Source organism: Bos indicus, chromosome 1, assembly GCF_029378745.1.
Source record: "Bos indicus isolate NIAB-ARS_2022 breed Sahiwal x Tharparkar chromosome 1, NIAB-ARS_B.indTharparkar_mat_pri_1.0, whole genome shotgun sequence".
NCBI lineage: Eukaryota > Metazoa > Chordata > Mammalia > Artiodactyla > Bovidae > Bos > Bos indicus.
Window position 1 is genome coordinate 65,726,119 of NC_091760.1, and position 130,280 is coordinate 65,856,398.

At 42.6% G+C, this 130,280-nt stretch overlaps 1 protein-coding gene across 1 annotated transcript; it reads right to left on the minus strand.

Moving 5' to 3' along the window:
• Window positions 1-40,122: 40,122 nt before the first annotated feature.
• Window positions 40,123-97,067, minus strand: FSTL1 (follistatin like 1). Its single transcript, XM_070788578.1, has 11 exons — window positions 96,925-97,067; window positions 96,707-96,763; window positions 57,909-58,013; window positions 55,613-55,742; window positions 54,749-54,781; window positions 53,326-53,456; window positions 49,807-49,925; window positions 47,861-47,973; window positions 47,431-47,541; window positions 46,331-46,407; window positions 40,123-42,754 (listed from the first exon to the last, which is right to left on the minus strand). The coding sequence occupies exons 1-11, from the start codon at window positions 96,925-96,927 to the stop codon at window positions 42,710-42,712; spliced, it is 924 nt and encodes a 307-aa protein (XP_070644679.1). The 5' UTR covers window positions 96,928-97,067; the 3' UTR covers window positions 40,123-42,709.
• Between the last annotated feature and the right edge of the window lie 33,213 nt (window positions 97,068-130,280).

Sequence of the window (130,280 nt, forward strand, 5' to 3'; positions counted from 1 at the left end):
ACTTAGCAAAACTTCACCAGCAAGTCACTTTTGGGTCAAATTGACTGTTTCAGGATAAGTCTCCTGACTAGAATTTTACCAGGAAAGAAAAGGGGGGGAGACTAAATGAAGAGCTCTTTCTCCCTCAGCCACCCTGTCCAGGTTTCCTGAGGGCAGGAACTGTGTCTGTTTACCTTGGCCCCACACCTGAGACATAGTAGGCACTGGGCAAGTGAATGAAATAAATACATGTATAGGTTTTGGCATACCTGACTAGGATGGCTGCTGTTGCCTAACTGTAGAAGAAACAAAAAATAATCTGAAGAATCATTTTATAAACCATACTTGCTGGGAGACCATGTCCTAAAGTATATAAAATGTGGACTTTGGCTTTTATCAGATATAGGTTTCAAAATGTGGACTTTGGCTTTTATCAGATATAGGTTTCAAGTCTCACCTCTGGAAATCATGTTTCCTTAATCTTGATTTTGTTACTTAATCTACTTAAGCCTTGATCTCATTATCTGATTATTATCTATTTTGTAGGGTTATTATAAGAGTTAAATCTAAAAGGCTTAGCTCATTGTGTAGCATAAAGTAAATAATCTGTAAGCAGTGGCAAATACTACTAATAATAGCAGTTATTGTTATACCTATTACTCTCTCCCAGTTCTTAGTTTATGATCAGGGTAAAAAGAAATAAAGTTAAGGACAATCTTTACTCAATTTTCTGCATAAATGGTGGTTTTCTCTTCTGGACCAGGCAATGTTTTAGGGATTAGAATTTGAGAGATTTGTTTGAACTCTCCTTGCCCTTGATCTTGACACCCAAGATATATGCTTATTACCCCATCTCCAAATTATATCAAAACCTCATACCTCCTAACCTTCATCCCAGCTACCTCTGATAAGCAGTACTTTCATTATTTCAAGCTATGTATCAATCTGTCTCCCTCCTCTCCTAACCCCATGTCTCTTCATTCCTTATCTGATGAAGGTCAGTTGCTTAGCCTGGCATGCAGTATTTTGGATTATTTCCATTGGTGAGTCACTCTGAGGTTGGCTTATCCAGTTTGGCCTGGGATGATTTAAAGTTCTGACATCTTACCAACTGTAGTCCAAATCTCAAACAACAGTTACTTTCTATTTAAGGCAGCATAGAAGGCAGAGGGAGCTGTAATCTTTCAATTCATTCTGAGGAGGAGTCCGCCTCTATGTTTACAGGAGCCTAGAGTGAGTCTGCAGCCAGTTTTGTAACTTAAGGTCTGCAATTTGGTTACTAGCAATTCCTTCCTCTGCCTAAGTGTATTCTTGCTGTAGAATGGATAGATTAATACTAATTGGTAGATTAAGATTTCCTCATTGCCTTTCCCCAAATGAATCTTTACTGAAGTATGGGATGTCTTTACTCTGAAGATTCAAATAATGACATGACGTTTTTGCATCTGGGTGGCTTTGTCTAAGAGCTGTAAAAGCATCTTCATGACTACTTCCATTGAATTCACTTCATATAGGGGTTTTCTCACATCTGGTGAGGTGTTTTCCTTGGTAATTGGGGAATTTGAGTGGCTATGCATGTTTTAAATTTTATCCACTTGTGAAGTCTATGTTCCTATAATTGGGTTGTTTTACCTTTTCATAGATAGCTATTCATAAACAACTATAAACAAGCTAAAATACTTTTAGTCCCCAACTTATTCATTCATCAATACTTACCTCATGTGTAAGAAACTGAACTATACATTGGAGATGTATAGAGATAAACGAAAAATAATGGCTAACATTTTTTTTTCTCAGTGCCAGTTACTTGGGCCAGGTACCTAGGCTACTGAGTCCTAGGGGCTTTGTAGGCATCATTTTATTTAATCCTCATTCTGTAAGATATTATCTCCATTTTTTACAGACAAACCTGAAGTGTGGGAAAGTTAAGTAATTCGCCATGTCATGGTTATGAAGGAGTTGGATACCAACATAGTGGAATATGAGTCCAAAGTTTATAATTTTGTCTAAATACAATCACTGGTATCAAGAGATTTATAGACGTGTAACAGATTAAAGGGAATCCAGAAAACCCGAAGTAATCCAATTTAAAATTGGGCAAGAAATCTAATACATAAACCCATAAAACCCCAAATAATCCAGTTTAAAATTGAGCAAAACACCTGTTAGACAATTCTCCAAAGAAGACCTACAAATAGCCAGTAAGTACATGAAAAGATGCTCAACATCATTAGCAAATGCAAATCAAAACCACAAAGCGATACCACTCACACCCGCTAGGATGACTAAAACCAAAAGATAGATATAAACTCATGAGGATGTGGAGAAACTGGAATCCTCATACACTGCTGGCAGGGATGTAAAATGGTGCAGTCTCATAGTTCCTCAAAAGGATAAAGAGAGAGACTTCCCAAAAGGATAAAGATAATGACCCAGCAATTCCACTCTTAGGTGTCTATCCAAGAGACCTGAAAAAATATATCCAACAAAAACTTGTGCACAAATGTTCATAGCAGCATGGTTCATCACAGCCAAAAGTGGAAACAACCCAAATTTCTATCAACTGATGAATGGATTTTAAAAATGTGTTTATTTATCCATATAGTGGAATATTATTTAGGAATAAAAATGAATGAATTATTGATATGTGTTACAACGTGTCAATCTTTAAAACACTATGAGAACACAGGTGACTAGAAGAAACTAGTCACAAAAGACCACATGATGTAAAATTCCATTTACTTGAGATGTCCAACAAAACAGGCAAATCTATAGAAACAAAAAGGGCTTCCCTGGTGGCTCAGACAGTAAAGAATCCGCCTGCATCGTAGGAGACCTGAGTTTGATCTCTGGATGAGGAAGTTCTCCTGGAGAAGGGAATGGCAGCTTGCTCCAGTATTCTTGCCTGGAGAATTCCATGGCCAGAAGAGCCTGGCAGGCTACAGTCCTACTCACAAAGAGTAGGACATGACTGAATGACTAACACTTTCACTTTCATAGAAACAAAAAATAGATTAATGATTATCAGGGGCTGGAGAGAGGTGGGTATAGGGAGTGACTGTTAATGGCTACAGAGTTTCTTTTTGGGGTGATGAAGATGTTCTAAAGTTGATTGTGATGGTTGTACATATAACTGTGCATATACTAAAATCATTGAGTTATACACATTAGATGAATTGTATAATATGTGGATTTTATCTCAATAAAGCTGTTATAAACCCAAAGCAATTAAAATATTAAGTAGCATTTGCTAACTGTCATATAGCGACATAAACAAATACTATGAGAATTCAGAGGAAAGAGACAATCTCAGGCTTCTGCAGTTAGGAAAGCCTTCACTGGGTGGTGGGGTTTTGGTAGAGATGGGATGAAGCATAAGAAATCAGAGAGGAAAAGAATGAGGAAGGTATTTCTTTAGAAAGAATGGCAAAAACGAGAAGGAAAGCTTGTGTCTAGGAAATGGTGAAGGGTCTGATTTGGCTGATATGCTTTGCCCTGGTGGTTATGATAGCCCAGTATTGGTGCACTTCGGAGAATAATGGGAGAAAATATTTTAAATTGTAACTTTGTCCCCCAAATCTAAGATGTACTGTTATTGTATCATACAAAGGAGCAGTAATGTTTGTAATGATAAGTTGGTCTAGATCATGCTGGGAGAGGTATGGATATCAGGTGAGGAGAGCATCTCTGATTCATTTCTTCAAAAATCCCATTTCCTTATTAGCTCACGTAGACATACGTGAAAAACTCCTAGGTTTGAGGGAGTGTGGCACCTATAGAAAGAGCTTTGTCTATGGGGACAAAATATTCTTCCTCATTTCTCAAGACTGTTGTGGTAACATCAGGATGTTTCTCCTCTGCCTCAGAGTGGAAGTCAAATATAGATCAAGTCTCAAGTCCTGTAGTGGGAATTAGAGAGAAGTGATATGAACTGGGGAGAAGGCAATGGCACCCCACTCCAGTACTTTTGCTCAGAAAATCCCATGGAAGGAGGAGCCTGGTAGGCTGCAGTCCATGGGGTCGCCAGAGTCGGACACGACTGAGCGACTTCACTTTCACTTTTCACTTCCATGCATTGGAGAAGGAAATGGCAACCCACTCCAGTGTTCTTGCCTGGAGAATCCCAGGGACGGCGGATCCCGGTGGGCTGCCGTCTATGGGGTCGCACAGAGTTGGACACGACTGAAGCAACTTAGCAGCAGCAGATATGAACTGATCACAATTATTTCATTCTATTATGTTCCATTCCACAATTGTTGTATTGAGCAACTGTGTAAAAGGTCTATGGTAGATGTCGTAGGAGCTTTTTTAAAAAAAGACATTCCTCAACAGTTCATGTTTGTTATTTTAAGTTTACTTCAAAACTTCATAGGTCTTTCCTTTACTCAACCACTAAAGATGATTAGAGGAACTGAGAGGTTCTGGAGATGCAAGGGGAGGAACTAACTGCTTCATTCACAGTCAGAAGGGGTCAGGGATCCAAGGTAAAGATGCCTCCGGCATGGATCCCCAGCAGGAGGCCTGCTGTTTATGTCTTTGTCTTATTTGCCAAGTGTTTCTTCAAACCCTTGTCTGTAATTCACCTGCATTTTGTGCTGAGTATAAGGACTAGGGCAACCCAGTTCAGACTCAGTAATCCATTTGCTGTGGATTACTGTGGATTGCTGTGGTGGGAGAGGGAAAGGCACCCTAATAAAGAGCAGGCCACCACTGAACTTGAATTTAAAGGTTAATCAGAAAGACCTTAAACAGGAGACACAAGCCATACTCATTCCTAAGAGGAAGAGAATGGAGAATAAATCTCATTTGCTCTCTTTCCTGTACTCTGTCTGTACCACATTATGTGTGTAAATTCTGTTTGTCCTTTTCATTAGTTTTTCAGCTATAAAGTATTTATTACAATGTAAATATAAAAGGTCATTACAGAAAATTCAGAGATGTGTAATAAAAAACAACTAAAAAAATCACACATAATCTCACCATCCAGAAGTAACCACCACTGAGTTTTTAATGTATTTCCTTCCTTTTCTATATGTACACATTTTTTTCCCTCACAAAACTGAAATAATACATGTGTATAAACATATGTTAAGTTTTGTATTTTAATTTTGTTCACTAAAAATTGTATAGTGAGCATTTTCCATGTTATTTAGTTATTCTTCAAAAATGTGATTTTTAAAAGTTGGGTGCAGAATGATTCTCCAATATTGGACTTGATGGTGTTCTACTAGTTCCACTCTTCAGCCATAATGCCTCGCAAGCACTCTTTTTTTAAGTCAACAAATTTTGCCATGAGACATATTGCATCTCACAGAGCTCTTTGCTGAGCTTTTGCTGAAACAGCTTGATAATAACAGTATCACCAAGCCCTCTCCCTGAGGACTGCCACACAGCCATTCCTCTGAAGACATGCCGACTCCATCTCACTTGCTTCTCACCTAGCTGATCAGAGGGACCAGCTGTGATACAGGTAAGCTCTTTCAATAGACTCTTTGGGACAATTGTAGGCCTTGATTGTGAACTGGAGAGCCAAATGATGGATAACATGCCTGAATTATTTAGGTATCTACTCCAACTGTATGTGGTCCCTAAAGGGGACCATGTATGCCTGTACATCAAGCTAGTTCATAATCTTCTCATAGGCTTTCTGTAAATGAGAGGTGAAAAGGGTGCAGGCAATACTGGGTACACTGCTAGAGCTTCTGCCTTGGCACAGTTGAGCTCATCTTCAGTAGTGTATGAATTTCTTTTTTCTGCTTTTTCCCATTATAGAATGAAAATTTGTAAGAATATTACACTAAATTAAATTTAATTTAATTAAGGCAATAAATACATATTGGGTCTCATATGAACACAATTAAGGAAATATGGAAGAGAGGACCTAGGCAGGCCCTTAGGAGGCTTACAGTCTAGTAGGGATGATAAGATATGCACACACATAACTATAAAAAAGAGTAGACCAGATTGTAGGAATTTTAATGATGAGGAAATGATCATAAAACAATGTCATGAGGAAATTTAAACTGCACACTAAATTGTATACAAATTTAGCTCTCTTAAAAAGTACACATACTGAGTATGTGTACATATTCCCAAAATGGTAGTAGTGGTTGTCTGGGTGATGGACTTACAAATGGTTGTAATCTTCTTCTTTATTCTTTTCCATTTTTCTAACATTTTAAAGCAATTAAAATGTGTTACTATTAGAGTCATTAAAATATCCTCTATTAAATGTGTGAGAGCACTATATAGAAGTACAAAATATGTTGGAAGTACGGAAGAATGATTATGTCTAACCAGGTGGGGGAATCAGGAAGGCTTTAGGATTTATATCTTTAATAATGATGAAAAACTTTTAATCTTGGGAAAAGATAATGAAATTTCATTGAGTTGAAAAGGTATTTTATATTCCTACAACTTTTTATCTCCATGACATTTGACTAGTCTCTATTAACTATCTGTAGCTCTAGTAACTGCTATCTGACATATTATCTTTTATTACTTTAGATATAGCTTAAAATTTTTTGCTACATACACCATGGGGAGATGTTTCTTAAATCAGTAGTTGTCACTAGTCATATTCCTAGTCAGAGTATATATTTTTAGCAAAGACTCTTTCTGCTTGTCCCACTGACCCCAGAAATGCTTTATTTAGACATTTACTAGCAAGGGCTGTTTCTTTATCCTCTTGTTCTTCTGAAGACTTTTGTATCTTTAATATTCAATGCACAGAGCACATATTTTTCAGGGTCCAATAGGCTTCTAGCAAAAAGACTTCACAAACCATCTGCTTCATCAGCCATGAGCTTCCTGTTCTTTTCGTGGAGACCCTAGGTGATGAGACGTCCCAAGGTTTTCAGTGAAAGTGCAGGGATTATCAGGACAGAATTTAGGTGACATGACAGGCTTCAACTAACCTGAAAGATGAGCATCTTGGTTCTGTGTAACCCTGATGAATTATTTACCCTCTCTATGCCTTAGTTTCCTCACTTATAAAATGGAGATAATAAAGAAGAGGAAAAAATAGAGATAATAGCAATCATTTCACAGGCTTACTTTGAATATTAAATTTGGCATTTGTTAATATTTGATATATATATTTGCCCTTATTCTGATGTATCATAGACCTGGGGGACTGTGGAGTTCTATTTTTCTCCTGAATAGATGATAGGAAGTGGTGGAATTTTGAATGACAAGTGAGTTGTGGAGGGCAGATGACGGTAGTGGTGATAGGGGATGTGCCAGGCAAGGAGGGCTGGAATAGCACCATGACTTAGGGATGCTACTGGTGGAACTTCAGGTGTAGGGGAATAGTGAGAGACGACACCGGAGAGGGAGACTGGATCCAGGCCTTTACTTGCTGCAGATGTACATTTATGTCAGTTCAGTTCAGTTCAGTTCAGTCGCTCAGTCGTGTCCGACTCTTTGCGACCCCATGAATCGCAGCACGCCAGGCCTCCCTGTCCATCACCAACTCCCGGAGTTCACTCAGAATCATGTCCATCAAGTCAGTGATGCCATCCAGCCATCTCGTCCTCTGTCGTCCCCTTCTCCTCCTGCCCCCAATCCCTCCCAGCATCAGAGTCTTTTCCAATGAGTCAACTCTTTGCATGAGGTGGCCAAAGTACTGGAGTTTCAGCTTTAGCATCATTTCTTCCAAAGAAATCCCAGGGCTGATCTCCTTTAGGATGGCCTGGTTGGATCTCCTTGTAGTCCAAGGGACGCGCAAGAGTTTTCTCCAACACCACAGGTCAAAAGCATCAATTCTTCAGCGCTCAGCCTTCTTCACAGTCCAACTCTCACATCCATACATGACCACAGGAAAAACCATAGCCTTGACTAGACGGACCTTTGTTGGCAAAGTAATGTCTCTGCTTTTGAATATGCTATCTAGGTTGGTCATAACTTTCCTTCCAAGGAGTAAGCGTCTTTTAATTTCATGGCTGCAGTCACCATCGGCAGTGGTTTTGGAGCCCAAAAAAAGTCTGACACTATTTCCACTGTTTCCCCATCTATTTCCCATGAAGTGATGGGACCGGATGCCATGATCTTTGTTTTCTGAATATTGATCTTTAAGCCAACTTTTTCACTCTCCACTTTCACTTTCATCAAGAGGCTTTTTGGTTCCTCTTCACTTTCTGCCATAAGGGTGGTGTCATCTGCATATCTGAGGTTATTGATATTTCTCCCGGCAATCTTGATTCCAAGCTTGTGTTTCTTCCAGTCCAGCGTTTCTCATGACGTACTCAGCATATAAGTTAAATAAGCAGGATGACAATATACAGCCTTGATGTACTCCTTTTCCTATTTGGAACCAGTCTGTTGTTCCATGTCCAGTTCTAACTATTGCTTCCTGACCTGCATACAGATTTCTCAAGAGGCAGGTCAGGTGGTCTGGTCAGAGCTTATTAAAGAGGCTGAGTATTCCCCGAGCCCTTTCTACCCGCTCCAAAGATGTCCCAGGCTTGTTCATACCATTCCCAGTAAAGTGCTGCCCTGGCTGGGCAGATGTGTTTAGTACTGTCTCTTGTTATTTTTCTCTGTTTGGGAAGCATCAATCCATAACTTTCAGATGCACCTGGATATCTACTAGTTATACCTCCCCCACTGCTGACTTCCCCCAAGCAACATCCAGAAAGACCAGTGACAATTGCTCGGGAAGCTGTCACTGATCTGTCAAACACCATCTTAGGGCTAACTCTGATCCAGAATAATTCAAATGTAACTCGCCTATAGAGACAGACTTGCATATTGTAGAAACAGAGTTCCAGGTTCATATAGCAAATCAAACAAACTGTCTACGATCAGCCTGGGTGAACTTGACTCAGTGGACAATCTCACACGGAATGCTGAAGTGCTGGAAGCCTCTGTCAGCTGAGTGCATCCAGTGGGCATGGAGCTTGACAGTGGTGTCTGTGGGGGCCTTTCTTGGACCCAGTGGGGTGGCGGCTGAGTTGTGCTGATTCACATTCTTTCTTAACTGAAGCAAATTTTCTGCTTTTCTTTCTGTTCCTTATGGAATGTCTTTCTTTTTGGTGACTTTCAACATACTTCTACTTATTCATAATGTAGGTGAGTTACTTTTCAAAAAATCTTTATGGATAGTTCTGAAACAACTTAGGATACTGAGGGAAATACTGATTTGGAGGTTAAAAAAGAAACAAACAAATGACTTAATCTCTCTGAACCTCAGTTTTCTCATTTTTTTAAGATGATATTAACAATGCCCTATTTGTTTAACAGGAAACGGTGAAGAACAGATGGGAAAATCTAACAAACCCAAGTAGTAAAGCATTATTGTTTATTCTGTTTTCATGTTTTTAAATGAGAAAAGCCTTGCCACCTGCACTGCCAACTTGAATTGTTCATTCGAGGCCATATCTGGATAATTACACTTATTTACATCTATAATTCGAACTCCCTCAATTAAAAAAAAAATCTGGACAGTCCTCCCCACTTCAAGTGCCTGATAAATGTCGATTTAGAGTATAGCATCACAGAATATTTGAGATCAGGTCTGTCCTAAAAATTCTGGATGGGCAGTCAACACAGAGTTTGTATAAGTTTTTATATTCAGTTCTTAAAAAATGTTGAGATAAATAGTATATCAGATCAGATCAGTCTCTCAGTTGTGTCTGACTCTTTGCAACCCCATGACATTGAAAAAGTTAATGTAATTCAGCTAAGCAAAAACATATATGCAAAAATTTCTTTAAAAAATCACATGTATCCAAAACCTGCAATATAATTACTTGAAAAGTGATCAAACACATTTATAGATTTCAGATACATTCAGTTTCTCAGGGACCTTCAGCAGCTCTGCCGGTCTCTTAAAGCTGGCAGCAGTGGAAGGCATCCTTACGAGATGCAGCCAGGGATCGAATCAGGAGTTAGTGCAAGGCCAGGTCCACCCAGATTACATTTACTGGTTCTTTTCTTTGGATGCTTGGCTACTGTGTGTGTGTGTGTGTGTGTGTGTGTGTGTGTGTAGAAGGGAGAAGTAAGGCAAAGTGAAATGGTAATCCATTCATAGTTAGGAACAACCCAACCAAATAAATTAAAGGAAAGGGTATATATGTAAGTGAAAAAGAGAAAACTAATAATGTATTTTTAACAACAGTGACAGTCTAATATGAGGTGCTTTAGATATGGTATCTTTCAGCTGAGCTTTTGACTCAGTTTCTTGGACCTTGGGAAGCTAAAGATACAAAGGCCTAGAAATAAAACAGATTGAAATAGACAAAAGGGTTACTCAGATTCAAGTAGGACCATCTGCAGACAAATCAGTCAGAGCTTGGCTTTTATATTACCAATTACATCATCGACAGTTCCTGTTTCATGATTCTTTGACTAGAGCCTTTGGATTCCTGAGTCTAAGACCTTCTCCCTTGGGGCTAGAAAGTATACAGCTGTAGCAAGACCTCCTGGATATAACCTGAGAAGCTAGAATTAAGGACCTTTCATGAGTGAACTGCACATTTTTATGAGAGAGACTGGGAAGAGCAGAAGCTTACTAAGGTATTCATCCATCTGGTCCACTCCTTCTGTCCCTCTGGAAAATGGTTGAACCTTGTCATATAAAAAGTGTCCCTAAGATCCCAAGATCCCTCAGAAGAAATGGAGTAGCCATCATGGTCAACAAAAGAGTCCGAAATGCAGTACTTGGATGCAATCTCAAAAATGACAGAATGATCTCTGTTCGTTTCCAAGGCAAACCATTCAATATCACAGTAATCCAAGTCTATGCCCCAACCAGTAACGCTGAAGAAGCTGAAGTTGAACGATTCTATGAAGACCTACAAGACCTGTTAGAACTAACATCCAAAAAAGACGTCCTTTTCATTATAGGGGATTGGAAGCAAAAGTAGGAAGTCAAGAAACACCTGGAGTAACAGGCAAATTTGGCCTTGGAATACGGAATGAAGCAGGGCAAAGACTAATAGAGTTTTGCCAAGAAAATGCATTGGTCATTGCAAACACCCTCTTCCAACAACACAAGAGAAGACTCTACACATGGACATCACCAGATGGTCAACACCGAAATCAGATTGATTATGTTCTTTGCAGCCAAAGATGGAGAAGCTCTATACAGTCCACAAAAACAAGACCGGGAGCTGACTGTGGCTCAGATCATGAACTCCTTATTACCAAATTCAGACTTAAACTGAAGAAAGTAGGGAAAATCACTAGACCATTCAGATATGACCTAAATCAAATCCCTTATGACTATACAGTGGAAGTGAGAAATAGATTTAAGGGCCTAGATCTTATAGAGTGCCTGATGAACTATGGAATGAGGTTCATGACATCGTACAGGAGACAGAGATCAAGACCATCCCCATGGAAAAGAAATGCAGAAAAGCAAAATGGTTGTCTGGGGAGGCCTTACATAAAGCTGTGAAAAGAAGAGAAGCAAAAAGCAAAGGAGAAAAGGAAAGGTATAAACATCTGAATGCAGAGTTCCAAAGAATAGCAAGAAGAGATAAGAAAGCCTTCCTTAGCGATCAATGCAAAGAAATAGAGGAAAACAACAGAATGGGAAAGACTAGATATCTCTTCAAGAAAATTAGAGATACCAAGGGAACATTTCATGCAAAGATGGGCTCGATTAAGGAGAGAAATGGTATGGACCTAACAGAAGCAGAAGATATGAAGAAGAGGTGGCAAGAATACACAGAAGAACTGTACAAAAAAGATCTTCATGACCCAGATAATCATGATGTTGTGATCACTGACCTAGAGCCAGACATCCCGGAATGTGAAGTCAAGTGGGCCTTAGAAAGCATCACTACGAACAAAGCTAGTGGAGGTGATGGCATTCCAGTTGAGCTATTTCAAATCCTGAAAGATGATGCTGTGAAAGTGCTGCACTCAATATGCCAGCAAATTTGGAAAACTCAGCAGTGGCCACAGGACTGGAAAAGGTCAGTTTTCATTCCAATCCCAAAGAAACGCAATGCCAAAGAATGCTCAAACTACCGCACAATTGCACTCATCTCACATGCCAGTAAAGTAATGCTCAAAATTCTCCAAGCCAGGCTTCAGCAATATGTGAACTGTGAACTTCCAGATTTTCAAGCTGGTTTTAGAAAAGGCAGAGAAACCAGAGATCAAATTGCCAACATCTGCTGGATCATGGAAAAAGCAAGATAGTTCCAGAAAAACATCTATTTCTGCTTTATTGACTATGCCAAAGCCTTTGACTGTGTGGATCACAATAAACTGTGGAAAATTATGAAAGAGATGGGAATACCAGACCACCTGATCTGCCTCTTGAGAAACCTGTATGCAGGTCAGGAAGCAACAGTTAGAACTGGACATGGAACAACAGACTGGTTCCAAATAGGAAAAGGAGTACGTCAAGGTTGTATATTGTCACCCTGCTTGTTTAACTTGTATGCAGAGTACATCATGAGAAACGCTGGACTGTAAGAAACACAAGCTGGAATCAAGATTGCCGGGAGAAATATCAATAACCCGAGATATGCAGATGACACCACCGTTATGGCAGAAAGTGAAGAGGAACTAAAAAGCCTCTTGATGAAAGTGAAAGTGGAGAGTGAAAAAGTTGGCTTAAAGCTCAACATTCAGAAAACGAGGATCATGGCATCTGGTCCCATCACTTCATGGGAAATAGATGGGGAAGCACTGGAAACAGTGTCAGACTTTATTTTTCTGGGCTCCAAAATCACTACAGATGGTGACTGTAGCCATGAAATTAAAAGACGCTTACTCCTTGGAAGGAAAGTTATGACCAACCTAGATAGCATATTCAAAAGCAGAGACGTTACTTTGCCAACAAAGGTTCATCTAGTCAAGGCTATGGTTTTTCCTGTGGTCCTGTATGGATGTGAGAGTCGGACTGTGAAGAAGGCTGAGCACTGAAGAATTGATGCTTTTGACCTGTGGTGTTGGAGAAGACTCTTGAGAGTCCCTTGGACTGCAAGGAGATGCAACCAGTCCATTCTGAAGGAGATCAGCCCTGGGATTTCTTTGGAAGGACTGATGCTAAAGCTGAAACTCCAGTACTTTGGCCACCTCATGCGAAGAGTTGACTCACTGGAAAAGACTCTGATGCTGGGAGGGATTGGGGGCAGGAGGAGAAGGCGACGACAGAGGATGAGATGGCTGGATGGCATCACTGACTCGATGGACGTGAGTCTGAGTGAACTCCAGGAGTTGGTGATGGACAGGGAGGCCTGGCATGCTGCGATTCATGGGGTCGCAAAGAGTTGGACATGACTGAGCAACTGAACTAAACTGAACCGAAGATCCCAAGGCATTTCATAACAACGCTGGGACAGGTGTTCCTACCCTAATTATATGTAAAAAAAACTATAGCATAAGAGAGATTGACTTGCCTAATTACAAATGACTAGTAAAGAAAACTTAGAACTAAATTTAAGTTTAGCAACTTAGTTCTTAAACTTAGAACTTGGATTTAAAATCTAAGAAGAGTTTTCACAGTGTAATTCACTGCTTCTTGATGATAACCATGTCAGACAAATAACAATCTGAGCAGGAAGGCATTTTGTTTTCTTATATGCAAATTCATCCTTCTAAAGGGCAGACAAGTTGTTTCTCCCTGACTCCTTTTTCCATTGTCATCTGTCTTTCTTTATATTCATTTGATCATTTATTTCATTAGTCACTTTTTTTTATTCATTAAACTTAGAAAGAGTGCCTACGGTCAGAAAGCAATAGTTAGAACTGGACATGGAACAACAGACTGGTTCCCAATAGGAAAAGGAGTATGTCAAGGCTGTATATTGTCACCCTGTTTATTTAACTTATATGCAGAGTACATCATGAGAAATGCTGGGCTGGATGAAGCACAAGCTGGAATCAATATTGCAGGGAGAAATACCAATAACCTCAGATATGCAGCACTGGAGAAGGAAATGGCAACCCACTCCAGTATTCTTTCCTGGAGAATCCCAAGGGTGGGACCCTGGTAGGCTGCCGTCTGTGGGGTTGCACAAAGTCAGACACGACTGACATGACTTAGCAGCAGCAGCAGATATGCAGATGACACAACCCTTATGGCAGAAAGTGAAGAAGAACTAAAGAGCTTCTTGATGAAAGTGAAAGAGGAGAGTGAAAAAGTTGGCTTAAAGCTCAACATTCAGAAAACTAAGATCATGGCATCCAGTCCCATCACTTCATGGTAAATAGGTGGGGAAACAGTGGAAACAATGGCTGACTTTATTTTGGGGGGCTCCAAAGTCAATGTAGATGGTGATTGCAGCCATGAAATTAAAAGATGCCTACTCCTTGGAAGGAAAGTTATGACCAACCTAGACAGAGTGTTAAAAAGCAGAGACAATACTCTGCCAACAAAAGTCCCATCTAGTCAAGGCTATGGTTTTTCCAGTGATCATGTATGGATATGAGAGTTGGACTATAAAGAAAGCTGAGGGCCAAAGAATTGATGCTTTTGAACTGTGTTGGAGAAGACTCTTGCGAGTCCCTTGGACTGCAAGGAGATCCAACCAGTCCATCTTAAAGGAAATCAGTCCTGAATATTCATTGGAAGGACTGATGTTGAAGCTGAAACTCCAATATTTTGGCCACCTAATGCATAGAGCTGACTGATTTGAAAAGACCCTGATGTTGGGAAAGATTGAAGGCAGGAGGAGAAGGGGATGACAGAGGATAAGATGGTTGGATGGCATCACTGACTCAATGGACATGAGTTTGGGTAGACTTGGTGGCTCAGAGGTTAAAGCGTCTGCCTGGAATTCAGGAGACCCGGGTTCGATCCCTGGGTAAGGAAGATCCCCTGGAGAAGGAAATGGCAACCCACTCCAGTACTCTTGCCTGGAGAATCCCATGGAGGGAGGAGCCTGGTAGGCTACAGTCCATGGGGTCGCAAAGAGTTGGACACGACTGAGCGACTGAGCAACTTCACTTTCACTTTCTTTCAGGGAATTGGTGATGGACAGGGATGCCTGGCGTGCTGCGGTTCATGGGGTCACAAAGAGTCAGACACGACTGAGCAACTGAAGTGAACCAAAGTACTGTTAGAAGATAGAACCCAGTTCAGACAGAGAGCTGTGTGGCCAGGCTATTGCGGTCTGAATCATAGCCCTATTTCTGACTTGCTCTGTGTCCTTGAACAACTTACTTCACTTCAATGTGCCTTGGTTTTCTCAGTAGTACAATACACTGAAGATAATAATAGTATCTACCTTGGTGTAAGTATGCAGATTAAATGAATTAGTTCAGGAAAAGCTCTTAGAATATGTCTGCTGCTGCTGCTGCTAAGTCGCTTCAGTCGTGTCTGACTCTGTGCGACCCCATAGACGGCAGCCCACTAGGCTCCTCTGTCCCTGGGATTCTCCAGGCAAGAATATTGGAGTGGGTTCCCATTTCCTTCTCCAACGCATGAAAGTGAAAAGTGAAAGTGAAGTCACTCAGTCGTGCCCGACTCTTAGTGACCCCATGGACTGCAGCCTACCAGACTCCTCCATCCATGGGATTTTCCAGGCAAGAGTACTGGAGTGGGGTGCCATTGCCTTCTCCGGAGAATATGTCTAATGCATGGTAAAATTTAATAAATGTTACCTGATATATTAGTTAGAGTTCTCCAGAGGAACAGAACACATAAAATCTGTATGAAGAGATCAAGTGATTATGGAGGTAAGAAGTCCCCAGATCTGCAGTGGCTAAGCTGGAGATTCTGGAAAGTCCATGGTATATTTCCCGTCCAAGTCTGAATGCCCGTGACTCAAAAAGAGCCTATGTTTTAGTTCTGAAATCGGAAGTCAGTTCAGAGTCTAAAGCAAAAAAGGACCAAAGTCTCAGTTCATTCCCTTCTTTGGACTCATTTCTCTAGCCTTCCAATGATTTTATAAATGTCTAATTCTCTGTACCAAACTCCTTTGTGCTTGAAATAGCTAGAGTGATTTATTTGATCTGTTGTCAAATCCTATGTGCTGCAGTGTTCGCTGGGCTTTATAAATGCTTGACTAGCTTCATTTCTTCTTTGCTGTCCTAAGTGTCTGTAGGAGAGTTACGGGCCCATCCTCCCACTGATGTCACTCTTCCCTGTCGTTTCTTCTTTGTGGAGGGCACAGAAAATCTCGAATTTGCTTGGAAACGAGAAGACATCAAAGAGGAATATGAGGTAGAGGATGATAAAGAATCTTACCAATTTTTCAGGTACTATGACTTTTTTGAAGTTTTCTCGCAGTTGGTTTACCAGTTTAGCAATAACACCGAGCAACTAGAGGAACAAAGCTCCTTGTATGAGGGAAGAGTCTCTGTGGATCTGGAGGAAATTTCTGAGGGGACTCTATCACTTTTATTAAGAAATGTGGATTTCATGGATGAAGCTATCTACAAATGCTCAGCCATCACACCAAATGGAAGAGGTCAAAGTACAAATAAGCAAATAGTAGAAGGTAAGGGAATTATTGGATTAACATGGTTTCAAGCTCTGCCTCTGTCCACAAAGATAGACCTACAAATTTTTTCTTCTGATGTTTTCACTTTTTCTCTTCTGCTCAGATTATTATACATATTTCTTATTCCTATGATGAGAGTTAGGAACTTAGAATGTCAGTTCATCTTATCTAAAAATATTGCTCTGAACTGCAGGTATTACATCCACACCTGGATACATCATTCATTCATTCCAACAAGCAAACAAAACATAACAAAAACATTGGTCCTATCCCAAACTCACCAAACTGTAACACTGAAAAGCCAAAATGTTTCATAATACCTACGTGAAAACTCTGAGATATGACGTGTGGTTTGGGGAGAATAGCCCTGTGTTGGGAGTCAGGAGGCCCAAGTGGTAATTCTATGACTCTGGTCAAATTATTTAGATTTTCCAGGCTTCATTTTCTCACTCTTCTCACTATTAAAATGTAAGATTGGACTGAATCAGTGGATCTCTATAGTGCCCCAAGGATCCTCACTCTTTGCAGGATTACATGGAGAGTGGTCTTATGAAGGTGAAGGGAGGCATGGCAGAATTCCTCAGGGCAAGAGTTGGAAGAGACGGGAAAGTGGTGCTGATAATCATTTGCTATCTTCTGTGATTCTCAGCAGGGTATCTGAGGGCGGCAGAGTCTGAAATGAATCCCCTCAAGTAGGCTAAGTTTCCAGAAATAAAGACAGCAGTGGTAGATGAGACTGGTAGTGGTAGATGAGGGCAGGAGCATGTGTGTATCCTGATATCCTCTCGCTGTGCCTGGATCAAGATTTCAACTATGGTGAACCTCAAGATGTGTTGCCTATATAAGGGTTAATGGAAAAACTCAGGGCAAGATTTCTGCTAGCCTGATCCTCTTGTGGCTGAAATTAAAAAAAGAACGAATTGTTTTGTTATTTTTTCCAACCAGACTCTGAAATGCCCCAGGTGCAGTTTGATAAGATTGATGATGAGGACGTGGCCACATGCGTCTCCAAGGGCTGGTACCTCATGCCCAATGTCACCTGGCTGGACCGGGCAGAGAGGGACCTAAGCAACCGCAGTACAGTGGAGGTCCTGGAGGAGCAGATGCATGGCTTCTACAGGGTGTTCTCTGTCCTGAAATACCCTGTCAAGTTAAATGAGAAATATGTCTGCCACCCAACAAAGACAGATGTGAACAACCAGCCCTTCAGAATCATCCGCAAGTACCCGAGTAAGTTCAAGCAGGATGTATTTCCCCACAAAGAAGCCATCATTCAGTAATATCTACCAGATGCCAAATGTATCAGTCACTTCTGGGCACTTTGGAGATTTAAAGAAACTCAGGAACAGAAGCCTATAACTTTTGGGCGAGGGAGGGTGATGAGGTGGAATCTCTCTGGGTTTGAAAAAAGGCCACACTGACAGCTTTCATCCAGATCAGTGTGGCTGTTACTACTGGTGAGGCTTCTCTCCCCTCTGGTAAGGACATCAGCTTTATGATGTGACAGTCTGAGTAGACATAGCTACCGTTTATCAGCCTCTCACCCTGTGCCTGGCACTCTACCTACATCATTTTAGTCATTGCCCTGAACCTGCAAGGTAATTGTTAGTGCTGTCCCCCTCCTGTGTGAAGGGACAAGATGGCAAATGGTTTGACCAAGGACATGGCTAATAAGCATATGAGTTAGAATTCAAATCCATTCTTTCTGAATCCAAAATTCATGTACTTTTTTTTTTTTTTGTATGTGCTTAGTCTCTCAGTCATGTCTAACTCTTTGTGACCCATGGACTGTAGCCTTCCAGGCTCCTCTGTCCATGGGGATTCTCCAGGCAGGAATACTGGAGTGGGTTGCCATGTCCTCCTCCAGGAGATCTTCCCAACCCAGGGATTGAACCCAGGTCTCCTGCATTGCAGGCAGATTCTTTACCAGCTGAGCCACCAGGGAAGCCCAAGAATACTGGAATGGGTGGCCTATCCCTTCTCCAGAGGATCTTCCTGACCCAGGAATCAAACCAGGGTCTCCTGTATTGCAGGTGGATTCTTTACCAGCTGACCTCCCAGGCAAGCCCTTATTTTCTTATACTACCTAGCATTTGTGTATCTAAGATTGTAGACTCTGTGAACAGATTTAAATCATCTAAGAAGGGGAACCCATGTGTGATAAGTAATAGGCTAGAAATGAAGCTGCTGCTCCGCTCGTGAATCCTGGAAAGTCTTAACATTGCTATCTAACTGTGCTCTGCTGAACTCTGCAGCTCCTTGAGGGAAAATTTGATGGATAATTTTTTGTGTGTCAGTTCTGTTTCTTCTAAACTGTGTCTGAACTCTTTAAGGAAGGGCTCAAGGTCTTTATAAAGCATATAAGAAAAGGAGAATAGTTAGGGTGGACCCAGGTACCTTTCCATATCTCTGTTGCTGTTGTTCAGTTGCTAAGTTGTGTTTGGCTCTCTGCGACCCCATGGACTGCAGCACACCAGGCTTCCCTGTCCTTCACCATCTCCCAGAGTTTGCTCAAACTCATGTTCATTGAGTCGGTGGTGCTATCTAACCATCTCATCCTCTGCTACCCACACCCTCTTCTCCTTTTGCCTTCAATCTTTCCCAGAATCAGGGTCTTTTCCAATGAGTTGGCTCTTCGCATCAGGTGGCCAAAGTATCATACCTCTGAGGTAGATGCTGGTATTACCCCATTTGGCAGAGGAGGAAACCGAGGATGAGAGAAGATAAATTACTGAAAGCTACACAGCTGAAAGTGATAGAACCTAGGATTTGAATCCAGGCTTAACTATTTCAAGGCTTGAGTACTTTCCACTCTACCACGGTTGACTCAGGGGAATTAAGGTCCTTGTGTTGTAATATCCAGAGCCTCAGGCAGAGTGACTACCTTCGTGGCCCCATGGGCCTCTCCTTCCAGGAGGAAAATGATGGTAATGAAGACACTTGCACATAAGCTAATTCCTTCTACTTTCCTTGGAGGATTAGATCTGGCAGGGACTTCTGCCATTCTCTTCTGGTAACCAGAGCATGTGAGAGCGAGGAAACAGTAGTTCAAAGAGTTGGGGTATTTGTCCAAATGTGCACAGCCTCTATATAGGAAGTAATACATAAGCAGAAGAGTCCTCAGAGCTTTCTGAAGGATTGCTTCCTGGGTTATAATTCTCAGTTTGGCTTGAATAAAAACTTCCATTTCTTTTTTAAATTGAAGTATAGTTATCTACAATGCCATCTCTTTTCAGGATTGACTATTAATTTGTTTCATTGACACTTCCATTGAATTGTCTTGACATTCTTGTCAAAGATGAATTGACCATAAGTCAGGGCTTATTTCTGGATTCTCAATTTTGTTTTATTGTATAAACTCTGGGAGTTGGTGATGGACAGGGAGGCCTGGCATGCTGCAGTCTATGGGGTCGCAAAGAGTTGGACGTGACTCAGCAGCTGAACTGAACTGAACTGATGTATCTATTCACATGCCAGTTCCACACTGTCTTGTTTACTGTAGATTCTTAGTAAGTTTTGACACAGTGAAGTGTGAGTCTTCCAAGTTTGTTCTTTTATGAGATTGTTTTGACTGTTCTTGTTTTGACATTTCTGTATGAACTTTAAGATCAATTTGTCATTTTCTGCAAAAACGGCACCTGGGATTTTGATAGAGATGTGTTGAGTCTATAGATCAGCTTTGGGAGTACTGCCATCATAACAATATTGTCTTCCAATCTCTGAACATGGATGTCTTTCCATTTATTTGCTTTTTCTTTAATTTCTTTCAGTGATGTATTTTAGTTTTCAATGTATCAATCTTGTACTTTTGTTCAATTTATTCTATAGAATAGAAAATATTCTATACCTTTTCATGCCTTGTAAATGCAATTTTCTTAATTTTATTTTTGAAATGTTCTTTGCTAGCAAAAGAAATACAATTGAGTCTTGTATATTGATTTTGTACCTTGCAACCTTGCTGAATCTGTTCATTAGTTGTAATAGTATTTTTTTTGTGGATTCCTTAGTATTTTCTATTTATAAGATCATATGATCTATGAATAGATATAGCTTTTTCCTTTCCAATCTTGATTACTTATATTTCATTTTCTTGCCTAACTGTCCTAGAACCCCCAGTACATTGCTGACTAGTAGAAGTGATAGTAAACATTCTTGTTTTGTTCCTAATTATAAGGACAAATTTTTCAGTCTTTCATTATTAAATATAGTTTTAGCTGGGGTTTATTATACATGGACTTTATCATGTTGAAGATGTTGTCTTCTGTTGCTAATTTGCTGAATGCTTTTCAACAGAATGAATTTAGGATTTGTCAAATGTTTTTTGTGCATCTCTTGAGATGATCCTGTGGTCTTTGTCCTTCATTCTATTAATATGATATATTACACTGATTGATCTTTTATATATTGAACTGATCTTATATTCCTACACTTAGTCACAGTGTATAATCATTTTTGGGCTTCCTGTGTATCTCAGCTGCTACAGAATCCACCTGCAATGCAGGAGACCCCGGTTCAATTCCTGGGTCGGGAAGATCCCCTGGAGAAGGGATAGGCTACCCACTCCAGTATTCTTGGGCTTTCCTGGTGGCTCGGATGGTAAAGAATCCTTCTGCAATGTGGGAGACCTGGGTTCAATCCCTGGGTTGGGAAGATCCCCTGAAGGAGGGCGTGGCCACCCACTCCAGTATTCTAGCCTGGAGAATCCCTAAGGACAGAGGTGCCCGGCGGGCTACAGTCCATGGGGTCGCAAAAAGTTGGACATGACTGAGCAACTAAGCACACAGCACACATATAATCCTTTTTATATGCCATTTATAGGTATTTTTGTGAGGATTTTTGCATATTCTTTTTTTTTTTTTTGACCATGTGGCACATGGCATGTGTGATCTTAGTTGTCCGACCAGCAATCTAACCTGTGCCTCCTGTAGTGGAAGCCAGGAGTGCTTAACCACTGGACTGCCAGAGAAGACCCTGCATCTATACTATTCAGAGATATTTGTAGTTTCCTCTTCTCATGATTCTTTGCCTGATTTCAGTATTAGGGTAACACTGGCCTCACAGAATAAACTGAATGTGTTCCCTTATCATCTGTTTTTTGTGTGTGAAGATTTGTGAAGGATTGGTATTAATTTTTATTCAATCTTCAACTTTTAGTTTTATTTCTCTATTATTTTTCTATTCTGTAATTTCTCTTTCCATAAGTTAATTTCTCCTTCCATAAGGAGATAAATACTTCGACTTCAGTATAATTTCCCTCGTGCTTATTTTGGGTTTAGTCTGATTTTCTCTATAAACTTAAGGTAGAAGTTTAGATTATTGATTTGAGTGCTTTCTTCCTTTTTAATATAAGTATTTACAGGAGTAAATTTCCCTCTGAGCACTGATTTATCTGCATCCCATAAGTTTTGGTATTTTATGTTTAATTTTCATTCATGTCAAAGTATTTTCTAATTTCCTTTAAGATTTCTTTTCTAGCCAATTGGGTTATTTAGGATTGTGTTGTTTAATTTCTATATATTTTTTTCTATATAGTTTTATTCTGCTATTCTATTCTAATTCTATCCATTTAAATAAGCTTTGAAAATGTAAAGTGTGAGTTCTCCAACTTTATTCTTCTTTTTGGCTATCCTGTTTCCCTTGAGTTTCCATATAAATTTTATGATCAGTGTATCAACTTCTGACCAAAATAGAAGCTGACTTTTTGATAGGGATAGTGTTGATAGGCACTATAGTGTTGATAGGTTGATAGGCAAAAGATAACATTGCCATTTTAATGGTATTAAGTCTTTTCACCCATGAATATGTGATATCTTTCCATTTATTTAAAGGCATACTTTAAAAAAATATATAAAATAAAATGTAGAAGCCCTGAGGTTAAGTGAATTTGGAGGGGAAAAAGACTGGTGTGTGACACATTAGAGAAGTGAAATCAATATTAATTTTGTTACTGTTGTATTGTTGAAGGGTGTAATGACTCATCCACCTTACCTCAAAAAAGATAGAGGACCAAAATGAGGAAGAAAGAGAAAGGAAAGGAAGAAAGACAAAACAGAGATGGAGGAATGGAGGGAGGGAGAGAATGCAACAGGCATTAGTAACTTAGACAATAAAGACAGAAAATGTTTATCTCATTTAGCGCCTAACAGGTCTTTTGTGACCTCAGCAAGAGGTGCTCAGTGGAGCAATTGTCCAGCAGCCAGAGCAGAAAAGATTGAGGATTGAGAACAATAGTATTTTTCTCCTGGCATTGCTGTAATAATGAAAAGATTATTGAAGCTAAAAGTTCCTAGCATAGTTCCTGGAACATTGTACACCTAACACTTCTTATTATTTTTATTATATCAACATATTAAAAGGGCTTGTCTTTAAGAGGGTAGGATTATAGACTGTGCCCTTTATGCATTGCTTCTGAGCCATAAAATCACTAATAATGGGCAAAATTTAAAATAAAAATCATGCTCTAAATAAGCTAACCAGGCATAATTGTCTCAGTATAAAAAGACAAAAAAAAAAAGAAAAGGAAACTCCAAAAAAAAAAAAAAAAAAGCAGATGCTTATTTTACCTTTTATATGTACAGGTTATGAAACAATCAGACAATATTGCAAGAGGAAAGAATAATCTTTTTTCCTCCCTATGAGTTTATTATAATAAACATATTTTTCTAACTAAAGAAAAAATAAAATGTAGAGGAACCATACAGGCTTTAGAAAAAAGGATCAGGTTCATATAGTAATAGTTCAAATAATTATAACCTGATCTTAAGAAGAAAAGATTAGAAGATTATGTCATTTTGGCCTTAAATATTTAAAGGATCTTTATAAAATCACTGATTTGCTGTTCATGAGATTCTCTTAGGTTGACGATAGAACCTAAGGAGGAAATAATAAAGTGGAAGTCATAAGTTAAGACATGAAGATTTCAAAATATCATTTAAAAATTTGTCAGAACTGGACTAGGCAACTGAAGAAGTGTTCCTATATAGCCAGGTGCGTGTGTGTGTGTGTGTTGTATAGCTATAATAAAAATAATAGTGAATACTAAGAGTTCTTACTTGTCTTCAGTGCTGTTCTAAGGCTTTTCAGGTTTTTTATTCTACATTTTAATTAGTTATTTATCCTCATGGGAATCCTATTACGTAAGAAATATTATTATCCACATATAAGTAGGTTTGCTAGATTTAGTAAATAAAAATAGAAGATGCCCGGTTAAATTTAAATTTCTGATAAACAATAATTATTGCCACATCAGTTCAGTTCAGTTCAGTTGCTTAGTCGTGTCTGACTCTTTGCGACCCCATGAATCGCAGCACACCAGGCCTCCCTGTCCATCACCATCTCCCAGAGTTCACTCAAACTCAAGTCCATCAAGTTGGTGATGCCATCCAGCCATCTCATCCTCTGTCGTCCCCTCTTCCTCATGCCTGCAATCCCTCCCAGCATCAGAGTCTTTTCCAATGAGTCAACTCTTCGCATGAGGTGGCCGAAGTACTGGAGTTTCAGCTTTAGCATCAGTCCTTCCAAAGAACACCCAGGGCTGATCTCCTTTAGAAAGGCCTGGTTGGATCTCCTTGCAGTCCAAGGGACTCTCAAGAGTCTTCTCCAACACCACAGTTCAAAAGCATCAATTCTTTGGCGCTCAGCCTTCTTCACAGTCCAACTCTCACATCCATACATGACCACTGGAAAAACCATAGCCTTGACTAGATGGACCTTTGTTCACAAAGTAATGTCTCTGCTTTTGAATATGCTATCTAGGTTGGTCATAACTTTTCTTCCAAGGAGTAAGCATCTTTTAATTTATGGCTGCAGTCACCATCTACAGTGATTTTGGAGCCCAAAAAAATAAAGTCTGACACTGTTTCCACTGTTTCCCCATCTATCTCTCATGAAGTGATGGGACCGAATGACATGATCTTCATTTTCTGAATGTTGAGCTTTAAGCCAACTTTTTCACTTTCTTCTTTCACCTTCATCAAGAGGCTTTTTAGTTCCTCTTCACTTTCTGCCATAAGGGTGGTGTCATCTGCATATCTGAGGTTATTGATATTTCTCCCAGCAATCTTGATTCCAGCTTGTGCTTCTTCCAGCCCAGCGTTTCTCATGATGTACTCTGCATATAAGTTAAATAAGCAGGGTGACAATATACAGCCTTGAGTACTCCTTTTCCTATTTGGAACCAGTCTGTTGTTCCATGTCCAGTTCTAACTGTTGCTTCCTGACCTGCATACAGGTTTCTCAAGAGGCAGGTCAGGTGGTCTGGTATTCCCATCTCTTTCAGAGTTTTCCACAGTTTATGGTGATCCACACAGTCAAAGGCTTTGGCATAGTCAATAAAGCAGAAATAGATGTTTTTCTGTATATTGCCACATACATATGCCAAAAACAGTTGAACTACTTACCTGAAATTTGAATTTAAATAGGTGTCCTATAGTTTATCTGGCAACCCTACGTTGCATAGATGGGGAAGCTGAAACTCAGAAATGATGGGGAGGGAGCATGCAAACTTCACTGGAAGAAGAGAAAGGAAAAAACTACAGAACTGTCATCCCTGCACATTCTCTGTGCTTCTTTGTAGAAGACAGGGGATTGGAACCATGGGTTTTTGGAGATCCCATCCTCACTATGGGGTCACAATCCTCACCATTGTACTTTCTTTGGGAAGCCAATTGGAGTCATTCATCTATTAATTCGAATATCAGTAGAATGCTTAGTCAGGTCCCGACATTGGCACTGCACCATGAACCTCAAGATAGATGCAGCTCCTGCCCTTATTCAGTGGACGGGTTAATGGAGAAGACACAGGTTAAATGAGTGAACCATGCAGAGTGAGGGCAGTTGTTTATGGAGGGAACTGGGTGCAGCAGGGGCATGCAGGCCTTCTCACCTGGCTTAGGAGGCTAGTATTGGTTAGGGTAGTGGTTCTCCAAGCAGCATCCCCAAACCAGCAACACTGGCACCACCTGGGAACTTGCTGGAAATGCAGTTATTTAAGCCCCATTCATGACCTCCTGATCAAAAACTCTGGGGTAGTTCTAATAATTTGTGTTTTAATAAGGCCTCCAGGTGATTTAAACTCACAGATGTAGAGACTGGCTGCTAGGGGAGGTGCGATGCTCAGAGCATCCTCCACTGTGAGGATGGGGTGTCAACCCTTCAAAACCAGGTGAGGAGAGCAAGGCTCCTGGCTCCTTGCTCATTCCAGGAAAATAAGACTAACTAGACAGACACAGTGAATTAAATATCCTATTTTGAGTTTTTCTTTTCTTTAAAGGAAAGAAAAGAAGCAGTTGCTTATTCCCCATACTATTAAGCCTTGCCCACGCATTTAGGAGTAGAGGCCTTTGACCCACAATGGCCACAGACTCTCTTTTGAGACACTACGATAAATTATGAATGAGCTGACTTTCAGGGAGTCCTTGTTTCATGTCTCCCTAAATTTCAACACTTAAAAAATTCCTGGAAATGCCTAAAAGGCCCCCAGGAGTTTACTTTTATTCATCTCCTTTCAGGAACTTGTTTGCATACAGCCTTTTGAGATCAGGCATCTGCATGTTTTTCTAGTCTCCTAGGTTTCTGTTTTTCAATACAACTCCTATGGCTCATTGCTCTCAGTTTACTGACTCCTTGTGGTTTCTAGATTCTGTTTACTTTTTCATTCTGCCAAGCCTTTGGAGACTCTGCCTGAGCTTGGAATGCCTTTCTTGGACTGCTTCGTGGACTCTGCTCATCCTTCAAGATTTCGTTCAGACTTCAAGTCCTTCTTAACTCTCCTACTCTCATTTCTGTTCGTCTGCTATTTCATTCATTTATCAAATATGAGCAGGATTACTGTTCTGTGTCAGGTATTCTTTTAGGCTTTGGGGATGCAGCAATGAAGGAAATGAATCCCTACCTTCATGGAGCTCATGCACTAGTAGTGGGGCAAAATAAGCAGGAAATAAATAGATTATTACAATATGTAGTCTGTCATGGTTTGAGTCCATTTATAAGAAATACAGAGGCAAGCAAAATTAATCCATGCTGTTAGAAGGCAGGATAATGGTTAGCCTTGGATTGTGGAAGAGGGATCTAACTCTAAAAGCTAGAATATGGGAGGATCTGGAGGTGTTAGTAATGCTCTTTTTCTTGATCTGGATGCTGGTTAAATGGTTCATTCAGTTGGTGAAAATTAATTGAGCTGGACACTTATATGCAGTTTACTGTATGTATATTTCAAGATAAAGTAAATATTTGTGTAGTATATCAGATGGTGAAGAGTCAAATAGAGGAAAGAAAGCAGGGAAGGAAGACTAGGAAGAGGGGAGTAAGGGGTGGGGAGGAGGGTTCCAATTTAATATAGGCAATCCAGAGAATCAACCCTGAATATTTATTGGAAGGATGATGCTGAAGCTGAAGCTCCAATATTTTGGCCACCTGATGCAAAGAGCTGACTCACTGGAAAAGACCCTCATGCTGGGAAAGACTGAAGGCAAAAGGAGAAGAGGGCAACAGAGGATGACATGGTTGGATGGCATCACCGACTCAATGGATATGAGTTTGAGCAAACTCCAGGAGATAGTGAAGGACAGGGAAGCCTGGCGTGCTGCAGTCCATGGGGTTGCAAAGAATCGGAAACATCTTAGTGACTGAACAACAACAACAATCCAGAGAAAGCCTCACTGCTAAGTTAAATTTTAACAAAGATTTATAGGAGATGAGGGTGCTAGGCCTTGAGATGAGCAAAGGCTGGTGGTTTGAGGGGCAAAAAGGAGGCCAGTGGTTGAAATGGAGAGAATGCAGGGAAAAGTGTAAGAGAGAATATCAGAAAGATAACAGGAGGCTGGACTGTGTGGCACTTTATAGATGATTGTAAGAGTTTTGACTTTGCTCATACTATGGGAAGAGATGGAAAGCTACTGGAGGGTTTTGAACATAGGAATGAAATCATCTGTCTTATATTTTAAAAGTATCTTTCTGGCTGCTTTTGAGAAAAGACCCAAGAGAGGCAAGCATGGGAGCAGGGTGACAGTTGGGCAATTGTAATAATCCAGGAGAAGAAGAAGATGGCTTGGTCCAAGGTGAGAGTAGTGGGAGTGGTGAGAAGAGAGTGAGTTAAGTATATATTTTTGAAGGTAAAGCAGATAGAATTTGTTGACAGTTTGAATGATGGGTGAGAAGGACAGGGGGAAGTCAGTGATGACTAAGGTTTTTGCCCTGAGCAACTGGAAGTATGATATTGCCATTTATAATAATCAGGAAGTCTGGAGTTTGATTTGGGATGAGTTAAGTTAGATATGTCCATTTCAGACATTTGAGGGGCCAAGTTGAGTTGAGGGTGGTTGGATATGAAATTTGGGCTTAGAAGTCCAGGGTTGAAATGTAAACCTGGGTGTTGTCAACATAGAGATGGTATTTCAAATTATGGGATTAGATGAGCTCACCAAGGGGACAGTCATAGAGATGAGTAGAGGTCCAGGGACTGAATCCTGGAACTCTCCAGCATTTATAGGTCAGGAAGGTGAAGAGAAACCAACAAAGGAAGATTAGGAAAAAATGGACAGTAAAGTAGAAGGGAAACTAGGAAAGCATCAGGGCTTGGAAGCCAAATGAGGAAAATGTTTCAGGGAGAAAGGAGTGATTACCTGTGTCAAAAGCTGCTGAAGCGGCTTCTCTGGTGGTCTAGTGGTTGAGAATCCATCTGCAATGCAGGGGACACAGGTTCAATCCCAGCTCTGGGAGGACCCCCCATGCCACACAGCAACTAAACCCATGCATCACAACTACTAAAGCCTGTGCACCTCGAGCTTGTGCTCTTCAACAGAAGAAGCCACTCCAGTGAGAAGCCTGTGCACCACAAGGAAGCATGGCCCCTGCTCACTGCAACTAGAGAAAGTCCGTGCTTAGCAATGAAGACCCAGCTCAGGCAAAAATAAAGAAAGAAATTAAATAAATCTTTTTTGAAAAGTAAGATAAGGACTGAGAATAGATCCCTGGAGAGGGAACATGGAGGACAGTTTGCTTCAAAGGGGAGCAGCGGAGAAAGGAGAAATGTGTATAATGGAGAAAGGTAGAGGGTCTCATTTTTCTTTTTTTAGATGACAGAAGTAACATTGTGTATGTTGATAAAGAACAAATGGGGAGGGTAAAGTTGATGATGCAGGAGACGGGGAAGAACTACTGAGTAATGCCTCTGAGTAGGTAGGGAGGATGGGTCTAATGCACATACCTAAGGGTTTGCCTTAGGTAGGATTATGTAAAAGAGTGGACAGAGTATGGGGACAAGATGAAGGTAGGTGGATACTGTGATAGTGGGAGCTTGTGGAAATTCTCCTCTGCTTGCTTCTAATTTTCTCAGTGGAACAAGGGACAAATCATCAGGTGACTGTGAGGCTGGAAATGGTGGTGTTGAAGGTTTGAGAAGAAAGAAAGAAATGGCCCACTAAGAGAGCAGGAGAGAATAACCCAAGAAAAGTAACAGGCTTCCTGGGCAGTACTAGAAGCACATTTGAGCTTGTGGCTGGCTGGCTAAGTGTAAAGTGAGAATGCTCAGCATGGTTGTGTGCTATTCTCTAGCCTCATTCAGTTGCTTGTGTGTAGACACAGAATGGGAGGAGAGTCAGGTTAACCAGATGCTGGGATTTGGCCATGCAAGTATGACAAAGCAAGACAGATGAGAGCTAGAAAATGAAAATAATAATCAATTATGGTATCTAAGCTAGATTAGAGGGTGATGGATGTGAAGCATGGGAAAGACAGTGAAAGAGTGGTAAGATAATTGGGTTTGGGGTCTTAATGGCTTCCAAAGTATTTTAGACTTGGATACAAGAGATAGTGAGTGAGCTGGAAGGATAGAGGTGGTGGTTGGAGAGTTTCAGTGCTTGAAATTGAGGTAATAAAGTGGTTTGGTTATTGCTAATGACAAAATCTAAGTCCCAACTATGGGGAGGGTGGTTAAAGTAAGATGGAAAACGGGGTCCTTGGAGGAAAGGAGGTTCTGGTCCAAGAAGGTCTATGAATGTATTATACATGAGATAGTAACACCAAGAATTATGACAGAACTAATGTTGGCAGCTTGACAAAGCCAGCAACTAAAACCAAGGAATGGTGGTGGGGAGCAACAGAAGATTGGAAGGGTGGTGAATTAAAGTCTAATGGGATGAGATTTTAAACTCAAGTGTACAGAGAGTAAGGGCTTCCCCAGTGGCTAAGTGGTAAAGAATCTGCCTGCCAATGCAGGAGACATAGGAGACTCAGGAGATCTTCCTGTCGAAGATCTCCTGGGGGAGGAAATGGCACCCATTCCAGTATTCTTGCCTGGAAAATCCTGTGGACAGAGGAGCCTGGCAGGCCACAGTCCATGGGATCACAAAGAGTCAGACATGACTGAGTAAATGAGCATGCCCGCACACAAGTAAAGAGAGGAGGATAGGAGAATGATGTGAAAGCCATAATGAGAATAAAGAAATTCCCTTACCTAGATGCATAAGGAATGTTAGAAAACCAGCACCACTTGAAAGGCCTATATGGGAAGAAATGTCTTTAGCAGAGTCCAATTTCAGTTAGAGGCAGAAGGTGAGGGAAATGTTAACAAAAGTTGAGAACAGAAGGGGTGTGCTGATGATTGGTAGCAAGTTTCAGAGAGCACAGTTTCAGAAGTTTCAGAAGTTGGGAATAGGCTGGGAGTAGGTTGGAAATGGGGTCAATAAAGGGAGAGTAAAGAGCCATGTGGGGCTCAGATGCACTGAAGGCCTTGGTGTATCTTGTACATACATGCTTAGCCGCTCAGTCATGTCTGACTCTGTGCAGCCCCATAGACTTTAGCCCACCAGGCTCCTCTGCCCATTGGATTTTCCAGGCAAGAATACTGGAGTGGGTTGCCATTTCCTCCTCCAGGGGATTTTCCCGACTCAAGGATTAAACCTAAGTCTCTTGTGTCTCGTGCATTGCAGGCAGATTCTTTACCCGCTGAACCCGAAGTGTTAGTCGCTCAGTTGTGTCTGACTCTTTGCGACTCCATGGACTATAGCCCTCCAGGCTCTTCTATCCATAGAATTCTCCAGACAAGACTACTGGAGCAGGTAGCCATTGCCTTCTCTAGTGGATCTTCCCAGCCCAGGGATCAAACCAGGGTCATCTGCATTGCAGGCAGATTCTTTACCATCTGAGCCAGCAGGGAAGCCCAAAAGCACAGGCTCAGTAGTTGTGGTGCATGATCTGAGTTGCTCTGTGGCATGTGGGATCTTCCCAGATCAGGTATCGAACCCATGTCTCTTGCATTGGCAGGTGGATTTTTTACCACTGAGCCACCATGGAAGTGGTGGTAAACATAAATTGGGAATCAAACCTGATGAGATTAGATATGGTGGTCTCAAGGCAGACTCTGATGGCCTAGCTGTGATTGTTATCGAGGGGAAAAGCGTGAGGTTATCAGGAGCATAGAGACGTCTGAGCTCTCTTCATTCTCTGTGATGGAGGTGTGGAGGCCAGGGTGGAGCAGATTTAGCTGGAACACATGGAACTGGGACTCCCTTTTGATTCTTGTGGGTAACAACATGGAAGTTGGAGAAAGAGAAGCAAGATGGCTTAAATTGTGTATGTTACAACTCAAGAGTGCTCCACGGACATAGACTCTAATGTGCCTGGCACCCCTGGAGAAAGGCAGCATGACTGCCCTGGAGAAACACATTCTTTAAAGCACCTCACTGTATGCGCAAACTTACTGCCTTGCTGGAATTCAGTATTATTCATCTTGTCATAAGACTTTGAAACCCTCCAACCAATAGGGTTGTTACTTTTCTCAGGACACCCTGGGAACATCCTCCCAGCTCCTCCCTTTTTAAGCTCACAAGCTAATAAACAGACTCTGCAGTCATTCCTTGGCCTGGGATGTGTTCCTTCCAACATATATTGGAATGTGGTGGGATCTGGTGACGGATGATATTGGTTCCTCTTAGATGTATCTCTGTCCCACAAACCTAACACAGAGGAGTACTATTCCAAAACCCTGAGCCTATTTTGCTTGTTTCCCTTCACTTTCTGCAAGTTGGTGGGAAATATCTCATTCATTTTCCTTTTTCTTTTTGCTCCTCTCATTTTTCCACTAATGTTATTCTTGAATTCATGAATTAGTAGTATTAATGAATGAGTAGCATTACTGTTGAATGAATGAATGAGTAAAGCAGAATTTTGCCTTACAAATGAAGGAGAGTTGCTGGTGGTGAATGAATTCTTTGAGGGCTACTGGTCTTAGGAGGAACAGAGAACTCATTTTTCACAACTGTTCTTTCCTGTGTGTCTTTCAGGAATGCATTGTAGCTGAATGCAGGTTTTGCCTCTAATAGACAACTGCAGTCTACCATGTTTTCTTTTTCTCAGGGAGAAAGTATTCCCGTACATGTGACTACCATTAAGAGATTTGAATAACATCTGCCCAAGGACCAAACTGTCTTGCCTTTAGCCATTGGAGCTCCTGGCTTTCTCTTGTGAACTATATTCTCTTTGTCCTAGGCACCTATCTGTCATAAACATAACAGATTAGGAGGTAACAGGCCCAGGGTACTGGATGTTGACTAAAACTATAGGCGATCCCGTTTTATCTCTTATAGGTCTGTAGATTAATAAAGTCTTGTTTCTTTATCCCTAATTATCTTATTTATAAGATTTACTTTTATTTGACCTCATACCTCTCACACGTCAAGTTCTCTGAATAAAATTTAACAATCTTTTCTGTGAGATGAAAGATGATTAAAAACCTCATGAATGTTCCGCTCTGTGTATGATTCACCGATGTGGTGCTGCAGTGACAGACGATTTGTTGGAGACTCCAGGGCAGAGCAGGTTTTCTCCAAGCCAGAATTTTGGGGTTTTGGTATTGATGTTATTATATGGGCACTCTACCAATACAAAGTTAAGAGAAAGACATCTTCCTAAAGGTGATTATGGACAGGAATTACTATATTTGTAAAAGCCTTCTGTGGCATACCTGAACAAAGGCTATGAAAATCATAGAAAATCAAAGGTGAGGTCAACTCTTGAACTTTTCTGATTTGCCCAGTTGATTTCAGAGTCTCTATTATTCTTAAAATTCACTTTCCAAATCTCTCCTATCTTTATGCCTTTTGTACAGTATCTCCTCCTTTGTTCCTTTTGGAAGGAGGTGGGGGTGATAGCTTTCCTGGGTCTTGTAGGAATCAAGATTAGGTTATGGGAAAGAGGAGGAAAAGGCATGTAAGAGAAAAGGAAATTCAGAAAATCATCCAGGAACCAGAGATTTTAGTTGGCTTGAAACCCAAATTTTTTGAATTACTGGATTCAGTGATAAAATAGTTTTGAAGGGCATAAGACATATGTCTGCTTCTAACACCTACCCATAGACTGTCACAAAAAGGAGGCACATCAGAGAGGTTTACCCGGCCAGACCTCTGAGGTGTGCACTGGAGGCTGCTGGGCTCCCACGCTGGCTGGTGTGACTCCTGGATGCATCATCTCTGGGGAGACCAAGTTGGACTGGGGGGTCATGCCTCAGGGAACTTAAGAGACATGGTCTGTACTCACATATCTACTTAAAAGTGAGAAGATATGCAGACAGTTATTAGAACTAAATGAAAAAATTTATTAATTACTAAATGTGCTCAGCGATTACATAGAGAACATTAATGATTAATTTGTGGTTCATACTGATGCAATAATTTTTAAAATAAAGGGAAGGATTATGGCAAGGTAAAATGACTAAGAGAGGGATGCAGATTTGAAGCCCAACTCTGTTCTTTGCTAATTGTGAGCTCTTACCTAAGTTCCTTAAACTTTACAAACTGTGTGTTCCTCATCTGTAAAATATCTTTTTCACAAAGTCATTGTGAAAATTTTAAGACTGTATTGTAAAATAGATTAAAATAATTGGTGATAAGGATGGTATTTGACACTTACACAGCACTTTTATGTACCAAAGACTATTTGAAAAAATCACATACAATACCTCACTGAATCCTTGAAAAAAAAGAAAAAAAATGAGGTAGGTACTATTGTTATGCCACTTCGAGAGGAAACTGGGACACAAAGAGGTAAAGAGCAGGAGAAGGATCAGGATATAAACTCAAGATGCCTGGTATTAAACATTACAGTATATTGTCTCTCAGGAAGTTACCAGTCAGGCTTCTCTGGCGGCTCAGTGGTAAATAACCCACCTGCCGATGTGGAAGATGTGGGTTTGATCCCTAGGTTGGCAACATCTCCTGGAGAAGGAAAATGGCAACCTACTCCAGTATTCTTTCTGGGTAATTCCATGAATAGAGGAGCCTGGGGGTCTACCCTTTGGCAGGGTCACAAAAGGGTCGGAAACAACTCCGTGACGACACAAGAACAACAACAAAGTTATCAGTCACAATGAGAACAGTGTTGTTATACAGGTCAGTTAGCAAGAAGCTGAAACATGAGGTTAAAAATAGCATTTACAAAAGACAAAGAATATGTAAAATGATAAATATTACTGGCCACTTGGTTTAACTGTGGAGTCTGGTGGAAGAACTTTTAAGCAGGCGTTTTGTTTTGAGTTGTCACTGCTCCTTGGAAAATGACAAATTCTGCTAACTTATATAATTTAAACGAGGCTAGGCCTACAAGGATAAAGTCCCTTCTCTTCTGTAGGACAAAATTTCCTTTAAAATGTTTCGTCCTCCTGACAATTGTGTACGGGTTTCCTTGTTAAATATTTTATTTTTATCCATTAACAACCTTGTCTCTTATTTTCCTGGCAATACATTCTTTTTACAGGCCCTGACATTATCAAGTTTCCTAAGTTTCTTACTTGACCATGGCAAGTCATTTAAGACCTATGCATTCCAGGGGTCATGATCTGGGTGCATTTCCTGTTCCTATTTCCTAAATTTATTTAACCGGTTTTCTAATGAGTTGTGTTACTTCCCTTCATATATTCACGGTGGTTCCTTCTCAGTTTTGACCTGTCTATAGAATCCCTATCACCACTGCCCATCTGAACTTTCTACATGCTGTATTTTCATGTATGAATTAAACCCATTGTACCTTTCTTCTGTGTACACTTTTTGTTAATGATGCCATAAGAAAGCAGGAGAAATACATATATCCAGAGTTACTCAAAAAGAGTCTCTGTCTTTATTATAGACTTTCCCAACTCAACACTGTCTTTTCTTTTTCCCCCCTCATTTGATATATTCTCCATAGACCATCTTGTCTATACAAAGGAATACTATCTCTATACTTTTCCAAAATCTTTATCTCTAGTCCAGATCTCTTCCCAAACTTTCCTATTCAACTACTTACAAGATCTCTCCAAACTCAGACTCAATCTGTGCAAAACTGAATTCATCTCCCATTCCTTCCTCCCTTCCCCAGCCAGTGGGTTTCTCCTGCTCTCTTACCAACCCCAGGAAATGGCACTTTATCTACCAAGTCATCCAAGTTGGAACCTTAGGGTCATTCTTGACCATTGCCTCCTCAACTCCTATAGCCAGTCATTAGCCAGCTCTTGTCAATATTACCTCCTTAACCTTCTATTAGTCCCCCAATGCCATTATCTTAATTCAAGTCACCATTATTTCTCACCTCATTCCTGAAGTAACCTTCTAATTGATCTACTACTGCCGGATGTTGCCACCCTCACAACAAACAGCTAATAATAATTTATGAAGAACTATTACAAAGCAGTAAGAAAAAGGCCAACAATCAATAGAAAATGAATGAAGGGAATGAAACAAAAGAACAAGGACCAACATGGAAAGATGTTCAATCTCACATAAGGAATAGTACAATACATTAATTAAAAATAAGCCAACAACACTGGCTATAACTGTGATTTCTTTCCCTTTAGAAAATAAAGCATTCAGCTTTTTCCAGACTTTACCATGCAAGAACTCCTTGAATTCTTGAGCTAAGGAGTAATATAATCAAAGAGGTGCTTTAGGAAGGTACAGGTTGAGGGCATTGGAAGAACTAGGAACAGAGATAAGTTAAGAGGCTATTGCTGTCAGTCATTGAGAAGAAGGTCTGAATTAGAATAAAAATAGAAATAATAATGTGCTTAGTTTAAGGGATGTGTCTACTCACAGCTTTAGTCATAGATATATGCATGTATATGCTTTCATGCAAATAGATATTGTTTTTGCAAGGAGAGAGAAATTTACATAAATAGATGTGCATTTCTCTGTGTTACCTTTGTTTTTCACTGTCTGTGACTGTATCGTTTACTTTTTTATTCAGCAAATACTTACTGAGCCCTGATTTTGTGCAAAGCAATGTTCCAGGTACCATGGTAGAACATGAACATGAATCAAACACAAATCCAATGCTTGAGGAGCTTACAGACCAGAAAGAGAGAACACATTTGTCAAATAGCTAAAATGCAAATTAATGAAGTGATAAATATCATAAAGTTAGAAAGTTCAGAAAAGAAAGTCATTACCTTAGCTGGAGAGATAAGGGAGAAGATGGCATTTGAACTTGGTTTTAAGGAATTAAGAGGATGATAGAGTTACCATATGATCCAACAATCCCACTTCTGAGCATATATCTGGAGGAAAATCTAACTTGGAAAGATACATGCACCCCAGTGGTTATAGCAGCACAATTCACAATAGTCAAGACGTGGAAGCAACCTAAATGTCCACTGACACATGAATGGATAAAGATGTGGCATATATACACCACAAACACACACACACACATCCATACAATGGAATATTACTCAGCCATTCTCCAACACCACAGTTCAAAAGCATCAATTCTTCAGTGCTCAGCTTTCTTCACAGTCCAACTCTCACATCCATACATGACTACTGGAAAAACCATAGCTTTGACTAGACAGACCTTTGTTGACAAACTAAAGTCTCTGCTTTTGAATATGCTATCTAGGTTGGTCATAACTTTCCTTCCAAGGAGTAAGCATCTTTTAATTTCATGGCTGCAGTCACCATCTGCAGTGATTTTGGAGCCCAGAAAAATAAAGTCTCTCACTATTTCCCCATCTATTTCCCATGAAGTGATGGGACCAGATACCATGATCTTAGTTTTCTGAATGTTGAGCTTTAAGCCAACTTTTTCACTCTTCTCTTTCACTTTCATCTTAAGTTCCTCTTCACTGTCTGCCATAAGGGTGCTGTCATCTGCATATCTGAGGTTATTGATATTTCTTCTGGCAATCTTGATTCCAGCTTGTGCTTCTTCCAGCCCAGTGTTTCTCATGATGTACTCTGCATAGAAGTTAAATAAGCAGGGTGACAATATACAGCCTTGAGTACTCTTTTTCCTATTTGGAAACAGTCTGTTGTTCCATGTCCAGTTCTAATTGTTGCTTCCTGACCTGCAGATAGGTTTCTCAAGAGGTAGGTCAGGTAGTCTGGTATCCCCATCTCTTTCAGAATTTTCCAGTTTATTGTGATCCACATAGTCAAAGGGTTTGGCATAGTCAGTAAAGCAGAAATAGATGTTTTTCTGAAATGCCCTTGCTTTTTCCATGATCCAGCAGATGTTGGCAATTTGATCTCTGGTTCCCCTGCCTTTTCTAAAACCAGCTTGAACATCTGGAAGTTCACAGTTCACATATTGCTGAAGCCTGGCTTGGAGAATTTTGAGCATTACTTTACTAGCATGTGAGATGAGAGCAATTGTGTGGTAGTTTGAGCATTCTTCGGCATTGCCTTTCTTTGGGACTGGAATAAAAACTGACCTTTTCCAGTCTTGTGGCCACTGCAGAGTTTTCCAAATTTGCTGGCATATTGAGTGCAGCACTTTCACAGCATCATCTTTTAGGATTTGGAATAGCTCAACTGGAATTCCATCACCTCCTCTAGCTTTGTTTGTAGTGATGCTTCCTAAGGCCCACTTGACTTCACATTCCAGGATGTCTGGCTCTAGGTGACTGATCACACCATTGTGATTATCAGGGTTGTGAAGATCTTTTTTGTATAGTTCTTCTGTGTATTCTTGCCATCTCTTCTTAATATCTTCTGCTTCTGTTAAGTCCATACCATTTCTGTCCTTTATCGAGCCCATCTTTGCATGAAATATTCCCTTGGTATCTCTAATTTTCTTGAAGAAAGCTCTAGTCTTTCCCATTCTATTGTTTTCCTCGATTTCTTTGCATTGATCGCTGAGAAAGGCTTTATCTCTCCTTGCTATTCTTTGGAATTCTGCATTCAGATGGGTGTATCTTTCCTTTTCTCCTTTGCTTTTTGCTTCTCTTCTTTTCGCAGCTATTTGTAAGGCCTCCTCAGACAGCCATTTTGCCTTTTTGCATTTCTTTTTCTTGGGGATGGTCTTGATCCCTGTCTCCTGTACAATGTCATGAAATTCTGAAAAAAAAAAAAAAAAAAGAAATTCTGTCCATAGTTCATCAGGCACTCTATCAGATCTAGTCCCTTAAATCTATTTGTCACTCCCACTGTATAATCATAAGGGATTTGATTTAGGTTATACCTGAATGGTGTGAGTGGTTTCCCCCACTTTCTTCAATTTAAGTCTGAATTCGGCAATAAGGAGTTCATGATCTGAGCCATAGTCAGCTCCTGGTCTTGTTTTTGCTGACTGTATAGAGCTTCTCAATCTTTGGCTGCAAAGAAAACTAGCCAATCTAATCACATGGACCACAGCCTTGTCTAACTCAACGAGTAAAATTTAGTTCAGTTCAGTTCAGTCCCTCAGTCATGTCCAACTCTTTGCAACCCCATGAATTGCAGCACACCAGGCCTCTCTGTCCATCACCAACTCCCGGAGTTCACCCAAACTCATGTCCATAGAGTCCATGATGCCATCCAACCATCCCATCCTCTGTCGTTCCCTTCTTCTCCTCCCCCAATCCCTCCCACCATCAGTCTTTTCCAATGAGTCAACTCTTTGCATCAGATGGCCAAAGTATTGGAGTTTCAGTTTTAGCATCAGTCCTTCCAAAGAACACCCAGGACTGATTTCCTTTGGAATGGACTGGTTGGATTTCCTTGCAGTCCAAGGACTCTCAAGAGTCTTCTCCAACACCACAGGTCAAAAGCATCAATTCTTCAGCGCTCAGCTTTCTTCACAGTCCAACTCTCAATGGACCTTTGTTGGCAAAGTAATGTCTCTGCTTTTCAATATGCTGTCTAGGTTGGTCATAACTTTCCTTCCAAGGAGTAAGCATCTTTTAATTTCATGGCTGCAATCACCATCTACAGTGATTTTGGAGCCCAGAAAAATAAAGTCTGACACTGTTTCCACATGTATTTCCCATGGAGAGATGGGACCAGATGCCATGATCTTAATTTTCTGAATATTGAGCTTTAAGCCAACTTTTTTTCACTCTCCTCTTTCACTTTCATCAAGAGGCTTTTTAGTTCCTCTTCACTTTCTGCCATAAGGGTGCTGTCATCTGCCTATCTGAGGTTGTTGATATTTCTTCTGGCAATCTTGATTCCAGCTTGTGCTTCTTCCAGCCCAGTGTTTCTCATGATGTACTCTGCATAGAAGATAAATAAGCAGGGTGACAATATACAGCCTTGATGTACTCCTTTTCCTATTTGGAAACAGTCTGTTGTTCCATGTCCAGTTCTAACTATTGCTTCCTGACCTGCAGATAGGTTTCTCAAGAGGCAGGTCAGGTAGTCTGGTATTCCCATCTCTTTCAGAATTTTCCAGTTTATTGTGATCCACACAGTCAAAGGCTTTGGTATAGTCAGTAAAGCAGAAATATATGTTTTTCTGGAATATCTTTGCTTTTTCAATGATCCAGCAGATGTTGGCAATTTGATCTCTGGTTCCTCTGCCTTTTCTAAAACCAGCTTGAACATCTGGAAGTTTACATTTCACATATTGCTGAAGCCTGGCTTGGAGAACTTTGAGCATTATTTTACTAGCATGTGAGATGAGTGCAATTGTGCAGTAGTTTGAGCATTCTTTGGCATTGCCTTTCTATGACTAAAATTAAGACAGCTTAAACCTCATCAACTGTAATGCGCTCTTCTAGAAGCCAGAATTAATGGTCATGGGGAGTGAATGATATCTGTAAGAATCATTTGGACAGGCGGTTGGAAAATAAGTATTGGTCATGTGTCTCCAAGATGGTATTGATCAGACAACATGCAGTCGACTTGGAAATGTTTACTGCATGGGATGCACATGTATCAGGTAAATAGCCACTAAGCTTAGTCAACCAGATCTTCACAAGCTTCCTGTGCCAGGTTCCCAGGTTTGTTTGACTTCTCATACAAGTTTACCTGTAATCAGCCTTCAGTCTCATCAGATTCTTGGCAGCTTTAGGAGTCATTTGGTTTAACCTCTTCTCAAAGAGGAATGTTCCCAGAGTTCTCATCATTTCTTATCCAGACCCACCATCAGTGATTTTTTTTTAAAATAAACTTGTTTTATCAGTCCATGAGCAAACCTTCCTGCCTACAGCTTCAGTCCCAAGATTAAGATAAACTTTTCAGGCCTCTTTTAAGCCTCTTGAAACTCAAATTCACTTTTATAAGGTAAATGGTTAATGTTCTTATAACTTTCTCTCTCTTGCTCCATGCTCAATCACATCTGACTCTTTGTGATGCTTTGGACTACAGCCCGCCAGACTCCTCTGTCCATGGAATTTCTCAGGCAAGAAAACTGGAGTGGGTTACCATTTCCTACATCAGGGGATCTTCCCGACCCAAGGACTGAAATTCCATCTCCTGCACTGCAGAAGATTCTTTACGATTGAGCCATTGGGAAGCCCTCTCACAACTTTATTTGGCCTTAATTGAGGGGAAGGAAAATGACACAGTTATTGTTTTAATTTCTTTATTTATCAATAGTATCCAAAAAAAGAATCAAGAGTTACAAAAACAAGTTAAATGCAATATGGAAGCCTACTAAATACAAATACATTTCACAAACACACAGGCAAAAGAAACCTGTCCAAATTTGCTTCTTGAAATTTGACTATTTAAAAACATAAATGTAAAGGAAAGACATTCAGACAGGTCCAAATGGTCTTATTAGCAGGTGGAGGAGCCCTGCTTTCCAAAAACAGTGATGGAGTCCAGAGCCATGGCATGTGAGAAGGTTTCCATGGACACTGAATCTTAACAGATGCTATAATGTCTTTATAAAAACCATAGACACACAGAGAAAGCCCAAGGAAGCTTGCAGTCTAAGCCCTGTGCTTTTAGAGAGCTGGAGGAACTGAACCTGATTTAATTCTGTTTATTTGCTCCATGCAAAGCTCTATGCAAGACTCCCCAAACTAGGCTATTTAGCAGCTTTCTGTGAATGATCATCATCACGTGACTCTATGGTGCCGACAGCAGCTTCCCTATTTACAGGAGGAATGCAGGTTAGGGTCAACATCGCAGGGTAGGGTCATCTTGGATGGCAGCCACTGACCTAAAGGTAACAGGTGAGGAGACATTCTGCCTTCTTTTTTAAACAGACTGGTACTCCCGCCCTCTCTTCTGGTGTTCAAGGGCTGGCAAAACTTGGTCAAGATGTGCTGTTGGGAGCTCTCCAAGGCACTTTGACATGGAGGTGCATTTCAAACTGTATAAGTTGGGTTGGAAGAGAGCTTTTAAGTGGGATGATTTAACAAAAACTCAGAATTCTAAACAAAGTGGAATGTTCTTCTTTCAAAGGAGAAAAAGGAAACCTGGTTAGAAGGAATTACATTTTCAGCACAACTTTCTCAGAGTTGCCTGTGCAATACGGCCCCCATGATTTCCCTCTGGTGGTCTGTAATCTGCTTTCTGAAAATGAGATCTTATGTCAAGTTTTTAATTTTGTTATTCTAAATGCATCTTAAACATGGTATTGCGCGGGGTTAATTATCACAAGGGTCAAAAGACACAGAAATGACTGACTTCTCCCCAGTCACACTTTTAGGATTTGATTCCACTTTTTTCCCTGTCTTAAAATGTAAACCTTCTTTTCCCCTCATCTCTAAAGGGAGAGTCCTTTTTCTTCCCAAGAAGGTTAAAGATGAACTGCAAAAGCAAAGACAAAGAAGTGGTTCTCTTTCTCACTCTCTTCCTGGGTAGGCTTTACTTGAGGGCTCTACATCATAGCACAACCTGTGGGGCCATTCAGACCGAGGTCAAATTTGGTCATCTGATTCTTACATAAAAACAAGGTTTCATTTATCCTAAGGAGGAGAAAAATCATCTTCTCCTTCTGGACCTATTACCAGAATCACAGAATTTACAGTTCCTCAAATCAAGTTTAATGCATTCCTACCTGTTCACCGAGGAAACTAAGGCCCAGAAACAGGAAGAGATGGGCCAGAGTCACTCTCCTACTTAGTGCAGGATCAACGAGCATATTGATAGGCTGGGAACTAAGTCTTGCTTAGCTGCGCTTGTTTCCATCCTTTGGAATACTGATTTGTATGGCTCTATCAGAATAAATGAAAACAAGTTAGCGTTGTGGATCTTAAAGGCTTTGTGTGGGGATACTTCTCATGGCTTCTGTCTGAGGCACCCCCTGCTCCTCTGGCAGACTACAGACCCACTGGAAACCATAGGAGAATTCCAGGCTGCATGTGGCAGGGTGGGGAGATGTCTGGGTGATAGCATCTCTGCACAAGGAAGAATCCCAAACTCTCCCATCTCTGAAATGCAGGACTAATGAAAAATAATTACAAAAGCTTAATTTCTAGTTAAGAAAATAAAATATTAAACAACAACAATAATATAATGATAATAATTGAAGAATGAAATCAACTTGCCAAAAAAAGTTTACAGAAAAATAGCACCTTTGGTAAAAAGTATTTTAAAAATTTGGTTAGATCTCTAAGGGGCTCAAAGTCTACAAGTATCTGCATCATTTGGGGGCACCCTCTCTGAGACACTGGGGAACTAGCAGGATGGCCGTGTGTCTAGAGCCAGCGGCTGGGGCCTTGAGGAGAAGCACAGATGCTAGAGGTCTGTTACGCTGATGGTGGCAGGAAGGGCTGGAAGCAGAATGCCGTCTTCTTCTCTGAGTTTCCCAATTCCCTCCTCTGGGGACAGCCTGCTCAGCTCTCTCTCACTGCCTGCACTCCCTGCAGCATGTTCACAGCTGTGCTATACTCAGAAGGGTTCCAGATCTGGGTCCACTCTCCCAATCCTGATGCAGTTTCCTTACTTGCCTCCGGCCCCTGAGCACACTGACAGCTTCTCCCAAAACACTCCTAGAAATGAAGGCTCTGGCCTTTCCCCTCCTAGCCAGCCACCCCCATTTCCTTTATTGCAAAACAAATAGACAAAATAAAACTCATTGCTATATAAGCAAATACAGGTGATTTGGCGGTTGTAGCAGACACTTGCATATACTGAACTCAGCGCTGAAACTGAAGAGAAGGTGCCAGGCTCCAGACACCATTCCCAGATGCCTCCTCATTAGATCTCTTTGGTGCTCACTCTCTTGGACTTTTCAGCTGTTTCCTTTGAGAGGCAAGAGAAATAAACATAATGAAATATTTTAAAAAATTATTGGCATTTATCTAGTCTTCAAGGCCAGCATTCACAGAAACATGCTCATGCTGAATTTTGGTTCTGTTTACTTGTCTATCTCCTCCACAGATGATGAACAACTTGAGGGCAAGGATCATGTCTTACCATGACACAGCTGCATAGGGCTGTGGCTAAATTAAGAGCTGACTCTAAACTCCTATGAAACAATAAGGTCAGACATTATTATATTCATTTAAAAAATGAAGAAAGGATGCTACATGGAAGTGCTACGAAATGTTTTGAATCCAAGTTTAGAGAAGCATTGAGAGGGACAGGCTCTGGAAGCAGACTGCCTGAGCTTGAATCATAGCTGTGCAACTTTCTGGGGGACTCGGGCATTATTATGAATAATAATATTATTATTATTTTTATAACAGTGGCAAATGTCTCCAAAGAAGACATTCTTACAGCCAAGAAACACATAAGAAGACGCTTGACATCATTAAGCATTAGGGAAATGAAAATCAAAATACAATGAGATGTCATTTCACACCCACTAGGATGTCTAATAAAAAATAACCACAATGAAAAATGATGGTGAGTTTGTGAGAAATTGGAATATGACTGGTTAGGATATAAAATAGTATAGTCACTTTGGAAAACAATCTGGCAGTTTATTAAAAGATTAAACACAAAGTTACCCTGTGATCCAGCAATCCCACTCCTTAGGTACATACCCAAGAGAAGTGAAAACATATGTCCACAGAGAAACTTGTAGAAGAATGTTTACAGCAGTATCATTCATCATAGTCAGAAAGTAGAAGCAAACTAAATATATACCAACTGATGAATGGATATACAAAATGTGGTATATCTATCCATGAAATGTTCTTTATTCATAAAAAGGAATGAAGTCTTGATTCACGCTACAATAAGGATAAACCTTGAAAACAGTACACTAAATGAAAAAAGTCAGACAGAAAAAGCCATATATTGTATGATTCCAATTATTTGTGTTCATAATAGGCAAATCTATAGAAACAGAAAATATAATAGTGGTTGCCAGGGGCTGAGAGAGGAGAGAATGTGAGTGACTTCTAATGGGTTTGGTGTTTCTTTTGGGGATGATGAAAATGATCTGGAAATAGACAGTGGTAATGGCTGACAATCTTGTGAATATATTAAAAACCATCTGATTGTATACTTTTAAAAGGGTGAGTTTTATGGTATGTGAATTACATCTCAATAAAAAATTAAATAGGGAATAAAAAACAGTGTTTGGCATCTAGTAGGCACTGTCAGCGGAAAAGGCGATGGCACCTGACTCCAGCACTCTTGCCTGGAAAATCCCATGGACGGAGGAGCCTGGTGGGCTGCAGTCCATGGGGTCGCGAACAGTCAGACACGACTGAGTGACTTCACTTTCACTTTCATGCATTGGAGAAGGAAATGGCAACCCTGGCAACCCACTCCAGTGTTCTTGCCTGGAGAATCCCAGGGATGGGGGAGCCTGTTCGGCTGCCGTCTATGGGGTCGCACAGGGTCAGACACGACTGAAGCGACTTAGCAGCAGCAGCAGCAGCAGCAGGCACTGTCAGTGCCCCATCCATAGCCCTTGTCTTCAACATTTCAGTACACTGGCCTGGCTCCTTACTGCCAGCACCTGCATCTTTTTGCCTGAGGCTTTCTCTGGCTGCTGAAGCCTGCTCTGCCCACACACGCTGACAGGCCAGAAATGCCAGGGAATTCATGTTTGCTGGTGGCGGCTCTCAGCCAGTGGCTGCTGGGAGCTCATGCAGGCACAGCCCGGCTCCCTGCCCCCTTTGCACTAACTGTTCCCAGAGTTCTGTAACAGGATAAGCTCCACTTGCCCCCAGTGGTAATGTGCCGGAATACACACTCATTATTTCTTCCCTCCTTGGGCTCACTTCCCAACTCCCCTTCTGGTGTTTCCTGGGGACTTCCTCCCAAATAAACTGTTTGTACTTGAGTTCTTACCTTAGCGTCTGCTTCTGAGGCAACTGACATAAAACGGACAAACTACATAATGTTAGCTATTATAACTCACTCCCCACTGTCTACTCTGATCATTTTTCCACCCTAGATGAAAGGAATTCCTATTAAGTGTTTTTTGCTTTTGTGGGTTTATACTAATCTGGAAGAAGCTCAAGGCTGCTGAAATATGAAAAAGCCAAGGACTAGGAGCTTCTGCATCTGTTTAAAAAACTGACATGAGGTTTCTACACTATCAGTGACAAAATGCACATGAAAAACCATCAATAAATATGAGCAATTACTATTAATACAAATAATTTTTGATTCTCAAGTCACATATTTCATCTCAATAGTTCCTGTGAGCATTACATTGCTTAAAAACTTATATGTCAGAGAGAAGGCTTGTATTACCAGACCTAGTTTACAGACAGATGACTCAAGGAACAATATCCTTTGTTAGGACTACAGGTAAACCAGTGGAAAGACAGTCCTAGGAGTCTAGCTCATCTAGATTTTCTCTCTAGGCCCTCAATAACATATTTCTCGCCAAGAAAGCCTTCAACTTAATGACATAGAACCTGAACAGAATTCTTATTATCCTTTCAAGTCTCTAGGAAACAGAATCTCTAAGTTCTCAGGCTCAGGCCAGCTTGGCATTTAACAAATCCTTTCTGCTACAGTCTAAATTCACTAATTTCATGCTCCCTGAGAGCCAATTATATACAGCAGTGTTCATAAGTTCATAAGTGAAAGTTGCTCAGTCAGACTCTTTGTGACCCCATGGACTATACAGTCCATGGAATTCTCCAGGCCAGAACACTGGAGTGGGTAGCCTCTCCCTTCTCCAGGGGATCTTCCCAACCCAGGGATCAAACCCAGATCTCCCGCATTGCAGGCGGATTCTTTACCAGCTGAGGTACCAGGGAAGCCCAAGAATACTGGAGTGGGTAGCCTCTCCCTTCTCCAGGGGATCTTCCCAACCCAGGGATCTAACCCAGGTCTCCTGCATTGCAGGCAGATTCTTTACCAGCTGAGTCACCAGGGAAGCCCAAGAATACTGGAGTGGGTAGCCTCTCCCTTCTCCAGGGGATCTTCCCAACCCAGGGATCAAACCCAGGTCTCCTGCATTGCAAGCGAATTCTTTACCAACTGAGCTATCAGGGAAGCCCATTATACAGCAGACCCTGTGCTAAATGCAGGGCTACACTGGTGAGCAGGTCACAGAGCCTGCTCTCAAGGAGCTCACAGCCTTTGGGTCTGGGCACTGGTCATGACAAGAAATAGGAATGCTTCTTTAGACCATGCTTATTTGCAAACCACCAACCACCTGATTCTAACTTATAGAGCAATTTACCAAGTTGTAATCTACATCTGCTGGGGCATATTGGCTCTACAAGGACTCTGGCAGGGAACTATCTGTATCATGATCTGCATGGCACAGGTATATAGGTGTGTCGTTCGGGACCTACTGTAAGGAACAGAGCACATGTCCTTGGTCACCTGGGGCATTAGGCAGTGTCTGCGTGGAGGACGGGCCTGGTGGTGACAGGGCTACCTAAACCAGCAACTTACCTGGTGCTTTTGAAGCTCCTGGACATATCTAGTCATTTCCTCCTCTGCCTGGGTCTGGGCCCCCTTCTGATTCTTTCCTATAAGAAGAATCAAGGCTCAGAGCAGTGGTAGCTGTTAGAGATCCCTCCAATACCTACCTTTTAGGCTTTCAAATTCATCTCCCATTTAACTTATGGAAGGAGAAATGAAATACCCACATTTCTCTGAATATAAAGTGTCCCAGGGAAATGGACACCTCCAAAGTAACATGCTTGGGTAGTAAGTGACTGGGCCAGGGCTCAAATCTAGGCTAAGTGGGGAGGGTGTGGAGCTAGAGTTCTAGAAACCTTTTCTGAAAGATCTCTTGGTAGAACTGTGCTAGTGGTGATGCTGGCTTGGGCACTGCACCCCTTCCCCAGATGTCTGATGTCTCCCAACCTGCCCTGCCCATGTCTTAACTATTTCAACTTTCTCTTTTTTTAGGCTTACCCAATCCTGCTAATTCAAACATGCTTATGAACATGTCTCCTTTTCCTGCCGGGCATAGATGGCAAGAAGTCATTTTGCCTTCCAATCACCTTAGTCTTTGACATAGAGGATTTCCTAAGCTGTCATAAGGATTAAGTGGGTTAAAATGTAAAGTGCTTAGAAGAAATGCATGCATGCATGTGTGTGTGTGTGCTCAGTTGTGTCCCACTCATTGTGACCGCAAGGGCTGTAGCCTACGAGGCTCCTCTGTCCATGGAATTTCCCATGCAAGAAAACTGGAGTGGGTTGCCATTTCCTACTCCAAGAAATGCACGTAATTCTCACTAATAAGTGTTTGCTTTCCTTTCTACTTTTACCACTCTAATCTCTTACCAACACTTGATCTTGCCCTGGGTCTTGAATCTTTCTTATTCCCAACCTCTGGAGTGACTTTCTAACATAGCACATCTAGCATAAGTGCTGTGCCCTCAAGGCTGCTCTCTGGGAGCCCTGACGGTCCAAATGTGAGTGGGTCTCTTGCCCTCCAGTTTCTTTTCTCCCAGCCACTGCACTCTTCCCCAGCATCCCCACCCTGACTTCTCTCATGGCGATTCATGAAGACAGCACTCTCCCTACCGGCCCTTCTTTCTCACCGTCACAGGTCATGGCTGTGCAGACCCAGTTTCCACAGGCACACACACAGCGGTTACAGTCCACCTCGGTCTCAGCTCCATCAGCATACGTTTCATCCTCCAGGGCACACTCTGTGTGACCAGAAATGAGGGGCAAAGGTTTAGGGTGAGGGTGGAACAGGACATCCTGGCTACCGTCTGTGCACCTTACCACCTTCCAGATAAGACCTGCTTGTCCCTCAGAGGCACGATAACTGAACAAATGCCTCTATCAACCCAAAGATTTTCGGACCTGAACCTCAGCATGGAGATAATGGGCTGGGGCCCAGTCTAGAATCACGGAAGGGAATTTTCTTGGTAAGCTCTGGAGAGTTCCACAGTCTCCTCTATCTTGGCCCCCTCCAAATAACCCCAACTCCCTACAAGCCGCTATTTCTTAGATTAGGCATACTCTTCTCTGGAGGGTTGAAGGATGGGTTGAGGCACTTGAGGAACTCTTGGAAGCTGAGTTTCCAGTCAGCATTTTCATCAGACAGTTCAATGAGAGCATCAACACAGAGTCCTCTGAAAAGAAAACACAGGAGAAACATGTTGGCAAGACCTCAGCTTCCCTCCTGAAGGAATCAAGCATCAGGATTACATACACCTGGGCCTCTGAAGGTGGCCCAAGAAACTATTTAAAGAGAAAGTTTCTACACTGACCTTCTACAACCATCATGTATCCTGACTCCAGTAAGCTTCCAACCTTTAGTTTATTATATGGGATATCAGATCATTCAAGTTTTTCAAATGATACTCCCAAGATGACTGAAGCTTCCTGGATGGTTTTGTCCACTTGGATTGACAAATGTTTCACCATCTGCACATACCTTCCACTATCAATTGCCTCCCCTGCTCCAGGTATAATGTATCAAGTCAACCGAACTAGAAAGATCAAATAAAAGTGGTAGGAACAGATGACATGAAAAGAATGTGTGATTTGAAAGAATATGACTTTGAAACCAGCAGCACCACTATCATCCTTTTATTATACAAAGAGATCTTTCAGAAAAGTTTTCTAGAACTCCAGCTCCCTCCCTCTCCCCTTGGCCTGGGTTTGAGCCCTGGCTCAATCACTTACAACCCAAATGGCCTTGAGCTAGTTATTCAACCTTCCTGCACCTGTTTGCTTATCTGTGAAATGGGGACAAGCGGCCTTCCGTCACTGCAGTGTTGTAAGGATCAAATGTTGAATTTGTAAAACATTATCTTATTGCAGGTCATCAAAATAAGAAGGATTTACAGGTATTATACTTCAAGGCAATAAGTAAAAGTTCAAAGCTCAGTCATGTCCAACTCTTTGTGACCCCATGGACTGTAGCCCGCCAGGCTCCTCTGTCCATGGGATTTTCCAGGCAAGAATACTGGAACGGGTTGCCATTTCCTTCTCCAGGGGATCTTCCTGACCCGGGGATCAAACCCAGGTCTCCTGCACTGCAGGAAGACTCCTTACCATCTGAGCCACCAGGGAAGCCTTAAGGCCATGGGTTATCATTAAAAAGGAACCCTAGAATCTGGGTTTCATTCTTTGCATTCTTTTGAACAAACAGGTGTTCTCCTGTTTTCCCTCAGTTGTGTCCAACTCTTTGTGAACCCATGGACTATACAAACCATGGAATTCTCCAGGCCAGAATACTGGAGTGGATAGTCATTCCCTTCTCCAGGGGAATCTTCCCAACCCAGGGATTGAACCCTGGTCTCCCAGATAGCAGGCGGATTCTTTACCAGCTGAGCCACCAGGGAAGCCCTTCCTATTTTTAATTCTTACCAATATACTGGAACCACAGTTAATTTAGGGATTAATTTTTATTAATTCTTAGGGGTTAACTTTATTAATATTTACTTAGGGGTTAATTTTTATTAATTCTTAGGGGGTAATTTTTAATAATGTTTACTCTGGAATAATACCAGAAAAGGAGAGGAACGTGCTCCCATTTGTAACAATTAGGGTTCTCTACATGAAATAGCACTTATTATCTTAAAATCAAATCTAAAGCTATTTTAGACTTATCATTAAATAGAACATTGAAGTAATTCCTTAAGAAAATGAACCATTAAAACATCACCCACAACACTAAGAAACAACTTTGCTCTGACGTGATCATTAATTTTAAAACTACTTTCTTCTATTCCTTGCGAGTTCTGGCCAAAAACACTAACTACTTGATCAGATATCAGTGGTGCTCAATGTATTAGTTCATAATGTTCACGGAAGAGATCAGGACAAAACCCTATTTCGCTTTTTAATTCACATTGACTTTGACACTGGAGGCTCCTTGGCAGGTAGGAAGGGGTTCAAATCCCTTCTTATACAGCCTCCCCTTGTGGGCCTCTCCCTGACCCCTTTATTCCACTCACCTGAGAAGCTTGTTGTTCTCCTGGTCTGCATAGGTGGTGATGTTGATGGCGGTTTCATTTTGCTCCACAAATTTCAGAAATTCGCTGGAGTCCAAGCGAGAGTCACCATTATCAAAGTTCTAGAAAGGAGATGAAGAGATCTTTCTGGAACGTTTTGTAAAACCTCAATTCTATCATCCCTCCACTCAGTTTGGCCCATCTCTGGTTCATCTTGTTTTTAACACAGTCCAAACCTGCTCTGCCCTTCGAGGAACAAAGCCTCGAAGCCCTGGGGCACCCAGAAGGCACCTGTGCCCCAAGATGAGAGACTGAAAGTGTCTGGGCAAAGGCTACTGAGGGCCTTTCAATCCCAGACCCTGATAAGGAAGGCAGCCTGAACCCAGGCCTTTGCTGTCAAGGAGCCTGGGGGTGCTTTGGAGGTCTCTGTAGCCCCATCCCTGGCACTATCCTCCAGACATTCTTGAATTCACTCCATCATCCCATGTTCTCAAACCCTAATGATCATGGAACAACAGACTTGTGAATCAGAATCAGTGTTGGAGCCCAGGATGCATATTTCTAACAAGTTGCTTGTGAACAGTGATGTAGGCGACCCTCAGAGCTCACTCTGGGAACCACAGGATCATTTCTTGCTGCTTGATTTCCAGCCTTCCTGGCTAGCTCTCAGTGCTTACCTCTCCCATTGGTACCCTTAGCCGACCTCATCAAAGACAAAGGCCCCTGTACGTTATCCACATCAAAAACCTGCCTTGTGGAAGTGGTGCAAAGCCCCCCACCCTGCCGCCGTGTGCTGTGGGCCCCACTGTAGACAGTGCAGGCTGTCCTTGTGGTCCAGCTCACGTTCCATGAGCACAAGGCAAGGCAGAGTGAGCTCAACATTATGCTCCCTTTGGCAAGATGGTCGACTGAGACCTTAGCCACCTGGGACCATTCGGGATGCCCAGGCCCTTGCTGCAGGTGGAGGGCAGCAACTTCAAGGCTCTGATCAAATTCTAATTTAGATACTGCTGCTCTCCAAAATATTTTTAGTGGAAAAAAAATATTTTTTTCAAAATTCCTTCCCTAGGCTGCCTCATTCTGCTACCCTGGGAAATAATCAGCACCCCATGTTACTTTCAACGTGGCTCTCCAGATGGTGGAAGAGTTTCTGGAAGAAAAGGCTGCACAGGTTTCCAGGTAGAAGAGAAAGATACAGCTACTGACTCTGATGCAGGACTATCACATATCATGTATATTCTACTCTAAGGCTGTCAATCTTCTAGTGGCATGTATGACAGTTATGTATAAAACAACTCTGGGGGCCCTTGCTTAATACCTATTTATTATTCTTGTCCTAATTCCTAGGAAAAGATCTCAGATGCTCTCTCATCACTATACTTTTACCCTGGCTCCAGTTTCAGCCCTGTTCACCAGGAATTCAGGGTGTGTGTATGTGTGTGTGTGTGAGAGAGAGAGAGACAAGGTCATAAAAGGCTCTGTGGCTCTGTGTGTGTGTGTGTGACATGGTCATAAAAGGCTCTTTCTACCCGAGGCCTTCCCCTCTTTACTCTGTTGGGCTTTTGTCTAAAAAATAATTACTGAATCACCAGTTGAGATGAGAGTCTGATTTTGGTCTCATTCAAATTCCGATTAGATTTCTTTTGCAACTAATTTGATGTAAGGAATGTCAGCTGGGCTGGAGGGGAATTCACTGGCTCAGAAACAGTCTCTGTGAGATACAGATCGCTTAGCAACAGGCAGCTGTTTGCCTAGTGGGGAGAGGACTCCCTTTGAAGATTGTACCATATGGTTCTTTGATGATCATCAAGTAGATTGTGAAAACCCTATTTTCTCGGAGGACACTTGGAAGAGCGAGCATTGTGTTTGTCACTTATGAGCAAGCTTTCTTGGTTAGGATGAGAATGCTCTAGAGAAAAGGTACTTTCTCCAGGGGCCTTGCAGTTTTTAGACAGGCACCTATGAGAGAAAGTTATTGCCAGAGGGGGTGGAGATGTGTGGGGCCCTGGTCCTTGCTGCTGCTACTGCTGCTGCTGCTGCTAAGTCGCTTCAGTCGTGTCTGACTCTGTGCGACCCCATGGACTGCAGCCTACAAGGCTTCTCCATCCATGGGATTCTCCAGGCAAGAACACTGGAGCCCTTTCCTTCTCCAATGCATGAAAGTGAAAAGTGAAAGTGAAGTCACTCAGTCGTGTCTGACTCTTAGCGACCCCATGGACTGCAGCCTACCAGGCTCCTCCATCCATGGGATTTTCCGGGCATCAGTACTGGAGTGGGGAGCCATTGCCTTCTCCCCGCTGGTCCTTAGGAATCAAATTAATAGCACCTTCCAGTGATGCCCAAGGCATGTTCCATCAAGGGGCCACTATGAACAGTTAAAAGGTCCCAAGAAGTCTCCTGGAAAGTGTCCTGGGCCCCATGGCTCCTGAGCTGTAATGACCAAGCCGAAGTCACTGCTCACGACAGACCCAGCAGGTGCTGTTCACTTGGCTTTCAAAAAATCATTTTCTTTAGTTTCTCCTCCTGTCCAAATCTCCTGGCTCAGCAATGTGTGTTTTTCTGTAGATAAGGAACTACCCCTGCTCCCAGAGCTCCCTGATATGGGAGTGGCTGAGACAGAAGACAGAGAGGGCTGTGCTTTCTCTTCTCAAGCCCCTGGAATCCAGAGAGACCGACTTTCTGCCACAGTGAGAAACTTCTACTTAAATGAAGTCCTAGATGACCAATATCCTATTTCAGTCCAACACCGTATTTCTCCATCTCTGGGCAGGGGGTCCATGATGTCAGTTAACAAGAGGAATCCACAGACGAGGCTGGTGTTGACCACACTTAGTGGCCACAGAGTTGCCTAGAAGTCCCTCATGTGTGTGGGTTGCTTCTGAGTCTGAGCTGGTCAAGCCTAGGACACACCATGGAGGTATGTGAGGGCATCTGAGGATGAGCCTTGGAGGGCCTCTATCCAGAGATGTGACTGTCTGTAAGTGATGGGGGCTTTCGTGGCTATGCGGGAACGCGGGCGCCTGAACATGTGTCTGTGTGTACGACAGTCTCCATGTGGCATGCACACCTCTGCATGTGATGGTGTGTTTCTGTATGTGGTGTTTATCTGAGTGTGATGTACATACGTGTGTATGTTCTTATCAATCAGCTGGAAGAGCGCCCTTAACTTCTTCTTTTAACAACTGTCTCAAGCTCTCTGAAAGATCTCTATGGCATGGCCGCCCTATTCATTGATAAATACTGTTTCCTCCCTCATTTTCCTTTTGGAAAGCAGCATCTCTCCTCCCCACAAGTGGAACAATCTGTTGCTTCAACCAAACACGATGGGAACATCAGTTTCTAGGTTCATGAAGAATCCTGGACCCATGAAATACGAGTCCATTGATTCTCCTCAGATGAAGAGAAACTCTGTAAGCCATGGAGGGTCAAGTTAAAGACTTAGAGAAAAGCCAAACTGGGTGGGAAACAGGCTGAAGTGGCCTGGGTCTGAGAATAGGCAGCCAGCTCTGTGTGCTGGGTTACCTTAAAGTACTTGTCTAGGATTTCACTGTAGTTGCTGCCTTTGGAGAACCAGCCGTCTGGAATGATCTCCGCTTCCAGCCACTGGATGATGCGACGCCGGAGTTCATCGCGGTTGGACTGATAGCAAACGACTGCAGGAAAAGGGGTCGGCTGAGCAGTGAGGACTCCAATGTCACCCAGCACCCCTTAGCTGGTGGGCTCAGTGCCTGGGGATCTGGTATGTGTCATCTCACTGAATTTTCACAGCAACCCAGGGAAACAGGACTATTACACACATTTACAAAGGAGTCAATCCAGGATACTGGATTGTATCTACCCAGGATTCAAGCCCATGTCTAAAAAATTTATACAGTTTGAGATAGTTGAAACAGAGATTATGCTTAGTTGAGAAAAAAGTAAAAAGAAAAATAAAGGATATTTTCACTAACTTTAGAAAGCCAAGAGGGAAAAAAAAAATCAATCAATCAATCAATAGAACAGCTCTTTTGGTTCATAGATGAGCTGAATTAATAATGAATAAGAGAGAACATTACAATTCTTTACGCCACTGGATTTTTGATTCTTTCTATATAGCTTTTCCCTCTTTCCCACTTAAAAACTTCTACCATTTAAAATCTTATCCTATATTATAAACAACAGAAAATGAGGTTGGGGAAGGGCATGTTGAAGCCCTGCTCTGGACAGCTGTTTGTTGTAAGCCACATGGCAACAACAGGTGAGGCTGAAAGTCTAGTGGACTGGGAGGCAGAGAAGGGAAAGCTTTGGCAAAAGGGAATTCCCAACATATGTTGGGATGTAAAAAGGGCACTGAGCCAGGGAAATAAAACTGTGGGCACTTTTCCCCACTCTGGCACTTTCTGGCTGTGTGACTCAGGGAAATTCACTTAACCTCTCTGAGTCTCAATTTCCTCATCTATAAGGTAATTATAGTAACTACTTCACAAGGTTACATGAGGATCTAAGGAAAAGTATATGCTAAAGGAGTCTGTAGCTATAAATCGATGAAATCTTAAATTTGTATTCATTGAAAACCATGGAAGAAGATCTGCCATTTCCAATTATCCCCTTTCCAAACCAGCTGTGCCTCCTGATTCTGCTTGTCCCGTGACACCCACAGGTCTCACAGGGCACTGAAGGAGGGACTCAGTGGCTTTTCCATCCTTGCAGTTCAATCATTACTCAGCAAAAATGAAAAACACAGCCAACACTCTGATCCAATCAGCTGCTTTCCATGGCAAGTACCAAAAAATGCAGTACTGCAGCTTTTCTGAACTATGTTGAGGAGCAACCAGTTCTGGGTCACAAGCTCTGACACATTAAAGATCTTGTGAGCTTTGCGGGTAGGGATTGTGGAACATGGAATTTCCATCATGAAAAGAATTTCCACCCTAAATGCACACTGTAGAAAAAAAGAGGTACTCACCTGGGCTGGCAGAAGGACTTACAGATTTCTTCTCTGTAAGACAAAAGGAGAAAATGCATAACATAAAGTGAAGAAAAAAGAAAATTCTATGTATTGCTAGGGTTAAAACTGCCCATATTAAGGGGCCACTTATATCTTTTCATCATTTTGTCTTGAATCCTTGTCTCCTCTCCTTCCAAGTCCCAAGTATGGGGATCATTTCTTTCCTGCTTTGTTTGAATTTTGAGGCCACTGAGCTGCCCTCCTGATATCACACCTCCTTTTGTTAGATTGAGGGGTGGGGGGCTGCTGGGACTTTGAGAATTCATACAGAATCATTACGGACAAAGAAATGCAGTGGAGACCAACATGTGGGAAACAGCTTCTTCTTTCTCCAGAGAAGTTCAAGGTTAGGCAGGAGGCTGGTGTCTAATTAGCAACAAGCTTAGAATCCCTTCCCTTTTACTCTGATAGCAGTGGTTTGAGTGTAAATTAGAGGAACTATATCATCAGGGCTGAAAGGTACCCAAATTTAAAAAGCACAAGATATGTGAAATTACCTGCTTTCTAAAGAGGTACAGAATTCAGCTAAATACTACCACACTATTGATTGTTGATGTGGTCCATATCCACTATCCTTCTCCAGACAGTGTGGGAAGCCACCTGGGGGCTCTGAGGCAGGAAGGGCAGGGTAGAAGCAGGGCCACCCAGGGCAAACCCAGCAGGCTCATGAGCACCAAGGGGATGCCTTTCTAAGCAACTGGGTGGTCCCCACAGCTTTGGGCACTATGTTCGGGGTGGAAAGAACTCCAGGAGGCCAAGCCACACTGCTCCTTCTCTGGCTCCCTGGCTGGAGCTGCAACATGGGATGAGAGCACCATTTACCTTTGCAGTGTCCATCATAATCGACCTGGATTTTGGATCCAGTGAGGCAGGCATCTCTATGCAGCTCACAGTGGTTGAGGTAGGTCTTGCCATTGCTGCCACACACAGGCCTCTTGTGAGGTTTGCATTGCTGAAACAGATAGTGGAGGATGCTGGTACAGTCAAGGCTGAGTCTGTGTGTGCGCCACACACACACACACACACACACACACACACAGCCATCTTGTGAGGCGTCCTCCCCAGCAGAGATGACTTCTACCCTGCCAGGGCACAGGGAGCCTCAGCTCTGGCATCAGTGACCCTACCCTACTCAGTGTTGGAGGGATTACATCACCTTGCAGTCCCTCATGGTGCTCTGTGCCGATCCTGGCCCTGGGTCATCTCTTCTATTCAGTGAAAAGAAATACCCACTCCTTGACCCCAATCCTATCAAATTAGCAGGAAGGGCATTTTGTCAGAAGTCAGGAATCTGGATTATCCGTCACTTTATCACTTTGTAGAAAGTCATTCAATGTCTGGATATTGAAAAACCCCTTAAAATTCCAAAATTTTATGACACAAAACAGCCAGAGCTGGAAATATGGAAACATTGAAAGGAATGTTTCCACAGCCCCCAACCCCCATTACCCCAATTCTTCAATTATTTCAGGGTCTAGCTATAAGAATCTTTGCTCTGTTGCTTTATTTAGTATTTTGTTTTTCTCCTAATCTCACAACGGTTGTTTTCAGGCAGGGAGAGGGGGTGCCAGGTCTTTGTGAAGTGGGACAGAGGATCCTTCTGGACCAGGAAATGGACTAAAGTTCACTTGGCAGCTTGATTCTACTTTGGCTATTAAAGTGCCACAGTGACAGGCAAGCTTAGTTTCTTTACACTTCTGTGGTTTTTGAAAGGGGGAAGGGGTAAGCAAGTTCTGCTTAGACCTAATAAAGACATTAAAACAAAACAGAGTAGATATGGTGAAAGAACATAGGACCCTGGAACTGAAGGCAGGTCAACCTCTCCAATTTATAGACTGGAAAACCAAAGCCCAGAGAGACAAACTTCACTTAACCAATATTTATCATTGGGTTATTAAGATCACCCACTGGGCAAAGCAACTTGGGCCCTGAGCAAAGCCAAACATGGTCGGTCTTCAGGGCATCCAGCGGCAATTAATTTGCTTAAAATCACACAATGGTATGTGGCCAAGTTGAGGTTAAGTTTCTGGACCCTAAATGGCCACAGAGTGGCCAGGTACACCACTAGTGAGGACCTTCCAGAATCCTTAACGGATCTGGTTTGCAAGTTTTTGAGTTGAGACTTCCTTTCTGGGACAACGGGTCGGGATCCTTCAACTGGTTACTAAAGTGGGTGAATTAACTTGCAGCAATATGGATGAATCCAGTCTTGGGTTCTTCTGACAGAAAGAGGGGAAAAAGGCACACATCCAAGCTGTTTATGTTCGCCAAGAGAGAGAATTCTGCCTACAAAAGAAGTATTTCTCAAAAGCTCACTTTGTTTTTTAAATTTCATTAAAAACAAAACCAAACCTGAAAAATCTGCATTCCAGCTAGTATTTTAAAATGTGCATATCCTTGACCTAGCAAGCCTAGGACTCAACCTAACAAGTGGGACTCAATCCTATAGAAATAAAGGCAACAGCATGTAAGAATATTTGGCCAAAGACATTACTGTTTATAATGGTAAACAACCGGAATGTCCATCTGTGGGAAAATGATTACATAAATCTGGTTCTTTTATATCACTAAATATAACTGAGCTATTACAAAATGAGAACTATATGTGCTGACCCATAGAGGGTTGTGTTACATATTAAAGAGTACAAGACGCAAGTTGCATATATCTAGATCTGTCTACATTATGATCTCATTTTTGCATAAAATAGGGGGAAACTCTATATATTTATAGTGCAGAGAAACAAAAAAAACTATGTGGAACAAATATACACAAACTATTAACACTGATTACCTCAGACTAAGGGGATTTGAAGGTTATGGGGGGAGATTATTAACTTTATCTTTGCATAAATGTCTTATGTATCACTTATAAAAAGCAATTGTTAATTTTGTAATTTGAAAATCTTATAAAGCTAAATAATTTTTAAAAGGAAAAAAATCCCTACATTCACATCTGATTTTTAACCTCTGAGATAAAAAGTTCACGTCTTTCAGAGAGTCAAGGTGTGCTTTTATAAAGATGACAAAATCTTTGGCTCTGCTCTGTAGACGGGTAGCTCCAGTGAGGTAACCACATGGCCTTGGCCACCATCCTCTGGCTCTCGCCCGCAGTTCTTACCTCGATGCAGAGGCAGGTAGGCTCTCCTTTCTCTGTGACTGCACATTCCCGGCCAGCTCCACAAAACACATTGGCACAGATCTTGGATTTGCTCCTTACTTGCTCCTGAAACACAAAGCCATCAGGGAAACACGGTCCATGGGAGGAGCCCGTCTCTGGATGAGTCAATGGTGGTGATTATCTCTCAGGCTTGGGTGTGGTCCAGTCGAGGCTCCTGGTGCTGAAGGGTCCTGCACAGCCAGAAGTTCTCCCTGACAGCCGGCATCAGTCTTGCTAGCACTGCTCCTGCCCAGGCCCAGCTGCCTATGAATCCCTAAGACTGTTTCTCAAAGAGCAAGTGCATCTTTCTAGCAAGCTTCCTTTCTTCTGAAAATGTTTACTGAACACCCATTAAATGCTAGTACTAGGCTAAGGACTGGAGATATAAAGGCACAGTCCTTGTCCTCAAGAAGTTCCAGGGCTATCCAAGGAGACACAATAAAGAGACATCTAGAAAGCAGTGGGGAAGTGTAACAGGACGGCAAGACTCAAACAAGGCTTTCTGAAGACAGGTTGCCTTCACTGACTCCTAAAGGATGACAAGAATAAGCCAGGCACAAATGGAAATGCTTGAGAGAAAATACAGGTATCTGAAGGACCAAAAATCTCACTGAGTAGTGTTCAAGGCACTGCCATCTCAAAAGGCAAAAGAAGGATGGCTAAGCCATAGGAAACATGCATCTGCTGTTATTCACATGGTCTCATGCAGCCCCTGTCCAAGTCTGCCTCCAACTTTAAGATCAAGAGGGCTGAAGAATCACCTGACAGAGAGAATTGTTCTCAAACCACTTGTGGTCAGACACTCATGTTCAGACACATGCAGCAGAACTGACAAGGCAGGGAATGGTCCCAGTCTATGCCACTGAGAATGTGGATGTCCATAGGCACTAACCTGTCAGTGACACAGTCCTTCCCTCATATTAATTGGTGGCAGAAAGCCAGCCCCACCTCATCTGCCACTCAGGCCAGTGGTAGTGGAGGCTGAACAAAGAAGTACGTTTTTTCTCTAGCCCTTTTCCTGACTGGCTGGGCAGGTAGTCACTAGGGCCTCCAGGCTCCTGTCCACTGGGGTAGCACTGGCTGTGGAAGAACCAACAAAGATGGCAGAGGTTGGGATGGGGTTGTGGGACTGGCTATAGTAAAGGTGGGGGGTGGAAGCTAAGATTCCATCCTTCGGGAATCCGTCTGCCACGTCACGCAGAGAACTCACAACCACAAAGCTTATAACTGTAAAATTCTTAGTTGGTAAATGTTCTATATCCAAAGCAATAAACAAAAGTGGATGATGACAGCGGAGAGGCTATGTCTAATACAGCTGGTCTGCTGCCACCTGGAGGCTGCTTTGCAAATTCCAGGTTATTTTCTCTCAGCCAGCTTGCCCATGATGCAGGGCTCCCATTGGTCTAGAAGCTCTTGCTATGCTCTCATTTCATTGGTTCACAGGTTGTTGCTAAACCCATTCTTTTTTGTATGTTGCTAAGGAGAATTCAATAAAGCTGGCAGGGAGAAAAGAAGTAATTCCCAGAAGGCTGGGAGTACTGGAGAATTGTTATTTCCTAAATCAGGAGTGGAATATAAAATTGAGTCTATTTGAGTATATTCCGGCTAAGGCCCTCTTGGAAACTGTGCCTGGGAATGGCAAGCAGGTAGAAAAATGAAGAGGAAAAAGGCTGTCACTGACCAGTGTGAAAAAAAAAAAAACACAACTCCCCCTCTTCATGAAACAATATGCTAATTGAGGAATACAGACAAATATATACCCACAGCGAGTATGTCACATGAATAAAAGACACACTAATGCATAAAAAAGCATGCTCAGACACATGCCTACACTCAAAGGCACACCAGCAGATAGCCCCACAGGGAAAACACCCACAAGACTTTACCACTTACAGGGTTCTTGCCTGGAGAATCCCAGGGACGGGAGCCTGGTGGGCTGCCGTCTACGGGGTCGCACAGAGTCGGACACGACTGAAGTGACTTAGCAGCAGCAGCAGCTGTATGTCTGTAATTAGTCACTTTAATTCTTTAAGCCTTGGTTTCCTCATCTGTAAAATAGGGGTAAATACTAGCCCTGCCTTGTGAAAATGAAGAGAGAGAATGTATTTGGAATTGCGTCATAAGCTGTAAAGCAAATCTGCCTGTTAAGTATTATTCATGTTAATGTTTATAGAGCTTCCTGCAGAATAATCTGTGGCATTTACAGAGCCTCTTTTTATCTTATGTTTGCTTTTAGTGAGTATAAAAACTAAAAGCTTTTACTGATAGGTCAAATTCAACCCAAGTCATTTTTCAGAAATAATTATCAAAAATCCATTTGAAGAAACAGATACTGTTTACTTAAAATATAATGACTAACATTTGAATGTTGTTGTTTAGTTGCTAAGACCCCATGGACTCTAGCCCACCAGGCTCCTCTGTCAATGGGATTTCCCAGGCAAGAATACTGGAGTGGGTTGCCATTTCCTTCTCCAAGGGATCGTCCCAATCCAGGTATCAAACATGCATCTCCTGCTTTGGCAGGCGGATTCTTTACCAATGAGCCACCAGAGAAGCCCAATGTCTGAATAGTACTATTTACATTTACAGTGTTTTCATGCCTAAAATTTCATCTTACTGTGGACAACCCTACAAAAACATGCATATTATTAACCACATTTTATAGAAGAGGAAACTGAAGATGGGAAGGTCGAGTAACTTGCCAAAGGTCCCACAGCTAAAAATGAGGAGCTAGGATTCCAACCCAGATCTTCAGACAATAGATGTCTAGGCTCTCATTTATAAATGCCTGACACCCTGCTAAGTGATTTTCATTATACATGATACATTATGACAACATCATAGACATCATAACCATCGCCATTTTACAGATGAGGGAACTGTGCCTTAAGATGTTAAATAAATAGAAAGTGACACAGCTAGGATTCTAGACAACCAAAGAGAAAACTGTTCTTTAATATTTATTTTCATACCTAGAAGATTGGAGGTTAAGGAAATTATGATGGGGAATTGATTTGCATAATTAGCAAATGTCAGGTGAAAGTGCTTAAGAGTATGACAGAGAGTTAGATTTGACTTCCACCTCGATCCTCTGCTCCTTACTTGCCAAGGTTGTAGGCAAGGTACTCTCTGTAAACCTCAGTTTCTGGTATGTAAAACGGGAGCACTGATCTCTGTGAGGACTGGGAGGGTTATACAAGACGTGCTGCATACAGCAGAGTGCCTGCCACACATCAGAAAGCATCCATAATTACAGTGGGCAACTGATGTTCAAACAGTTTTCCCACTGAGATGCCATCATCACTGTGGGCTGTCAAGTCTCCACCCATCCTTCCTTACAATGAATGATAATACTGAGAACTGCACTGACTGGATGGAAAAATCCAAGGACCTAACAACCCCATTATCCTGTTTGAAGACCACAGAGAAATGCTAGCTACACAAGCCTTTCTCTTTGCAGGTGGCTCATCTGTCAATAGGTGGCAATCTCTCTCTTTGTCTTGTGGAGCCTGGCACCACTTGGAGCCGCAATGCAGAAGTGCAGCTTTGGCTTTAGCAGCTCCTCGCAGCTCTGTCCTCTCATGGAGATGTGGGGAAGGGGGCTGGGAGAATGGGCAGGTCCCCCTTGGGCATCAGGACACTACGAACCAGGAATTTGCTGACTTGGGGAAAAATGTCTAACCTGAAGCCCTCATAGCACCCCTGCCCCCTAATTCTGTCCATTCACAGGCATGCTGTAATGCAAGAATCAGCAAGGAAGAAAAACTTTCTTTAGAGAAGAGGTCTCTCTTGTGTTATTAAAAGCCTTTCTCCAAGCCCTATCATCTCTGGGAGTAGGGGTGTCAGGACCACCCTCAAGGCTTCTAGAAAGTTCCTGAGACGGTAGATAGTCTTGCCCATCTGCTGATTCTGAGTGGTGGGGTGGGGGACACCTTGAGAGGGGATAAACATGGCACGAACATGCTCATAGTACAGGACAATGGCTGCCTTGTGTGTGAGTGGAGGAGGGCATGGTGAGGAAGAGATGAGTTGGGGTGTCAGGTGGCAAGAGGTGGGTCTTGCCAAGCAGTCTAGGGGGCTCGCTGCTGAATCTGATGCACAAAGAGGACCTTGGGAGGCTTGGGACAGGTGTCATGATGAAGGTGGTACTTTCAGATATTATTTCTGGTCCCTTCCAGCTGGGAAATACAGACTCAAAGTGCAGGGCAGCCTGGAGAGAAGCTGCAGGCAGAGAAACCTGCCAGGTATAAGGCAGTAAATCTTTTGGGAGTGACCAGGGCCTAGGGCTAGTATTAATCAGAGCCCTTGCAACTGAGTGAGGCTCTTCACAGATCGCTCTGTCCTCACAACATCTTGTAGGTTTCCATATTTTTAGTCCCATATAACAGAGAGGGGGGCTTCTCTTGTGGCTCAAATGGTAAAGAATCTGCCTGCAATTTGGGAGACCCAGGTTTGATCCCTGAGTCGGGAAGATCCAGAAGGGAATTTCAGATTCAGAAAAGCTCTGTGATGTGCAGAGACCACATTAACTAGCGAGAGCTAAGTCAGGATTGGAACACAAGTCAGCCTGACCCCAGAGCCTCGACAGTCCCTTATTGGGAATAGTTGAGGACATGAGCTGCAGGGAGAGCGTACAGCTATAGGAGCTGGCACAGGGAGAGGTCACAGGTGCCGTGCAGCTCTCACAACTGAAATAGATTTGTCTGCTCTACCACCAGAGCAATTTTAGGAATTGGGTTCCAGGGCCGTATGAGAAATTCATCTATGCAGAAGCAACCACATTGGCATAGGAATATTCTCTGGGAGTGTGAGCTCTCAGGTACATGAACCCATAAGTCTGAATATACACCTGTGAGAGTGTGACTGAGTAGGGAGATGGAGTATGTTCTGGAAGGGTGGACACCATGATATATTGAGAAAAATCAACAAAATATCTGCTCCCTATGGAGAGATATATCAAGTTCTAGCTTTATCCTTCTATATCATTTCCCTCACTTGCTTTTATGTTGTTTTCATTATGTGTTGTATGCCAGGCTCTGGGGGTTTGATCTCATTAATTTGCACAATGCAAATTCTCCTTGGAAAAAATTGACCAGAACACATTGCTGACTTTTACCAGGGAAAAACTTCTCTGAACCTCTGCATGGTGATAATGACACTTTTTAAAAAAAATTTTTTTATTGGAGGATAATTGCTTTACAATATTGTGTTTGTTTCTACCATACATCAACATGAAACAGCCAAAGGTATACATATGCCCCCTCCCTCCTGAACCCCACTCCCATCTCCCTCCCCATTCCACCCTTCTAAGTTGTCACAGAGCACTGGGTTGAGCTTCCTTCGTCACACAGCAAATTCCTACTTGCCATCATTTTACATATGGTAATGTATATGTTTCTATGCTATTCTCTCAATTTGTCCCGACCTCTCCTTCCCCCACTGTGTTCATAAGTCTGCATATCCACTGCTGCTGCTGCTGCTGCTAAGTCGCTTCAGTCGTGTCCGACTCCGTGCAACCCCATGGACTGCAGCCTACCAGGCTTCTCCGTCCATGGGATTCTCCAGGCAAGAACACTGGAGTGGGTTGCCATTTCCTTCTCCATATATCCATATCCACTGCTGCCCTGCAAATAGGTTCATCAGTACCATCTTTCTAGATTCCATATGTAAGTGTTAACATACAACATTTGTCTTTCTCTTTCTGACTTACTTTACTATGTATTATAGCCTTTAGGTTCATCCACCTCATTAGGACTGATTCAAATGGGTTATTTTTTTAAAGCTGAGTAATATTCTATTATATATATGTAGCCCAATTTCTGTATCCATTCATCTGTTGATGGACATCCAGGTTGCTTCCATGTCCTAACTATTCTAAAAAAAAAAAAAACTCTCCAGAAAGTAGGCATAACCCAGGTGGTGCTAATGGTAAAGAACCCACCTGCCAATGCAGGAGACTTAAGAGATGCAGGTTCGATCTCTGGGTTAGGAAGATCCCCTGAAGAAGGAAATGGCAACACACTTGAGTATTCTTGCCTGGAGAATCCCATGGACAGAGGAGTCTGGTGGGCTACAGTCCATGGGTCGCACAGCTGGACATGACTGAAGCGACTTAACATGGCATGGCACCTCAACATAATAAAGGCCACACACAACAAACCCACGGCAAACATTATTCTCAATGGTAAAAAACTGAAATCATTTCCATTAAGATCAGGAAAAAGACAAGGGTGCCCACTCTCACAACTACTGTCAACATACTTTTCGAGGTCCTAGCCACAGCAATCAGAGAAGAGAAAGAAATAAAAGGAATCCAGATCAGAAAAGAAGAAGTAAAATTCTCACTATTTGTAGATGACATGGTACTATACACAGAAAACTCTAAAGATTCTACCAGAATATTACTAGAGCTAATCAGTGAATGTAGTAAAGTTACAGGATATGAAATTAACACACAGAAACCCCTTGCATTCCTGTACACTAACAATGAAAAATCAGAAAGAGAAGTTAAGGAAACAATCCCATTTACCACTGCAACAAAAATAAAATACCTAGGGATAAACCAACCTAAACAGACAAAAGAGCTGTATGCAGAAAACTATGAGTCACTGATGAAAGAAATCAAAGATGACACAAACAGAGATATACCAAGTTCTGGGACTGGAAGAATCAATATAGTGAAAATGACTATACAACCCCAAGTAATCTACAGATTTGATGCTATTTGTAGAGCAATTTTAACTAGTTTGTAATTTTTACTATTGCCTTTATTCTCAAAACCTCTTAGGATAGGAAGGAAGGGGTTACCTCTAAGGTCGCTCCAGATATAACATCCTGTGATAAAGAAGAAATGGAGGCTCACAGCTGTATTGACAGTTCCAAGACCTCATGGATACAGAACTGTGTCCTGAACCAAGGTCTCCAGACTTTAATTCCAGCCCTCTTTCCAGTAAACCACTATAACTCTTTATAAATCAGAGTTAGAAAAGACAAGGATCCAAGGTCTAAAAAAAAAAATCAGCAATTATTTTTGCAATTGAAAAAGATTCTTTGCAAGCAAAGGGAAAACCAAGTAGAGGTTTGCAAAACCACCAGTAGAGGTGATAGTGTGTCTGAGTCTCTGGGTCGAACAGCATTAAGTCTGAACATAAAATATGCTTTGAATGTTTAAAAAAGTCTTCTGAAGTAAAACAATTTCTGGAAGAACAGTGTGCTTTGGCAGGGGTTGGAAGCTTATAAGCAAAGCCATAAAACTGTCAGCTTAATATACCATCATTTCACTAATGTGAACTGGGTAGGCTCTGTCCCTCCATCCCTTTCCTTCTTCCCAACTTTCTTGTTGAAAAAAGAAAAAAAAGCAGCCCTACGTATGCCAAGGTGGAATTTTGGCTCCCCTTGCCACTATTCTGTGACAGAGCGGCTTTGTTGACATGAGAAAGACTCTCCCTGCATTGCCAGAATTAGTCATGGAAACTTCACAGGAACACGAGGGCCCCTCAGATACGCAGAGCACCACAGAGTTGGGGACAAAGGAATTCACAGAACTGGGGGGTGGGGGCGAGCAGGAGGAGACCTGGGTTGGGCACAGGGTGGAGGGCTGTTCTGGAATGGAGCCCAGTAGCACAGGCCGGAGAAAGCCAGGGGAAAATCCAAGCCACTTCAGGACCTTGAAACCTGGCTGGGGCATCATGTGACTTTGCTCAATTCTCTGCGATTCTTCTCTGAAAAGTTGTGTTGCTGCATGCTACATATTCTAGGGAAGAGGAGGAAGGAGTGATTTCTTGCAGTTGCTCTGACATGCTTGGCAGGAGGCACTTGGTTTGCAGGGACTGTGCCCCGCTTTGTGTGTGCTCACGACCAATCCCTTATCTCCAGGTTTAGGCACCAGAGCCAGACCTTGGTTTTGCAGGGCCTGCAGCTTAAACAATTTGATGGGCCCTCCTTATGAAAAAGAATACATACGTAAAACTGCAAAATTGGGCACAGGGCTTTGGAAGGGGCCTTACAAGAAAAAGGACTGAAACTGAAGCTTAATTAGCTTCTCAGTTGATCTGACTCGCTATATACCCTGTATTTTCTTCATAAACATGGAGGCTTTGAGGCCTTCAATCTATTAGTCAGAGCTCTATTTAATATTTTATGCACATATAGCTTATCTCAAGTACACTAAACGCCTGCACACTGTGGCTTCCCACAGGCTCACCACATTGTCTTGCCAGAGAAAATTCTCAATAAACATATATATATATATTTTTACATTAAATGTCATTTGGGGTTTTTCAGGTTGATGTCAGTGTCAGTGGCTGGTGACAATGCACTCTGATGTTTAGGGGAAAGCGTGGCTGAGCTTTATGATATCAAAATAAGGGCTGCGCCAACCCCAAGAGGATTAGCCTTAAGATTAAAAAAAAAAAAAAACTCTATTATGGATCTGTCACTCAAGAATGACCTAATTTTTCATTATATTCATTTTGTTTTTTTTAAAAAAGTATTTATTTATGGCTGTGCTGGGTCCTTCTTGCTGAGTGCAGGTTATCTCGAGCTGCAGCGAGCAGGGGCTAGTCTTCGTTGTGGTGTGCAAGCCTCTCCTTGTGGTTGCTTGTCTTACTGCGGAGCATGGGCTCAGTAGTTATGGCTTAGTTGCTCCACAGTATGTGGGATCTTCCCGGATCAGGGATAGAACCCATATCCTCTGCATTGGCAGGAGGATTCTTAACCACTGGTTACATTCAGCTTCTATCATAGCTTATGGGATAGCACATTTTCTACTCACGATATGATAATATATTATGTGCCCGGAAATGACTACTTTCAAATTTCAAATGGGACAAGGCTGTTTACCTTAATCACTGTCTTTATTATTTTACAGATTCTGTCACATTCTCTGAGCGCTGGCCCTGTCAGACAAGGATCTACACTGCCACCTTCATATGGAAGCCCTCCCACTTTCCCAGCTGCTCAGCACCATCTCTGGAATTGCCTCTCGCTTCATACATTTCTCTTGACGTGGCCCAGATACAGCATGGCCGACTGGATGTCTGGTTTCTATGTAAGTTCAGTTTTCGGTCTCCAGTCAGAGCACAAGTACACAGCAGCACTGAGTAAGCACTTAAAGAGTTAAAAATATGCCAGGCCCTTCCACGTGAACTGAAAACAACCTCACAAGGATCTACGAGGTTGGAGGATTCATCCCTGTTGACGGTGAAGAGACTGAATCTGAGTTGTGACTGAGGTAAGAGTCAGCCCAGGAGGCGCTTCTGCTCTCATGCCTTCAGGCCATAGTCCACCACAACGAGCTGCAGTCCTTCTGGGAGTGCCAGGCTGTCTCCCCGACTCAGCACATCCAGTGACTCCACTCTGACGCACAGGGGCTACTAACAGTCTTTTGGACTGTGTGGGAGAGGGCGAGGGTGGGATGATTTTGGAGAATGGCATTAAAACATGTATTTCATATGTGAACTGAATCGCCAGTCCAAGTTCGATGCATGATACAGGATGCTCGGGGCTGGTGCACTGGGATGACCCAGAGGGATGGTACAGGAAGGGAGATGGGAGGGGGGTTCAGGATGGGGAACATGGGTACACCCATGGTGGATTCATGCTGATGTATGGCAAAACCAATACAATATTGTAAAGTAATTAGCCTCCAATTAAAATAAATACATTTATATTTTAAAAAATGAATTAAAAAAAAAGAAAGAGAATTCCAGAAAAAAAAAAAAAGAGTCCTCAGAGTGACCCCTGGGGATTCCCAAGATCACGTGTCAGTCTTACTAAAGAGTGCTTTTTGTACGTTCCCTAGTTTCACCATTCCATCCTTCAGACCACTCTCCACCCTGAATTATTAGTCTGTTGAACATGATATTCCTTTTCTGTTTCCCAACCGTCTGCCTGAGACTTTTCCACTTTAAAGGACAAAGCAGAGGGTATGGATAACCTCCTAGTCTTCTTCAGTGAAGATCAAGGCAAGGAGTTTAAACCCATCAGAAAGCATATCTGACAATGCCTATAACAACAAACAAAAAGGAGAGCGACCTGTGACCGGCACGGCACAAGTTGTATGGCATATACTCTAAAAGCATATAGGATGTGGCCTTCGCCTTCATAGGAGTGTCTAACCTAGCCCAGGAGATGAAATTATCACAGACACTAATGCAGTCCTGAAGTAAATGGGGCTGACTTTGGGAGATGGGTATTATGAATGAGACGGATGGGGAGGGAGGAGGGTGGAGGGTTCAGGATGGGGAACACATGTATACCTGTGGCGGATTCATTTTGATATTTGGCAAAACTAATACAATTTTGTAAAGTTTAAAAATAAAATAAAATTAAAAAAAAAATGAATGGGACGGGACTTGAGCCAAGCCCTGAAGAATAGTGGGATCTAGACAGAAAAAGTTGTTGAGCAGGAAGGTTTTAAGAACAGTTGGGTGGTGGTATATGGGAAGAACTAGGTAAAGAGGAGGGGCTTCCCTGGTGGCTCAGACGGTGAAGCGTGGGGTGATGAGTCTCACTGAAGGTGGTGACACAGATTTAGAGAAAGAAAGGAAGCCAAGAGAAATCTCTAAGGAATAAGGAGATCTGGCAGCACATTGGACAGAGGAGAGCAAGGAGAAAATCCAGGGAGCTGCCAATATCTTCGGCTTTGAGGGCCTGGAAGGCTGCTGGTGGAGATGGAGCCCTGGGAAGGGGCTGAATGGAAGAGGGACAAGCGATGACGAGTCAGTTATGGACATGAGTCTAAAAGGACAGTAAGATAACCCACTGACAGCTGAAAATAAAGAGCTGGAGGTACACAGCTGGACATCATATGTGTAGACGATGAGAACAAATGAGCTTAGGAGGAAAGGGTGGGAATGGAGGGCTGAGGGCGACTGAGAGAAAGGGACAAAATGAACACCTAGAGGAGCAGGGAGGAAGGCCCATGGGGGCCTTGTGCAAATCAGAAATGGTGTCTTCTCCTTTGAGCAGATGCAATACCGGACCAGGTTACCAGGCTTGGCAAGGAGATGGCAGGTTGGAATTTAGCCCCCCAACTGTATGAGGACTCTGAAGGCAGACCAGCCAAGCAAGCAAAGTAGACACATTCAGAAAACTGGGAGCTAAACCAGGAAGTCTAGAGAGCTCCAAGAAATGGATGATGAATGGCACTGCATGAGAAATGCTTTAGCAAACACTGCGAAGAAGTAGCCAAAAAAAAAAAAAAAAAAAACGTTTAAACTTCTGCTAAAACCTGAATCGGTAACTCAGGGGGCAGACCAAGCAGAAGCAGTGAGGTCTTATGTAAAGAGAACTGGTGTAAGAGCCTGGAGACAGGCCCTGGACATGTCTCTGCCTCTAACATACTGTGTGATTAGGGCAATGTGCTTGACCTCTGTGGGCCTCAAATTCCCTGTCTATAAAATCAAGTCTTGTTGATGATACCACAGCCCCTTAAATTGTTAGAAATCTCTTAACTAGTAAGCACAAGAACTTAACATTTCAGATATTCCTGAATATCAAACTTCAATCTCCCAAGGAAACTAACCTAAGTGTCCAAACTAAAGATATTGGTTATGTATAGACTCTCGTGAGGGTTTCAGGGTTTTTGCTGGGCTTTGGTGGGGGAATTAACGTTAGCTTTCATAGTCAAAGGATTTTCATAAGCAATGCTTTTGCATTCCCTCCTGGATCATGGCAGAGGAAATCAGGGGAGCAGTAATGGGACCCCAATTGAGGGGCCTGGTTTCACTCTTAGTTAACTGGTTGGAACCCTCTACTCCCCTAGAATGCCATTAATAATGTTTTTATTCTATTTGTGTTTGCCTTGCAAGAGAAAAAGGGAAGAAAAGAAGGGAGAGAATGGCTAAAGGAAATTCACATGAGATTCACAATTCTTCATTCCTGCCAAGAACCTGTCACTGAAATATGTCTGGGACTGCCAGGACTCACATTTACTCAGCATTCATGCTCTAATTATTTCCACATGTAGTTCAAGGAAAATGGTTGATTAAAAGTAAAAAAAAAAAAAACAACCCACACACCTAAATCCCAACTCCCTCAACTAAAGAGGGGAGATAGCTCTAGGGCAGCTCAGGGAGAGTTCCGAGAGCCAGTTTTAGAAGTGTCCCCTGCAGTGCAGGCCACATCTGGACTAACATCCCCACACATTCCGGGCACTTCATCCCAAGCAAGCCAGCCGTCCACCTCCCCAGGCTTCCCAAGCCCTGAACCACATAGAATTCACATTCTTTGGACTTCTGAGTGGAATATAGGATTTATTCCTCTGCTCTGGTGGAAGGCAGAAGAGATACAGATACAGACTGAGAGCTCTAGCTCTTTTGACTGGGGCTCTTCTGAATTTAGGTAGCTCATGATTTCAGGAGGGCTTCCCTTGTAGCTGTCAGGAAAGAATCTGCTTGCAACGCAGGAGACCTGGGTTCAATCCCTGGGACGGGAAGATCCCCTGGAGAAGGAAACAGCAACCCACTCCAGTATTCTTGCCTGGAGAATCCCATGGACAGAGGAGCCTGGAAGGCTACAGTCCATGGGGTCACAAGAGTTGGACACAAGTTAGCGACTAAAACACCACCTTCTGGGCTCCAAAATCACTACAGATGGTGACTGTAGCCATGAAATTAAAAGACGCTTACTCCTTGGAAGGAAAGTTATGACCAACCTAGATAGCATATTCAAGAGCAGAGACATTACTTTGCCAACAAAGGTTCGTCTAGTCAAGGCTATGGTTTTTCCTGTGGTCGTGTATGGATGTGAGAGTTGGACTGTGAAGAAGGCTGAGCGCCGAAGAATTGATGCTTTTGACCTGTGGTGTTGGAGAAGACTCTTGAGAGTCCCTTGGACTGCAAGGAGATCCAACCAGTCCATTCTGAAGGAGATCAGCCCTGGGATTTCTTTGGAAGGAATGATGCTAAAGCTGAACCTCCAGTACTTTGGCCACCTCATGCGAAGAGTTGACTCATTGGAAAAGTATCTGATGCTGGGAGGGATTGGGGGCAAGAGGAGAAGGGGACGACAGAGGATGAGATGGCTGGATGGCATCACCGACTCGATGGACGTGAGTGTGAGTGAACTCCGGGAGTTGGTGATGGACAGGGAGGCCTGGCGTGCTGCGATTCATGGGGTCGCAAAGAGTCGGACATGACTGAGCGACTGATCTGATCTGATCTGATATCAGAACACTCCTAAGGAAGGAATCCACTGTGGCAGAGAACTTGGTCACCTTCCCTGAACTGTGTCCCCTTTCCAGCATCCCAAATTGCACATGCCTCCCCCTAAAACTGAAAGGTAAGCCACTGTTTTCCAAGGTGGTTCACACGACTTGGCACCAGTGCCAACACTGTCATCTACTTGACCACATTTAACCAGATCTCTGGCACGTGGCTCAGTTTTCTTCCTCTCTCCTGGGTGACTTCCTTGTTTACTTGGCCTGCTCACCTCCAGGAATCCTCATTTCTACAGGCACTTCAGGAGGTGTCTGTGAGTAGAGCAGGTGGCCACAGTAGACTAAAATTAAGGGGATGGGGCTTCTGAGGTTCTACATTTTGAAATAAGAACTCATTACTCTTTTAAAATGTCAACACATAAGGCATTGTTAGCTGCTTCTTTAACCTTCAGATAGGTAGAGAATGTCCCACAAGACCAGCCAAAAAATAATGTTACCATCTGGGAAATCTGATTTATCATCTGAATTACCCCAATTCTTCGGTTCTTCAAGGCTTAGTTCAAGTTATTATACACCACTCCATCTTCAGTGACTTTTTCCTTTTTGTTGGTTATGAATTCCTTCTTCCTTCTCTGAATGTTCATTCCTGTCTTTATGAACTCCTTCTGATCACTTTTTAAAAATTGATTGTGCAGATTTTGCCTTCCTATCTGAACTAAAAGTTCTGAAAGGACAAGGATTATGCTTAAAGTTCTGTCAGGTCCTGGCATCCTGTGACACTCAATCAACCTTTGTTGAAAGTAGGAAAGGGGAACTGAATCCCACCTCCCTAAGGACTTGGAACAGGGGCAGAGAGACAGCTCCTATGCCAGTTCCTCTCCTAGCACTGCCCACTTCCAGGGCCAGTCTTTTTGGGGAATAGCCTGAAGACCCCACTGTTTTCTCTACCAGGCCATAAACAGCTTGGAATTTCACTAACCAGAGATTGTCTTAGACCCACAGAAAGACACTGGGGTGTGTGTGTGTTGACGAAGTGGACAGGAGAACACTACAGGACTGAAATGGCTTTCAGTCACGCCCTTTGTTCACAGTTAATGTACAACCTAGCTGACATGCTGGGGGAATGAGAATTTTGGTGGAGGGAAGCGGTGTGGAAGATGAGGTAATGTGAGAATGTGAGATCCCTCAGAGGAAGGCAAAATTCGGTGAGACTTCAGAGTATAGGGTACATGCCACCCAAGAATAGCCCCACAAGGTGGCAAAAATGGAGAAGATGAAGAGAAGCACATGAGAGGAGGCCAAGAGAAATTGTGAAAATGGGCTTATTATCAAGGCAGCTGTTTTGTGTTCCCTCTTCTCAGGACCCTCACCCCAACACTGCTCTATGAGGTAGAAGGAAGGCAAGATGGTCAGTCTCTCCCTAGATGAGAAAGAGATGCTTCTTGCCTTATTCTACCCCTCCTCCAGCCCCAGAATGTCTCTAGCCACTCCCCTCTGGCTCATCCACTAGGCTGACCCAGCAGTGGGTTGGAAGACACTGAAATGTGAGTTGCCAGAGAAGGGCAAAGGCTTAGCTATGCCCAAGTGATTTATTTCCCCTGGGGCTTGGGGACCTTAAAAGGAACTGTGATGTCCAACTAAATCCTGAGACAATCTGACTGAATGGAGGGGGAAATAAGGTGGGGGGAAAGCAAAGAATTCAGGGCTGACTGGAACAACATAGAACAGAGAGACCCGGAGACTCAGCATAGCAGAGCAGCGTGAGTTTCCTCTTTATAAAGACATAGACAAAGCCCTGGGAATCTTTGGGGCAGTGCAGCTGAAAAGTACTTGTCAAGTTTCCAGATACTGGCAATTATTCTCCAGTCTAAGGAATGAAGAAGGGGTTAAAACCCAGCAAGAAACTCTGGGTTAAATGAAGTCTCCATATGTGTGGCTCAGTATGGTTCCAGGAGAAACAGACAGATGTAATTAGAAGTTCTTAGACATTGTGTTGCCATGGCAACTGCCAGCCCCTGGAGTGGAGGGAGTAGGGGGAAAACCTGGAGTCCGAGGAATACAGTCTTCCAAGGAAATGCCCGAGGTGGGTGGCAATCACCCTCAGGCTCTACAAGCAGGGTCTGTTTCTCTATCCTACCCACTCTCAGACCCTTGAGGACCCTTCCCAGCCAGTTTCTCCTCATCCTCACTTCCCACTACCCAGATACATACTCAGAGCAATTCCAAATGCCAGTGAAGGGCTCCATTCAGATGGCACCCAGAGAAAGTCAATTCTTGGAGGAAAGTTTGTGCAGGTGATAATGTCCTCTGGGCAGTCTCTGGCCCTAGGAGCTTTCTGAATCTGAGTCTGAGGATCAGTGAAGGAAGCTGCAGGCTTAATTTATATATCACTAAGGAGCCCAGTTCCTCTGTGAGGGGGATGCTGGATAAGTGCTGAGGGCAAGTAGGGGCGTGTGAGCTTGAGCAGGGAAGGGGTACACTTGTTCATAATAGGACAACAGTGTATGTTATCAGTCAAACTGGGACATATCTGAGAGTAGAAAGGGAACTTTCAAACAGATATACTTGTGACACATGGTCACTTTAATCAATAGGCTGCCTAAGTGGAAAATGTTTCTTTCCATTTTATGATGTGGGAATTCTTACCTGGTGTCTATGAGACCCTAGAAATCCACCTATAGATTTGGGGACTCAATTTTCCTAGGGTATAATCTAGGAAAGATGAAAAACCCAAAAATGTACTGCTTTAGAGATGAACCGCCTCTTGCAGCTTTAATCTCCCTTGATTCAACTGCGACATAAAGCTATTCAAGGGGGTCTGCTGCTGCAAAGCTGGGGAACCCAGGCAGATGAGACCACTTTTACTTCAGAATCCTTGTCATTACAAATCCTTCTAACTACTTCTCTAAAGAGACAGCCATTTAATACATCATTGCCAAAAGGAGAGGGTTCTCAATGAATATATGGCAATAATGTGGTCAATGGAGGGGGATCATTCCACAGCAGTGAGACCTAATAAATCTCCCCTGAAGAGAGGTTTCCAGAGGTGCTTTCTTACACATTCCTTATCAACCGAACCAAAATACAGTGGCTCAGGGACCCTGTGGTCACAAAACCCAGGGAAAGGTCAGACTCTCCCAGGGAACCAGAAGAAATGACTGTATTTTAGGTGCAATATAGCCAGCCTAGAAATTATGAGCATGTGGTTCAGCCACAACCTCAGTCACAAAATTGTAGGATGTTTAAAGGGTAAGGCCCACCCAGGGTGCATCCCCTGGTATTTTCTCAGGGACGCTGGGAATCACAGCCAAGAGTTCCTGGCAGTTACTTAGCAACCATGGCTGGTGGTTAGCCCTCTTCTTTCAACTCTGCTGCAGGGTTGGGAGCCACTGGGGCTAATGAGTTTTATTTACCTGGACCTATATCCAGACAGATACTGGAAAATGGGGCACAAATCTCTGAGTTTAATGTGGAGCTTCCCCAAATAATTTGGGTGCCAATTTACAATCTTTAACTATCAATTTTAACTATCAATTAACACTGTTGCTCTCTGCTGGGCAGGAGTGTCAGGAAGTTCCAGCACCTACTGCACGTCTCCTGGGTTTTAACAGTCCAGTTTAGAGGAATGTTAATCTCTCTGAAACAAATTAAGAATTACATAAAATCAATCCTTTTGAAAAAAAGCTACATTCCAAACACAATTTAATCTGCATTTCCTTATCATTGTCCAAAGTGGAATTGGACAAAAACCTATTTTGGAGAAAGTCAGCAAAATATAGGACAATCAAGCAACAAAATACCAAACATTATGCTAGATGCTGGGGACTAAAGGAACAATAAAGCATAGTCCATGTTCCTCAGCTGCTGACAGTTTGGATGAGGAGATGGGGTATAAATACGTAAGGGTTTTAAATAACAGAAAAATATAAGCTAACAAGAGCAACCTCAAGACACTGTGAGGCTAAATGCAACATCTGGTGAAGTGACAATTGTCTAGAGCAGTGCTGTCCAATAGACATCAGTCTCACAAATGAGTTAAAATTTTCTAGTAGCCATATTTTAAAAGTAAAAAAAAATAGATAAATTTATTTTAAGAATTTATTTAAACCAATATAGCCAAAAGATGACCATTTCAGCACATAATCAATATTACTGAGACAGTTTACACACTTTTTTCATACTAAGTCTTTGCAGTCCAGCATATATTTTATATCCACAGCACATCTTAACGGGACTGGCCCCATTTCAAGTGCTCAAGGGGCACTTGTGGCTCGTGGCTTTTTCTACTGAACAGCACAGCTCAAAACAGTAAGTTCCAAGTTCTGATACATTACTGAGAGCTAAATCAGGGAGGAGAGTTTAGATAGAAAAATTAAGCCTTTAACTGGGAATGTTTTAGAACATAACTGAAATCGACAGATGTTATCTGATAACAGGGAAGGCAGCACGCTGGCTGCCTCTGGGACTAGGAAACTGAAATACCTAGTCCTGTGAAGATGAACAGGCATCATGGGCACTTCGGCCTAATTCTGACTCAGCTTTCAGAGCCTGTGGGCAAGTCACTTCACCCGTCTGGTCTCCTCTATAAGATAAAATGCTTGCTATCTTCTATTTTAGGACTTTATATGGCTTATTTCATGAAAAAAATAAGGGGCTAATTAAATTACATATTTTGAGCCTTCTCTTAACTACTTAAAGATACTTTTTTGTTTGGGCATAGAAGTACATGGACAACTTTCACAATGACGTAGATATTTCTCAAAACTCTTTTTTCATTTTTTTCTGCTTGACTGATAGACTTACTCTGTTGCTGTCGGCTTTCAATAATCTCTCTCTCTTTCTCTCTCACATACACACACACACTTTTAGTGCCTTGAGATTAAAGTCAACGAATACATGTACATCCTATTCCTCTTGAGACTTTCCTGCCTTGCATTCTTTCCTTGGAACAGTTGCAAGGTCACAGCTCAGGGGGAAGGAACTGTAAAGCCAACTTCTGCCGGTCAGGTCTTAGCTGACAGCAGACCCACCAATGAGAATCTGCCGGGTATCCGGCTCCACTGTAGTGAAACACCCTATTTTTGCAGATTAAAATCCTATGAGAACTTTAAGCTATACCAGCAATGCACAAAGACCTCCTTTTCTGTTCATTTTGTTTCCCCCAAGGACCGTATTAGAAACTCTACCCCAAAACCCACTAGTTTAGTAGCTACACACAGATTATCATTTGCAGTAAAAACATTCCCAAGTATTATGTGGGAGTATACTTCTTAAAATTCTGTTCTCCTTCATTTTTAACTGACTAACCACTAGAGACTCTTGAGAGTCCCTTGGACTGCAAGGAGATCCAACCAGTCCATCCTAAAGGAGATCAGTCCTGGGTGTTCTTTGGAAGGACTGATGTTGAAGCTGAAACGCCAATACTTTAGCCACCTGATGCGAAGAGCTGACTCATATGAAAAGACCCTGATGCTGGGAAAGATTGAGGGCAGGAGGAGAAGGGGACGACAGAGGATGAGATGGTTGGATGGCATCACTGACTCAATGGACATGAGTTTGGGCGGGTTCCGGGAGTTGGTGTTGGACAGGGAGGCCTGGAGTGCTGCTGTTCATGGGGTCACAAAGAGTCTGACATGACTGAGCGACTGAACTGAACTGAACCACTAGAGAAATGCCACACGTAAAACTGGCTCTGTTGAAAAGCAGAGCAAGATGCTGTGGAAGTCAAGAACTTGGTTTGTGGGTCATCTGGAGAGCCTAAAGAGAGTAAGACTGCAGAAAAGCGGAGGTGGTCTGTTCCCTGGGACTCCACTCACTACTGATGACTGTGCCTCTGCTGGAGCTGTCCCAAGGACATGAGACTTCCCTGAGATTTAATGTGTAGGTCCAGAAATATTGTTTTACCCACACTGGGGACATCATAGGTGCCATTCAAAGGAAACAGAAGAAAGAACAAAAGCTTTAGGATCCCAGAAAGCAAAGGTCTCAGCAAATGGTGAGGTCAGAAGACAGACTGACCAGAGGCTTTGGGGCAAAGTATCACCAATAACAGAAATATAATGCTTTATTTTACATTCCTTTGGGACATTTGCTTACTCTAGGAATGATGCCCAGTTAAATCAGAATTGCTGATCATGGAGAAAAAGAATAAAAATATTTACTATTCAGCTAGTGTCTGTGTAAATTCCAACTTTTCCTGGAGCTGAGAGAATCAGGTTTCAGACTAAGTAAGCCCAGCATTACTACCAATTCCAAAGTTAAGCAAAGTATCGATGGCACATGCTATCAACCACCTTCCCAGGTGCACAATATTCTTGCAGAATCTGGCACAGAGATGACTGAGGTAGGCAGGATACTATGCATCTTCTTATACTGCAGATGACATATTTTGGTGTACTGAGCAATGCATTTAGCCAGTGGATTAATCCCACAAATTACTTACTGAGCACCTACGATATATGCTAAGCTCAGTTCTAAGGGCCTGGGATTCACTGGTGAAGGAAAAAGAGAAGGGCTCTGTCCTGAAGAGTACATATTCTAGAGGGAGGACAGTGAATAAACACAAATAACAAGATCATTTTGGATTGTGATGAATGTGTACAAGAATATAGAGCATGTCTCACAGAGCAATCTGGAGAGAGGGCACCATTTAGATCTAGTGCTTAGGAACCATTCTCTTGAGCTGAGATCTGAAGGATGAATGGAGCAGTTCAGACAGAGCGAAGAAAAGTGTGAAGGTTCTGAAGCAGGTGGAACTGGTCATGCTCCTGGAACAAGAGAAAGCCCAGTGTGGCTGTGACACAGGGCCCAACAGGGAGAGCAGTGAGAGGCGAGCTGGGAAAAGCAAATGAGGGCTGGAGCATGTAGGGCCCTGGAGTTGCTGGCAAGAAGTTGACATTTTATTCTTAATGAGACGAAGGCTACTAGAGGGTTTTACATAAAAGAGTGCCGTGAGTGTATGTGCTTTATGAAGATGACTCAGGTTGCTGTGCAGAGAAGTGGATGGAGAAAGCCTAGAGGGCAAAAAGAGCAGCTAGGATATTACTGCAATAGTCCAAGTACAAAATAATGGTAGCATGGACTAAGGTGGTAGTGATGGAGACAGAACAGTCAATGGAGAGGTAATAGATTCTGACAAAAGAGCTGAGAAAATCTGCTGATGGACTGACTGGGTATGGATGGGGAAAGTGAAAAATAGAAAAGAAGACACCTGGATACTTCAAGCTGATAAAAAAAAAAAAAAAAAAAAACCCAGCCAGTTCTAGGTAGGTATACATATGGCCATGCCAATGGTCCAGTCTAGAGTCAGGCTCAGAAGAATCTGTTGGACTGACCCTAGGATCCAGATGAGCCCCATGCCCTCTTAATAAAACTGAATTAGTTTAGGAAGTGAGTTCAGCAAGCTCACTGAGAGCCAGGGGTCAGATGTAAACAGACTCTGCTTGTGGAAATCTGGAATTGACCCATGTTTCCAAACTGTTCCACTAGTCTTTAAATATTTACGGTATTTTTTGAAATGGCTTTATGTGGTGAAATGTCTGGAAAACATTGCTTACTTTTGTTTTAGAGAGGAAAATAAATAATACATATGAACATTATAAGGCTCTGAAGTCTTGCAACAAAAAACCCTTTTATCTGGGCACATAATATTAACATCAATCAGTATTCAGTTTGAGAAACATGGGTTTAGGCTCTGTATGTCTCTCCCTGTAGTTCTACTCTCCCCTGGAATTCAAGCAACAGAAAGAAGAATCATATCAGATGAGGTCAGTCGCTCAGTCGTGTCCGACTCTTTGCAACCCCATGAATCACAGCACGCCAGGCCTCCCTGTCCCTCACCAACTCCTGGAGTTCACTGAGGCTCACGTCCATCGAGTCAGTGATGCCATCCAGCCATCTCATCCTCTGTCGACCCTTCTCCTCCTGCCCCCAATCCCTCCCAGCATCAGAGTCTTTTCCAATGAGTCAAATCTTTGCATGAGGTGGCCAGAGTACCGGAGTTTCAGCTTCAGCATCATTCCTTCCAAAGAAATTCCAGGGCTGATCTCCTTCAGAATAGACTGGTTGGATCTCCTTGCAACTGGTTGGATCTCAAGAGTCTTCTCCAACACCACAGTTCAAAAGCATCAATTCTTTGGCGCTCAGCCTTCTTCACAGTCCAACTCTCACACCCATACATGACCACAGGAAAAACCATAGCCTTGACTAGACGAACCTTTGTTGGCAAAGTAATGTCTCTGCTTTCAAATATGCTATCTAGGTTGGTCATAACTTTCCTTCCAAGGAGTAAGCATCTTTTAATTTCATGGCTGCAGTCACCATCGGCAGTAATTTTGGAGCCCAAAAAATAAAGTCTGACACTGTTTCCACTGTTTCCCCATCTATTTCCCATGAAGTGATGGGACCAGATGCCATGATCTTTGTTTTCTGAATGTTGAGCTTTAAGCCAACTTTTTCACTCTCCACTTTCACTTTCATCAAGAGGCTTTTTAGTTCCTCTTCACTTTCTGCCATAAGGGTGGTGTCATCTACATATCTGAGGTTATTGATATTTCTCCCGGTAATCTTGATTTCAGCTTGTGCTTCTTCCAGCCCAGCGTTTCTCATGATGTACTCTGCATAGAAGTTAAATAAACAGGGTAACAATATACAGCCTTGACGTACTCTTCTTCCTATTTGGAACCAGTCTGTGGTTCCATGTCCAGTTCTCACAGTTGCTTCCTGACCTGCATACGGGTTTCTCAAGAGGTAGGTCAGGTGGTCTGGTATTCCCATCTCTTTCAGAATTTTCCACAGTTTATTGTGATCCACACAGTCAAAGGCTTTGGCGTAGTCAATAAAGCAGAAATAGATGTTTTTCTGGAACTCTCTTGCTTTTTCCATGATCCAGCGGATGTTGGCAATTTGATCTCTGCAGCTACTATTTATTGAGCACTTACCTTTTGTAAGGTACTTTATATCATTATCTCCCTTGCTATACACACTATATACAGGTGCTGTTTAAATTTACAGCTTGTGTGTTATCCTTTGCTGTTGTGATGAGACCATACATCCATCTAGCAAAAACAGTCACCTTTCTTTTCGGGTCATATGTATCAACAGTGCTCACTCACAGTATTTCCTCACAAAGCATTCACGATAAAGACCAGATATTCTTTTTTTTATCACCTCTTCTTCATTTACTTACCCAACTAAGCTAACAGTAAGAGATTCCCACCCCCACCACTGCCTTTCTCCTCTTCCTGTAGTCTTCCCCATCACTATTTTCCTTCTTCCTATTTACTCCACCCATTTCTAAACAAGAAACTGTTTTAGGACAGTTCTCATGCTTTTGATCTTCCCTGGTGGCTCAGAGGGTAAAGGGTCTGCCTACAATGTGGGAGATCTGGGTTCAATCCCTGGGTTGGGAGGATCTCCTGGAGAAGGAAATGGCAACCCACTCCAGTATTCTTGCCTGGAAAATCCCATGGATGGAGGAACCTGGTTAGGCTACAGTCCATGGGGTCACAAAGAGTCAGACACGACTGAGCGACTTCACTAACCCATGCTTTCAACACCCTTGGCTTTAGAATCCTTTGTCTCTCCCTCAAAGAGAATGCCATGGCTTTCCAAATATGGCTGTTGTCACATCTAAATCCACAGACTGGTAATCTAGAGCCCATAATAGTCCTCAGCTGCCTGGGAACAGGCCCCACTCCCCCCTACACACACTTGTGTGTGTGCACTCATTTCACCAAACTTGACAGAGAGAAGACTTTCCCAGATTTAAACAAGAAATCATTGGGGAATGAGAAGGTCTTTGCATTCTAGGCCACTATAACATGAGTAATTATGGTCACTACATGACAATGCCATTTACACTGGGCAAAATAGTGATAACACTACCCAGAAACATAAGCCAATCACCAGCTGAAATATAGCCCCTGGGGAGGAACCCAACCTGCTCTCTAATCCACACAGCAATTCAATGAAGCAACTTAAGCAGGAAATGAAGAGCCTGCTGTTTAATCAAATGTGTAAAAGGAATTTAGAGGGAAAATGCAATTATCTAAGCTATCAAATGACCAAACAGTGGAGTTAATAAACCTCAAGCATTAGTTTTTCTTACAGGATTTCATATCACCTTCATGGTTTCTTTATTATTATGTAAAAAAAAAAAAAAAAAAAGAGAGAGAGAGAGACAGAATGCCTAGATAGGGTATATCACAAAAAAAATAGTTTATTATCATCCAGATTGTATTTAACACGTTTTCTCATAGAAGACAAAAAAACCACAGACTCTTTTCCAATTGTATTTCTCAGAGAGAAAACTGTTAACTTTGAAACTATTGTTTAAACAATATGGTCCACAAATAGCTGAGCAAGTTTTATTAAAAAATAAGTCTGCAGTGAGTACTGAATTTATTATACTCGACATTTAGCAAAGACTTGAATGTCTGGCCTCTGCTCAAAACACTTCCCAATCCCATTCTCCCTTCTAGACATCCCCCAGGAAAGGAAATTGAGAAACCCCAAACGAACTCACACCTGAAGTGGATATCCTTGTGCTGGGGTTTTTTTCTTTGATCATTAGCCAGCCCTTGGTGCATGCAGAAAATTACTCTTTTGTTGAACATGATACAGACACCAATTAATGCAAAAAGTGAAAGGTTTCACCCTTAAAATAAATAGCTAAACCATGAAGTCTGCTTCTTGGCATGTGGCTGCTGGCAAGGCCAAGGCCACACAGGCTAAGAAAGGAAAGAAAACAGAAAATGCCAAGGACAGAAGAGGGGTAGGGAGAACAAAGCACAAATGAACAGATTTCCTCAAAGATTCTTAGGACTCCGAGGAGAAGCCAAGTGAATTTCCTGCTTCTGATGTAGACCTCTGTCTGCTCCAATTAATTGTAGCATTGCAATTATAGCACATGGTGAAGACCCAAGGATGGGAATGCCCTTGGGAGAGTGAAGGTGAACGTTCTGAGCACTTGTGAATCCTGCCTCCATTTCCAAGCAGGTTTTGTGAGCTGGGCCGGGTCACCCAGAAGCCACACCTGGGTCCTCTTGACAGGGACCCTGACAATGAAGGGGACTCTGGTTATGTCTGAGTCTCAGCTCAGTGAGGGCATCTGGAATCCTGCTTCAAAAGTTTTAGCTGCTCTAATAGAAATTCCACACTGGTGTGTCAATTTTTCACTAACATCTACATGAGCCAGGTATGCTGGTGAGTCACCAGGAATTTTAAGTTCTCCATCATTTTATTTTTCTCTGTTGCAAATGTTATGCTATAAACTTGGGTCCTTGTCCATAACTGAAAATATTCCTAGTTAGTATAACCCTGAGGGGAACTAGTAGGACATGCTAGCCATAGGATTTGAGAAGAAAAACATTCTTCTTATTCCTGGAATGAGGTAGGGAATGAATGAATGAATGACATATATTAAGTTAATGTTCATTAACAAGCAAACTTCACAACCACAAGTACTGATCTATATCCCTAGATTCAGATAGAAATCAGGACAGTGTAACAGAAGTTAAATACCAAACTAGAACAAACATAGCAATCGAATTAAGGGAAATTTAGTAACATATATCCTTCTTTTCATTAGTTTCCACAGGAATTTGTTTTTGTGAGGGGAGTGTATTTGAACTATAAGTAGATGGTCACATTCTCCAAGTAGTGAAACTTAAGTCAATTAAGCAGTAAAATTTATGTGTGTGTCTGTGTATATAGTCTACCCTGGAGCACAGCCAATTTCAATTCAATTCTGACACTACAAGTGGCCTTATTAGGAAAGCCACAGACAACACTGGGCTGGTCCCCCCTTCAGAACCAAAAGTCAGCACAATTTAGCATACTGAGATTGTGTAGTGGGATTCAGGAACTAGAGGGCAGTTAAGGCACCAGGCATTAAGCAGGACTGAAACATCTGCATTGGCCTCTGCTTCCTTACTGGGTTCACCTTCTCAGGTCACTCGATTTAACCACCGAGGTCAAGGCCAAAGGAGCAGTGCCCTCAGCTGTAACAAGAGCCCTGAACTGATCTAGAGAGAAGGCATGGGGACCCAGGCAGGAACTTCATCAGTTCCTGTTGAGGAAACCCAGGATCTGGTCATGGGCCAGGCAACATGGTGAGAAAGCAAGATGAATTCCAGAAAACAAAATAGTGTCCGTGCAACACTTTCAGACAATGATTTTTGTAAGCCATGAACATTTACGAAGGTCAGAAGGAAGTTTTGTTTTTGTTTTTTTGGTAAGTTCAGCAAAAGCTCAAGTGGCACATTTTGGAATTTCGAGGTCTTTCATTAAAAAAAAAAAAGATTCCTTGCTCAACCCCAAGAGGACCCATCATCCTTCATTTCTTGCCCAGTGTTGTAGAATAGCTACTTTCTAAAGTGGAATAATCAAGTGATTCCTTTCTGTAGAATAAACAGCAGTTGGAATTTCTGGGCATGAAGACTGTTTGGGTGCCACAGGATGTACTGGTTATATTTCAGTCAATGCACACAGGAGGAAGCAAGGGACACAACATGACTTCTGCTTTTACTTGTTCTCTGCTCCCATTCCCTGGCCAGCTTCTCTTTCAAACTCCTCCTCTTTGGGCCATGAGTTAAGAGCTAATCAAATATCCTAACTCCATTAAGTAAATACCGTGACAATCCAACCTAAAACGTCTGCCTTCTTTTATATGGATAGGATTTCAGAGCTGAGTTTGAGAGCTCACCTGCTCTAACCCCCATATTTTATTAATGAGGGGCCCAGTGACTCGCCCAAGTTCACTCCACCAAGGACAGCATAAGGCTCATTACCGGGGTGCCACTGTCAGTCCTGGGTTCGCTCCAGCCCATCTCTGGCCAGTAAATGGAGGCTTACTGGAAGCTGGCTCACATCAGGGATCACTGCAAACCCAGCCACAGCTGCAGCCAGCGCTGCTGATATTTTTTCATCTCTGAACCCCTCAAGACCGCTGAATCCTCATGGTCTCACAAACTCATTCACCTGCTGCTTATATATGCGGCCAGTACCCTGAGACAGTTTAAGGCTAACTAAGAAAATTGGGTGAGGGTGGGGATGAGTGAACAGAGGCAACTGAAGTCAGAGCTGCAGAACTGTGCAGATTGTGCTGCAGAGGCTCACTGCCAAGCAGACACTGTCTAGACTTTAACTGGCCTCTCCAGGGTCGGGGGTGGGGCGGGGAGGACGGGGAGCAAGGCCGGAAAGCCTGCTTGCTTTTTGTTCAGCTAATGCAAACACATGACACAACCTCTGACGGTTCCGGGCTGGGAGTTCACTCTGTCTAAGGCATTTCTTCCTTGGAGCTGGAATTCAGCTGTGGGCTGAGGGAAGTTGTGCTAATCCAGCAATCAGGGGGAAGCTAGGAATGCTTTTCTCAATTCCTGGGGAATCACAGTTCCCCAACTAGATTGAGTTGGACAAGAGCCAAAAGCAGCACATTTTTGGTTGCAACAGCAAAAGAGACACTGATGTACAGAACAGTCTTATGGACTCTGTGGGAGAGGGAGAGGGTGGGAAGATTTGGGAGAATGACATTGAAACATGTAAAATATCATGTAAGAAACAAGTTGCCAGTCCAGGTTCGATGCACGATACTGGATGCTTGGGGCTAGTGCACTGGGAGGACCCAGAGGGATGGTATGGGGAGGGAGGAGGGAGGAGGGTTCAGGATGGGGAACACATGTATACCTGTGGCGGATTCATTTTGATATTCGGCAAAACTAATACAATTATGTAAAGTTTAAAAATAAAATAAAATTTAAAAAAAAAGAAAACAAAAAGCAAAAGAAAAAAAAAAAACAGATTTTAAAAAAATTTCCATTTATATCATCTTAGGTTATCCATAAGGAAAACCCACAAAAACAAAGAACTGGCTTTTGATGGAGGCCAGTTATGAAAACTTTCTAAGACCCTAAAATGATATTGATTTACAAAATGTATGGAGGAGAAATGGCCACCACAGTCCAATAAGCATCACACATCTGAGAGAAAATGGTGGGTTTGGGTAGCTCTGCACATCAGTTAGAAAAACGGTGACCCTCTGGGAGGTCAGAAAAGCCCCAGGACAGGGCATAGAGACTTGTAAGCAGAGCACAGGGTGGGGTCAGCCCAATTTGCCCCCTTGCCCAGCCACTGTTATGCAGTCGACAGTGTGGACAATCATACCCAGACACTTCGCTGGAGATTTACAGCTCTCTTGCCAATTGGTCTTATTCAATGTGGAATAGTTCTGAATACATCTGAAGGACAAGGACACTGCTATAAAGCATCTCCTGAGTCACTGACCATTATGCAGCAAGCGCTCTGATGGGACATCTACACTTCACTGTGGTTCAAAGAAGCACCTGGACGTGAACCAAGTCGAGGCCATGTCTATGCTGACGTGGCTAGAATGACCATGACCAGGCCTGAAACATTGATCCAGGCACTTGTAGCTGATAGAGTGTGAAATGGTAAATGACAGAGCTTGGGCAGCTGTTTTTGAGTTCAAGTTACCTAGAGAAAAGGTCTTTGCTTTGTTTTCAAAGTCACTTTCATAAATAAAACTAAGACGACCTTAAGCACACTTGAACACAGAGTATTTGCATTGAGAATTGAAGTCCTGGATTTGTATCCTGGCTTTACTATTTATTTACTAGGTGGCTGATTTGGAGTAACTAACTGAATCCTCTGAGCTACGGTTTCTTCTCTGATAAATGAAGAGTATAGTAACAGCATCATCATGTTGTGAGCATTAAATAAGGCTCTTTGTGTCTCCCTGCTGTTGTCTGGCTAACAGCACTCATATTTGGGGCTCAGCTTGGGGACACACCCTCTCTGAGGCCTTCCTGCAACCCCCAGTGATGGGTTAGGTTGTCAGCCCTGTCCTAGCACTTACCACAGTGTGTCACCCTGTCAGCCTCCCCTACTAGCCTGCAAGCTCCTTGGAGACAGGTCTGTGTCTTAGTCACCAGCACTAACTCAAGAGTGCCATAGAGAACAGGCTTGTGATACTTTCTACTTGCCTTCCTTGAGTTTACTCGGAGAAATGTTACTTTGTCCCAGATGGATGAAGCAAAATAATGCATCAAGATTGTGTGCGGTTTTCTTTCTGTATGAGATGTGAGCCTGGTGCTCTGTGCATGTTTTGGCAGCTCCTAAGGCAGCCCAAACACTCCACGATGACCTCTCTGTTATGGTGGATGAAGGAGATGAGAAAGAAGAGGAAAGACAAGAAAGGAGGGGAAAAGATGAAGTGAGCAACACAGGGAGCAATAAAGAGACAGGCTCCGGGGCCTGGGAACCGGCAACCACGTGAAGCTGCAGTCAGGGCTGGCTGCCAGACACAGCAGTGCCCAGCAGAGGATTCAAGTTTGTGTGCAAAACACTGCAGCGCTGCCTTGGTTCCCAAACAGACAAATCAGCCTGCTCCAGCAACACTGCCTACCCTGTCTTTGAGAGAAGGTATTTATTTTTCAAACAGTGAAGGCAAAGGGTTCTATTTTCTAAACCCCAAATTTAGCATCTGGCCTGGGAACAGGCTGTGCTATGGGGACTACACCAAGAACATATGTAAATGACAAATCCCACAAAAAACGGAAGATATCTGGTGGCCACCTCCATATGTCAGAAGGTGGGACACAGGAAAACAACTGGATCTGCAAAAATTCCACAGGAGTTTTATTACCTCTTTTTTTTGCCTTTTCTCGCTCTTCTTCCCTTTCCAGTTCTCTGCCTTATTCACTGTCTTCAGAGAGAACCTGTGCTGGCTTACACAGCTCACTGCCTGCGCAAAGGAGGTTGATGAGTCCTTAACTCTTTTCTCAGAGGAATGATAGAACCGTGGCTCTACAGAGGACATGCTGGAAGTCTGAAGGCAAGACTGGCTAAGTCTAAGTGGAGGCAGGGTTCTGATATGAACTCTGGGTGACAAAGCATCCACTGAAATAAATGCTCTAGTTGTCTTTTAAAAGGTGATCCTTAATCCCTGGAAAGAGTAAAGGAGGCAAGGGGAATTCTGCCAGCCATGAGCACATGCGAGTATGCAAACACACACACACACAACACACACATACACAGCTGTGAAGTTCTTTCAATAAGTAGAGATGCCACAAGGTTGATAATAATAGCTAACTATTTACTGCACTCTATGTGCCAAACCACTCTTCTAATTGGTTTACATGGAACAGCTGGATTCTCACAGCTAACTTATGGGGTGAATACTCCATATTAAGCCCATTTTATAGATGAGGAAAGAGAGCCAGAAGGTCAAGTAACTTCCCCAGGTTCACAGAGCTAATAAGGCCTAGGATTTAAACTCAGGTAATATAGCTTCAGGGTTCCCCAAGGGGTGCTAGTGGTAAAGAACCCACCTGCCAATGCAGGAGATGGAAGAGAGGTGGGTTCCATCCCTGGGTCCAGAAGATCCCTTGGAGGAGGGCATGGCAACCCACTCCATTATTCTTGCCTGGAGAATCCCCATGGACAGAGGAGCCTCACAGGCTACAGTCCAAAGGGTCGCAAACAGTCGGACACTACTGAAACGACTTAGCAGAGCACAGTACAATATAGCCTCAAAGCCTGAGTGCTACACCATTATGCTATACTTCCCCTCAAGGATAAATCAGTAAACAGAGTAATAACCTGAGCTAGGGCACAGGCGGTACAAATGGAGACAATACCTTGTGAATGTCAATGTGTAAACTGAGAATTCTCTCATTGAAATCATGAGTCAAAAACATTCTGGGAAGGGGCACTTCAGTTTTGCAAATGTTTGGCGTTGACTGTGTGCTATGAGGAGAAGGCTTTTCTATCTAATTGATTGACTGGCAGGAGAGATGGCCATTTTACAAATGAGGAAAGTGAGCTCAGGGAGGTTAAGTAACTTGCTCATGGTTTCACAGCTCAGCAAGGCCAGAATTCAAACCCGGTTCATTACCTCAAAGCGCTTGCTCTTAACTGAAGCTGCAAGTCAGAGATATTAATTAGGTGGCTTTAAAATGGTAATATCAGCAAGAAAGGGGAAGAGCAGGACTTCTAAGTCAAGGACTCTTTCATTATTTTATAAGGTTCTTTTCAATCACAAGGAGTTTTGTAACAGGATCCACATAAAAGATAAAACTTGAAAACACCCAGATACAAGAACCAGAGAAGAGAATGAAGAAAGGAGCTCAGTGGAAGGCTCAAGTGACAGGAAAATGGGAAATAAAAGCACCAGCCCTCAAGCAACAGACAATTTCAGATGAAGTTCCACACAAAAAGCTGCCACCTACTGGATAGACTGGTCAAGCGGGCTAGGTGAACAAGCTGAAAATGGCCCCAGCAGCTCTGCTGGAGCCTCTTAAATTCTGAGAAGGCATCCATCCCACAGCTGCATTGCAAAGACTTCTGCACCAGCAGCAGGAGACGAGGAAGGAGGCGGTGTGGCTCCCTAATGGCCAGGTCCATTTGAGCTGTACAGTAGCTATGGTGGTAGCAGCTACTTCAGAATAGGGACCAAAATGGTATTGCTTTTTAGTTCCACACTATTCTTAATAGAAGCATATGTGCAGACTGACTGGCATAATGCCTGGCACTGCTGTAGGAGATCAATAAATTATATTCATTTACTATCATTGAAGGGCAGAATGACAGACTGTGAGGAAAAAGGCAAATTTTGACTCAGACTCAGGATTTTATCCTTGAATACAATAAAAGGTAGAAAACAGAGACATTTTCCCCACCTCAAGCCAATTCAAGCCAATATCCCATGCCACACACATTATAAACCGTGCGTGCATCATATCAGGCTTTTGCCATGTGTCACATGACTTGTTTTGGCAACAGCTTAGTTGGTCATATATAGTGTCTGGGATTATACAGGAAACATTTTAAAGGTCATAAATTCAGACAATCCTGGGAACAGCTTACTGGTGATGGCTTCCAAATGAGCATATAAAAAGTCTGTGAAGAGATTACATGGAAATTCTCCAACCATAGCAGAAAATGCAGATTTACAGGATATATTTTGTACTCCAACTACCCAAAGAGCTTTCCATTAGCATGTTCTTGCCAGGCGGCTGTTATCTATGACAACAGCAGTTCTTAGAGCCTTAGCAAGAGCAACTATTTATTCCACCAGAAGAGCCAAGACAACTCTCATATTTTTGTTGATGGCCAATGTTAAAAAGTTTGCCTTAGGTTTTAAGATGCTCGGATTCATCTAAAGAACTCAGAAGCTTGAGCTAGGAACAAACTTACTGTTTTCCTGACATTTTCATCCATTTCATTTGCAACCCTAGGTCTATCACCCCATGTCGTCTTTGTTTCACATAGTCCCTAACTCTGCCTTCTAAATCATCTTAATTCTGGCTAAAGACATAGCGCTATCTGGATTGACTTCCAAATTGGATTGACTTTTCCAACAGAAAAAGCAAGTATCTTTTTATCTCACACACAGACTAATGGATTGCTAGTGGCTACCTAGAGCACTGGGGCTTCCCTGGTGGCTCAGTGGTTAAGAATCTGCCTGCCAAGGCAAGAGATGCAGGAAATGCGGGTCTGATCCCTGGGTCAGGAAGATCCTCTGGAGGAGAAAATGGCAACCCACTCCAGTATTCTTGCCTGGAAAAATCCCATGGACAGAGGAACCTGGCCGGCTACAGTCCATGTAGTCACAAAGAGTCTGACAGGACAGAGAGACTGAGCACGCACACGTACACTGCATTCCTGAGAAGGATTTTCTAACTTTCTCCAGCCTCAGAAGGGAGAATTCTATGATTGATTAGCAAGGTCTGTCGTAGGTAAGGGAGAAGGTAGTGGTGACACACACATCATGTTTGTTTCATCTCTGCAGGCGATCTATCCTACTGTTGCTCTGCTTAGTCTCCCAGTTGTGTTGGATTCTTTGTGACCCCGTGGACTGTAGCCTGCCAGGCTCCTCTGTCCGTGGGGATTTTCCAGGCAAGAATACTGGAGTGGGTTACCATGCCCTCCTCCAGGGGATCTACCCAACCCAGGGACTGAATCCAGATTTCCCACACTGCAGGCGGATACTTTACTGTCTGAACCACTAGGGAAGCCCCTTATCCTAGTGTTGGGAGGTACTAATTTTCATTACCTGTAGGGTCTAGTATGCACATCACATACATCTGTTAACTGACTGATAATTTCTCTAAAAGGAGGGATGAAAGGCTAGTTTAAGTTTAGGTGGTAGAAGTACAGGCAACTTTATTCTTTGCTCTAGTTTTTTCTATATTCCTGAGCTTCTTATTAACATATTTCTGTATTTTATCAGAAAATAATACTACTTTTTTATTTAAATAAAATAGGATGTATTAGGAGGATAAATTCCTCTTGGAAAATGTGAGATGTCACAAGAATCCTCATGATGGCTTTTAAGACATTTTGTTATCAGTTCAGTTCAGTTGCTCAGTCGTGTCCGACTCTTTGCGACCACTTAAATCGCAGCACGCCAGGCCTCCCTGTCCATCACCATCTCCCGCAGTTCACTCAAACTCACGTCCATCAAGTCGGTGATGCCATCAGCCATCTCATCCTCTGTTGTCCCCTTTTCCTCCGGCCCCCAATCCCTCCCAGTATCAGATTCTTTTCCAGTGAGTCAACTTTTCGCATGAGGTGGCCAAAGTACTTGAGTTTCAGCTTTAGCATCATCATTCCTTCCAAAGAACACCCAGGGTACTTCTCTATAAATTTTTACATAGGTGTGAGCATAGAGCATTGGAGTGGGAATTGTTCTGCTTTTTAATTTAAATCACAATAATCTGCTAGAGCCTTAAATTTTTGTAAACATAACTTTTACTGGCATATATTGCTGTTAACTCTTAACTCTTCTCTTATAGTAGGTTTAAAGTTTTTAGCTTTCAGAATTAATGTGATAGGCATCTTATGTGGAGTCCCTTTAAAAACAATACTGGCCAGGGCAAAGTAGTCAAGGGAATTACTTGAGTTTCTATCCTTGGTTTAGTTTCTCAATGTAGATTATATTGAGCCCTGGAATATCTATTGGCAAAACAGTCAAGTCAGCTCCCCCAAAGCCTATACAAAGTTTGCTAAAATGAATTCATGTCAACAAAGACTGTATTCAACTGTGTTTGTTATGTTTTTGTAGCTAACAAGGAAAACAATTTCCTATTGAAAGCACTGTTACCTGTCAGTTAAAATGTTTAATATCCAAATCTCATATGGAGAGGGTTCGTTTACCTTTTCATTAATTATTAAAGGTACATTTAATTCATTGTTAAAACATGAATTAAAACTTGCCAAAAAACTTGTTAGTAGGGCCAGACATTAAGAGATTGGACTAAAAAAAAAAAAAAGAGAGATTGGACTAATTAAATGATAATGATCATCAAGTGATGAAATGTAACCTTGATCATATCTATTCCTCACTTTTTTCATTGTAACTGTTTCCACACACCCCGCATTTATGGCCTCCTTACTGCATCAATTCCCTCAGTCTTGATTGGATAGTGGCTACATGTGTATATTCATATGTAAAATTCTTCAAGTGATACATTAAAAATGTGTGCACTGTATTAATGTAAAGGAACTTTAAAAATCAAGGTATGTCCTCTGTTAATGTAAAAAAAAAAGCAATAATAATAATAGTGAAGATACTTGTTCATCAGGTAGTAATAATCTTACGTATTTTAGCTGCCATCGTTTAAATCTCCTGGCGCACCATTAGATTGTAAGCAACCTGAGGTCAGAGACCATGTCCTGTACTTCATCCACGACTCTGCCCTGTGTAGGGCATGCTCAGCCTTCAGCAGGGAATACTGCCTGATGGGCACCGGGAAGGCAAGGTCTGCGCTGTTGATGACTCACTCCTAGAGAAAGCATCCCACACCAAAGTCACGCGTGACAGAAGATGGCACCTTAAGAGAAAAGTATACATTTGACCTGCAGGACATCAGTCACCTAGCTTAAAAATGAACCCATCTAAAGATAAGTTGTTTTTTAATCCTATAATATCTGGTGTCCTTAAGCTAATACTATTTGTGGCTACTAGAAATTTCTGTCTGGATGTCCATTTATTTAAAAGGAGTAGGAAGAAGACACCATGACATTTTCAATTCTCTGTGTGTGACCACTGGCATTTACAGATCATCCTTTACTTTCTCTGTTCTCCTGGAAACATGTATCTTCTTGCCTCACTGAATTTGAAGACTTTATTTCCTTCTTCAAGATATTACATTCATAGCAGCCATGCCCCCACCTCACAGCTCCTCCCAAACTTGTTCCTCTGAGCTTGAGAATGGACCCCTGCTTTCTGTTTTCCAATCCAGAGACTTCTATGGGAATTGTGACATGTTCCTTCTAAAGATGTTTTCAGTATCCAAGGCTTCAATTTGCAGGGTGCTTGTCCCTCTGTTTTGGCTATTCAGCAGAGTCCCTGCTATATTTTAACATCCCATTTTCTAACAATGACCTCCAGAATCACAGCAAGGAGTTTCTTTGCCAAAGGATAAACAAACAAGAGATTATTTTAGTGGTCAATATACAAGATAGATATCAAAATCCTAGCTTTTCCTGTAGAAGATGTGGGGAAAATCAAGGGAAAATGGGGGGGAAAAAGTCATACCTTGGCCCACCTGAATCCACTATTAGAATAATTCTCAAGAATATAAGGGAGATCTCACATTGGCCAATAATACCCCTGCTGCTGCTAAGTCACGTCAGTCATGTCCAACTCTGTGCGACCCCATAGATGGCAGCCCACCAGGCTCCCCCATCCCTGGGATTCTCCAGGCAAGAACACTGGAGTGGGTTGCCATTTCCTTCTCCAATGCATGAAAGTGAAAGTGAAGTCGCTCAGTCGCATCCGACTCATCGAGACCCCATGGACTGCAGCCTACCAGGCTCCTCTGTCCATGGGAGTTTCCAGGCAAGAGTACTGGAGTGGGGTACCATTGCCTTCTCCAAACAATACCCCTAGTGGTTGATTAACTGTATGTTGATAATAGGGTATGAAGGAGGTAAGAAATCTGGCTTCAGAGGAACAATGCACTAATAATCTTCTTGCCTATCTGTACAATTGTTGTTATTCTTGTCACTATTACCTTAAGCGATGCACTCACAGTTCACGGGTTAAGCATCCCCTCCCTGGAATAAGTGTTCTGATTTGTGAATCAGTCACCTGTACTTGTGACTTATCATGTGACCTGTGAATTTATAGACCTGGAATGTTGGAAATCAGAGTGCCAGCAGACATAACCACCAGCAGAGAGTGGAGTGTGCTTGGGCACTTGCCAAGGCTGCCTTCTGGAAGCAGGCAGTTGAGCCACAGGGTCCCCTCCAGCCTATGGTGTTGGACTCAGACCCACCCACTAAGACTCCAGGGCACAAGCACTAATACCTGACTTCTCAACCTTTCCCAGCCTCTACTATCCACACTTCCCAGTGAATTGTAGTAATTCTCACTGGGAGAGGGGGTGGTGAGGGAGAGTGCTCTGTGCTGCCACTCCCCAGTCCTCATCCATAGCAGACACTAATATATCAAGAGACATGGCTCATCAGGAGACATGTGCCAACACCCCCTTTAAGAAGACTCTAATGAGCACATGGGAGTGAGCTCAGCTGAATGGGATGGAATTTTGATGGAGGCTGCCTGAAGTATTGAGACAGAAAGACAGAGAGGAAGCAATCAAAAAAGCAACCCTGAGGTGCCAATAAGAGACCATGGAAAACATTCAAAACAGAACACTTTGTTTAACGAGATTTGCTAATAGTTTCTTGAATCCAACCAAACAGGATTTTTACAGACTGACACTGATAATCAAGACAACTACCTTTTCTCAAGCTTGGCACTTGACTTCTTCAAATATCAACATAATTTGTTGTACAATCACATGCTTTAAAAATATGCCGAATTGAATCCTTGTGCTTATACTAAATCAAAAAGGAGCAAGAAAACTCTTTGTTTTTTAAATTTCATTTTAAAAGCTCAACAATATTTGTACAATTTTAGCCCTAAAGACTACTAAAGTGGATGTCAATAAAGACAGTAAATTATTTGGCTTTGTTTGCTATATGTTATTATAGCTAACAAGGAAAAAAATTTCTACTGCAAGCACCATTAACTACATGATAAAATGCTGAAAGTAATATCTAAACTGCTAACGCTAATTTATCTTTTCATTAATAATTTAAGGTATGTTATTATTAAAACGTGGATTAAAGACTTGCCAAATGTTACCAGGTCCAGACACCAAGAGATTGTACTCATTAAAAAATAATCCTTAATAATCTGGGGTCATGAAATGAAACCTACATCATACCTGCTCTTCACATACCTTGAGTTCACAGCCTTCTTTCTGCACCACTCCTTTCCTCAGTTTTCATGGCTCAGCACTTCTTGATTTTGCCTCTCTGCCCTCAGATTTTGCCTTGGGAATTCTGTGAGAGTATTTTCTGCTCTTCCACCTCAAGCAGGAAATTGCTGCTGAGGGAACTTCCTATGAGGGCTAAGCTTTTCCCCTGCAATGCACTGGGGGGAGGGGGTGTAGTACAAACAGCTTCTGAGAATAGATCCCAGACCTTGGGCTACACAGCCTTGTGACAAGTGAACCTATGGCCTCCTCACTCCTCACACTTGCATTCCAGTTCACAGAGCGATTTCACACACTAGCTGGCAATTCCTAAACCTGCAGTAAAACAAATCAGGGATTCTCCTCAACCATCAATGGACTGTGGCTTTTGCCTTTTGAGGGCAACAGCAGGGATGCCAGGGTGTTCCTTAGCTAGGACTAAATCAGCCAGTGAAGAAGGGTCCTCCCTCAAACTCAAACCCTGGAAAACAAAATGCATGAGAAACTGATCTGGAGTTCAAGATGAGCTCTGCCAGTGGAAAGAGCTGGGTTCAGATCCTTCTTCAGAACTAACTAGCTGTGTGTGACCCTGGGCAGGTTACCTAATCTCCTGGAACCCGTTTCTTTCCCTGTAAAATGTGGATAACAAAAGTGACCCTACAAGGTTCTGGGAAGCTTTAAATAAAATGATGTATGCAGCCCAACCAAGGTCTGCTTTATGCCAAGAAGTACATGGCAAATATGAAGTCCTTGTGGGAGGGAGTGGTTAAAAGCCTGGGGTGTGATGCCAGACTGTCTTCAAATCTCACTTCTACCATTTAACAATTTAGGACTCTAGATGAATAATGTGACCTTTCTGACTTAGTCTCCCCATCATTCAAATGAAGTTTTATTACAACACAAGTAGATATCCAAAAGAATTAGCTCTTTTTAATTTAATATAGTATTAGTTGCTCAGTCGTGTCCGACTCTTTCTGACGCCATGGACTATAGCCTGCCAGGCTTCTCTGTCTATGGGATTCCCCAGGCCAGAATACTGGAGTGGGTTGCCATTTCCTTCTCCAGGGACTCTTCCCAAACCAGGAATCGAACCCAGGTCTTCTGCACAGTAGGCAGAATCTTCACTGTGTGAGCTTCCAGAGAAGCCTGACTTTTAATTTCATTGTGAGTAAAAACAGCTCCTATTTCCAGATCAACCAACAATGTAGTAGTGAATTAAATGAGAGTTCAGTATAATGTGCATATTTTTTTAAATCGTGAAGACCTTGCAGGCTTTTATGACTTTTCTGGGCAGAAAAGCTGTGATGCTAAGGGTGGGGCTAAACTGTAATATGAAGAAAAAAATTCAAAGAGGGAGAATAACCACCCACCAGGGAACTATTTCTTTTGTAATGTACATTCCATTTCTTCTCCCTCATGCTTTTTAATTCCTTCCACATTTCCTGCCATAATTATCAAATGTTTGGTTTCTGACCTCACTTTTCTGGAGACTAGAGCCCAGGGAACTTAGAATTGTTTATTTTCTGTCCATAAACCTTTGAGTTAATGGAGGGGCTTGTGAGTGAAGGGTTTGTTGGTTTGTTTGTAGTGTTTCAGGAAGGTCACTGGAGTTGAAAAGAAAACATTACCCCAAAAGCGCTGAAATACTTTGACTGGAAACGCGGAGCCCTCAAAGAGCTGAGCAACGGATTGCTCATACTTGCGCAATGCCCAGTTTAGGAAAAAAACTGAGATTTTTAAAAGGCCGTTATTTGGCTCTGATAGTAACACAAAGTCCCAGGGCACTTTACAAAGAAAGAAAAAAAAATCAGAGAATCATAATCTTACTCTATAAAAGAGAAAAAAAAAAAATATATATATATATATCCCGCCCTAAAAGAAGAATCTCTTGAGCTCCTCGGACCGCCCCCCATCCCCCAGGAGACAGACTCGGAAGGGAGAAGGCTCCAACTATTCTCAGATTCCTCTCAAGTGAAGGAAAGAACTCGAGCGCCTTTTTGAACTCGGCTCCTGCTCGTGTCGCCGCCTCTGTCCCAATCGGCCCTGCTCGTCCTCACTCCCCCTCCCCACTCTCCCTCCATATTAGCCTTGGTGGGGCTCCAGCTTACGGCCCAAACTACTTTTCCTGATTTTTCAGGTTTAAGTTTCCTAAGTAGCATTTCTGCTCCGAGCGCCCCCTCACCCGGCGGATGGAAACTCCCAGTCCGACCCGGGGAGAGCATCCCCGGGGACGCACGCACCGCCCGCGCCACGCGCAGACCCCAGTAGCCCCGGCGCCCGAGTTCGGACCGGCTCAGAGGCTCACCTACCTCGGCGTGGACCCAGGCGACCGCCACCAGCGCGAGCGCAAGCCAGCGTCTCCACATCTGCGGAAGAGAGAAGAGCCAGACTGAAGGCTCCGGGCCCCGTGCCGACCCCGGAAACTTCCTCGGGTCCCGGCCGCTCGCCCCCTCCGCCCGGCCACCGTCGGCCGCTCAGAGGGGTCGCACCAGTGCGCTCGGCTTCGCGCCACGCACCCCACTCTCACCATGGTCCCGTCCCGGTCTCCGGAGGGCGCGGGGCAGGCGGCTGCAGCGAGCTCTAAGGGAAGGTGGGAGCTTCGCGGATCGCCAGCCTCAGAGGAAATCCGACCTGGGCTCGCCGCCCCTTAAGACCCCTCCTTCCCGACAGCCTGCCCCCCAGCTCCTCCCCATTCTCCTCCCCCTTCTGCAGCAGCGGCCCCAGCGGCTCAGGCTCCGCTCCCTCCTCCCAATCCCTAGCTACCTCGAGCCCGCGAGCGTCCGAGCGCTGCTGAGCCCCTTTTCCCACCAGGCCCCTAGTTTAGCACCTTTCTGACTCCCAGGACGTGGAGAGAGAGTCGGGGGGTTGTCCTGGGGGGGCCCTGCAACAAAGCGAGTGTGGGAAGGGGGAGCCTAAACCCCACCCCCGGGAGGGGCCGGTGGCTTGCGGCAGCTCGGGCTGGCTGCGGGCACGGGCTGGCTGCGGCGGTGGCCAGGTGGGGGGGTGCTGGGGAGGACCCCGGCTCTGACGGGCGGCAGGAACCTGGAGGGAAAAAACCCTGCGGCGTGGGGAGCTGGAGTCGCCCCCTACAGCTGATAGAGGGACTCCTGCAGCCCGTGGTCCGAGGCGTCACTGTCGCCAGAGCATGAGGAAGGGAACTCAGGGCCCAGAAGACACAGGCCAGCCTGAAGAAAGCTGCTTTGGGTCCAGCTGTGGATTTCCTGGGGGGCGGGACAGGGGAGGGAGGTGGAAGCCATCCTCCTCTGCTGACAAGATCCTGATTCCAACCTTTTGCCAGCCGCCTCATCCTGCCCTTCCCTTCAGTCCAGGAGCGACCCGTGTCCCCTTGCTCTCCTCCCAGCTTCACCTGTGTCCCTATTCCCATCCCTGTCATCCCGAGTCCTCTCCATGTTCATGCTTCACATCTCCACCGCTACCCAGAGGCTTTCAAATGTGTGCTGCCTCTTTGTCGATGTTGACTCCCCAAAATGCTTCCAACCCTAACTTCTTTCCTAGCCTGTGCCTGGTGTCCTTGGTGCCAAGAACAAGTCCACTTGAGACCTCAGATTTAAGGTGCCCAAGGCTGAGACCTGGACGTTCGTTGGAAGGGCTGATGTTGAAGCTGAAACTCCAATAGTTTTGCCACCTGATGCGAAGAGCTGACTCATTGGAAAAGACCCTGATGCTGGGAAAGATTGAGGGCAGGAAGGGAAGGGGACGACGAGGATGAGATGGTTGGATGGCATCAACGACTCGATGGACATGGGTTTGGGTGGACTCCGGGAGTTGGTGATGGACAGGGATGCCTGGCATGCTGTGGTTTATGGGGTCGCAAAGAGTCGGACATGACTGAGCAACTGAACTGAACTGAACTGAAGGCTGAGACCCACTTCTCACCAGCTCTGGGCGTGCTCATCTACGTTTTTCTGAGTGGTGCCTGAAAAAGGTATCTCCACTTCTCAGACCCCAGTTGTGACCATATCCTGGCACTTTCCCCTTGATCTCTCCTGTTTGTCCTTTCACCCCAGTTCACATTTCCACTTCCCTGGACCAGACCTTCATCCTTCCTCACTCAGGAATTCTAGAAACCACTTCTGGTTGCCCTTCAGCTCCTGGTTTTCCTCCCCTGGCCTTCACTGCAGCCCATTGATAATAAGGCAATGGATATTGCCATATAGAGATATCTATATAAGCAATAGAGATATCTACATAAACACTGTCTTCCTCATGCTCTTTCCCTGCTCAGAAACTTGAGCACTCTTCCCACATCAAAAGCAAAACTCTTTCTTGTAAGTCATCCATCTAACCTTACAAGCTACTTATAATAGGGCTTCCCAGATGGTGCTAGTGGTAAAGAACTTGACTGCCAATGCAGGAGACACAAGAGACGGGGGTTTGATCCCTGGGTCCAGAAGGTCCCCTGGAGGAGGGCATGGCAAGCACTCGCGTATTCTTGCCTGGATAATCCCATGAATACTCACAAAAGCTACTTATATGTTCTCTACTCAAATCAGGCCGTCTTCTCATTGTTCTCTGAACTTGTCATATTCATTCTTTTACCATGATTTGTTGAATGCATACTGTTGCAGTCTTAGGGGTCTTCAGATAACACCCACAAGGCCCATCCAAGTTCAAAATCCATCGAGATAGCTGCAGGAGTCAGACTAGTGGAAAACAAAATGTCAGCTTTGTCCCTGGGAAAATCTGGAATGGTAGCCATGGCTTTTAGATCCGCAGGGATAAAGACCGCTTTGTACTTCAGTCCAGAATGAACATATCCCATAATGGAGATGTGGGTTTGATCCCTGGGTTGGAAAAATTCCCCTGAGAAGGAAACAGCAACCCACTCCAGTATTCTTGCCTGGGAAACCCCGTTGACAGAGGAACCTGGTGGGCTACAGCCCATGGGGTGTCAAAGAGTCGGACACAACTTAGTAGACTAAACAACAACAACAAACAACACCAGTCACAAGCAGAGTTGGAAAGTCTGCTTGTAAAAGCTGACTGTAGTTTTGCAACTTCTGGAAAAGCAGAAAATACATGCTTCCTGGGTTAGGCCTGCTTTCCAAACTTGAGGGTTCAGAAGGACACAATGCCAGTTCTTCCTTCAAGCTCACTAGACAGGCAGTGTACTCCTGCTTCCTCCTCGTGGAAACAGACGTAGGGAATAGACACCCCCGACCCAGTAGTTACCCTGTCCCCATCTCTGTGCTTGGACTGAAGGGCACTATGTTGCCCTCTAATAACTCACAGTACTTTTCATCCCCGTATATGCACTGTACTCCCTCAGAATCTGGCAGGGTGTCCTCTCCACCTTCCTCCTTTTGTCTATTAAAATTCTGTCTTTTTCTTTTCTCTTTTTCTTCAGGATCCAAGTCAGGTTTCATTGCTTTTTCTAGCATCTTTTCTGGCAATAAACTGACATAGTGGAAAGCACGTGAGGTCTAAGGTCAAATGAACCTGGCTTTCAATATTACATGGACAGACCATGGGGTCACAGAGTCAGACTCGACAGTTTCTAGTGTCTAGTACACTTTCAGTATTATTACCACCTTATACCAGCTGTGTGACTTTGTCAAATTACTTGAGCTCCCTGAACCTAGATTTCTGCGTCTGACAAATGGCAGTAATAATGCCTTGCAGAGGCTTGTGGAATTTAAATATGGTGACTTAGAGTAATGCCAGGCAGGTAATAGACCTCTATAAATGGTTCAGTTCAGTTCAGATGCTCAGTCGTGTCTGACTCTTTGCGACCCCATGAATTGCAGCACACCAGGCCTCCCTGTCCATCACCAACTTCTGGAGTTCACCCAACCCCATGTCCATCGAGTCCGTGATGCCATTCAGCCATCTCATCCTCTGTCGTCCCCTTCTTCTCCTGCCCCCAATCCCTCCCAGCATCAGAGTCTTTTCCAATGAGTCAATTCTTTGCATCAGGTGGCCACAGTATTGGAGTTTCAGCTTCAGCATCAGTCCTTCCAATGAATATCCAGGACTGATCTCCTTTAGGATGGACTGGTTGGATCTCCTTGCAGTCCAAGGGACTCTCAAGAGTCTTCTCCAACACCACAGTTCAAAAGCATCAATTCTTCGGTGCTCAGCCTTCTTCACAGTCCAACTCTCACATCCATACATGACCATATGGAAAAACCACAGCCTTGACTAGATGGACCTTTGCTGGCAAAGTAATATCTCTGCTTTTCAATATGCTATCTAGGTTGGTCACAACTTTTCTTCCAAGGAGTAAGCGTCTTTTAATTTCATGGCTGCAATCACCATCTGCAGTGATTTTGGAGCCCCCCAAAAATAAAGTCTGACACTGTTTCCACTGTTTCCTCATCTATTTCCCATGAAGTTATGGGACCAGATGCCATGATCTTCGTTTTCTGAATGTTGAGCTTTAAGCCAACTTTTTCACTCTCCTCTTTCACCTTCATCAAGAGGCTTTTTAGTTCCTCTTCACTTTCTGCCATAAGGGTGGTGTCATCTGCATATCTGAGGTTATTGATATTTCTCCCGGCAATCTTGATTCCAGCTTGTGTTTCTTCCAGTCCAGCGTTTCTCATGATGTACTCTGCATATAAGTTAAATAAGCAGGGTGACAATATACAGCCTTGATAGATATAAATGGTAGCTGTTATTATTTTGTTGATGTGCTCTGCTTATGAATTGCAATTATTATATGCCAGGTACCAACTACAAGAACCAGGTCTTACTTTATTTAACTATCACAACAAACTGAAAAGTATTTTTTAATTGCTTCCACTTTCCAAGTAAGGAAACTGAAACTCAGAAAAATTGGGGTACTTTTCTGAGGTTAATAGTTGATTATATAGGGGCTTCCCAGGTGGCACAGTGGTAAAGTATCCACCTGCCAATGCAGAAGACTCAAGAGATGAGGGTTATATCCCAGGGTCAGGAAGATCCCCTGGAGGAGGGCATGGCAGCCTACTCCAGTATTCCTGCCTGGAGAATCCCATGGGCAGAGGAGCCTGGCGGGCTGCACTCCATAGGGTTGCAAAGAGTAGGACACAACTGAAGCGACTGAGCATGCGCTCATACATAGTGTCTAACACGTGTTTGTTTAGTTGTTGGTTTTGATTCTTCAGTTAGATTTTAAGTTGCTGATGGCATAAACATTGTTTTTCATGTTTTTATTCTTTCCACATTTGGGGCACAATTGATCACATTGATTATATAAAAACTAAAGATTCCTGTTAATCAAGGGCACCACAGAAATGTGATAGATTAGAAGATGTTCAATATCTAAAGTGGACATAACTTCAATATGTGACCCCTGAAAATCAATAAGAAAAAGACACCAAACTCAATAGAAAAATGGGCAAAAGGTATGAACAGGTAGTTTCTCAAAAAAGGAGTCCTAAATGGCCAATAAATACAGAAAAGATGTTCAAAGTAACTGGTACAATTTAAACTATCCAACAACCTTATAAAATCAGTATTATCTTATTACCTCCATTTTATAGGTAAGGGAACTGAGACACAAAGAGTTTAAGTTGTGTAACTTGTCCAAAGTTACATAAGAAATAGTAAATATTACTTTATATTCATTATAGTGGCAAAAATGAGAGAGTTGGACAACGCCTAACTATAGTATGTGAGTAGTGTAGTCTTTGCCTTGGTAGTAAATTTTGGCTTTATTACTTACTCAGTAACCTCGGGCAACTTACTTATCTCTGGTCTCAGTTTCCTCTTTTGTAAAATGGGGATAATATAGTGCTACTAGGGGAATAATTCAATGGAAGGACCTTGCAGTACTGATGATAATTCTGTCCTCAGAGTACGGTTAACTTGACACACTATAATAAACACTAAATAAAACAAGATTAATCAAAAATGATAACAAAACAAAAAACCAAAAGAGTTGATAGCTGTATCATGAGGAATTTTCTGGTTGCAGATGATAGAGAAGCCAACTTGACTAAATGGCTTATGCAATTACATAGAATTTATTCACCTACCAGCTAAGAAATCCAGGGGTAAATTTGATTTCAGGAAAGCCTTCAGCTGGAGCTCAAATAAGGTCACCAATGATCTATTGCCATCTCTCCCCTTTACCTTCAGCATCTTTTTTCCTCCCTGGATTCCACATGGTGGCTCCTGGGAGTTCCAGTCCATGCTCTCACTGTGGTAACTGGCTGCAGTGCCAGTCTTATCATGCCCGTGGACTACCCCCATCTAGGTGAGGGAGAGAGTCTCTTTTGGGTTCACTTTTTTTTTTTTTTTTTTGACTGCCTTATGGGATCTTATTTCCCTGACCAGAGACCAAACCTGGACTATGGCAGTAAAAGCACTGAATTGTAACCACTGGACATCCAGGAAATTCCCAGCATTCACTTTTTAAAAAAGCAAGCCAAAATTGAGTTTCTTGACATCTCCATACCAATCACTTTGCCTGGAGGCTGGACTGGGCTGACTGGTTTAAGCCAATGAGGATCTACTCAGAAGAAAATCAGGGTAATGTTGACAGGAAAGGCAGGAATGAATGCTGGGACCAAGTCAACAATGTCCACTGCAGCAATGAATCACCAACCTACACTGTGAAACCAGCACTCTCCAAAGTTGGGGTGCCCCTTTTCCCAGAGGGTATGGGAAAAGAATATTAGAATGTCTATGTTTACTCATTTCCAATCTAAAAATAGAAATTAACTTTGCAAGTAGCAGACAGGCTCTGTTCCTCATATTTGGTCTCTGTGTCAGACAGTCATGGATTACACCCTATTGCCAAGCACCATTGCCAAGAACAGCAGTCATTCTCCCCACAAAGGGATGGCTCCAGCTAGTTCCCTTTAATATATTGTCATATACTGTGGTGTGCCCCCTTACATGGATTTACATAGTATACAATCTAGTTTTAACTAGATTAAAAACATTTTAGCTACAGAACCATAAATTGAGGATAAACCTTCCTATTAATAAGAAAAGGGTAGAGCTGACATATTTTCTACTTCTGAAAACAGCTCAATGACTGCCACATTAACAAGGTAAAAACAAATGACTTAATTAGATCTGATGAGTCAAACTCAAAAATAACAATAAGACTATTTGAAATGTGGATTCACATTCATTATTATTGGTGATATCTTCATCCTTAGTATGTTTTGAGTTACTCAGTAGGAATACTTGGAATTACCAAGAACTTTAGAAACCATAAACTGTGGAAAATTCTGAAAGAGATGGGAATACCAGACCACCTGACCTGCCTCCTGAGAAATTTCTATGCAGGTCAGGAAGCAACAGTTAGAACTGGACATGGAACAACAGACTGGATCTAAATAGGAAAAGGAGTACATCAAGGCTGTATATTGTCACCCTGCTTATTTAACTTCTATGCAGAGTACATCATGAGAAACGCTGGGCTGGAAGAAGCACAAGCTGGAATCAAGATTGCTGGGAGAAATATCAATAACCTCAGATATGCAGATGACACCATGACACCACCCTTATGGCAGAAAGTGAAGAGGAACTAAAAAGCCTCTTGATGAAAGTGAAAGTGGAGAGTGAAAAAGTTGTCTTAAAGCTCGACATTCAGAAAACGAAGATCATGGCATCTGGTCCTATCACTTCATGGGAAATAGATGGGGAAACAGTGGAAACAGTGTCAGACTTTATTTTGGGGGGCTCCAAAATCACTGCAGATGGTGATTGCAGCCATGAAATTAAAAGACGCTTACTCCTTGGAAGGAAAATTATGACCAGCCTAGATAGCATTTTGAAAAGCAGAGGTATTACTTTGCCAACAAAGGTCCGTCTAGTCAAGGTTATGGTTTTTCCAGCGGTCATGTATGCATGTGAGAGTTGGACTGTGAAGAAAGCTGAGCGCCAAAGAATTGATGCTTTTGAACTGTGGTGTTGGAGAAGACTCTTGAGAGTCCCTTGGACTGCAAGGAGATCCAACCAGTCCATTCTGAAGGAGATCAGCCCTGGGATTTCTTTGGAAGGAATGATGCTGAAGCTGAAACGCCAGTACTTTGGCCACCTCATGCGAAGAGTTGACTCATTGGAAAAGACCCTGATGCTGGGAGGGACTGGGGGCAGGAGGAGAAGAGGACAACAGAGGATGAGATGGCTGGATGGCATCACTGACTCAATAGATGTGAGTCTGAGTGAACTCCAGGAGATGGTGACGGACAGGGAGGCCTGGCATGCTGTGATTCATGGGGTTGCAAAGAGTTGGACACGACTGAGCAACTGAACTGAACTGAACTTAGAAACCATGTATCTGGAACATAAAGACATTAAGACAGATATTTATTTTTGGAGGGTGATATTTGCAATACTCATTTCAGTACTTTAGAAAATTTCACTGAATTTGATATTAAATAGAGACACTCGGGTTTCTTAATAGCAAAGGACATACCTTGAGGGGAAACAATTATCTTCCTGCTCTAATTAAGAATAGTAGAAATAGTACATGGGAAACAATATGATGACAAGCTAAAATACATTTTTGGTCAGGATACACCATTGGAATTGGCAAAAAAAAAAATAAAAAAATCATATATATATATATATGGTTTACACATACACACATCTGAAAATTAGCAGGAAAAGCAAGTATTAAAGCAAGTTATACCATGCAAAGTTACTACATCAATTCAGTTCAGTCAGTCACTCAGTCATGTCCGACTCTTTGCGACCCCATGAATCGCAGCACGCCAGGCCTCCCTGTCCATCACCAACTCCCGGAGTTCACTCAGACTCATGTCCATCGAGTCTGTGATGCCATCTAGCCATCTCATCCTCTGTCGTCCCCTTCTCCTCCTGCCCCCAATCCCTCCCAGCATCAGAGTCTTTTCCAATGAGTCAACTCTTCGCATGAGGTGGCCAAAGTACTGGAGTTTCAGCTTTAGCATAGGGATGAAAATATGGATGTCTCAATGTTTCTCTTCTTAAAGATTGACTATATTGTTTCAATAATGAAATCAACAAGGAACTGCTTTTTGTGTGTGAGCAACTACAGAAAGCTGTAGTTGGAAAAGATACATTCCTAATAATAAACAACTTCTTTAATGAACTCAGTATCTTCTGGAAGAACTGTGTAAGTAAAACCGAGGAGGAGTGGCTGCTTTGAACAGAGCAGAAGGACTCAGGATAACATTCCACAGCTACCCTCACAGATGGAATCCTATGCCCGGCAATTCACAGATGAGCTACAAATGAGTTACTGCAGCAAGGATACTGAGGTCAGAGCTGCATACCATGGTATAGAAGGTCATTGGTGTCATTAATTTTATAAATTAACATAGAGCAGGATATTTTAATATTTAGTATTGATATGGAAAGTGACCATGAAAATATTTTGTGCCACACAGAGGTCACAGATTGTCTTGAGACACAGGCCATAAATGTTGAACTTGAAAACACAAATCTTTGCCTGTGAAGACTGCTGTTCCAAATTTGTTGGCTTTTTATGTGATAACAAATAGAATGCCACCTATCATATTAAAAAAATAACCCACATACAATCTACCACTACATGGAAAATTTGTGATGCTAATGAGTGAGAAAGTAATTGCTCTTTGAAATAAACATGCTGTGAAACAAAATATTTTGAAATTGGATATTTGGAAGCGTTTCATTGTTAGGTGATTTTGTTGTCCCAAACAAAAATGGTGTGGCACCCATAAAAGCTCTCATGTATGCACTCTTAAAAAACTTTAACAAAATTTTCTAACCCTGTTTAAAAAGCTTCCAACAAAGAGATTTAGTAGTTTATCTATGCATTTGTAGAAAGTTAAAGAAGGTAACTTTCAATTAATTTGAAGAGCAAATGATTTCCAGAGGAGATGGAAATTTACTAGCTGAATTTCGACAAAAATTTTTTGCATGATTGGTTTATAGTGCTGTCTGGAGTAGGAAATGGCAACCCATTTTAGTATTCTTGCCTGGAAAATTCTATGAACAGAGAAGCCTGATGGGCTGCAGTCCATGGAGTCACAAAGAGTCAGACATGACTGAGTGACTTAGCACAATCTTGTGACTGGGCCATTGATACACATCTGCCATCTAGATCTGTGAATGTTGGGAGTGTATTAGTCTGCTAGAACACCACAAACTGGTGGCTTACCCAACAGCAATTTATTTTCTTACAGTTCTGGAGGCTGAAAGTGCGAGATCAAGGTGCTGGCAGCATTGGTTTCTGGTGAGGTCTCTCTCTTTGGCTGGCAGACGGGCACCTCCTTGATGTGTTCTCACGTGACCTTTTCTCTGTGTGATGCATCCCTGGTGTCCTCCTCTTCTTTTAGAGAGAGCAGTCCTATTGGATTAGGGCTCCACCCTTCTGACTTCTTTTAACCTTGTGTGTGTGCAAGTCATTAAGTTTCGTCTGACTCTTTGTGACTCCATGGACTGTAGCCCATCCGGCTCTTCTGTCCATGGGAGTCTCTAGGCAAGAATACTGGAGTGGGTTGCCATTCCTTCTCCAGGGTATCTTCCCCAACCAGGGATCGAAGCCAGGTCTCCTGCAATGCAGGTGGATTCTTTACCATCTGAGCCACCAGGAAAGACTTTTAACCTTAATTACCTCCTTAAAAGCCCTATTTCCAAACACAGCCACATTGGTGGTTCAACATGTGAGTTTTGGGAAAACACAATTCTGTCTATAAAAAAAAGTTGTCTTTTTTACTTCTCAGAGTCTTAAGCCAAATATCAAAATAAACTGGACTTAGGATCAAACCTTCAATTTTCTCTGTCACAAGATATTAAGCAAATATTTTCTAAATAAAATAAAAACACCACTCTCACTAAATTTATTATCATTATTTTTCCCAGAAGAGCATAAAGGTTTTCTGACCATTGATAAGTAAAATGATGTGTTTTTTGAATGTTGATTAACTTGTCTTCTTATTTCATATTTCCTGTATGTTTTATAATATATTTAGTTGGTTCATTGTTATTGGTGGAGGTATGTCACCAAAAAGTTTGAAGACCACTGCTACAGAAAACTAAATCTCACACTTAGGCCAAAAGAAGATTTCTAGAAATGAATACAATATTTACTATTGTTAATCACATTCATTGTGCCATTAATCAAATTCATTGTGACATTTTGTTTAATTGTTGAGAGTACCTGTGACAAGATGCTTTTATCAGCAACTTGGGCAAATATTTGGTACATATTTCTGTGTTTATTTACATACACAGAACAACGTATAATTTATATGTATGCCTATTCTACCCTGTCTAAAGATGCTAGATCCACACAATCTTCTCCAAGCTAATTTCTGAAAGTTCTGTAAATTGGTAGTATAAATTATCACGCTATATTCACAAAACTATGGTTTATGATAACAATCTCTCATACACTTGGCAGGCCTATTCATTTGAATGAATAAAGGAATTTGCACCATGAAACACTCCAATATTTAGTATACATTTATTCCTTTTGTAGCCAGCGCGCTTTCACCCCACTTCAGGTAACCATGCTGCATTTCCCTCTAGAATACCACTCTTCTTTCACTCTTCATCCTTGTGTTCTACTCCACTCTAGAGGTAAAGCAACGATCTCTAGGGTAAGCAAATCACTGCCTTTCATTCCTCTGACCACAGTTTAGCAGTAGGCATCTGGCAGGAGTCAGACCAATTGGGCCAATGAGATCTAATTTCACGATTTTTGTTCTACCCATCCGGGAAATCTACTTTCTCTTCCACTGGTCAGGGTACAAGACATGTGAGTTTGAAACTGCAAGGGGCCACCTCCTGGGACTTGAGATGCTGCCAACCTTAAAGAGACAGAGCCAAGAGATGGAGCCCAATAATATCATCAGAGCCTCAAACTGAGAGGTACCTGATTAGCCCCAGACTTTTTAGCTTTGTTGTCTGCTTGGTTTTGCTCAAGCGTCTTATGTTGAGTTTTTTGATCACAATTTCAGAAAGTCCCAGCTAATCATCAGACCATAAATATAGTTACACAGTGTTTAAACCAATAAAATACCTAGCATAAGCAAATGCAACAGTCCTTTAAGCCTTATCTTTGTAAGAGTTATGAAACATCAAAGCTGGGAAAAGGAAATTATTTTCTCAAACTCTTGCAAAAGAACAGATGTTCTGTCTATGGTACCAGGCTGCCTCCTCCATTTCCCAGCTTGCTGCAGACACGGGCATGTGTATTATTTAAGATACCTTTAATACAAGTGACTAACTCAACTTATGGTAGCCTAAGCCAAGTGTTAGTTACTCAGTTGTGTCTGACTCTTTGTGATCCCATTGACTATAGCCCATCAGGCTCCCCTGTTCATGAGATTTCCTAGGCAAGAAAACTGGAGTGGGTAGCCATTTCCTTTTTCAGGGGATCTTCCCAACCCAGGGATAGAACCCAGGTCTCCTGCATTGCAGACAGATTCTTTACCATCTGAGCCACCAGGGAAGCCAGGAAGGAACTCATTGACTGGTGATAATATATGGCATTGAAGGAAGAGCTGCAAGAAATAAGGTCTCGGGGACTTGAATGAGACATGTAAACAAAAAAATAAAATAAAAAAAAAAAGAATGCTTCCCCAACTCCCATCAAGATATACTTACTTCCTAACCTCTGGAACCTGCAAACATTACCTTTTATGCAAAAGAATGAATATTACTTATATGGAAAAGATGTGATTAATTTGAAGATATTGAGAGGAGGAGCTTATCCTGATACATTATTATAAGAAAGAAGTAAATGGATATTCTATACAGACAAAGGAGGAGAGGACATACAGAGAGAAGGTGTTATGAAGATGGAAGTAGAGGTGGGAATGGTACTGGCAGTCCCCAGAAGCTGAATGAGGCAAAGGACAGAGTTTCCCCCCCGAGTCTGCAGAGGGAGCACTGCCCTGCCCACAGCTTGAGTTCAGTCTTCTGGTCTCCAGAACAAGGAGAGAATAAATTTCTGTGGTTGTAAGCAACCAAAGTTGTGGTTAATATTTTATGGTACCCCAGGAAATGAACACAATATTCAATACTAGAAGTACTTGCTCTTTCTTTCTCTCTCATCAGTGCATGTGCTGAGTCACTTCAGTCATGTCCTACTCTTTGTGACCCCACGGACCGTAGCCTGCCAAGCTCCTCTGTCCATGGGATCCTCCAGCCAAGAATACTGGAGTGGGTTGCCGTGCCCTCCTCCAGGGTATCTTCCTGATCCAGGGATCTAACCCACATCCCTTATGTCTCCTGCACTGTCAGGCGGGTTCTTTACCACTAGCACCACCTGGGAAGACTCTCTGCTTAATCTGTAGTTTTAGTTTCTCCATTTGGCTGAATAGATGGCTAGTGCAAGTGCCCAGATTGCATCCTCTCTGCTTTGGTATTGCAAAAAGAAGGGAGTGTTTACTGATGTTTTCCCAAGGTCCCTACATCCAACCCGGGGAAGTTTTCTGATTGGTTCTGTTTGTATAATGTTCTGCTCCCCACCCCCATCAACATGTGTTTGGACAAAGCATACTGTCAACCGGGTGGTCCTTTTCTTGGCTGTATTTTGGTTGTGATACCATCCCTGTAGCAGGCATGACATGCTGATTAACAACTTCCTAAACCACATGTGGCTAGAGGTTTTTCCTAAGAAAAGAGACAAGGTGGACTGAAACAACAAATATCCATAACAAGGCATTTGGCCAGATTCCTGGATTCTTTCCTAGCTTGGGACACCATGAGGCTGTGTAGGGTTATGGGCAGAGGAACAACAGCCTTGTCCCTGGGACACGGGCTACTGGATATTCCTTCCTCTGATCCAGATGTAAGGGCTTCCCTGGTGGTTCAGACGGTAAAGAAATCGCTTACAATGCAAGAGACCTGAGTTTGATCCCTGGGTTGGGAAGATCCCCAGGAGAAGGGAATGGTACCCACTCCAGTATTCTTGCCTGGAGAATCCCATGGACAAAGGAGACTGGCAGGCTATGGTCCATGAGGTCTCAAAGAGTCAGATACGACTGAGTGACAATCACTTTCACGTTTTCACTTTCAACCCAGATGTAGGTGTAAAGAACTGCCTTTGGAATTTATGTGGAGATCAGAAAAGCTGCATGTTTGATCAAAATGTTGGTCCCACCCTCCTATAGGTTCCCGTCAGAGTGGGACTGGTCTAGGCTGGATGAGAGGGTGGCCTCAGTGGTGCCATGAAGTTACTAGGCAGTGGCAGGTTATGGATGGGCTGGGCCTCTCCTGAGAGGACCCCTGGGGATAGGGATTTTCATGGCCAGAGCTCAAGGCTGAAGAGAGCCCTTTCTCATTTTCTGGCAACTTCATTTCCCTCTCTGTTCCCCCTTTTAACCTCCCTTCCTCTTTTTTTTTTCTCCTTGTCTCTCCTAAGTCCTACCCTCAGGAGAAGAAGCAGAATGTTAATGCACCAGTTGTGGGCTTTGTAGAAGCAGTTTATGATTTTTTTTCCCCAGCTGAAAAGCAATGCCTTCCCTGCCTAGTTTTGGTGGAGTACTCTATTATCAGCATAATCACTGATATTTATCATAAAATTTCACGGACAGATTCTTCCAGAGTCTGGGCTACTCCCTAGGAGCAAACCAGGCACTTTTGAGCAATGGCAGGGCTTCTTTCAGATTCTTAGGTATTATTTTTAATGTACCAGCAAAACCTAAAAATGGAAGTGAATAAATGCAGCTGGTTAAAGGAACTGACCTGCACATGAAGGTCATGCAATAGAAGAATTTGGTTCACTTAGGATATGCAAAAGTGGCAGAAAATGTTCATTTTTACTGGCTTTTCATGAAATAGAAATGTCGCCATTAACCTGCTGATACAGCTCAGAGTGAGCCTGCCAGAGAAGCATCCTCCAGCTGGGTCTGCCCCCTTGATGTTTCTTCTTTTGCCCTCATTAAATTTTTAGACACTTATGGCTTCTTCCAAAGAAAGCTGGCTCTTTCAAGTTACAGACTTAAATAGCTGTAATGGATATATGGAGGAGGGGAATGTAATGTCTCTTCCTTGCAGAGAGACTATTTTTGTTTTTAATGTGAAGAAATGGTGCTACTGCAATATGAATGGAAATCTGTGGACCAGGTTGACTGTGTGTTGAGGATCCCCAAGACCACTTGATTCCATGTGATTCCAGTTCCATGACTCTCTAGGGGGACTAACAGGACTGGGCACATAGTTGTGTTTACAGCTATGATTTATTATAGTGAAAGGATACAGAGCAAGAGCAGCAAAGAGAAAAGGCACATGGGGCAAAGACCAGAGGAAACCAGGCCGGGGTTCCAGGGGTCTGCTGCTATTGGAGTCAGTCATAATGCACTGAAATCTTCCAGCCACAAATCGGGACAACATATGTGAGATGCTGCCCATCAGAGAAGCTGATTAAGACTTGTGACCAGGAGTTTTAGTGGGAGTTGGTCATGCAGGCACACCCTGCCTAGTACCTACCAGAATTCCAGAGCTTTAGAAGAAAAGCAAGTGTTTGGCATAGCCACACTGCTTGCACAATTTAGGCACAATGGGCCACTCTCATAATTTCTGGGAATGGTGGGAACCCTCCTGAAATCCAAGTTTCCTGATGCCAGCCATGGACCAACCTTGCAGTCAGGACTTTCTAAGGATAACTGTCTCAGATCTGCTATGTTAACTCATTAATCTCCACAATTTTCCAGTGTCTGTAGCTTTTCCTGCATTAAGGAAAACTTGAAGTTATAAAACAGAACTTATTAAATATAAATTGGGAGATAAACCATGAAGCCTCAAATGTCTGTCATGACCCCACCTGTCTTTCAAACTGGGTTTATATGTCACATGTTTATCCTGTTCTCCTGGCCATAAATGATGAAACAAGAGATTTCTCCTTGAGTCAAAAGCTAAGAATGCAGTTGGATATGACCTAGACCAAGAGTCACAGAGTCCAACCAGAAAGGGGGATGTTATGGTGGGGCATAATTAACTGATCCCATCCATTGTCTTTTGAAAAATAAATTCTAGATGGAGAAAGGGAAAGTGGGTGACTAGAGCTCAGACTGAGTGAAGCAATGTTGAGTTGTTGTTTCAGGTCTTTATGAAGATTGCTATGCTCCTCAATCTTGGAAGTCTACGGTCAAGACAGAGAGAAACCTCCTGTCTGACATTCTCATGTATCCTTGCAATAAATTCCTTCACTGATACGGCTGTGTCTTTTCCAAGCAGCCTGAAAAAGCCTAGAGAACATGGTGTAAATACTTCCTTTACAAAGAGATTTGGCAACTAAAAAGAAAAGATTGTACTAAAGAGTGTCCAAGGAAACTTGAAAGAGTACAATTTAGGTCAATAACAGGAAATAGTACCTTACACTGCAGAAAGGAAGTTTCAGAACACATTTCAGTCCCTCAAAAATAGAAAACATAGATGGGCTTAAGAAAAGCTTCAAAACATATCTATGTGGTTGAGTCATAAGGAGTTACTGGGAAGAGCTCAATATGTTGGGACTATTTCGTCTCCTATGAGATGGATGTCAGGAAGGACAGTGATGATCTCCTAGACATAACTCTTGTGTCCTGGGCAGGACCAGCTCAGGATGGCCTGAAGCAAGGGTTCCTCTGATGAGGCAGCCAGCAGGGTCTATGAAGTTGAGAGTAGCCCCTGAGGATTTAAGTCCCAGAAGCTCCACACCAGAACTGAACAGTAGGTGGAAACATTCTGATGGACTCAGTGGGAGGCAACATTCACCCCCTGTATCCAAATCAGGCTCAGAGCAGGAGTATAGTGTATTTATCAACTTGTCTGTGGATTAAATATAACTCAAGAGTCAACATTTTGGGTCTCTGCAAGGATAAGTGTAATTAGGAGTAGGCTTCATGGGCACACCCCCTAGCCCAGGATGTTCTTGTGAAAGGCCCTCAGAACATGCAGTCAGTGTGGGGAACACAGCGTCTGCTATCTGGCAAAGCACTTCAGAGACTCCCATTGACATGTTGCATGAGGCAGGACTGATTAGAAAGGCTGGTTTCATTCCAACACCATCACCTTCTTAAGAGAAGGGTAGATAACCTCTCTTTATCTGGCATGTGACCTTATAGTTGAACTGGAAGTATTTGGGGTTGTTCAGAGATAGTTCTAAATGGGACAGGAATACTTGCTCTGTGATCACTGTTCCCTGGTGAGCTTCCTGCAGTTAAAATGATAAGGGTTGTCTGAGAAGATCCAGTTTTAGTATTGGGGCCATTTCCATTCTTTGTTATTAAAAATGGGCTCAACTTTTCTTTCTCTATAGAAGGAGGGGAAAATTAATAGCTCCCTTAAAAGCATTCAGGGCACAGTTATGCTTTGATATACAGAGTAGTGGTTAAGACTACAGATTCACGTATATGAGAGGTCTGCAGCTTACTAGCTGCTTGGGCCATTTACCTAAGCTCTTTGCTCATTAGTTTCTTCTGTAAAATGTGAATAATAATATCACACAGGGTTTTTGTGAGGATGGAACTGGATAATGTATATAAAACACTTAGCATAATGCCTAGCACAGAGTGACTGCTCAATTACTACTAAGCTACTATTTAACTGTTTTATTTTTTCATAGGTACTGAACCTGTGTACAATTACTTTATTCCAGAACTTTCCAACATCAGAATCCCATCACTGTAAGTGGTCAAGAGCAGAATGTTTTATAGACATTAAGGAGGGGTAGGTTGGGCCGTTTGTAAAATGAAGTAGGCCTTTGTCTTCCATGGATTTCACTCTTGTGGTTTCAACTATTCATAAACTGTCTCAAGGGTTGTGACATGGTATACGTTATATATGTAATATATATATATACACATATAACCTTAACCTAAAATGGATACGAAGCAGTGAGGATGCAGTAGAATCATTTTGAGTACCCGCCCAGTCATTCTCTTCTCTGACAACTGCCCCCCACAAAAGAGGTGGGCTTGGAGGAAGCTTTGTGTCTTGTGACCCCACACCACAGCTGCTGGGACACGCAATGCAGGGAGAGCTGATCTGGTGTTTGGATCAAACTGCTTTTCTGTCCTGAATCGTTCTCATTTTCAGGAGATACATGAAGAAGAAATTGGGGGTCACATCTCATGATATACATAATTTATTTTCAAATGGTTCAGGAAAACTGTATATATGTATATATACTGTACAGGGAGAGAAAGCATCACAGAATTAAAACATCACAGAATTAAAATAATTAATAAATCTAATTGAAGGGTGTATAAATGTTCACTGCACTGTTATTTCAGGGGTTTTTTGTGTGTGTTTAAAATTTTAAACATTGGAAAAGATTTCAATGGGAAATAGCCCTTTTTAAAAAGGTCGATGATGAACTAAAAGGGTGGGATGGGAGTGGGGTGGGAGGGAAGCTCAAGGGGGAGGGGATATATGTTTACTTATAGCTGATTCACATTGTTGTACAGCAGAAACTAACACAACATTGTAAAGCAATTACACTGCAATTTTATAAAGTTATCTATTATATAAAGTAAAAATAAATAAAACTCCTTGAGTTACAATGAACTCCTGAATTTCTGGCTGTTTCTCCCAGGCTTTGAACTGAGAAACTGCATGTGATCTTGGGTGGAGAGCCAAGCATGCATAGAAGAGAAAGCTGTACTTCAGAGAGAGACAGAGGAAACAGAGATGCAGAAAGAGCCTAAGATCCCTGGGAAACAGGAGCATGGGGTGCATTCCTGACTGCTTGGTTCTGCCTCCAGAGGCCTGGTTCTGGTGCAAGGTCTATCTCCTCTTTCTGTCTCAGAGGTTCATGAAATACCCTAGTAGTCTTCCAATAAATTTTTATTATTATTATTATTTTGCTTAAGATATCTTAAGTGGTTCTGGCCCTTGTGAATAAATGGACTCCCATCAAGCCCCCTGGCGGGTCTGTGGTAACAGGTGCTCTGGGGCATGCATGAGCTGTCTCCTCTGAGCTGAGGTGGGGATGAGTGGCTTAACTGGAGAGTATGCCTTGCAGACTGCTAGCTTCTGCATTTCAATGAAGTCGACCTGGAATAAAAGTATTAACTGGGAGCATATTTTTCAATTGTACTTTACAGCTTTTGAAAGGATAAATCACATGTGTAGTGGGAACATATCTTCAGACCACAAACTCAAGTGTGGGCTAGGGGGTAGGTGGAGTAACATTTGCTCCTTTTCAATGCTATATTTAAGTACTCTCTTCAGCCTTCCTTCTGCCTGGTGGCAGAGTCTGAGTTTGCTCCCTGGGTTCAGTGTTTTTCTTCTTTTCCCCCGGGGGAGCGAGTTGGTGAGGATGGCCTATAACCCTGGGTTCATCACCACTGATGCATGCCTGACACCTTCAAAGATTTCCCTCACCCTCTGGTCTTCCTGGCCCTCCTGCTCTCCTGGGTCCTGACCTGCTGCCTCGGGGCACAGGGACTCTCTGAGGCACTTCTGGCCTCTAAGCCCACACCTTCTCTAGGGCCAGACCCTGCAACTGCTCCACTGCTTGCAGGGGTGGAGTCACACCACTCCACTCCCTGGGCTCCTATTTCGCCAACAGTTTCTGAGCATTTTGTTCACCTTCTTCCCTGGCTTAGCACATGGCCTTAAGGGCACGAGGGCCTTTCTCAAGCCTTTCTTTCTTTCCTTTTGTGCAACCGTGGGATGGCGGACTGGATCCTAGACCCTTCCCTGGAAGTCTTCTCAGGCAAGTCTTCTCATGTTTATGGAATGTTTCTCTTAAAACACAGTGTTTTATTCTTACTAGAGTACCTACACAGAAATAGCTTATTTGGTTGTTTTCTTTAATTACAAAATAACCAGAACTAACAAAGAGAGCCTTTCTATATTGCTCTTTTAGAAACATGGGAGTCACAGTTTAATAATATATAATTTGGCATGATTTTATGCCCTGAATTTTGGGGGGGTGGTATTAGCTTTTGCTATCTAAAGGCAGAGCTTTTGGATCACAAAACCCTTTTTTCTTGCAAAGCCTATTTTGAAACTAAGAACTGACTTCTTTGCTATTTGCATTATGTTGTAACAAATCTACCCTCGACAATGTCAGCTTCAGGTCTAGGTCAAATGCAGATTGGACAAGGCACAGCAGAAAGTGTGGGGTGGGGAGGAGGAGAAGCCATTGTGTCATATTATCCACTCTATATGCCAGTGGAGTATTCATGAACTGGGGGATTTAAATAGATCCCAGAGTTCCCACTGCCAGGCTCAAGGTTTTCTTCTGTGAAAAGGTAAAAGATTTTTCTCTTGCCAAAACTCTGCTATACAATGACCTCTCATCCACCTGAAACATGGACTGAACTTAATCTAAACACAGCTAGGGATAGGAAGTAGCAAAAAAAGTCAGGAAAACGGGTTTCATAGAAGCCATACACCAAAGAGTTCATTCATAGGCAAGCCCCTTATCCAATAAAGCTTATTTGTTTTTGTTACATATTCAAAGACACTCAGGTTATCAAGTTTCTATGCCAGACTGAGGTTGCTAAGTGATAGGAGGATCTAGTTGCACGATGTAAACAGTAAGAAAAACTGCTGATAGTGACAGAGGAGTCAGAAATACAACAAAAAATCAGATACAAACATTTAAAGCATCAGTGCTGTCTAGGGATATCAGTGTAAAAATAACATGTCTCAAATCTCTCTTTTGTTTCTGTAATCAGAACTATAATTGATCAGTGTGTTAGAGCTCAGTGGAAATTCAGAGGAATCTAATCCAAGTATGAAATACGGGATTCAAAATTTAATAATAGGACATAATAATAGTGTCACATGATTTTATGCCCTAAATCTTTTGGAGCATTAGCATTTAATATCTAAAAGCCAAGCTTTTAGATCTTAAAACTTTTTTCTGCAAAGACTATTATGGGCTGAACTGTGTCTCCCTCAAAACTCATATGTTGAAGCCCGAACTTCCAGTACCTTAGAATGTAACCCCTAGGAACTTTACAGTAAGTATTATCTGGTTTGGAGATTTTTATTTTTAAAAAATTTTGCCACGCTATACACAGTATACAGGATCTTAGTTCCCCAACCAGGGATCAAACCCATGTCCCCTGCTTTGGAAGCACAGAGTCTTAACCACTGCACTGCCAGGGAAGTCTGAGAATCTTTTTTTAAAAAATAAATTTTGTTATTTTCCATATTCCCCCAAATGTATGTAATGACTGAATATTAATTTTAAACCAAGACAAAAACCATCATAAAATCTTTACCAAAGATCAGATAGTACAAGAGAGATTAAAAAAAAAAAAAAAAACAAGAGAGATCAAGTAAGACAGTGACAGATTTTATTTTCTTGAGTTCCAAAATCACCATGGATGGTGACTGCAGCCATGAAATTAAAAGACGTTTGCTCCTTGGAAGAAAAGCTATGACAAGCCTAGACAGATATTAAAAAGCTAGCAAATATCAGTCAAGTCAAAGCTATGGTTTTTTTCAGTAGTCAATGTATGAATGTGAGAGTTGGACCATAAAGAAGACTGAATGCCAAAGAATTGTTGCTTTCGAATAGTGGTGCTGAAGAAGACTCTTGAGAGTCCCTTGGACTGCAAGGAGATCAAACCAGTCAATCCTAAATCAATCCTGAATATTCATTGGAAGGACTGATTCTGAAGCTGAAGCTCCAATGCTCTGTCCACCTGTGAAGAACTGACTCATTGGAAAAGACCCTGATACTGGGAAAGATTGAAGGCAGGAGGAGAAAGTGATGACAGAGGATGAGATAGTTGGATGACATTACCTAAGTCTGAGCAAACTCCAGGAGATAGTGAAGGACAGGGAAGCCTGGCATGCTGCAGTCCATGGGGTTGCAAAGAATTAGACATGAATGAACAAGAGAGTACAAAATACATTTGATTATTTGGTCGTTGCTGACCTTAATGGAAGGCATTTAAGTAAGTGACAGTGACAGATGCCAGAGTACTTGGGTGGAAGAGTGACTGAAAAGTGAGGAAGTGAAGATATGCTGAGAACATGATAAGGGGGCTGAAATTTGGGGAACCCTTTTTTCAGACGGGAGAAGACCTGGATATATTCTTGGTGAAGAGGAAGTAGCTCTTAGAGAGGGTCAGATTATAAAAGTACAGACAAGAGAGCAAGGCCTGGGAGAGACAGGCAAGATTGGGCTGAGGCCCAGGCAGGTGGGGAGGTCAGCCTGGGGCAAGAGGACTGAAAGCTCTTCTTCTGAGCCAGGCAGGAAGGAGGAAAGTGAGTAGATAAGTTGAGAGGAAGAGGAGAGAGAAGTTGAAGGGTTCTGGCCTGATAGCCCATTTTCTTTGTGACAAATAGGCTGGAGGAAGGGCTGTGGAGAGTATGTGGAATTGTCAACATGGAGAATGAGAAAGGGCATTTAGTAGGGACAAGTGAAATCACTGATGGTCAGGGCTGAGGGCCTGGCCAAGGTGGGGAGAAAATAGGGTTATAGAGAAAACAGTGAGTTACTAAAAGTTTTTGAGGAGAGGAGCAATGTGACAACAAATGTGTTTCAGGGAATTTATAAAGAACTGGTATACCAGATGGTGCAGTTAAGTTTTGCCAGGTCCTAGGATGGAGAAGCTTGGTAGGCTGTGGTCCATGGGGTCGCTAAGAGTCAGACACGACTGAGCGTCTTCACTTTCACTTTTCACTTTCATGCACTGGAGAAGCAAATGGCAACCCACTCCAGTGTTCTTGCCTGGAGAATCCCAGGGACGGCGTAGCCTGGTGGATTGCCATCTATGGGGTCGCACAGAGTTGGACATGACTGAAGTGACTTAGCAGCAGCAGCAGCATGATGACTAGCAATGGGGTGCAGGAGGGATGGTGAGCAGGGCCTTCCTGAAGGAAAGTCATTTAGATCTTTAGAATAAGACAGAGGTCATCAAGCCACATTTCTCCTTGAGTAGCTGGTCCCTGTGACACTCTGACAATAGGTGACACTAAAGGGAGACTGGAAGGCTGAGGGGATTTTTAGAATTGTTTTGATTTTTGTTCCTGTCAGTGTCACCTCAGGAAAGACTGCTCACCCTGTTGATGACAATGGGTTCTGGTTCCCACCCTTCTGAACAAACCTCACAGCATCCACCCTGGAGACACCAGCCCCAGCGACAGGCCACATCTCCTCAGAGATGAGTTCCAGGTTGGTGGGTCCATCTCCTGAGCTCCGGAGGCACCAGCACTGACAGGCAGCCCTCTCATCTGGATCCCGGCTCGGTAGGGCCACTCCTCTAAGCCTTTAGATTCTGATGACCCTGATCTCTTCTCTTTTCCCCTTGCTCTAGCATGGGAGCTGCTTCCTGAATTCTCTGTTGCCTCCATGCTCCTCCTTCACCTTTCAGTCTCCAATACCTGCTTAATCAATTTCAGTAGTTAAATTCTTTCTGTAAAAAAAATAGCTGATGAAGTTTTTATTTTCTTGATTAAATCCTTACTATGGGGTCACTGTATTAGTTTGCTAGGGTTGCTATTGTAAACTACCAGCAACTGGGTGGCTTTAACAGCAGACATTTATTGACTCAGAGATCTGGAGGCTGGAAGCCTGAAAGCAAGGTGTTGGCAAGGTTGGTTCCTTCTGTGGGCCGTGAGGGAAGGATCTGTTCCTTGCCTCTATCCTTTAAATGGCCATCTTCTATGTCCCTTCATACCATCTTTCCTCCATGTACGTTTCCAAATTTTCCCTTTTTAGAAAAACACCAGTCATACTGGATTAGAATTCATCCTAATGACCTCATTTTAATTTGATTACCTCTATAAAGACCCTGGGGCTTCCCAGGTGGTTGCACTTGTAAAGAATCAGCCTGCCAATGCAGGAGACACAGGAGAGGCAGGTTCGATCCCTGGGTTGGCAAGATCTCAGGAGTAGGAAATGGTAACCCACCCCAGTATTCTCGCCTGCAAAATCCCATGGGCAGCGGAGCCTGGCAGGCTACAGTCCATAGGGCTGCAAAGAACTGGACATGACTGAGTCACTGAGCATGCACACATGCACATAAAGACCCCATCTCCAAATAAGGTTACATTCTAAGATACTGGGGTTAGGACTTCAACATATGGGGGTCACAGAATTCAACCAAACTGTTACCTTCAGCATAATGAAGAGAAATTAGAGAAAACTGTGTTTAAATTTTCCATAGCCAACTTCTACCTCTATATCCCTAGATAAGTAGCTTAATCTGTCAATGCCTTATTTTTATCTTCTATAAGGTGGATATAGTAACTCCTACTTTAAAGATTAAATTAGGTACTATAAAGACATATCAATTCTCCTTTCTTTTTCATATTTTCTGGAAGATAAATCTACTTCACCACCACCCCTCCCCCAACTCCAGTATTCTCATTGTATTTAGATGGAAAGATGAAGTTTGGTTGCTCACATCTTACTTTGAGACTTGACTGATAAGCTGTACTGACCACGGGAAATTCATACCTCCACCACCAGCTGTTTACAGTCATTCATTCTAACTCAAGTGGTATCACCAGGACTGCATCCCAGCCTTCCTTTACTCTGTAACTCATTTCTCTGCTCCCATTGGCACAATCTGGGTGTGTCTCTGTTAGAGACCCCACTTTCCCAAACAAGTTTTGGCCAAGTTTCTGGTAGCTAACCACACCCTTGCCTCTCAGGAGAAAGTGCTTTTCCACATACTACTTTGTTTAGAAATCCTTGTTCCTGGAAGCTAACATGCTGTGAGTTGCTTCAAATGTAATGGTTACCTATGAACAGCACAGCTAAATATAGTCATGAAAAAATGCAGTATTCTGAAACAGAAGAGCATTGTTTAAATGAGATTTTGAATAGTTTCTTCCATGTAGGGATACAGTGAGAGGCCTTAGTGAAGCCTGATTTATATATTTTTAAAACAAATAGAATTTTTAAAGTGATATGACTGTTATTTTTTTTCCTACCAACTTGACAGGGTCATGCACGCCCAAATGTTTGGTCAAACATTATTCTGAGTGTTTCTGTGAGGGTGTTTCTGTGTGGGATTAGCACTTGAATCTGTAGACTGAGTAAAGAATATTGTCCTCCAAGATGCTGGCATAGAGAACAGGCTTGCGGACACAGTGGGAGAAGGAGAGGTGGCAAAAACTTAGAAAGAAGCATTGAAACATGTATTAGACATGTAAAATAGACATGTAGAATATGTAAAAATAGACATATTTTGTAAAATAGACAGCCAGTGGGAATTTGCTGTTTGATGCAGGGAGCTCAAACCCAGTGCTCTGTGACTATCTAGAGGGGTGGGATAGGGCGGGAGGGAGGTTCCAGAGGGAGGGGATACATCTATATATACCTATGGCTCATTCGTGTTGATGCATGTCAGTCTGTGTGTGTCCAACTCTTTGTGGCCCCATGGACTGTAGCCTACCGGGCTCCTCTGTCCATGGAATTTTCCAGGCAAAGATACTGGAGCAGGTTGCCATTTTCTACTCCAAGAATATCATCGACTCAATGGACATGAGTTTGAGCAAACTCTGGGAGATAGTGAAGGACAGGGAAGCCTGGCATGCTGCAGTCCATGGGTCACAAGGAGTGGGACATGACTGACTGACTGAACTACAACAAACCATCTGTATAACTTTCCCTGGTACTTCAGGTCATATCTTGAGAGATACTTCTTCAGGAATCCTTCCCTAACCTCCAAGCCTGAGTTAAATTTTCCCTCTTAAAGCACCATTTAGGGGCTTCCCTGGTGGCTTGGTGGTAAAGAATCCACCAAGGAGACGTGGGTTCAGTCCCCAGTCCAGGAAGATCCCATATGCCTCAGGGCAACTAAGCCCATGCGCCACAACTACTGAGCCTGTACTCTAGAGCCCGTGCTCTACTAGAGAAGCCACCACAGTGAGAAGCCTGAACACTGCAGCGAGAGAGTAGTCTCTGCTCGCTGCAACTAGAGAAAAGCCTACATAGCAACAAACACCTGGCACAGACCAAAATATAAAATAAATAGATTGTATTTTAAAAAAGCACCGTTTGATAGTCTGCCACATTTAATTCTTCCAGGCCTATGTTTTAGTAAATGATCCTCTATGTCCTCAAGCTAAATACGATTTATGTAAAAACAGTGCCACAGCCTATGTGTAGAGTCTATTTATTATTACACAGGCTCTGGATAAGGCAAAGACACGGCATTTATGACAGAGTAAGAAATTATGTCTTGAACCTTGATGTACAGATAAAAAAATAAACAAAAAAAGAAATTACAACCAATGAAGATAATTAAGCTACAGTTTCAGGGTAACATGCCCAAGGGCCAGAGTTCATAGTTTCCTTATCCCGGACAGGAACCCAACTCCCAACTCCCCTCCCAGATCAGCCACTGTCACCAACAGAAAGTGTTTGTCAGGAGGGACTAGATAAGGGACTAGAGGAGATCCTAGAATTTGTACTTATCTAGAGTCTCTAGTTGATATCTCTTTCCCTTTGGCTGAAAGTTGTATCCTTGAAGCCTACAACTGTAGAATGAAATTTGCCTACAAGCTCTACAGTGTATTTGAGTGTTGTTGTTGCTTAGTCCTTAAGCTGTGTCCACCTCTTTTGTGACCCCATGGACTGTAGGCTGCCAGGCTCCTGTCCATGGGATTTCCTAGGCAAGAATAGAGTTCTCACCAATTCTACAACCCAGTTTTCTGCTTAATTAATGATCACTTTTCACTCAATATTATAATTTCCTATTTGGCTGCTTAGACATTCCACCAAACCAGAATTTTTAAGGTGGCAGAAATACTCCTGCATTTCTATCATGAGTATAGTGCCTATCATATGGAAAGTGCTTATTTATGTTTGCTGAAAGAATAAAGATGAATTTTTGTCATGCTGAGTTCCAGGAGCCTTTGAGACCTCCAGGTAAAGACACCTAAGAAGCAGCTGGGTGTGTAAGGCAGAAGCTCGGAGGCTGTTCTGCTCTGGAGTTAGGGAAGATGGTTGCTACCATTGACAGGAATGCGGTCTCTACATCCAGTGTCTAGAGCAGGGCATTACTGTTATTCGGGGTGGGATATTTGTTGTAGGGGGCTGTCTTGTGCCTTGTAGGATATTTAGCAGCATCCCCAAACTTTACTCACTAGTTGCCAGTAGCACCTCCTATGCTTGTGACAACCAACAATGTCCCCAGACACTGTCAGATGTTGCCTGGAGAGCAAAATTGCTCCCAGTTGAGAACTACTGATCCAGAGTGACAAGCAGCATTGGAAGGTCAGCATGTGAATGTGTGCACCTCTGCAAAGGCTTGGCTCTGCAGAGTCAAGTGAGGGTCCTTCTTCATTGCCTCATGACCTCACCTACCCTTCTATCCTGTTCCTCCACCCAGATACTCACTTTGGTGTTGGAAGTAGTAGTATGGCCTTGACAAAGCAATAATTATGTCTATGCTGCTTAGTATTAAAAAGAAAAACAGAGAAGTCATACTCCTGGTCATGTAAAACTGAGTCATTTTCCCTAGCCTAATTTCATGGGAGAATGCCTCCTTCCTGAGTGGGAGCCCCTCCTTAAGATGCTTTACAGCTCCTCTAAACTTCTGGGACCCTGGATAAGACTTGAGACCTCTGAGACAAGGTAGGTTGCCTGGGAGTGGGTGGTTCTAAGGAAGTAGTTGGAGCAGGTGCCAAGTGAGATATTTCTTCTGAGGCTCCACATATCAACCCTTTCCTTTCATGCTCGGAAAATACGTGCCTAGCTACCAGACAACAATAACCCCAGTCAGACAACAGTGATGTTTCTCTAGATAGATTTAATCATGAAAATATTGCATATAAACTGAAGTCTCAAAATGAATTCACTCTGTTTTCCAAACTATGAGAACACAAGAAATAAAACCACAAGGGGATCTTGGAGTGGGTAAGTGTATGTCATCTTGTAGCAAGACTGGAGGATGCTGGAAAGGCTTTCCTTTCAGGTTCTAAGTTGAGAGCAGGAAGGGCTGGTTTTCCTCTCTATCCCTTCCTATATTTCCCAGAACATTTTCTCCTCAAACTTAACATGCCTAAAAAGTCTAGTTTAGATTTTTTATGAACAAAGAAATCAAGCTAATCTAAGAAAACATGAGCTCTTCTCTGTTTAGGGTAGTAAGCGTCTCATTTTTCACTATATCTCATGATGCAATGTTCATTATAAGTAGGATCACAATTTGAAAGCAGGAAATGTGGAAGGGGCTAGTGGTTTCTGTCAGAGGAGCAGCATAATTAAGATGGGTAAATGGACACTTAACCTTCTCATCATTCAGTATTTGTGGGGTCTCTACCATGTTCTGAGCTCTGTGCGAGACACAGGAGATGTAGGTGGAAAAGGTACAGTTTGTAAACATAGGTGGAGTGAACAGCTGACTCCCAGCCAGGGTGATAAGCTTAGTAACAAGTAATGGGTGCAGTGGGTACATATAAGGGTGCTCTAAATAAGACGGCCTCAGGGGTAGGGTCCCAGGGGAGGTGTCATGTGAGTGTGTAGGACTATCCAGGTGAAGGGCATGGGCAGAGATGCATCTAGTTGTCACACTGTGGTTCCAAGTACAGACTGAACATGTGGTTCCAATAAGAAGTGCTCTGAGGGACTACCCAAATAGAATGGGCAGTCAGACTCATTTCTATTAAAAATAAAGAAAGTGTCCTCCTACTCCAAAAAAGGGAAAGAATTTATAAATAATATATGCCAATTACAGGTAAGGAACAATCTAGCTAGAGTTTCTGTCAGCTATTACGTGTAAGTGCATAATGCCTACCTAAAAGTGCATCTACTTCTGCCTCATTGACTACGCTAAGGCCTTTGACTGTGTGGATCACAACAAACTGGAAAAGTCCTAAGGAAATGGAATACCAGACCATCTTACCTGTCTCCTGAGAAATCTGTATGCAGGTCAAGAAGCAACAGTTAAAACCAGACATGGAACAATGGACTGGTTCAAAATTGAGAAAGGAGTACGTCAAGGCTGTATATTGTCACCCTGCTTATTTAACTTCTATGCAGAGTACATGACGTGAAATGCTGGGCTGGATGAAGCACAAACTGGAATCAAGATTGCCAGGAGAAATATCAATAACCTCAGATATGCAGATGACACCACACTTATGGCAGAAAGTGAAGAGGAACTAAAAAGCCTCTTGATGAAAGTGAAAGAGGAGAGTGAAAAACCTGGCTTAAAACTCAACATTCAAAACATGAAGATCATGGCATCTGGTCCTGTCACTTCATGGCAAATAGATGGGGAAACAATGGAAACAGTAAGACTTTATTTTTGGGGGCTCCAAAATCACTGCAGATGGTGACTGCAGCCATGAAATTAAAAGACACTTTCTCCTTGGAAGAAAAGCTATGATGAACCTATACAGTATATTAAAAAGCAGAGACATTCCTTTGCCAACAAATGTCCGATCATCTAGTTAATGCTATGGTTTTTCCAGTACTCACGTATAGATGTGAGAGTTGGACTATAAAGAAAGCTGAGTGCCAAAGAATTGATGCTTTTGAATGGTGGTGCTGGAGAAGACTCTTGCAAGTCCCTTGGACTGCAAGGAGATCCAATCAGTAAATCCGAAAGGAAATCAATCCTGAATATTCATTGGAAGGACTGATGCTGAAGCTGAAGCTCCAATACTTTGGCCACCTGATGCAAAGAGTTGGCTCATTGGAAAAGACCCTGATGCTGGGAAAGATTGAAGGCAGGAGGAGAAGGGGATGACAGAGAAGGAGATGGTTGGATGGCATCCACCAACTCAATGGACTTAAGTTTGAGCAAGCTCCAGGCCTGGCGTGCTGCAGTGTATGGGGTTGCAAAGAGTAGGAAACAAATGAGTGACTGAACAACAAAGTGTGAATCTCCCCCCACTCCAGGCTACCTGTCAGAATCTCTCCTCCCATTGGCTAAGCCCATGAGCTCACTGGGTCTTGAGAGATTCCAGCTCTGAGCCTCACCCCATAGCTACCTTCTCTGTAGCACTTCTGCTCCCTCACACCCACTGTAGCTGGCTTTCCATTCCTTCTGTCATTTACCACACAGGACCCTTAATAGAATTCCATCGAATTTCAGAGCCAGAGGGAGCTTGCAAAGCATATTATCCAACTTTTTCATTTAACAGCTGAGAAAACAAAATTTACAGCTGAGAACTTTTGAAGGAAGAAGCCATTACCAGCTATGTGGGCTGAGTAACAGAGAAAGCCTACACTGGTGCAAGAGAGGCTAGGAAGCAGAGGGATGCTCAGAAAGGAGCAGAGATGAGAGACCGTGAAAGAGGATTCCCAGGTGGCATAGTTCCACCTATTCCTGAGATCCAATCACTCTCCTGCCTTCAGCATTTGTACGGCTCCCTTGGGCCCTAATTACAAATTCCCTTTCTGCTTATGGTTACTAAAATCAGTTTCTGTTACTTCATACACATAATGAATTAGAATTCAGTCAAGTAAAGTCATCTGTAAGAGAAAGAGTGACTCTCAAGCTGAATCTGTAAGTATTGGTGTATTAGATTATTATGGCTTCTATAAGAAAAAATTACCATGAACTTGGTGGCTTAAAAACACAGAAATTAATTTTCTTAAGTTCTGGAGGCCAGAAGTCCAAAGTCAGTATCACTGGAATAAAATCAAGGTGTTGGTAGGGCCATGCTCACTCCAGGGGTGTGCTCCTTCCAGAGACTCCAGGAGAAATCTGCTTCCTGTCTCTTCCAGCTTGTAGTGGCCGCCACAGTTCCTTGACTTGTGCCCACATCAGTCACTTCAGTCTCTGCCTCTGGAGTCATGTTGCTTTCCCATCTGCTGCCTGGGCATCAAATTTCCCTACTCTTAAAAGGACACAGTGATTCCATTTAGGCCCACCCAGATAATCCAGGATAATCTTTCATCTCAAGATATGTAATGTTATCACATCCACAAAGACTTCTTTTGCCATATAAGGTAATATTCACAGATTCAAGGGATTAGGACATCAATATCTTCTAGGGGACCATCAATATGGCCTTCAACATTTGGCATATTTAAAAATAAAATGCCAATTAAAAATGGTGTTAGCTATCTTCTTTGTGAATCGTACATTTTTTTCATTTAAAATAAATAAATTAAACTGAAAAAAAAAATGGCATTAGCTGGCAATGGGATGACAAAGAGTGTTTTCAGTACCAGATGGAATAAAAGGCCTGCAGATGCAAAGAACACAGGTTGTGACCCACCAGATTGCACATCCCCCTGGAGGAGATAAATGCACCATGTTTTTTTGGTCCGGACACCAGCCACTATGCTCACTGAGTTAGCATCCGTTGTTCTGATTTCAAGTAATTTTCTAATAATTTGGCTGCTTATGCAGATTAAGCAGTGACAGGATATGCTGTTCTGTACGCCTAAGTATTTAGTCTGCTGGATCATTATATTTCTCAATATAAATCTAAAAATCAGAGTTTTGGCTTTTCACGCATTAATTTTCATGACTTTGGGTAATGCATATCATCAGGTTCTGAGATGGGGGCTGTCCATTTCACAAGTTCAGAAATACAATCTGCCAGCGCACTCATGGTTAATGCATTCCTGCAGGATAGTTAAACTGAGTTGTAATCTCTTGGTCTTAATTTCAAATTCCTAAGGAAGGAGTATAATTAGCCAAACTCCAGTCAATTTCCTGCCCTGGAACAATCAACTGTGGCTAGGGAACAAGGTCCCTTTGAATATACTACTTTTATTGTATGTTCATTTGAGAGGAATAGGGCAGTTTCCTCAAAAGCCAGAGAATGTGGCAAACAAAGGACACAATCGTCCATGGCAGCTGTGTTATACTTTAGCTCTCAAAAGGAATTCTAGTTCCAAAAGTTCCCTGGACTACCTATTAAGCCTTCTTCATGATTGTGTATTTGTATTTTGGGAATTTATGGGAAAACTACATTTTGTCCTTCCTCCAAAGTATTATTCTCACTTCTACTGAATTAATCTCTATAAAATACCTTAGATTTATAATCTATAGTATGTGTGTGTGTGTTTAGTTGCTAAGTTGTATCAGACTCTTTGCAAACCCATGGAGTATAGCCTGCCAGACTCCTCTATGTATGGGATTCTCCAGGCAAGAATACTGGATTGGGTTGCCATTTCCTCCTCCAGGGGATCTTCTCGATCCAGAGATTGAATTCGTGTCCCCTGCATTGCAGGAGGATTCTTTACCACTGAACCACCAGGGAAGCCCAATCTATGATGACTATTACTCATATACTGTCTCTGTGTTTTAGCCTTATCTATGTTACCTCTTGTATTTCATTACTTAATGTCTTAAAAAAAAACACAACTCAGCCTATAACTAAATACATTAATTTAAAAAATACACTCTACCATAACTGATATCACTTTCCTTAAATAGAAAGTAATCATGTAAATAAATATAGCAGGATGTTAGAATGTGGTTTCGAACCATGGTTTTTGACTAAGACTCCAATGCAACATACAATATATACTGCCAAAGTAGTGTAAGATGGAGTCCTTATATGCAAGTTTACATAGGAAGTTGTGGAGAACTGGCTCTATGATTTTTGTACCCCTTAGCCAGATCAATGATATTTAAAATGAGTCAGACTGTGGAGGGAGAGGAGGATTTGTGGAGGAGCTCTTAGGATTCTGGTGCTATTGCAGAGACTCAAGAAGGGTCCTTCTCTTCAGACTTAGAGTGACAAGTTTCCTCGGGACCACACACATACAGAGCTGCAGACTATGTTCCCTACAGTTAAGGGAAATGGAGTAATTGCGACCAATTCCCACCCCATGAAGGGTAGAAGTGGCTGTGTTAGGAGTGGGCTGAATTACCAGTGTTTTGGGGACAAGGAAGGTATTACTCTTTGTCATGGGCCAGATTTGGGCCACTTGGGAGAAAGAGAAGTTGGGTCAGAACATCTAGGATCCTGAAGGAAGTTCAGCAAAAAGAAGCTAGGAGGGAATGCTGTGACAGGACTAGAAATACGTACGTGCCCTGCTCCAGGGGGTGACAGAAATCTCTATTAAGGTGCCCAGTCAAGGACTCAGATGTGAGCTCCTGGGCCCACAGAGCACTCAGTCACCTGTCAGAAAATACTGTCCTAGTGCCTGTACCTCTCCTGTCTTGGACCTCCCCTTCTCTAACCAGGGAAGAAGTAAAACAGCAGCTAACAAGTGGAGGAGAAAGTGAGTGGAAAGAGCAGATGCCAAACACACTCCCTTCCTGGAAGGCAGGCAGCTGTCAAGTTAGAGGCCTTGCCCAGGGGAGGGGGAGGAGGTTGAAAGGTTGGCTAAAGGACCTGACATTCAAATGACCAAATTAAGACTGAATTAGAACATAAAAGACTGTACTATCTTTAACCTAAGAGTTAGCAAAGAAAAAAAAAGCTTTCCCACCAGGTCAGGTTTTAAGGAGACTTGGGAACAAAACACTGCTGACATAAACACCGCAAAAACAAAAGTTGTACTTAAAAAAATTAAAATAAAAAAATGATAAACAAGTAGTAAATATAGTGTTTAAATGCATATACGAAAAACGCTTAATTTAAACATGTGAAAAATTCCTTGGTTTAAGTTCACGACTGTCCAACTGGTGCTTGATGTTGCCACCACGCCTAGATGCTTCCTTGGTTCAGAGTGGGTGGGCCCCGGCTTGGTGGTGTGACACAGTCCTTGGTTCAGAGTGAGTGGGCCCCGGCTTGGTGGTGTGACACAGTCCTTGGTTCAGAGTGAGTGGGGCCCCTGCTTGGTGGTGTGACATAGTCAGGCCACCTTGACAACAGTCTCAATACAGGAATGATAACCTACCATGACCACTATGGGAGGATAATAAGAGCAGTCGTTCTTACTATCCCTGGTTCCAAGAAGTTGTGGTGAAATGCTGAATACATAAAGGTCTGAAATATTCATGGCAGTCTGTTAATCTAGGTGGTCTATGAAACCATGTTTCTATCTTCTGTGCCCAAGTACTTGTGCCCCTAATAACATTAAAATACTTATGCATAATGTAAAAAGCAAACTAACATTGCAGTGGTAAGCCTCCTGAAATCATCTTTCATACCACACTCTGCCAGAGTCCTCAG

Coding starts and splice junctions, on each gene's coding strand:
- FSTL1 (XM_070788578.1), bottom strand. Junction 54,782..55,612: donor TTATGATGGACACTGCAAAG/GTAAATGGTGCT, acceptor TTTGTCTTACAG/AGAAGAAATCTGTAAGTCCT. Junction 53,457..54,748: donor AAGTCCTTCTGCCAGCCCAG/GTGAGTACCTCT, acceptor CTTTTCCTGCAG/TCGTTTGCTATCAGTCCAAC.